The sequence below is a fragment of the Balaenoptera physalus genome, assembly GCF_965194825.1.
Source record: "Balaenoptera physalus genome assembly, chromosome: 9".
Taxonomy (NCBI): domain Eukaryota; kingdom Metazoa; phylum Chordata; class Mammalia; order Artiodactyla; family Balaenopteridae; genus Balaenoptera; species Balaenoptera physalus.
In genome coordinates this window covers 61,871,919-62,016,097 of record NC_138888.1, presented here as the reverse complement: position 1 = coordinate 62,016,097, position 144,179 = coordinate 61,871,919, and the positions used below count along the sequence as shown (strand labels likewise).

The 144,179-nt window shown below is 38.0% G+C and overlaps 1 protein-coding gene across 2 annotated transcripts; it reads right to left on the bottom strand.

The window, feature by feature from the left end:
- Positions 1 to 56,167: 56,167 nt before the first annotated feature.
- GPR63 (G protein-coupled receptor 63) lies at positions 56,168 to 114,197 on the bottom strand. 2 transcript variants are annotated; one of them, XM_082475358.1, is made up of 2 exons: positions 109,917 to 114,197; positions 56,168 to 61,746 (listed from the first exon to the last, which is right to left on the bottom strand). In XM_082475358.1, the coding sequence occupies exon 2, from the start codon at positions 61,594 to 61,596 to the stop codon at positions 60,337 to 60,339; it is 1,260 nt and encodes a 419-aa protein (XP_082331484.1). In that variant the 5' UTR covers positions 61,597 to 61,746; positions 109,917 to 114,197; the 3' UTR covers positions 56,168 to 60,336. The 2 variants fall into 2 exon arrangements, with proteins under 2 accessions (XP_082331484.1, XP_082331485.1); XM_082475359.1 differs by lacking the exon at positions 109,917 to 114,197 and adding an exon at positions 66,267 to 77,478.
- Positions 114,198 to 144,179: the final 29,982 nt, after the last annotated feature.

Here is a 144,179-nt window from a genome sequence, read left to right as displayed (position 1 = left end):
CAAACCACAACTGCTTTTTCATCCTGAATCCAAGAATGAAGAAGACATGTGAAGGAAAGTCTTGCAGATCCATACTTGACATTCAATCAAGCCACAAATAAATCTTTATTATTGTATGTCACTAAGATTTCAGGGTTGGTTTGTCACCACTGCTTTACTTACCAAAAGCTGACTAACATAGGATCTAGTATGTGTTCATTTGGTGTAGTTCTCTTGGTTTCAGGTAATGTAGTGGGTTGAATTGTGTCCCCCTAAAAGACAAGTTTAAGTCTTAACCCTCAATGTTTGTGAATGTGACCATATTCAGAAATAGGGTCTTTGCAGAAGTTAAGATGATGTCATACTGGAGAAGTGATGGCCCTAAATCCAATGACTACTATAAGAAGAAGAGAAGGACACACAGAGATACATGAAGGGAAGAAGACCATGTGAAGACAGAGGAAGGCCATGTGAAAGCCGTGTGCAGAGATTGGAGTGTTGCATCTGCAAACCAAGGAACACCAAGGATTGCTGGAAGCTAACAGGAGCTAGAAAAAGGCAAAGTGGAATTCTACCCCAGAACCTTCAGAGGGAGCACGGCCTTGACAACATCATGATTTCAGACTTCTATCCTCTGGAATTATGAAAAAATTAATTTATGTTGTTTCAAGCCACCCAGCCTGTGGTATTTTGTTATGGCAGCCCATTATGTTTATTCAGGTAGGATCAATCCCTATTTTCACAGCCAAGTTTTTTAATGCTCTGTTTCATGAAGGTCAGTAATTCTCAATGCAGTTCCCTCATCTTTTTTTCTTAATGAATTGTCACCAAAATATGGCAATAACTTGTCTGAAACTGTCTTAGTCGTGGTGTATGCTTTATTTTGTCTTTTTGCACATATTCATTGATATTTCAGTGGGAAGTTAAAAATGTGTGTCAGGTACTCCTAAAGCTGACACTCTATAACTCTCAAATCTGGTATGTTTAAGCATTCAGGAAGAGATTTTCTGTTGAAAAGTTAATCTCCCAAACCAACAAAGGAGAAATAAAGTTGACAGTGCCAGGGAGGACTGGACTTAAAATCCAATAGGAAACAAATACCTAAAAACCAACCTCTCTGAGTCTTAAAATCAAGTATGCTCAGCTAAAAAGAAATTCCAACTGCCTGCACAGTGCTGGCCTTACTTACGATGCCCCTAAGGCACTAGAAGGGAAGGAATCATTTTATCATTAATTTTATAGTAGTGGTTTAAGGTCACCATTTGGTGTGCACTCAGAGTAGGCTTTTGCAAAGACAACTACTGTTAAAGTTCAAGGAGGGTAGAGTGGGGAATCTAAGTGCAAAGGCCAGAGTCACACCATTGACCTCCCTTTGAACAGGCTTCAGCAGCAATAAAGAGCGTCAGCATTTACTACAAGTGGGAAGGCACCTGTGACTCACCTCTGTAACCTCCAGGAGAGCCATTCAACAGTCAGAGGCTGTATCGAGCGGCGGAAAATGACAGGCTGACCATGGCCTTTGCAGAGGCAGCAGGAAGTAAGGATTTGCAGCTTTGGGAGAGTAACCCAACAAAAGGGATTAATTATTGGGGGATGGGATTGCTTATTATTTACATACATTTATATTTACTATATTTAATACTTATAAAAAATTATACAATCATTGAAGAATCAAACAATATAGAAACTGTGAAAAGTGCAAGTGCCCATAAACCAGCATCATCCTGAGATAAGCACTATTATCTGTTTCATATATAAATGTCTCAAATTTTTCGATTTCTCTAATAACATAGTTTTCCCTCTTTTTATTTATTTATTTATTTACAAAATGGGATTATACTATACTTTTTTTTATAATTTGCTTATTGGATTTAATAATATGGAGATACTTTTACAATATTATATATCTACTTGTCTTTTTTTTTACTTTTTAGAATAATGTTATTACTTTTATAAATATGAAACATTCTCATTCCATAATATTCAAGCTCTCCAGAAGAGTACAAAAAAAGGTAGCAAAAAATATATACAAAATGTAAAAAACTAAAAACTCTCATTAACATTAAATGAGCTTCATTCCAGATATTTATTTATGCATAAATATATAGAAAATAATAGAGAGATGGATGGATATATACATAAAATAAGTTTTTAATATATGTAATATTTTAAGTAAGAAATACAGTTTTATTTGAATTTAAACAAGATAATTTTTAAAACTGAAATAAAATTGAAGAATTTATGAAATCAGACCAATGTCTCTTCTGACAAAGAGAACTAGTTGGTTAAGTATAAGGAAAATATAAAACCATTAAAGAGATTCATTTTATTACATTTTAAACTACCTACTTCAAACAAGCCTACAAATATTTAGCCTTAACTCCACATACAAATGCATTTAGTGTTGTAGCAGACATTATCAAGCATCTATTTCTGCCCCCTCTCTTCTTCCCCTCCCCCTAAAATGTATTTATTCCAGTTTCCTTCCTTCTTCTCATAGCCATATGCTTTAGGACAGGACAGAGGGTGAGTTTTAATTTGTCAACTATGGGGAAACCCATTCTCCCCGCCAATGATTGGTTAGTACTGTAGGCATGTGATACAATTCTGACCAATGAGACATGAGGGTAACTTTACTGGAGGGCTTCCAGGAAATGTTTCCTAATTTTTAAAAGGAAAACACACAGAAGCAAATAATCTATTCTTCTGAACATCTTTGCATTTGGTTGTAATGCCTGGATTGTTGCAGCCACTTTGAAGCCTGAGAACAAATCTGATGCTTTTAAGAGTGGAAACACAGAAAGATTCAGAGAAGCTGGGTCCATGATGTCATTGTTGGACTCCTGTATTAGACAGTATGGAGCTATATTACTTCTGGAACCTCTTATTATATAAAGTAGTAAGTATTCTTATTGTTTAAGCCATTTTGAGATGGAGTTCTGTTTCCTGAATCCAACATTATCTTCAAAGTTATCCTTATGGACATAAGTATTTATCACTGGTCACTTCCTGATTTTGTGTGTGTATGTGTCTGTGTCTGTAATCTAACTTAATCTAAAATAATCTAATCTAATTCTGGGGTGACTTCAAGCCAAGCTTTATTATGTGGTTGGAAAGTTTTGTTAATTACTAATATAACAATTCCACATTTCTTATTCATTCATAAATTCATTTATTCATAAATTTGTGTGTGTGTGTTTGTGTGTGTGTGCATGAGCATGTATTTACCATGTGTGGTCAGGCACTGTTCTTAATACTATGGGATAGCTATGAGTTAAACATGAAAAATCTCTGCTCCTATGAATTTATAATCTAGGCTGTGGTGGAAGAGAGGCAATAAAATAAGTAAGGATATTGTATGATATATAAGAAGGTGATAATTGTTATGAGGGAAAAACAAGAGCAGAAAAAAGGATAGGGAGAACCATGGAAAAAGGATGGGGTAAGGGTTACAATTTTAAGTAGGGGGATTGGGCAAGTCCTCACTGTTACAAAAATTCCTTGATACAAAAACTTGGGTCCATGATACATCATTTGAGCAGATACGTAATTTATCACCATCTGACAGTTTGTACCCATCAAAGCTTGGAAGAATCAACACAGCCTCCTGAGAAGGTAATTAGATGTTTGGTCGAGACACATTTTTTTTGTGCCTTGAAAGTGAAACACAATCTCCCCCTCCCACCCAAGTTCTGTTTCAAGTGTCAGTCCAAAGACAAAAGAACCTAATATGTACTAACTTTGTCCACCTGGTTATTTATCCTTAAATACAATACATAATAGCTATCATTTGTTGAGGATAAGATAAATCTCAGATGAGGTAGCAAACTTAGTGCAAGATCCTTCTACATTATTACAATTATTTTACTACCTTTTATACTTATCTCTCCCTCACCTAATTTTACAAAGATATTGCTCAATAAAGCACTTAATAAAGCAATTAATGCGTTTATTTTCCCACGAAGCCCTAGCTCTCTTTTTGCAATTCATATTTCATTCACTTGCATATTATATAATTAAACAATTACAATAACAAGTACAACTGATTTAAGCCAACAAACAAACCCCCTGATTATTTCACAAGCAAATAAAGAGTAGGACTGGACATTTTTCTTTAGAAAGGTAGTGCTTGTCTCATCAGACCACGTGGTCCTATCATAATACAATCAAACTAAAACGTAAAAGCACTAACACTGAGGGTAACCCCATCCCACCCCACTCTGACTTTTTCCTACCATCTGGCCAGGATTCATGTGGGAAGATTTTCTCCATAGGTTAGCATTCTGTTCTTTACTGCCACGCTGGACTGTGGGTGAGGGTGAGCCTCTGTTGGAGTCAGGCAGGGACAAGTTATGGTTTATGACAAGAGAACAGAGAAACACCAGGATTCGGGAGTTGGCTGACTTGTCACATACACAAGGAGGGTTGTAAGTACAAGCACAGTCAGATAAAGTGAGCAGATCTGAAGTCTTTGAAGGATGTATCCAATGATCAGACTTAGAGAATATTTCTAGAAGACTAGATACACACCAAGAGGTTTATAATCAGAAGAAGACAAAGGCAGGGATAAATGGAAAACCACATCAAGCCAACGCCTTGAAGGATGAGGCACCTGAATGCCACCATTCAGTCTGCATTACTCTTTCCACACAGGGGAAGCCAATCCCTATGAAAGAAAACCCGAAGAAGCAAACAGTCAGCTCTGTGGGTAAGCTGATAGAGGGGAGCAAGTCACACACCGAGATATCCCCCGGTTAGATCAATAATGGTTCCCTTTCTTCCAGGGGATTTATAATACTGTATCAGTGCCCTACTCCTTAGGCAAGACTTTCTCTAGTCTTGGTAAGGATACATGTCACCAGTTAAACACAGAGGAAACAATGTTTAGTATTACTTTGTATATATTTGCTAAAGCTCAGAAATAGAAAGGAAATCACAGAAAAAAATTAACATTTTCAGGAATGCAAAATGTAGGGGTATGAAAGGTTAGGGTGGTCCAAAGGAGAAAAGTTAATATCCAAACACCTGGTCTTCAGAATACTGAGAGACCTAGATAAATAACTTGTTGGATTGTAAGTTTCATCTGCATCTATGCCTCCTGTAGTCATGTTACACAAGGCCACAAATTCTTCCATTCTTCTCCCATCAAGAGGTGGGTCTATGTCCCCTCCACTTGAATCTGGTAGGCTGTGGCTTCTTTGACAAATAGAGTATATAGGAAGAGACACAATGTGACTTCTGAAGATAAGTCATAAAAAGCCATGGCACTTCTGTCTGATTTGCTGGAAATCTTCCTTGGGAGCCCTAACCTACCAGGTAAGAAGTTCAGTTACCCTGAGGACACGATTAAGAGGCTACATGTAGGGGCGCAGGTCAACAGACACAGCCTTTGAACCAGCCCAGGCAAGGCACCAGATATGTGGTTCTTATCCCAGTTGAGGCCCCAAACTTTGGGGAGCAAAGACAATGCCTTGAGTGAATTCCTGACCCTTAGAAAGTATAAGATTAATAAAATGGTTGTTGTTTTATCCCACTAAGTTGGAGGGGGAAGGGACTCCATTACACAGAAAGAGATAACTGGAATGATTCCCAATACTCTGGGGCAGTAAAATACGATTTATTTATGTGCCCCCCATACCCAAGCTGCACATACTCAGGCATGCACACATTCATTATCTGCCTCTTTCCTTCTGAAGAGAAAAGAAAGCAAAATACTATTTTTGTTGAGTTTTCTCTATAACGTTTTTGCAGTTGTTACTGTTGTTATAAGAAACTACTCAGGGGTCTTAAGAACAATCATTCCTTAGGGAAATATATAACTAATTCTTAAGGAATACATTTGCTTCAAACTGGACATGTTTGGGGCTTGCTATGGCACCCAAAGTTTAAATTAAAAGATTATATAATTTAAACCACTAAAAGACGGGAGGCAGCACACATACACTCTAACATCTCTCTGTCTGTCTTTTCCCTGCTCTTCTCCGCCCCTCAGTAGCCTTGATCAAAGATCATGTCACTCCCAGTTCTGCAAGAGACAGGATGCACCCAGGTCTGATGCCTGGATTTGGAGCTGCAGAGACTTCTTACTATGAACCAAGCAGATAGAAGCCACAAATCCAAAAACTAGGGTGGAAATGGCTTTTATGTAGAAAGGCTACTTTTAAATCATCCTATATGTCATCTTCCTGTGGATCACTTTCTTACAAATATTCTCAGCAACACCTTCTAGATGACTTTTTAAGAGAAAGCTGAAAGTATATTTTCTTTTTAAATTTAAGCTCAAAATAAGTGATCCCCAAGAATATGAAAAAGAATGTATATATATATATACATATATGTAACTGAATATATATATATAACTGAATCACTTGCCGTACAGCAGAAATTAACACAACATTGTAAATCAACTATACTTGAATAAAATAAATTTTTAAAACATAAGTGATCCAAGACCCAGATGATTATATGTCTTTCTTTTCCCATTTTATATTTCTTGATGAAATATTTTAAAAGTAAAACAAAGATCTTTTGGCTAATTAAAAAGTTCATATGTGGGAATAAATATTCCTAAGGTTTACTCAGAACTACCAAATGTTAAAAAATTTGTACTCTAAATTAAAAGTTGTCAATTGCTTTCCTTCTTGAATATTAGATATACTATTAAAGGAAGTTATATTAAAAAATAATCCATGTTTCGTAAAGGATTTTATCAATATCTCTGCACCATATAAAAAGAAAATTAAATACCAGTACTCAAACACTCATAAATAAGAAAATAAATGAAGCTATTTTACTGGCTTTATATTCACTGGCAAAAAAAAAAAAAAAATCCAATGGGTTTTAAGTAGCAGCTTAGCTAAACTTAATTTGTCCACTTGTAATGGTTTTGATAAGTCCCTTCAAACAAGTCGGCTCTATGTCATGCATTCAAGGCAGGGCACATGGTGTGGCCTTTGTTGGTTGGAAACAGGCACCTCATAAGCACAGGTGAAGAGACAGGGAGGGGCAGGATATCCACAGCCCCTTCCCTGGCTCATTGGACAAGGGAAAAAGTGATGAATTCCTGTGAACATATTTTGATGCCCATGCCAACATCACTTCCCAAGCCTGAACCATCAGAAGAAGTTGGGATTTCCTTGACTTTCAAAGTCTTCCATCCCTTGTTTTAGGATAATCCCTGAAACAAACAACATCTAAATTTCAGCAGCTTAACACAAACTTTCTTGCTCATGTAACAGTGCAGTGAGGGTGGGTGGTGGGCTCTGCTTTATGCAATGATTCTGGGACCTCAGATACTTCTCTCTAGTGACTCCACCTTCTTTCCTTTGCTAGATCCTCTCCATCTGGACAGTTGACAAGTGATCAGAGAAAGAAGGGGACACCTGGTCTGATCATCTCAGCCTGGATGGTGACATTTAGAACTTCTCATGTTCCACTGGTAAGAACCAGTCTCATGGTAACCACCTAGATGCAGGCTCCGCCACATACATCAAAAAATAGGTTTCTATATTTCCCCAATTCTGTGACCTTCTTTCATTTTTTTCCACTTCCAGGGTGGCTACTTCCCTAATCCTGAGTAGAAGAATTATTAATTAAAAATCTTACATGTTCTTTTTTTTTTTTTTTTTTTTTTATTCATTTATTTATTTATTCATTCATTTATGGCTGTGTTGGGTCTTCGTTTCTGTGCGAGGGCTTTCTCTAGTTGTGGCAAGTGGGGGCCACTCTTCATCACGGTGCACGGGCCTCTCACTGTAGCGGCCTCTCTTGTTGCGGAGCACAGGCTCCAGACGTGCAGGCTCAGTAATTGTGGCTCACGGGCCCATTTGCTCCGCGGCATGTGGGATCTTCCCAGACCAGGGCTCGAACCCGTGTCCCCTGCATTGGCAGGCAGATTCTCAACCACTGCGCCACAAGGGAAGCCCCTACATGTTCTTTTAAGATGTAGCCAGATGTGGTGGAAATATACCAACTAACATTTGATGTAGATATCATTGACATCTCAATAACTTGTTCCCATTATCTGTAAGAAAATGTAAAATTTTGGCTGAACAATTATCATGTGGCATTTAAACCTTTTCATCTACCAACCTCCAGTCTTAGAAATCATATTTAAAGTAAAACTCTCAACATGTTATGCTATTCTTAGCTCAGATAGAAAATGATGCTGATTATAGCAGCGTAACTATGGTGTTGCCATGGTTATCTACCTATTAATGATTAAACTTGCTTCCATATGCTCGGTAGAAAGTATACTTTAAAAGTAGAAAGGAGGTTTCAGTTTACTAGCAGACTGTAAGACCCAAAGTTCTCAAACAAAAGTTTGGGTATCAGAAACCAATTCAGGCTCTGATATTCAACAGAGTTTTCTGTTGTGTCCATGGTGTGGGTTTTGGGTTTTTTTTTCCCCTCATCAGCTCCAGCAATCAGTCTTCAAAGGGATAAGCATTTTATGCATCATACAGTCATTATGACTTCCTAGCAAGAGAGAAACTTAGTGAGAGAAAGTATGAATTATGCAAAAATATAAATTTGTTTAAAAACCATAAAGCATAAGCAAATTGAATCTGTTTATTCTTTTCAATTATTTATGAAACCCATCCTCCTGAGTCTACATACAAAACTATCACCATAAATTACCAAAGCAATCAAAGTTTCAGAATCATAGGAACAAGATGAATAACTAATAGTTTTTTACAGAAATGACTTTGAGATTTATAATGCAAGATACTTTTGTTTATTGTATTTTTAAAAGCACTCAAATGTTTGTAGGTATTTCCAGCTTCCAACACAGCAGATAATTTGTCTCCTCACATTTATAGTCCTCACTACTGGTTTTTAGGAAGAATGAAAGCTTGGAAAAGGTGTACAAGATGTCTCTGTCCTCAGATCATTTTGTTCTGCATCAGAGGAAAAAATAATAATTATTATGTGGTAATGTTTATCTTCCTGTGCTTCTCTATTTGTTTATCCAACAGACATTTCCTGAGTGCTTCATATAATGCGCCAAGACCTGTCCTGATGCTGGGGATACAGAAATGCACAAGACAGATATAGTTCCTATCATTATAGAGCTTTTAATAGCTCAGGTAAGAAATGATGGAGGCCTAAACAAAGGCTTGTGAATGAATCACTCTCTTTTGACAACAGGATGAACCCTTAGCCTGTCCTTCAAATTCTTCAGCCTATATTTTAAGCCTTCCTTGTAGGAGTATACTGTGCTTCCCCCCAACTGGTTGTCTGCATACATCATTTGGAACCAAATTCTCATGTCCAAGATCCTGTTTTCTATCTCTAAGAAGTAAATTATATCCAGATTTCAAGGCCTAACTCAAATCCCACTTTCTCCACAAAGCCTTCTCTGACTGACTGTTTTCTCTGTCCTCTGTATACCCATAGACTTTTTTTTAATGTTAAAAACTCACGTAGGAAAATTTACTGAGTTTATATTATGAACCAGATATTTCACAAACTATAATAGTTTGCACTTTGAATCTTATAATGAAAAATCTCTATTTCATTGATGAGAAGACTTGAATTTCAGTGGAGATAAATAAGTTGCCCCAAGTTAGAGCTATGATTCAACTCAAGACATTATGATGAAAAATCTATGTTCTTTCCAACACATCACATTGACCCTAGTAATATTTTTTTAATTTCTTATCAGATTATAAATTGTTAGGTCAAGAATCAACTTTACATATGTCTATATTTCCCTTAACATCTAAAATTAATGCTTTACCTATAGTAGACCTTGATTAAATTTTTTTCATGATAATTACAATAACAATGCAAGATACAATATAGTAAATACCTTCTTCCTCACATGGTATATAAAATAGCAATTAGAAGAGGTCAGGAAGAAGAAAAGCACAGTGGGGTGGGGTAGTGATGAAAGCAAGCTGAGAACTAAAGGGTGAGTAGCATTTCAGTTGTTGGTATCATTAAGTAAAAGCATTCATTCCAAATATGGGAAAAGTCAAGAGCAAAGGGGTTGAGATGAGAATGCACAGGGTCCATCCATGGGACAGCAACTTGAAGGCTCTGGCTACAGCAGAGGTTGATACAGTGGAAGACAGCCTAGAATGTGCAGTGGATGTGGTAGACAAAATAAGGGCCTCCCCAAAGACATCCAGGCCAATCCCTGAAACCTGTGAATATTGCCTTACATGGCAAAGGGACTTTGCAGCATGATTACATTAAGGATTTTGAGAGAAGATTATCCTGGATTATCCAAATGGACACAGTGTAAACACAAGGGTCCTTATAAAGGGATGTAAGGAGATCAGAGTTAGTAGAAAGAAATGTTGTGATGAAAGCAAGAGGTTGGATGATAAGAAAGGGTCCATAACATTTTTCACAGAACTAGAACAAAAAATTTTACAATTTGTATGGAAACACAAAAGACCCCAAATAGCCAAAGCAATCTTGAGAAAGAAAAACAAAGCTGGAGGAATCAGGCTCCCTGACTTCAGACTATACTACAAAGCTACAGTAATCAAGACAGTATGGTACTGACACAAAAACAGAAATATAGATCAATGGAACAGGATAGAAAGCCCAGAGATAAACCCATGCACATATGGTCACATTATTTTGACAAAGGAGGCAAGAATATACAATGGAGAAAAGGCAGCCTCTTCAATAAGTGGAGCTGGGAAACCTGGACAGTTAACATGCAAAAGAATGAAATTAGAACACTTCCTAACACCATACACAAAAATAAACTCAAAATGGATTAAAGACCTAAATGTAAGGTCAGACACTATAAAACTCTTAGAAGAAAACATAAGCAGAACACTCTCTGACATAAATCACAACAAGATCTTTCTTGACCCACCGCCTAGAGAAACGGAAATAAAAACAAAAATAAACAAATGGGACCTAATGAAACTCAAAAGCTTTTGCACAGCAAAGGAAACCATAAACAAGATGAAAAGACAACCCTCAGAATGGGAGAAAATATTTGCAAATGAAGCAACTGACAAAGGATTAATCTCCAAAATATACAAGCAGCTCATGCAGCTCAATATCAAAATAACAAACAACCCAGTCCAAAAATGGGCAGAAGACCTAAATAGACATTTCTCCAAAGAAGATATACAGATTGCCAACAAACACATGAAAGGATGCTGAACATCACTAATCATTAGAGAAATGCAAATCAAAACTACAATGAGGTATCACCTCACACCGGTCAGAATGGCCATATCATCAAAAAATCTACAAACAATAAATGCTGGAGAGGGTGTGGAGAAAAGGGAACCCTCCTGAACTGTTGGTGGGAATGTAAGTTGATACAGCCACTATGGAGAACAGTATGGAGGTTCCTTAAAAAACTAAAAATAGAACTGCCATATGACCCAGCATATGCCACTACTGGGCATATAGCCTGAGAAAACCATAACTCAGAAAGAGTCATGTACCACTATGTTCATTGCAGCACTATTTACAATTGCCAGCACATAGAAGCAACCTAAATGTTCACTGACAAATGAATGGATAAAGAAGATGTGGCACATATATACAATGGAATATTACTCAGCCATAAAAAGGAACAAAATTGAGTTATTTGTAATGAGGTGGATGGACCTAGAGTCTGTCATACAGAGTGAAGTAAGTCAGAAAGAGAAAAACAAATACAGTATGCTAACACACATATATGGAATCTAAAAAAACGGTACTGATGAACCTAGTGGCAGGGCAGGAATAAAGACGTAGAGGTAGAGAACGGACTTGAGGACACGAGGTGGGAAGAGGAAGCTGGGATGAAGTGAGAGAGTAGCATTGACATATATACAGTACCAAATGTAAAATGGATAGCTAGTGGGAAGGAGCTGCATAGCACTGGGAGATCAGCTCAATGGTCTGTGACCATCTAGAGGGGTGGGATAGGGAGGATGTGAGGGAAGCTCAAGAGAGAGGGGATAAGGGGATATATGTATACTTACAGCTGATTCACTTTCTTATACAACAGAAACTAATGCAATATTATAAAGCAATTATACTCCAATAAAGGTATAAAAAAAAAAAAAAAGGGTCCAGAAGCTGAGGAATGCAGGTGGCCCAGGTGGCCTCTACAACCTGAAAAGACTAGGGAACAGATTCTCTCTTGAAGTAATGCAGCTCTGCCAACCCCTTGATTTTAAACTTTTGACCTCCAGAATTGGAAGAGATTAAATGCGTGTTGTCTTAAGTCACTCTGTTTATGGTAATTTGTTACCTTAAGAATAAAGTATCAGGAAACTTGAGGGCCAAACTAAATAATCAGGAATATCCCCTGCATGTATTGAATGTTTCTAAGATAGGGATGGAAATAAATTCCCATTTTGAAGATAAATCATGATGTTACACTTACTCACATCTTTCTGAAATATTATGGTAGCAATGAGAAAGGAACACAGGGAGATGCTTGGAGATTGTCTCTGAGGAACTCAGAAAAAGGAAGGAAAATTCAAAGAGGATACCTACACTATGAGTATAAGAAGAACAATTGAAGTAACAATGATTTACTGTATAGCACAGGGAACTATATTCAATATGTTGTAATAACCTGTAATGGAAAATAATCTGAAAAAAAAATATATATATATATATAACTGAATCACTTTGCTGTATACCTGAAACTAACATAATATTGTAAATCAACTACACTTCAATTTTTCAAAAGTATAATTGAGAGAATAGAGAATTTAGGCAGAATAGTAAGTGCTAAGGAAAACAATTAGTTAAGTGTTGCACACATTGAGTTTAGCATGCTGAGGTCATATTCATTAGTCAGATAAGACCTCACTACTAAAGAGAGAAAGGTGACTTGGAAATAAATACTCCCAACTAACTGTGAACCCATTAAAGTAGGAATATAGTCTTTTTCTCATTACCACAAATCCAAACACAGCCAACTGCACCTAGTAGTGGTGGACATGGTTGTTAATGGGGAAAATGTCTGATCATGCTAATCAAATGTATTGTAGACACTGATTTTAAAATAGCCTCATTGGGATAAGTATCTAGTTGTAAAGATTTCTCTCTCTCTTAATTGGTCTCCTCTCCTCCTCTTTCCAATTTTGCATCTGGATTCCACGTGGCTTTGATAGGGAGGAATGCTCAGTCCTTATGCCATCTTCTGAGTCTTCATATGTCTGCTGAACTGTGCCTTGGCCCATCAGGTCCCTGGGTGTCCTGAACTGGTCTCTGCTGAATTGAGACCATCCTATGTGGACATCTGAGTATCACTCTGGCACTGTTGCAGGTGGCCTCCAGCTGCAGGATAGTGCAATCACCTCTTCCTCACTCTAATCACCGCATAACTCTTCCTTATGAAAGGCCTCTTGAGTTCCTCTCAGCACTTCTATGTCCCTTGCCTCTTAGGGACCTTGGAATTCTCAGGTGCTTTCTCTGCATCATTCCAACCTGTACTCGATCCAGTGAAGTTGTTATCAGGCCCAACTGTGTAGGCTACCTGCCTTCGTCTTTGTTATTCAACCATTCCCACATCCTGGTGGGCATGGTAACGTTCAATATGGACTTCTCTGAGAGAAAGTCAGGCAGGCTCCCTCAGGCTACACCTTTGGAAGCCCTGAATCTTCCAAATTTATCTGAGTATTTAAAAACCTCCCCTTAGCTTTTAAAACTATTGACTCTCTATGGCTTTTAAAATGTCAGATTTAAAATTAAAAGGTGAACCATGACTTCTGGGTTGTAGACAGTATCTCTTCCTTCCTTCCTTAGAGCAATAATTATTGGTCTCTGACTTAGCCTTAATGAGACTGGACCACAGGGAATGAAAAAGAAATATTTGAGCAGGGAAAATCCATTGGAAGCCATTTCGAAAGCTTTATTTATAGAGGCAGAAGAGAAAGCTGACGACGAGTGCATGAATGAGAGCTGAAGGAGTAAGAAAAAGACATACTAAAGGGCTGAGGGCTCAGCTGGGGAGCAGCGGCAAAGAGTGCAGACTGAAAAACACAGTGATAGACACAGAAGGAGAACCAAGCTCTCAGAGACCCCAGGTCTAAGAGAAAAAGAACATTTCCCAAGGAGGGGAGGAGCAGAAAAGCAAAAAATTCCAGGGATCAAGGAGAATGGATATCCAAATGGGCCCCAGGATCTGACAAATGCAAGGTAACTGCTAACATCTGACAGGTGTGGATTAGGGGTAGGATTTGGATTAGGACCCAGAGATTATCCAGGTAAGGACTTCATAGGAAAATATTGTTTTCTTAGTCTGTTACTGTGCCAAAAATATGAATAAACCAGAATAGATCTTTATATATATACACACACACACATATGTATATAAAGACTGGATATTTCTTTATATTATCCCTATGTAAATGTCACTCATTATTAATTTCATGTTTATCTCTAAATAACGAAACTGGTATATGGCCACTCTCCTAAAGTATATCCTTTTTATATGTGTAAAATTCGTTGTCAATCATTGTTTTCTGTACATGTTACATAATTCTCCATTTAAAACACACCAAAGTTACTGTGATTTCAGAAGACAGTCATCTTAGTTCCTACTATAAAATTCCAAGGCTGGAAGAAATTCTTATTGTTCTACTGAGCTTGCTAAACATAACAACACTTTTGCTGTCTCAAGAATGGCTAAGCTTTAAGTAAGGGAAAGATGTCAATTTGGGGGTTCAAACGAAGGCCTATGCTGTAAAAACACTGTATCAATTCCAAAGGGAACTAATGAGAAAGTAGATTATATACCATGTGTATGTAAAGCTCACTTCAACAGATACTCAAAGAATTGAATTTTATATTTAAGTTACTTTTATTGTTCACTGAAATATTCACTAATAATTATACTGTTTTAGTTAAGTATTTCTATGGAATTTTATAGATATAATAAATATAAATGCATAATAAAATATATATATACATATAATTTTTAAAAAAATATATGACTTCCTTGGTGGTGCAGTGGTTAAGAATCTGCCTGTGAATGCAGGGGACATGGGTTCGAGCCCTGGTCCGGGAAGATCCCACATGCCGCGGAGCAACTAAGCCAGTGCACCACAACTACTGAGCCTGCATTCTAGAGCTCGTGAGCCACAACTACTGAGCCCATGTGCCACAACTACTGAAGCCCGCATGCCTAGAGCCCATGCTCTGCAACAAGAAAAGCCACTGCAATGAGAAGCCTGTGCACCGCAATGAAGAGCAGCCCCTGCTCGCCGCAACTAGAGAAAGCCCGCGCGTGGCAACGGACACCCAATGCAGCCTATATATATATATAGGTATATAGATAGATAGATAGATAGATAGATAGATAGATAGATAGATAGACAGACAGACAGACAGATAGATAGACAGACAGACAGATATAAAATAAAATGGCTCAGACTATGAAACTACCTGAAAGGTGGAGGGATCAACCTGGCAAATACTTAAATAAAAAGACTTATGAGTTCTAGATGAAGTGACTATAGTCAAGATATTTAAGCTTTCTGAATCCAAATTTCACCTTCTATAAAATACATATGAATACTATAAATATTTTTAAAAATGATAGGCATAACACATATGCTAGAGCAAGATATAGCATATTAATCTTAAGTGGTAATATGCTACTTTTTTGTTGTTGTTTAAATAGATCTTTATTGGAGTATAATTGCTTCACAATACTGTGTTAGCTTCTGTTGTACAACAAAGTGAATCAGCCATAGGCATACATATGTCCCCATGTCCCCTCCCTCTTGAGCCTCCCTCCCACCCTCCCTATCCCACCCCTCTAGGTCATCCCAAAGCACTGAGCTGATCTCCCTGTGCTATGTTGCTGCTTCCCACTAGCTATCTATTTTACATTCGGTAGTATATATATGTCGATGCTACTCTCACTTTGCCCCAGCTTCCCCCTCCCACCCCGTGTCCTCAAGTCCATTCTCTATGTGTACATCTTTATTCCTGCCCTGCAACTAGGTTCATCAGTACCAAATATGATACTCTTTTACTGTTGATTTTACAGAAGTATAGAACTGAAATATAGCTAAGTCATAGAGTGAAGAATCAGCAAAATATTCCTAGATTCCTTCAGAATAATTTTCTCTCCACACAATGTAATCACTTCAGCATGTCATTCCATTGACATATGCTCTGAATATACAGAATATCAATGAAGTCCCTGGGTCAGATTTTATAAAAATAAAAATTGAAGCTGTGATCTATTCTTTTTTCATTTATTTAATTGCTGAATAAAAGCCCATCCTCCTGATCCACAGGACAGCTAGGAGTGTCAATCTCACTTCTTTTACCAAAATTGAATAAAGCCCACATGAGCCTTCACAGCAACAAATAAAAATTAGGTTTTGAACAGAAAGTATATCTGAGGGTGGAGGGACTCATCCAAAGCTTGACACATTCTCAAGAGACAGGCCAGAGCACAGAAGAAGAACTTGTTACCAAATATGGCAGACAGAAAAAGTACACAAGATCTGCAGCTGATATCATCTAATTCACTGACCTGATTATGCTTCAAAAGGAGGACTCAAATTTCTGAGGTTGAAAAAGACTTGAGAAAACAGAATAAGCAGCTCAGTGGCCGAGGGCATGCCTTGCTCTAACTGTCTTCTGCACAGTGACACATGCATCTGCAGAACCACATTTGATGCAGAAACAAGCAAGTGAAGGCATGGAGTTTGGTTTTACATAATTATTTTTTAAAAGAAAATAAAATAGAGATTTATTTTTATGGACCTCTCATTGATGCACTCTGAACTTTAGTAGACAAACATTCATGGGTGATAATAAATAAAAGTGGTTTTCTTCTCATCAAGTGTCCAGAGGTCCCAGGGGGGAAAAACAGCAAAATATATTGTCAGAAAAATGGCAGACAACTAACTTCCTCCTTCCCAGAAAAATAATTGGTATGTGGGGAAAACACAATGAAACACATATTAATAATGTAAAAGCTGGGTTCTAAAATGACTCTGACTTCCATCAGACAGCAAATTATTAATGATTTCCTTCTATATTGTCAGAGAAAAATCTGGGAAAGGATTCAGATGCATATTTTCTATCCATCAAATACTATTCATAAGTCTATTTTGCATATTAATTAGAGTTTTGCTACATTCTAGATGGAGACAGCTAATTAATTCATTTTTTTTACATGATTGTTTTCATTTTTTTTTCAGTCTTTTCTGTTTGATTCAGAGTTATTCTCTCCCCAATTAAGAGCATTCTATTCCCCCAAAGATCTGCAAACCTCCAGATGGTCCTGGGATGCTTCTATCTGGAGCTATGTTTTTATCCTTGAAATGAAGGGTGATCCAACAATTGGTTTGGTTTGTTTGCTTGCTTATTTGCTTGTTTGTTTGTTTTTATAATATATTGGAGTAGTTCTTCACACTAAAGCCAACTGGATTTCCCATTTCTTCTGAACTTTTCTTCTGTTTCCTACAATTCTTTTTATTATACCTCTGTGTGTACAGCTGAAGTATTATAAATACTGTTTATATTAGGTGTACGAATGAGCTATAACCTTCCAAGTTACTGTCCAACAATAAGATCCGATGAAAATTTAAACTTTTCTCCCTATACTCTACTATGCCTCAAATAGCTTTAAATGTTCTCTTAATAATTTATTCTGTGTTATAAAATGAGAACTGTGGAAGCTTATGTAGCTTGAGCCTGTAACTAACATTATACACACAGAAATCAGAGCTGGGTGGAAAGGTGGGTATCATTCTTTCCTGGTTTCTTAACACTGGCTGAGTATCCCAACCAACAGAGTGAGCTTTAAAATACTGCTGACACAGTCCCATCCAGACTTGATATTTCTCAAAACTCTTCAGATCATTTTAATGTGCAGCCAGGGTTGAGAGCCACTGGTCTTATCCACCAGTCATTAGCAGCCAAACTGAAGCCCTGATAGACTCAATCACTAACCCACCCATGTAAAGTAAAAAGCATCAAAGAAAGATTAGAGACCCTTGTTTTAAGTGCAGGGTTCTTTCAACTACAAGGACTATAGGATTGCAAAAGGTGTCCTGAGGAGCATAGTCTATGGTCTGAATTTCTTTCAACTTAGCTCAGGCCAGGACCAGCTATATAATTTGCAAGGCCTAGTACAAAATAAAAAATGTGAAGCCCCTTTTTCATAAATTACTACAGCAGAAACTAACACAACATTGTAAAGCAACTATACTCCAATAAAAATTAATTTAAAAAAAATAATAAATAAACAAGAACTTCAAAAAGTTGGCAGCAGAGATTTAAACCAAGCTCAGGGCCCTTCTAACAGCAGGGTCTGATGTTGCTGCACAGGACACACACCCATGAAGCCAACCCTGGCCCAGATTTTGAAGATATCCTGTGTTCAGTAACAAGGTTTGTAAAAAGAAAAAATGTTCTTCTAATTCCACATTTATAAATTGGGAAACAGTGCTGAACAAGTCTTTGGTTTTGTTTTTTGTTTGTGTGCTTGTTTATTTATTTTTTTAAATGCAGGAGCTCTCAGGAGACTTCAATAAGCTAATGTGCGTTGTGAGTGCTTTAGCCTGTCTCTCCCCCTGTCAAAAGCAGAATCTGTGAGACAAGGGCTTTTATTTTGGGGAATGATCCCAGAGACCCAGAGAGGAGGATGAGAACAGTAACACAGGGAAGGAAGAAAGCAATACAAGGGTGTGTTACGGGGCCAGTCACTGCGCTGGGAAACTGGGCTAGATCTCCCTGGAGGCCTCTGAAGAGCCGCATAGAATGTGTCTCAGCAGTGCTGAGGGGTGGAAGCACGGAGCCTAATCCTCTGTGTCCTGTTGCCTATTGGCCAAGAGTGGCCCTGTAAGGGGTTAACACCCTGGTCTTTCTAGATTGTATGTGAGAGTGTGGAGAGAGCCTGGATGCCCTGTCAGGGTGATGCCAGGTAAAGCAAAGGCTGGAAGGGCAAAGAGGCCCTGACACCTTGACCCTCCAAGCTGGGACTCAGCCAGTGGCTACCCTAACTGATCTTAGCTAAAACTCTTTACTCTCCAGAATACCTATTAACATCTTTCTGGACACATGTGCTATCTATGGAGCACAGTTTGGAACAAAGTAGAGGAACTATTGTTACAGTTAGAAATCCCTTTTCAAAGAAATCACACACTGGGAAATCCAAGTTAGGTGTTGGAAAGAACAAAGGGATGATTAGAACACAGAGAATGAAAGTCTGAATCCAGCTGAAGGGCAGTAATTGTTTAGAATGTCCTCCCACAGGTATAAGCACGAGGATTCAGGCCCCCTGACTCAGCTCTGTGCCAGCTCTCCTGAAATTCTTTAACGTATATCCAGAGAGTTGTTTTTTTTAACATCTTTATTGGAGTATAATTGCTTTACAATGGTGTGTTAGTTTCTGCTTTATAACCAAGTGAATCAGCTATACATATACATATATCCCCATATCTCCTCCCTCTTGCATCTCCCTCCCACCTTCCCTATCTCATCCCTCTAGGTGGTCACAAAGCACCAAGCTGATCTCCCTGTGCTATGGCTGCTTCCCACTAGCTATCTATTTTACGTTTGGTAGTGTATATATGTCCATGCCACTCTCTCACTTCGTCCCAGCTTACCCTTCCCCCTCCCCGTGTCCTCAAGTCCATTCTCTACGTCTGCATCTTTATTCCTGTCCTGCCCCTAGGTTCTTCAGAACCTTTTTTTTTTTTTTTTAGATTCCATATATATGTGGTAGCATATGGTATTTGTTTTTCTCCTTCTGACTTACTTCACTCTGTATGACAGACTCTAGGTCCATCCACCTCACTACAAATAGATCAATTTCATTTCTTTTTATGGCTGAGTAATATTTCATTGTATATATGTGCCACATGTTATGCAGAGAGTTTTAATAGGGCTATCATTGTTATCACTCTTATGACATCCAAGGCAGACATTTTTCAAGTGAATGCTAGATGAAACAGAAAATAGCACTTTTTGCCTGCAAACTAGTAATAGTAAAAGGTTTTAAGTGAATTTGGCTACAGCTAACAATTACACAGAGAGAAATCATTTCTTTGTTTGAGACAATTCTTAACACATGCACTCCTGGTCACTGAGACTGCTGGCAGTAATTTACAGACATATTATGAATAAATGTCTTCTTACTATATTTCTTTAGCTGTGACAGCAGACTCAGAGCAATCTTAGCATTGAAAGGAAAAACTCCCTAAATATGTTTAGTGTAAGTGTTCCCATAGACGTGATACAATTAACATGCAAAAACAGCAAAACAACAACAAAAAAACCTTTATATAACTAAGTCATAATTTCTACTTTTACTTAAGAACTCTATATGTTAATTTTCTCAAGAGCTTGCTATTTTAAAAAATTGCTTTCAAACATCTCTACATCACATCTCCCATTTTCTGTCAGTAGGGCAGTATTTATTCAGTGTTGATCATGTCCAGAGCCCTGAACCTGATTGTGCGTGTCAGCAGGATGTTTATATATTTAGAAAAGCACAGAGAACTCTGTCTCTCAGGGAGGCTATAACTGAAATATCAAAATGACAAAACTTCCTGTATTGTAGAAAAATTTCATAAGGTTTTCGGAAACCAAATTCATCTTAAGAGCAATTCAAATACTTAGAAAGAATGTTTTTATCATAATTTTCAAAATGTAATTGTCTTACTCAAATGTTTATATGTCATTGGAAAACATGACTTTAAATATTTAGTTTTCCATCTGTTTGAAAATACGACCACCCACAAAGGCTGTAGGCTGCCAGTTTTCCCTACACCTCTTTTTATTGCCACACTTTTTTTCCTGCTTATAAACCTGGAAAACTTCACACAAAAACAACTCAATAGCCTAGACCTACAAAGTAAAATCACTTTAAAACCAGAGTAAATGTGTATGAAAAAAAAACTGCACAAGGTATTTTTTCCACTGCTATATTATATTTAAATCTACTCTTAGATATAGTATTTCAATACAATTATTTATATCAATAGGGGTTTACAGTCTTCACATGAGCAGAAATTTTCCTGATTATAAAAGATAAAGGTCATGAAGAAAACCTTAAACATACATAGCTGAAATTTATGTCCTTTATACCTCATTTTATTTCTGTATTTCATACTTCTTCTTTGTCATATCCCTATTTGTCATTCAATAAGATAAAACAAATATGCTACAATTCACTCTCTGAGCCTGGGTTACTCTCAACCCAGCAAATGATAAAGTTTCTGCACCTCAGTTACCTTATCTGTAAAATTAGGATATTATACTAAATAACCACTATTCTCTTTAAATGTAGTTTTAAAATAGGTCTTCCTGTGAAAGAGATGGCCTGAAAACCTTCCCATACATTCCAGGTTAGGACAGCAGATTGAACATTTACATCTTATTTCACTCCCTCTCCAAACTCCATTAAAACTACAGTGACTAAATGTTCAAAGAAAAAGAGGCTGAAGACATGAAGCAGGGTGAACAGCATGAAGTATAGGCAGATTAAGTAACTGAACCCACTGAAAGTTGACTGCAGATCCCATATTTCCCCTGATCCCATTCAGCTCCCCAAAACTCCAGCAGCTGGGCATTCACTGTCCAGGCAGAGAAGCTTTCTCAAAGGAAATACCTAAGACAGTTCCCCAACAACAGACTCACTCAGGGTCAAATTTGAGGTTCAGATATGAAAACGGCATCCATACATTCAAAATCACGAATCACCTTTTTATTCCTTCACTGTAAATCATCACTAGACAATCAAGGACTACTAAATATCTAAGCAAAGTCTCGAACAAGAATGGAAGAGATCAAAGCAAACAACATGAAAAAAAACAACTAGGAGGAAATACAATCTAGGCAACCATCATTGATATCCTCAGAGAGATAAAAGAAGATGTTGCATTTATGAAACAAGAACAGGAGGACATTTTAAAAGAAAAGAGAAAAATCTTCAAATTTAAAAATATTATAGCAGAATTTTTTAAACCACTATTGAAAGCTTAGAAGATATTTTGAGCTAATACCCCATTAAGTAGAGCAAAAGATAAAATAAGAAAAAAAAGATAAGAAAATGGAAGCACTAGCCTTGATCAAGTGGGCTTTATTCCAGGGATGCAAGGATGGTTCAATATTCTCAAATCATTCAATGAGATACACCACATTAACAAAAGGAAGGATAAAAATCACATGATCATCTTAATAGTCACAGAAAAAGCATTTGACAAAATTCACCATCCACTCATGATAAAAACTCTCATCAAAGTTGGTATAGCATGACCTTATCTCAACATAATAAAAGTAATTTACAACAAATCCACAGCTAAAATCATACTGAACAGTAAGAAGCTCAAAGCGTTTCCTCTAAATTCACTCTTGCCACGTCTCTATAACATAGAGCAATCAGAAAAGAAAAAGAAATAAAAGGCATCCAAATTGGAAGGGAAGAAATAAAACTGTCACTATTTCCAGATGACATGACACTCTATATAGAAAACTCTGAAGTCGCCACCAAAAAAATTAGAACTACCAAATGAACTCAGTAAAGTTACAGGATACAAGATCAATACACAGAAAACTGTTGCTTGCTATACAATAATAATGAACTATCAGAAAGAGAAAGCAAAAAAAATCTCATTTAAAATTGCATCAAAAAGAGGGGAGACCTTAAAGATGGCGGAGGAGTGAGACATGGAGATCGGCTTCCTCCCCACAAATACATCAGAAATACATCTACATGTGGAACAACTCCTACAGAACACCTAGTGAATGCTGGCAGAAGACCTCAGACTTCCCAAAAGGCAAGAAAATCCCCCCATACCTGGGTAGGGCAAAAGAAAAAAGAAAAAGCAGAGACAAAAGAATAGGGACAGGACCTGCACCACTGGGAGGGAGCTGTGAAGGAGGAAAAGTATCCACACACTAGGAAGCCCCTTCACTGGCAGAGACAGGGGTGTCGGGGGGAAGCTTCAGAGCCATGGAAGTAAGTGCAGCAACAGGGGTGCAGAGGGCAAAGCGGAGGGATTCCCGCACAGAGGATCAGTGCCGACCAGCACTTACCAGCCCGAGAGGCTCGTCTGCTCACCCACCGGGGCGGGTTGGGACTGGGAGCTGAGGCTCGGACTTTGGAGGTCGGATCCCAGGGAGAGGACTGGGATTGGCTGCGTGAACACAGATTGAAGGGGGCTAGTGCACCACGGCTGGCCGGGAGGGAGTCCGGGAAAAAGTCTGGAGCTGCCGAAGAGGCAAGAGACCATTGTTTTGGGGTGCGGAGGAGAGGGGGTTCACAGCACCACCTAAATGAGCTCCAGAGACTGGTGCGAGCTGCGGCTATCGGCACCGACACCAGAGACGGGCGTGAAATGCTAAGGCTGCTGCTGCAGCCACCAAGAAGCCTGTGTGCAAGCACAGGTCACTATCCACACCTCACCTCCCGGGAGCCTGTGCAGCCTGCCACTGCCAGGGTCCCGTGACACAGGGACAACTTCCCTGGGAGAACACACGGCACGCCACAGGCTGTTGCAACGTCACGCCACAGGCTGTTGCAACGTCACGCCAGGCTCTGCTGCCACAGGCTCACCCCGCATTCTGTACCCCTCCCTCCCCCTGGCCTGAGTAAGCCAGAGCCCCCTAATCAGCTGCTACTTTAACCCGGTCCTGTCTGAGCGAAGAACAGACGCCCTCAGGTGAGCTACACGCAGAGGCAGGGCCAAATCCAAACCTGAACCCCAGGAGCTGTGCAAACAAAGAAGAGAAAGGGAAATTTCTCCCAGCAGCCTCAGGAGCAGCAGATTAAATCTCCACAATCAACTTGATGTACCCTGCATCTGTGGAATACCTGAAGAGACAACGAATCATCCCAAAACTGAGGTGGTGGACTTTGGGAGCAACAAAATATATAGTTTTTCTTTTTCTCTTTTTGTGAGTGTGTATGTGTATGCTTCTTTGTGTGATTTTTTTCTGTATAGCTTTGCTATTACCATTTGTCCTAGGGATCTGTCACTCCGTTTGTTTTGTTGTTTTTTCTTTTTGTTTTTTTAATAATTATTTTTTATTTTAATAACTTTATTTTATTTTATTTTTTCTTTCTTTCTTCCTTTTTTTCTCCCTTTTCTTCTGAGCCATGTGGCTGACAGGGTCTTGGTGCTCTGGCCGGGTGTCAGGCCTGTCCCTTTGAGGTGAGAGAGCCGACTTCAGGACATTGCTCCACCAGAGACCTCCAGGCTCCATGTAATATCAAATGGTGAAAGCTCTCCAAGAGATCTCCATCTCCACGCTAAGACCCAGCTCCACTGAACAATCAGCAAGCTACAGTGCTGGACACCCTATGCCAAACAACTAGCAAGACAGGAGCACAATCCCACCCATTAGCAGAGAGGCTGCCTAAAATCAAAATAAGGTCACAGACACCCCAAAACACACCACCGGATGCGGTCTTGCCCACTAGAAAGACAAGATTGAGCTTCATTCTCCAGAACACAGGCACCAGTCCCCTCCACCAGGAAGCCTACACAACCCACTGAACCAACATTAGCCACTGGGGGGAGACACCAAAAACAACGGGAAATACGAACCTGCAGCCAGTGAAAAGGAGACCCTAAACACAGTAAGTTAAGCAAAATGAGAAGACAGAGAAACACACAGCAGATGAAGGAGCAAGGTAAAAACACACCAGACCAAACAAATGAAGAGGAGATAGGCAGTCCACCTGAAAAAGAATTCAGAGTAATGAGAGTAAAGATGATCCAAAATCTTGGAAATAGAATGGAGAAAATACAAGAAACGTTTAACAAGGACCTAGAAGAACTAAAGAGCAAACAAACAATGATGAACAACACAATAAATGAAATTAAAAATTCTCTAGAAGGAATCAATAGCAGAATAACTGAGGCAGAAGAACGGATAAGTGACCTGGAAGATAAAATAGTGGAAATAACTACCGCAGACCAAAATAAACAAAAAAGAAAGAAAAGAATTGAGGACAGTCTCACAGACCCCTGGTACAACATTAAACGTATCAACATTCGAATTACAGGGGTCCCAGAAGAAGAAGAGAAAAAGAAAGGGACTGAGAAAATATTAGAGGAGATTATAGTTGAAAATTTCCCTAATATGAGAAAGGAAATAGTTAATCAAGTCCAGGAAGCTCAGAGAGTCCCATACAGGATAAATCCAAGGAGAAACATGCCAAGCCACATATTAATCAAACTATCAAAAATAAAATACAAAGAAAAAATATTAAAAGCAGCAAGGGAAAAACAACAAATAACACACAAAGGAATCCCCATAAGGTTAACAGCTGAACTTTCAGCAGAAACTCTGCAAGTCAGAAGAGAGTGGCAGGACATATTTAAAGTGATGAAAGGGAAGAACCTACAACCAAGGTTACTCTACCCAGCAAGGATCTCATTCAGATTCAATGGAGAAATTAAAACCTTTACAGACAAGCAAAAGCTAAGAGAATTCAGCACCACCAAACCAGCTTTACAACAAATACTAAAGGAACTTCTCTAGGCAGGAAACACAAGAGAAGGAAAAGAACTACAATAACAAACCCAAAACAATTAAGAAAATGGTAATAGGAACATACATATCTACAATTACATTAACTGTAAATAGATTAAATGCTCCAACCAAACGACATAGATGGGTTGAATGGATACAAAAACAAGACCCATATATATGCTGTCTACAAGAGATCCACCTGAGACCTAGGCACACATACAGACTGAAAGTGAGGGGATGGAGAAAGGTATTGCATGCAAATGGAAATCATAAGAAAGCTGGAGTAGCAATTCTCATATCAGACAAAATAGACTTTAAAAAAAGACTATTACAAGAGACAAAGAAGGACACTACATAATGATCAAGGGATCAATCCAAGAAAAAGATAAAACAATTGTAAACATTTATGCACCCAACATAGGAGCACCTCAATACATAAGGCAAATGCTAACAGTCATAAAAGGGGAAATCGACAGTAACACAATCAGAGTAGGGGACTTTAACAACCCACTTTCACCAATGGACTGATCATCCAAAATGAAAATAGATAAGGAAACACAAGTTTTAAATGACACATTAAACAAGAAGGACTTAATTGATATTTGTAGGACATTCCACCCAAAAACAACAGAATAAATTTTCTTCTCAAGTTCTCATGGAACATTCTCCAGGATAGATCATATCTTGGGTCACAAACCAAGCCTTGGTAAATTTAAGAAAATTAAAATCGTATCAACTACGTTTTCCAACCACAATGATATGAGACTAGATATCAATTACAGGAAAAAATCTGTACAAAAATACGAATATATAGAGGCGAACAGTATACTACTTAATAACCAAGAGATCACTGAAGAAATCAAAGAGGAAATCAAAAAATACCTAGAAACAAATAACATTGAAAACACGATGACCCAAAACCTTTGGGATGCAGCAAAAGCAGTTCTAAGAGGGAAGTTTATAGCAATACAATCTTACCTCAAGAAACAAGAAACATCTCAAATAAACAACCTAACCTTACACCTAAAACAATTAGAGAAAGAAGAACAAAAAACCCTCAAAGTTAGCAGAAGGAAAGAAATCATAAAGATCCGATCAGAAATAAATGAAAAAGAAATGAAGGAAACAATAGCAAAGATCCATAAAACTAAAAGCTGGTTCTTTGAGAAGATAAACAATATTGATAAACCTTTAGCCAGACTCATCAAGAAAAAGAGGGAGAGGACACAAATCAATAAAATTAGCAATGAGAAAGGAGAAGTTACAACAGACACTGCAGAAATACAAAGCATCCTAAGAGACTACTACAAGCAACTCTATGCCAATAAAATGGACAACCTGGAAGAAATGGACAAATTCTTAGAAAGGTATAACCTTCCAAGACTGAACCAGGAAGAAACAGAAAATGTGAACAGACCAATCACAAGTAATGAAATTGAAACTGTGATTTAAAATCTTCCAACAAACAAAAGTCCAGGACCAGATGGCTTCACAGGTGAATTCTATCAAACATTTAGAGAAGACCTAACACCCATCCTTTTCAAACTCTTCCAAAAAATTGCAGAGGAAGGAACACTCCCAAACTCATTCTAGGAGGCCACCATCACCCTGATAACAAAACAAGACAAAGATACGCAAAAAAAGAAAATTACAGACCAATATCACTGATGATATAGATGCAAAAATCCTCATCAAAATACTAGCAAACAGAATCCAACAACACATTAAAAGGATCATACACCATGATCAAGTGGAGTTTATCCCAGGAATGCAAGGATTCTTCAATATACACAAATCAATCAATGTGATACACCATATTAACAAATTGAAGGATAAAAACCACATAATAATCTCAATAGATGCAGAAAAAGCATTTGACAAAATTCAACACCGATTTATGATAAAAACTCTCCAGAAAGTAGGCATAGGGGGAACTTAACTCAACATAATGAAGGCCATATATGACAAACCCACAGTCAACATCATTCTCAATGGTGAAAAATTGAAACCATTTCCACTAAGATCAGGAACAAGACAAGGTTGCCCACTCTCATTACTATTGTTCAACACAGTTTTGGAAGTTTTATCCACAGCAATCAGAGAAGAAAAAGAAATAAAAGGAATCCAAATCGGAAGAGAAGAAGTAAAACTGTCACTGTTTGCAGATGACATGATACTATACATAGAGAATCCTAAAGATACTACCAGAAAACTACTAGAGCTAATCAATGAATTTGGTAAAGTAGCAGGATATAAAATTAATGCACAGAAATCTCTTGCATTCCCATACAATAATGATGAAACTCTGAAAGAGAAATTAAGGAAACACTCCCATTTACCATTGCAACAGAAAGAATAAAATACCTAGGAATAAACCTACCTAAGGAGACAAAAGACCTGTATGCAGAAAACCATAAGACACTGATGAAAGAAATTAAAGATGATACAAACAGATGGAGAGATATGCCATGTTCTTGGATTGGAAGAATCAACATTGTGAAAATGACTATACTACTCAAAGCAATCTGCAGACTCAATGCAATCCCTATCAAACTACCAATGGCATTTTTCACAGAACTAGAACAAACAATCTTAAAATGTGTATGGAGACACAAAAGACCCCCAACAGCCAAAGTAATCTTGGGAAAGAAAAACGGAGCTGGAGGAGTCAGGCTCCCTGACTTCAGTCGATACTACAAAGCTACAGTAATCAAGACAGTATGGTACTGGCACAAAAACAGAAATATAGATCAATGGAAAAGGATAGAAAACCCAGAGATAAACCCACACAAATATGGTCACCTTATCTTTAATAAAGGAGGCAAGAATATAAAATGGAGAAAAGACAGTCTCTTCAAAAAGTGGTGCTGGGAAAACTGGACAGCTACATGTAAAAGAATGAAATTAGAACATTCCCTAACACCATACACAAAAATAAACTCAAAATGGATTAAAGACCTAAATGTAAGATTCAAGACTATAAAACTCTTAGAGGAAAACATAGGCAGAACACTCTATGACATACATCACAGCAAGATCCTTTTTGACCCACCTCTTAGAGAAATGGAAATAAAAACAAAAATAAAAATATGGGACCTAATGAAACTTAAAACCTTTTCCACAGCAAAGGAAACCATAAACGAGATGAAAAGACAACTCTCAGAATGGGAGAAAATATTTCCAAACAAAGCAACTGACAAAGGATTAATCTCCAAAATATACAAGCAGCTCATGCAGCTCAATATCAAAAAAACAAACAACCCAATCCAAAAATGGGCAGAAGACCTAAATAGACATTTCTCCAAACAAGATATACAGATTGCCAACAAACACATGAAAGGCTGCTCAACATCACTAATCATTAGAGAAATGTAAATCAAAACTACAATGAGGTATCACCACACACCAGTCAGAATGGCCATCATCAAAACATCTACAAACAATAAATGCTGGAGAGGGTGTGGAGAAAAGGGCATCCTCTTGCACTGTTGGTGGGAATGTAAATTGATACAGCCACTATGGACAACAGTATGGAGGTTCCTTAAAACACTAAAAATAGGTCTACCATATGACCCAGCAATCCCACTACTGGGCATATCCCCTGAGAAAACCATAATTCAAAAAGAGTCATGTACCACAATGTTCATTGCAGCTCTATTTACAATAGCCAGGATATGAAAGCAACCTACGTGTCACCTACAGATGAATGGATAAAGAAGATATGGCACATATATATAATGGAATATTACTCAGCCATAAAAAGAAACAAATTTGAGTTATTTGTAGTGAGGTGGATGGACCTAGAGTCTGTCATACAGAGTGAAGTAAGTCAGAAAGAGATAAACAAATACCGTATGCTAACACATATATATGGAATCTAAAAAAAGAAAAAAAATGATTTTGAAGAATCTAGAGGCAGGACAGGAATAAAGATACAGACGTAGAGAATGGACTTGAGGACAGGGGGAGGGGGAAGTGTAACCTGGACGAACTGAGAGAGCGGCATGGACATATACACACTACCAAACATAAAATAGACAGCTAGTGGGAAGCAGTCACATAGCATAGGGAGATCAGCTTGGTGCTTTGTGTCCACCTAGAGGTGTGGGATAGGGAGGGTGGGAGGGAGATGCAAGAGGGAGGAAATATGGGGATATATGTTTATGTATAGCTGCTTCAGTTTGTTATACAGCAGAAACTAACACATCATTGTAAAGCAATTATACTCCAATAATGCTGTTAAAAAAAAAAAAGAAAATGAAGGACGAGAAAGGTACAAGGCATATAGGAAACAAATAGCAAAATGACAGAAGAAAGTCATTCATTATCTGTAATTACTTCATTCTCTCCAATAAAATTTGAATTTAACTCTCTAATCAGATGAGAGATTGAAAAAATGGATTAAAAACACATAATCAAACTATATGTTCAAGAGACTCACTTTATACCCAGAGATACAAATACGGTGAAAGTGGAAGGGTGGAAAAAGACATTCCATGCAAGTAGTAATGAAAAGAGAGAAGCTGTGGCTATACTAATATCAGACAAAACAGACGTTAAATTAAAAAGTTACAAGAGTCAAAGAAGGATATTATATATTAATAAAATGTCCAATACAGCAAAAACTACAACAATTATAAACATTCACATACCTAATGACAGACCTTCAAATATATATGAAGCCCAAAATTGAAGGGAGAAATAGACAGTTCTACAGCAATAGTTGGAGGCTTCAATGCCTCACTCTCAATAATAGAAAAAACAGAAGACAGGTAGTCAACAGAGAACTTAACACAATAAAACAACGAGATCTAACAGATATATACAGAACACTATCCAACAATTGCCAACACATTCTTCTCAAGTGCACATGGGACATTTTCCAGCATAGACAATACAGTAGACCACAAATTAAGTATCAACAGATTTTAAAAGATAGATATCATACAGAATGTCTTCTCCAACTACAACAGGATGAAGTTAGAAATAAATAACAGAAGTAAAATTAGAAAATTCACAAGCTTGTGGAAATTAAACAGTACACAGTTAAACAACCAATGGATCAAAGAGGGAAATTAGAAAATACATAGAAGTCAATGAAAACAAAGACACAATGTACTAAAATTTATGGGATGCAACAAATGCAGTGCTAAAAGAAAAATTTGTGTATATATATAATATATATCATATTATATAATAATAAATATTATATATATTTTATATATACATATATAACAGCTATAGCAATGCTAAGGTTGAAATTTATAGCTTACCTTAAAAACAAGAAAGAGCTCAAATCAACAACCTAAGTTTACAATGCAAGGAGCCCAAAAAAAGAAGAACAAACTAAACGTAAAACTAGAAGAAGGAAGGAAATAATAAAGATTAGAGAAAAGATCAATGAAATAGAGACTAGAAAAACAGTAGAAAAAATTAATGAAGCCAAAAGCTAGGTTTTTTCAAAGATCAACAAAATTGACAAACCTTCAGTGAAATGGACAAAGAAAAAAAGAGAGGAGTCAAATTACTAAAATGAGAAATGAAAATGAGGACATTACTATCAACTCTACAGAAATAAAAATGATTCTATGAGAGTACTATGAACAATTGTACGCCAAAAAATTGAATAGCCTAGATGAAATGGACAAACTCCTAGAAGCACAAAACCTACCAAGACTAAATCGTGAAGAAAGAGAAAATCTAAATAAACCTGTAACTAGTTACAAGATTTAATTAGTAATTAAAAAAACTGATGCTTCACTGATGAATTCTAGCAAACATATAAAGAACTAATAGCAATCCTTCTTAAACTTTTCCCAAAAAGTGAAGAGGAGAGAATACATCTTAACTCATTCTATGAAGCCAGTATTCCCCTCATACCAAAGCCCCAAAGACACCACAAGAAAATGACAGACCAATATCCCTTATGAACACTGATGGAAAAATCCTCAACTAAACACTAGCAAACTGAATTCAGCAGCATACTAAAAGGATTATACACTATGACCAAGGGGGATTTATTTCTGGAATGCAAGGATGGTTCAACACATGAAAATCAATGTAATACATCACATTAACAGAATGAAGGGGGAAAAAAACCCACTACCACCTCAACTGAAAGAGAAAAAGAATTTGACAAAATTCTACATCCTTTTATGATAAGAAATATCAACAAACTAGGAATAGAAGGAAAATACCTCAAGAACAAATATGATCATATGCTCTATCACAGCCCCTCTTCTCATAAGCCATGGGGGAAAAAATGTGCTTGCACATGAACTTCTATTAAGCCTGCAGAGAACAGGGTGGTCAGCATGCTTCCTTTAGCAACTTCTTGTTCAGCTTTCCCAACTAATCCTTTGGCCTATTTCCAACCTACCCTAGACCCACAGGCTTACAGATTCCCTCATCCACACACCATTGCACACAAAATTTTATGTGAGGTGAAAAGCCCACACTGTAAAAGGGAGAGTTTCCTTTGACTTTCTCATACTACACCAGATCACCAGAATATAAACATACATAATACATTCATTCAATAATGCACTATCATTAAAAATGCTTATTTTTGTGGCCTACTCTCTACCCCTAGGTAAATCAATAACCAAATCATCCACATAAGTGTTCACACATTCTTTCTGACCTCCTCAAGAATGTGCTATCTTTTTCTCTCCCAAACAAATGAATCCTAGAATAAAAAGGCAGTATACTTCCTATTTCTGAGGTAAGATAGCACCGAAGATAGTGCTTTTCTCTACCTGTATTGACCTTGAAAAGCTGGCAATGAAGTCCTTCTTCTGGCCAGGGCCACGGCTATTATTTAAAAGCTCCTGGGAATACATAAATGTACATTTTTACAATTATGTTTTTAGAAACATACAGAAACACAACTATGTTTAGTTCGTTCATTTTTTCTCTTTTAAACTTAAGACAATTTAAATTATACTGACTGAAAAAAAATAATTATTCTACATATACAATAAGATATTCATCTCCATTATGAGATATTTCAAGTCAGCAGAAGGTTTCACTTAAAAACAAAAATCATCATGGCATTTGTTCTTTCAAAAATACCTTCTGTTAGGAAAGCTAACCCTTTCTGTTATACTTTGGTAATTAAGAAAAGCACTCCTGATGAGCACGATTTTGACAGTAATTAAATGCCATTTGGCCACAATAAGAGCACAAATGTGTGAACCAAGTTACTGATCTTTTGTGATAAATAAATAATATTAAACAAACTTGTGAACAAGTGTTCTGGATAATTAGTATTGATTTCTACTTATTCAAGGGTCTTTGAAGTGGTGATGGCCACATTATTCTCAGGTTAAAAAATCTTTAGAGAGAATGAGAGCTTTAAAATGCTTATTGTCAATGGATGTTGCTTTGGATTTACAGAGTGCTTCTAGAAGAGTAAATGTGACTGTATTAACTTCAGACTTCTGCCTTCTTAATTACAAAACAGTATCTTTCAGAACCCATAGCCCCTCTTAAAAGAGAAAGAGGAGTTTTCATGGGTAGACCCTAAAGTCTTAATTTCCTTCTCTGTCACTAAATTAAGCTAACCTTCTCCTCATCCTCTCCCACTATCACTTCTAATCTTTACTGAGTGCTACTAATCCTGAAAAAGATATTTCAAGAACATGCTAAACCTGTAACTGCAAGGAAAACTCCCTAGACACAGTAGAGGAAGGTTACACTTATCTAATTCCTTTATAGGAGATCAGCAACTCCCAATATCAAATTGCTTCTTTGTTATTGTTTATGGTCAATTTTTTTATCCTGTTTGTTTTAATGTAAAATGCTAAAAACTGTCTTGTAGAATTTAGGGAGCTGGGAAAGTAAGTGGTAAATTTAATTTTTAACCAAACTCGCCAGCTTTGATATTGTGGCAGACCAAAACTGAGCCTTTCCATACCCACACACAAACCCCCACCATAGCAACCCTCTACTGTATACTCTCTACCTAGGGAAAAAACTTAGGAATTAGTAAAAAATCTAGACAGGATATCCTTTAAGTCAATTAATACCAATTGTAGTGTTACCCAAGACAAGGAAAGTCCCAAGAATACCAGAGGTTATTCCTTTACAAGAAATAATGTCAAATTTTTGTTAATAGTTGGAGCTACATGAATCTTCCAAGCAACCCAAATGCTCTCCTAAGAAAGACATTAAACCTGAGAGTTAGGAAAAATATTTAATTCCAAATACTTTAGGAGGATCCCAACTACCTGAGGAGAGGACTCCAACTCCACTACCCCAACCCTGCCACACACATACTCTATTTCCACTCTCCCCTCCACTAGATTTTAACTTAATCCTCCTCTCTTTAAAGTTGCAAGACCCTAGAGAAGAAAAAAATTTTTTATTGATATTCAGAATATGTTTCAATTTCTATCACATTAGAAAGACCTGGGATTTTATCATATCTATAGAGAAACATAAATATGTAGGAAAATGGAGAACTGAGAACAGAGGGAATGAGATGATAAGGAATAAGAGAGAGAAGATGATGAGTTAAAGAGGAGGGAGCAGTTCTCTGGCCCCTCTGGGGAGGCCAAGGTAGTGAGTCTCACCCCTTGTAAAGGACCAGGGAGCAAAGTGGATAACCTAAGAGCACAATGCCCCGTCTGCCCCTACAGACTCACTCCCTCAACAACTTGGAACAGCTTGGGCACACTGACCTATGATTTGCAGTAAGAAACTATTTACACATGAGGTCCCTCACATGAGGCTTCAAGATCTTGGCCTCTTCATTGTGGACCATCAGGCAGCAAGGAGTATTTCCCAATAAAAATATTAAAAATTGAGGGCAATGGTTTTTATCAGTTTTGTTCTTGCTATATAACAGGGCTTGAAACCTAGGCACCCAATAAACATTGTTGGGTGAGGGTTGAATTACTCCACCCACAGACAACCCAGTAAGAGAATCAGCTCCTCAGCAGCATATTCCAGATTAAAAACTCAGTGTCTTAATGCCCAGGTCTATTATGCTTTTTACCCAATATCAGGTAGTCTCCTGGTTTGGAAAAAAATGGAACTTATAGTTAGAAGATTTAGTTTGTAATTAAGTAAATATTTAGTCCCTGAAAACTTCAAAGGCCAGGGAACAAGCAAGCAACTTGGGACCACATACAAGGCGAGGGATGAAAATATTACTTTTATTTTTTTAAAAAAGTGTTTATATTTTCTAAGTTTAATTTATATAAATCCTAATTTAATTGTTCCAAACTCAGGCTGATTAAAAATAAAGTAAAATTTAGGGAGAAGAAGATATGTGGGACTTCATGTTTTTACAGAATATCTATTTTAAGCCAAATTTTCTCAGGGCTTGGAGAGAAAGACATGAACTTATATGGCAGAGGGCTTACTACTTTACAGCTAATATTTATACATAATATAGTATAAATAGATAATATTTTTATAAAGTTCAAAAATCAGAACAATATTTTTTTTAAAGTAACAAAACCCAACACCTATTAATGATAAAAACTCTCAGTAAAAAGGGAATTTCCTCAACTTGATGAAAATACCTTCAAAAAAACTAAAGCTAACATCACACCTAATGGTGAGAAGCTACAAACTTTCCCACTAAGATGAGGAACAAGAATAGGATGCTCCCTCTGACCACCACTTTTCAATATTACACTGGAAGTCCTAGCTTATGCAATAACACAAGAAAAGGAAATTAAAGGTATATGTAGTAAGAAGAAAGACATAAAATTGTCTTTATTCACAGATGATATGACCATCTATGTAGAGATACAAAAGAATTAACCAAAAACTCCTGAAACTAATAACCAGGTATAGCAAGGTTGCAGAAAAACTAAATAAATAGAGATATTCCATGTTTATGGATAGGAAGACTAAATATTGTCAGGATGTCAGTTCTTCTCAACTTGATCTATAGAGTCAATGCAATCCCAATCAAAATGCCTGCAAGGTATTTTGTGGATATCAACAAACTGATTCTAAAGTTTATATGGAGAGGCAAAAGACCCAGAATAGCCAACACAATATGGAAGGAGAAGAACAAAATTGGAAGACTGACATTACCTGATTTTAAGACTTACTACGAAGCTACAGTAATCAAGACAGTATGGTACTAGTGAAAGAATAAACAAATCAATGGAACAGAATAGAAATCCCAGAAACAGAGCCATATAAATGTAGTCAACTCATCTTTGCCAAAGGAGCAAAGGTAAATACAGTGGAGAAAAGACAGTCTTTTCAACAAATGATGCTAGAACAACTGAACATCCACATGCAACAAAAAAAAGAAGAAGAAGAAGAAGAATCTAGACACAGACCTTACACCCCAAACAAAAATTCACTCAGAATGTATCACAGAACTAAATATAAAACCCAAAACTATAAAACTCCAAGAATATAACTAGAAGAAAATCTAGATGACCTTGTGTCTGGCAATGACTTTTTAGGTACAACACCAAAGGCACAATCCATGAAAGAAAGAATTGATAGGCTGGCTTCATTAAAATTAAAAACTTCTGCTCTGTGAAAGACACTATCAAGAGAATAAAAAGACAAGCCACAGACTAGGAGGAAATATTTTCATGAGACATATCTGATAATGAACTCCTATCCAAAGTATACAAAGAACTCTTAAAACTCAACAATAAGAAAACAAACCACCTAACTTAAAAATGGGCCAAAGATCTTAACAAACACCTCACCAAAGAAGATACACAGATGGCAAATAAACATATGAAAAGATGCTTCACATCATATATCATCAGGGAAAGGCAAATTGAAACAACAGTGAGATACAATTACACACTCACTAGAATGGCCAAAATCCATAATACTGACAACATCAAATACCATCAAGGATGTGGAGCAATAAGAACTCTCATTCATTGTTGGGGGGAATGCAAAATAGTATAACCACTTTGGAAAACAGTTTGGTGATTTCTTACAAAACTAAACATATTCTTACCACACAATTCAGCAATCTTACTCCCTGGTATTTACTACAAAAACCTGAAAGCTTATGTCCACTCAAAAACCTTCACACAGACATTTATATCAGCTTTATTCATAATTGCCAAAACTTGGAAGCAATCGATGTCCTTCAGTAGATGGGTGTTTAATAAACTGTGGTACATCCAGACAATGGAATATTATTCAGTGCTAAACATAAATGAGCTATCAAGCCATGAAAATACATCGAGTTACCTTAAATGCAGATTACTAAGTGAAGGAAGTCAATCTGAAAGGGCTACTTACTGTATGATTCCAACCATATGATATTTTTGGAAAAAATGAAATTATGAAGATAGTTAAAAATATCAGTGGTTGCTAGGAGTTAGGGTGAATGAAGGAATGAATAGGTAGAGCACAGGGGGGTTTTAGGGCAGTGAAAATATTCTGTCCTAAAATGGTGAATATAGGTCATTATAGACTTGTCCAAACCCATAGAATGTACAACATGAAGAGTAAACCATAATGTAAGCTATGGACTCTGGGTGATAATGATGTGTCAGTATAGATTCATCAATTGTAATGTACCATTCTGTTGGGGAATGTTGATCATGAGTGAGACTATGCATGTGTGGGGATGTTTGGTATATGGGAAACTACTGTTTCCACCGCATTTTGCTGTGAATGTGAAACTTTACTAAAAAATAAAGTCTTGGGGGATTCCCTGGTGGCGCAGTGGTTGGGAATCTGCCTGCCAATGCAGGGGACCCGGGTTCGAGCCCTGGTCTGGGAAGATCCCACATGCCGCGGAGCAACTGGGCCCGTGAGCCACAACTGCTGAGCCTGCGCATCTGGAGCCTGTGCTCCGCAATGGGAGAGGCCGCGACAGTGAGAGGCCCGCGCACCGCGATGAAGAGTGGTCCCCACTCGCCGCAACTAGAGAAAGCCCTCGCACAGAAACGAAGACCCCACACAGCCAAAAATAAATAAATAAATAAATTTATTTATTTAAAAAAATAAAATAAAATAAAGTATTAAAAGTTTTTAAATTTATTGAGAAATCTTAATTCCATCCCCATTCCTATTCACCTTGTCCCCTCACCCATTACAAGTAGCCATTTTAATTAGTTTCTTAGTTACCATTCCAAAGTATCTTCATTCAAATATAAACAAATATGAACATATACTCCTCTTTTTTCATCTTTGTTAGATAAAAGGTAGCTTGGTACATGTACAATACCGCTCCTTGCTTTTTCAGTTAACAGTGATGTATCCTGGAGATCTTCTCACATCAGCACATTATGGATATCCTCATTCTTTTCACAACTGCATAGTACCCTATTGTGTGGTAAACCAGGTCCCCGTTGCTGGGTACTTGTGATGTTTCCTGTCTTTTGCTATTGGAAACCAAGCCATAATGACTAGGTTTATACATGTGCCATTTTGTATTTGTGTACATATAACTGTAGAATAGATTCCTAGAAGTGAATCTATAATTCACTAATCTAATTTCTGGGGCAAAGAGTAAAATGCATCTATAATTTTGGTAGTTATTGCTAGATAATCTTCCACAGGTGTTGTAGCATTTTGCTACATTTGCCACCAGCAGTGTGTGACTTACTGATAGTGTGTTCTCAAATTTTAGATTTCTGCCAATCTGGTATGTGAGAAATGGTATCTCATGTATTTCACTTTTATTTCTCATGAGTGGGGTTGAACATTTTTTCATATGCTTATGGACATTCCTATTCTTTTTCTGTAATCTATCTGCTCCTGCCTTCTAACAATTTTTCTATGGGGTTGATGGTCTTTACAATTCTAGGAACTCTTTACATATTAGGGAAGTTACACCTATGTGTAACATATGATCATATTGTCCTTTTCAAATTTCACACAATCCTAGATGGTAGCACAATTACCCTCACTTTTAGAGAAGAGGACACTGGAGTTATAGGAATATCAAATAAATTGTTCAAGAATACACAAACTCGACCATAGACCTGACTTTGAAGATGGTGTAATATCCATTGTACCACACTGCTCTCTTGCCACAAAGATAAAAATAAGGAAAACAATAATATCTAACACTTTACATTAACTATATTTTTATCCTCACAACTCTGTGAAGTTGGTATTATTATTATCATTATCATCATCATCATCATCTCCACTTACTGATGAGAATTTGAGATTTCGTAAAGGTAAATAAGTTTTCCCAGGGAACTTTAACTCTTTCATCGAGGATCAAGTCCCCACAGCTTGAGTCTAGAATCCGAGTGCTTCATCTCTAAGCTCTACAGTCCTTGTCCTCAAGGAACTCACACTAGTTTACATCTAGTAGCAGAGACAGAGCAGCAATGAGTTATAATGATAGAAGTAAGTTAAAAAGATAAAATAGAGCTGCATACAGGTACAGTTGCTATCTCTCCATTTCCTGGGAATCTTAAGCTGAATCTCATCTGTTTTAGAGATAATCATAAACTGTCAGGCTAGTGTGCAAGCATCTGGGCAGTTTCACCAGATGTTGTCACTACACCTGGCAACAGTGACAGCCATGGCTCCTAGCGATGCATTTAATGAAACACAAATTGCCACGGTCAAGCTTCTTGTCAGGGAATATTACCTCAACTTCACAATGTTCAGAAGCCCTTTGGAGAGGAGCACTCTTTATGGAGGACTTCCTGAAGGGTCAGTACACTATCAATTCCCCTCCATAAGATCTAGCTCCAGTATACACCAGACTGACAGAGAGGAGAGTACATGTCTTGCTTTATATTGATAGTTCTCCCTCCTGGGCAACTGTTCTTACTGAAATTTGATCCTAAGTGATGTTTTCAACCTATACTAAGAAAGCTTTAGAAATTTCTAGAAAACTATGTTTTCTGTTAAGGTGATATTAAGGATGCTATTCAACATTATCCCCAGTGTCTTCTCTTTGAAAGAAAACTGAAAGTGATTTCTGGTTTCAGTGTCAGGAATAGTTTTATTCCTACTGAGACTGAATTTTGCTTACCTTGTGGACTCTGAGATTCTCCTAAATGACCATATTTCCCCCTTTGAATTGGCTGCAAGAAAGCTCAGATTAGAGTTTGTGCCATAGGCATGTACTTTATGTGCTCACTTTACTCCAACTCTATCTTACAACCTTACCCTTCTTGTCCTTGTACTTCCTTAAATTAATTTATCTTATTGAATTGTGTGGATCATATTGTCACCTAAATGAATTTTAAAGGAGACAGGGTATAAATATATATCAAACTAAATATTTTAACCTCCATTTCCATTCTTTTAAACATTGCAAAAACACCATGATTGGAACTCTACTGAATCTAAATTATGACTCAAATTAAATGAGTAAGTAAAGAAAGATTACTCCATCTGTACCAAAATTTCACTAAATTCTTCTCACCTTGTGCTGACCTATAAAACTTGACTAGAAATTGTGGTAATTTGTATCTCTGGTAAGAGAAGAGTCAAGGCTCACCAGAATTCTTTTCAGATTATGCAGATTGTCGGGCATGCTAATTGCTACCTGGTTAACTCAAGCTTAAATTATTAAAGATAAGTTTTCTGCTGATAACTGCTTTGAGGCCAACAAACATGGAGCCTTTAAATTAAAGTAGAAATTGGCACTCAAAATTCAATCTTCCTAGAAATAGGCCCCTATGTGCTACAATAAAATCTTGCAAAGAGCAAACTAAAATTACCTGAAACATCATTTTAAAAGATTACTGGCTACAAAATAGAAAACTCTAATTATGTCAGAAAGGATCCAAATGTACCCTAGAGTGCTTACTTAGTAATTTGCTTCCATTAACCTTCAGCAAATTACAAATTCCAGGCTATTAGTACAGTTGAGAGAATTTCCCTCTATTCTCAAGCTTCTCTCTGTATCACTCCACCCACAGAAGGCTATCAGCATATTCTACCCAGGAAAAAGTGTATTTCACAAAATAAAACCTCAGCTCATTGTGATAAAAACCCAAAACTAAGAAAACCCAAATATATTTATATTTCTATCCTAAGAATAAAAGTAAAATGATTTTTGGTCTTGCTTTGTTCATCTATTTGTTCATTTGTTTTGTTTCTGTTTTCATTTTCAATGACTTGATGAAGGACTCAGTATTTACTCTCCCTAAGCCTTGGCTCATTTTATACTTAGACAAGCTGAGTACAGTTATCTCAGGAAAAAGCATGCTTTAGTCTTTTGCAATATTTCTAACCTCAGAAAATTACCCATGTTCCTGGAGTCTAAAATGACTATACCCAGAGGACCTAATTTTCATCTGTGCTTTGAACTTACACAGAAACCACAGCTGCCTTTATCTGGCTTATAGGTTAATTTACCACAGGGTGTTCTGTTTGGTTCTCCTTGGTGGTTAGCTGATAAAAACTGCTTGGAAATATTGTGACTCCCTGTGTCTTGCCCTTATTATATTGTCCAAATTAGTTCATATCATCCTTCCTCTCTCTCCCGGCTCTCTCCCTCTCTCTTTTTTTGTGTCTCTGAAATTAGGTTTAGCTGTTGTCAAGAATGAATTGTTCCTTAGGGAAACCAGGAAAAATCCTGATTGTATGTCACCTTGAGCACAAGTGTGTCAGGTAATTTTAGTTTTCTCTCAGTTTGAAATCACTGTTTTCTCTTCCTCCATATCTTCTTCCACCTTCCAAGGGAGGTGGGAAGAACTGACATATAACTGACATCATAAAGTCATTTACTACTCACACTTTCAACTATAGCATATATATATATATATTTTTTTTTACATCTTTATTGGAGTATAATTGCTTTACAGTGTTGTGTCGGTTGCTGATGTATAATAAAGTGAATCAGCTATATGTATACACATATCCTCATATCCCCTCCCTCTTGCGTCTCCCGCCCACCCTCCCTATCCCACCCCTCTCGGTGGTCACAAAGCACCGAGCCGATCTCCCTGTGCTATGCGGCTGCTTCCCACTAGCTATCTATTTTACATTTGGTAGTTGTATATGTCAGTGCTACTTTCTCATTTCATCCCAGCTTCCCCTCCCACCCCACCATGTCCCCAAGTCCATTCTCTACGTCTGCGTCTTTATTCCTGTCCTGCCCCTAGGTTCATCAGAACCTTTTTTTTTTTTTTTAAGATTCCATATATATGTGTTAGTAAACGGTATTTGTTTTTCTCTTTCTGACTTACTTCACTCTGTATGACCGACTCTAGGTCCATCTACCTCACCACAAATAACTCAATTTTGTTTCTTTTTATGGCTGAGTAATATTCCATTGTATATATGTGCCACATCTTCTTTATCCATTCATCTGTCAATGGACACTTAGGTTGCTTCCAAGTCCTGTCTATTGTAAATCCAACTATAGCATATCTACTAACAAGGAATTAAACTATCCCCAATCAGCAAGAATTAATATTGAAAAATAAAAGGTATGTCCCCCAATGATGATAAATAAAGTAACATACCTAAGAGTTAAATCTTCAGTTCAAAGGAAGAAAGGAAGAACTTATTTGCTGGGTTAGGGTTAAAATATTAGATCTTTCTGGGTTGTATCTAATTTCTGGATCCCTTGTGAAACCATTACTTTATTAGTGGCAGCTGAAAAGTCTCCCTGGGGCCGTTCCTCAGGTGTGGTTTGTTACAAAGAGCACAGAAAAAAAAAATTTCCAATTATGATAAGCAAAAGAAAGGACGATCTTTTTTTTAAAACAAACAAATAAATAAATAAAATTCAAAAATGGTAAACTAGATGCCTTAACACTTGTGAAGTTAACATACTCCTCCCAATACCTAAGTGACTCCATCAACCACTGTTTTCTTCTAATGCTCCATATTCACAGGCATAAAGTAGAACAATAAAAGAGAAAACAGTTAAAGGCTCTCTAGTTAAAGAAAATAATGTGAATAAAACTCTATGAGAAACATTTAAGCAGAGCAAAGATGCAATGAGATATAGTTGTGGTATGCAGTTATTAAGAAGAATGGGTTATATCTATGGAGACTGACCTGTAAAAACAGCTATGATCTATTAATTAAAAAACAAAGATATTCCACAATAATGTATACAGTATGATGACAGATTTTGTAAAATGAATGAACAAACAAAACTAAACATGATAGACATATATTAGTTTCTATAAGCATAAAGGAAAATATATAAGTACATATAACTAATGGTTAACATTGGTTACATCAGGAAGGTATAATTAGAAAGAAGAAAGTAAAGATTAAATGTTTTTTCCATATCTCTATATTGCTTTGACTATCAAAAATGAATATTATCTTACAATTAAATAAAATTAAAAAGTAAGGAGATTAAAAAAAAAGTATATACCAAGGAAGACACATGTATTATATATGGGAGAGAATTTTCTATTTGATTCAGTAAGTATTTGTTGAGAACTAAGAACTGGTCATATTGCTTAGGTATAGTGCATCTGGCTACAAGTAGTAAAAAACTCAACTCAAATTGGCTTAACTAAAGACATTTATTGGCACACACAACCAGAAGTCCAGCAGTGATGTGGGTTTCAGGAGTGACATAATCTATGGACTCCAGCTCTATATCAGTGAGATTCTCTTGGTTTTCCCTTCCTCTGTGCATTGACTTTGTCTTCAGTCTTACAGGAAGAATCAGATTTCCACGTATCACATGTCCGAAAGAAGACAGAATTGCATTTTGAAAGTTTCCCCAGAAGACAAAGTAGATACTCCCATCAAATCTCTCCTGGTGCCTTGCTGGCCCAAATAGCAACACATTCCCACTTTTGAAAAATTTATTGGCAAAGGAGATGGATATTAGGTCAATCAGGGCTACTTAGACTGAGGTGTGAGCATAGTCTACGGAGGAACATGGGCTGAGTTGGGGAGGGGACAGGATAGACACCAGAATAGGGTTCCATTAGCAAAGAGAGCAGAGAAATGATGACTATGGTCAAACAACAGTGACACAGTCCTTACCCTAATGGATTTTACATTGTTGTAGAAGGCAAACAATAAACAAGCAATTATGACTGTGAACAGCATTAGAAAAAGGAAGTATACAGAGTTATGCTTTGGGAACAGATAGCAAAGGATCTGTCATTGACAAATGGGGTTGGAGAAGTTGACAGAAGACTACCCTGAGGAATGCTCATGACCTGAAGAAAGCAGAGAGAAGACAGAACATGGGAAGACAGGAAGGTCAGCAAGTGGTTTAAATATCCGAAAGCAGATGGCCAGAGGCAAGAGAAACTGTTGCAAAGGCTATGTCTTCCGTACATTAGAAAAACTCTTACAAATTGCCAAGGCAATCACCCAGAGAGAAAAATGGACAACATAGATCACATGTAAATAAATAGAAAAGGCAAATGAAGATGTGATATATTATTTGGTCCAATATCAAAGAAATACATTTTGAAGTAAATATTCCATTTTTCACCTAGCAAAATAAAAATAAAGGGGTCCCAAATTGAATTGGAGACACATCTTAATAGAGATAACAAGAAGATGATTCAGTCATTCTGATGTCATTGCTCAAAATTTATTTTTTAATATTAATGTTTGGAAAGTATAAAACATGAGATTCCAACATAGACACTTGTCATTTGTAATACTGCTAAACGTTTCTGTTTTGCAAACACAGGAATTCTGATCAATTCTCCTTCACATTATTCCCATCCCAAAAGAAACTTATATGTAAGCTGAATTTTTTATTGTATTATTTAATATGTTCCCAACAGAAAGAGAACTTCTGCTTTTACTAGGCTTCAATGAGAACTGAATTCTCAACGTATAATTTTACATATGTGAAGATTGAAAGAACTTTCCACAGATTAATTTCTGGCTCCAAATACTTCAAATGTTGTTTCTCCTCCACTATCCTCATACTTCCGGTGCCAGGCACCAAAAGATGCATTCGCACAGCACCTTCACATCACATTGCAGTTGTGAGTCAGCACAGTGAGGAGTGGGAGTATTCCTGGAAGCCATTCCTACCCTAGTCTTGCTAGCAATAACTTAACTGTATACTCATCCCACTAAATCTAAAATAAAATGTGTCCCCAATTCAATTTGGATCCCAAAATGCCTACTTCCCTCCAAACACAAAGGCAATGTGACAGAAGGTGAGTCAAAGTGGACACAGTGGTCCTAGAGTGAATGAGAAATTATATACAGAAATATTACCATTAATATATCTTATTTTTGCACATTCTGCAAATACATATGATCATGTGACTACACCACCAAGTCCCACCCAGAGCCTTGAAAGGGGCTCAGGCAAATTAGAAGCCCTGAATATTATTTAAGCTTCATTGGCTTTCTGGTAGGTAGATCCAGCTCTGACTGTGAGAGAAATGCACATAGAGAGGAAGACTTTGCAAATATAGGAGAGAGGGTGCAATGATAACTGGAGGTTTCCTTTATAGGAGAGAAGGCTGAAGTAGAGGACACAGGAGCAGGAAAGGAGGTAAAAGTGGTCTCAATATAGACAAATTTGTATATGTAGAAACAGGAAGTTGAGAGAGGCCTCAGCTTTTATCCTACAATTTCCTGTAGGAAGTAAAAGACAAGGCAATCTGCTGAATGGGGAGCTGGGCCTAAGGAAGAATGGTGAGGTTAGGAATAATTATTTCTGGAACCTGTAAAAGACATGACCAGAGCAATGTGAAAAGTTCACTGAGTAAGACTGAAGTCAAAATAAAGTTGAAGAACATGAACTTGAAATGTCACCAATCTTTAGGGTTGTGTAATAGTCTCCAGCAGCATTCAGCAGCTCAGCTGAGAAACCAAATGTAATGAAAATGTGTCCATTTTTAACCACTCAATATTGATAGACCATCCTTTTAATAATTGTACCCCAATTTCTCTCTTGGAGAACCACTCACTCCTTCCCTCACTTTTAGCCCATGCACTTCTCCAGAGTACAGCATGTTCCTTAGACCCAAACCAGACTGTGTGGCTTTCTGTCACTTACAAGTGAAAAGAGTCCTCATAGAATTTAGAAAAAAAAAAAAAAAAAAAGGAACTGGAAGTAGGATAGTGCAAGTAACGGGAAAAAAAATGGAATAGGCAAAGATAGGGTAGAAAGTAGACTTTCCATCTTGGGCAGGAAAGTTGATAATCCCTGATGAGGAGTAGAAAAATATTTACTCTTGTATCTTGGGATTGAGACCATGTGCCTCTTGAAGTTTCCCAATAAAAGATAAGAAAAGAGATAAGAGTGTTATTTATTGTGCCCTTCTGTAAGGTCCTACAATGAAAAGATTCACTTAGGCTCAGCTGAAATTGGCCCATCTCAAAGCAGAAAGGAATGAAAATTACGAATATGCTGATGGAAATGATTTCTGCCTGTGGCCTGCAATCTGAGTTGGCTAAACGTCCAGTGAAATGAAACCAGGGGCTGGAAAAGATGAAATGCTTTGCTGTCAGTTAAGGTTCTTGCCAGAAAAGGCAGGGAAGAGTTATTCCAGGAGACAAAATTGGGACGTGTTCCCACTCAACTATCTGCTGTCATGCACTCTAGGAATGACTGACAATGGGAACAACTAACTTAATTGCAAAGAAGAAGCTGGGATGGAGCCTAGGATCAAGAGGCAAATTACTGGTGACTCATACCACAGCTATTGTTTAATGTTCTCCCTAGGCAGAGACCAAAATGAAAGCCATTTAGTGGAGAGTCAAGTGCATAAGCCAATGTCTGAGATTAACGCAACACCAGCTACTGAGAGACTGAAATTCCCATGCCCAGTTTCATATTTCAAAAGCTATGCCTTGATATGATGTCTGACTTTGGGTTGCTAGCCCATGAAATCCAGGGAATGAAAGGAAGGTGGTGGGGGGGAAGTCTCCTAAGTTGTTAAGGAAGTTGCTTTGCTTGAACTCTAAATCAACTTCTAGGACCCTGAAACTCTACTAGCTCGAAGTAGAATGTCCCATGATGATATTAATAGATAGCTCATTCTCCCCAGTACCCACCTAAGATGTAGCCATGGAAGGCAGCAGATGAGAGAGTACCTCCTAGAAAACAGAATAGGGACCAAACTGTTTACTAAACATTCTGACCCAGTAGGTCTTGGTTGGGGCTCTGTACTTTTAATAAGCTAAATGGGCTTATCCCACATACACACAAATATTTGGAATATAGTAATTCAGAGGCAAATGAATCGAGATACAGGCAAGTTAGGGCACTGACCTTCATTGAGGATTTGTCCTATCTATTCAAATGGTCACATATGACCATCTTCAGCTCCTGAGGCCCAGGAAGCCCCAGCAGGAGAGCTGCAGATTAAGGCTTAGGTGATCAACAGGAATCTTGGGGAAATCTTGGACCAGCCGAAATATTTTCCCAAGGAAGCTTGCAGCCACAATTCCAGGAGCATAATATGAATCATAATCAAGGAGCTACAACAGGAATTTATGGCCAAGCATCAGATCCTAAAAGTACAGTGAATTCATAAATGGAAGAATTAAGAAATATGGTCAGAAGGTAGGAGAATCTAATTCATGAGTTTGCACAAATGCTAGGGTCATAGACACATGAGGATGTTTAAGATCCACGTTTACATGTTATGCCTGTGTGGTCATATGGTGACCTCCAGCGCCAGGGGTTCTATGTGATTTACCACCCAGACATTCATGGGTCATGCGCTCTCCCCCAGTGTCCATCCCCCAGTGGGAATCAGTGGTATATACTCAGACTTGCACAAATTTGGGGCAGCTCAGCAGCTAAGCCTAGGCACCAGGATCCAGAAAACAGGATTTTCTACAACTACCATTCTATGGGTTTGTGCCCAGTTCATCTCAGTCCCATGAGCACCCAGAATCCACTGGCTTATTAAAATAAATAGAACAGGGAGGAAGAGAGAAGAGGAGAACAAGCTAGAGGAAGAGAAGAGAAAAACCAGCACTTGCACTTACTAGAGCAGGCTGCACATTTCCCATCACTGAGTAAAGGGCACCTTGAATAGAGGGAGGGGAATATTTACAGAAGTAGCTGGTTTCTCTAGGGTACAACTGTAGACATACCCATTGACTGCACTTTCATATGGCAACAACGTGCTTCCTCCACTCACGTGGGTTATCTCCAGTCCTCAGCCAATGAGACTGTATGGCTGGCTTACCAGCTGACTTTCTATGCATAGACAACTGACTTTATGGCCTAGACTAATAAATCACGTAAGTATCATGTAAGTGTCCAGAAAGCATTCCTGAGACATTTAGGTTCTCCTCGTTGTTAAATAAAATGTGTACCAACAACCAGAACTCCTGCCTATACACAGCAACACATTGTCTGATGTCCCCGTACAGATGGCAGATGATGGAGACACTTGCTGTCAGGTTGGATGACCTGATGTGGCCTGAAACACTTCCAGAAATCCGGCATGGTGCTTCAGGAGGAGTCTGGCTGGTCATGAGTGTGGGATTGTTCGTCTATTTGTCTCTCTTCTCGGCCAGGATATCAAGATTTTTACTCACTCTGGCTCACCCATAAATTTCACAGCCTCAGATACAGAGTTCATCAATAGCATAAGGAAATCTAGGTGCTAGACTGTATCAGGGGAAGTCTTTCTGCTGAGAGTATCAAAAGGAAGCTGGGCCTGCATATGGGGTAATTGTCCTGTGTCACTACCAAACAGTGAGGGAAGCCCATGGTCTCAGGTGGTTTCTTCTCTTTGGGATACTCTGGTCAGAAACAAAGAGGCCACTGCTGGCTCTACTGTGGCAGAAAACACTGTTTTCACCAAAACTCATTTCTTCTTCATCAGGGGTTGCACAACTAGACCACATTTCTCAGTCTCCATTGCAAGAAGGTGTATCCAATGTGGCCAAATTTTATCCAATGAAATATGGGGGAGAAGTGATGAATGCCACCTCCAGGCTTGGCCATAAAAATCTCCCAGGTGTCCAGGCATGGTACCTTTATCCAGTCTACTGACTGGATATTGGCACATTGGAATCCACATGCTGAAGACGTAGAGTTTCTATCATCCTGGATTCCTGAATGATTACTTGGAGCCAAACCACGAACATGTAAATTGAATTGTTATATGAAAAAGAAATAAACTATTGTTGTTAAGATACTGATTTGAGGAGTTTGCTGTCAAAAAAGCTAGCACTACTTTAATGAATATACACATTGATGTTCATGTCACATTTGTCGGGCCAGGATAATAACACCCAGAGTTACGGTTGGACCACGGGAGACGACTGCCCAGGGTGGCCTGAGGAAGCATAGATAAAGAATTTCAATTGTAGTATAAGAAGGAAGCAAAACCAAATGCTAGGAAAGCTTTCCCAAAAGTCAGCGTCAAGGAAGGAAGCCAATCACAACACAGTAAGTAATGGGGATTGAGTCAGGAGGCCTGTGAGCCAGTTGGGTTGCTGGGCATGAAGACAAATAGAGCACATGGTACAGGATTTGGGCAGAGATATGAGGGCAGCAAAGGTCCATTTTCTGTGCAAATCCAGACAACCTCAGCCCTCCTCTTTAATAGCCAGCTCTTTATCCATTAGCTTCCTGAAGCCTCTACTCACTGGCCTTATTCCTGCAAACCCCATTTCTCAAGGTTCAGTCATTTCCCAAATTCTTTTATTTAACTTTGGTCTGCACCTGCCACGCATTGACAGTGTTTTCATGTTCTACTTCCTCACCGTATCCATGCCTTAGATTTCATAAGCTTTTCTCATAAGCTAGTAATTAACTGCTGAGTATATTACTGGGGGTAACTGACCCCTTTCTGGAAGAGAAAGGAACTGCTGTTTTCACTCTCATGTTATTCCTAACCTTCTAATGGCATAAATACTACTTTGTGTCGGCCTGGGATTAAGTTGAAAGCACCCAGATGAACACCCAGGCTGCAGAAGAGGGTAAACATTCATGAAACCCTGCTTCTGAGACAATCAGGGCCTCATGACAAGAGCCACATGCCTCTAGGCATTCCATGATCTCTTGGCCAACCTAACATTCCCGAGGAAGGAGGTATTCAGATCTGGGTTAAAAGTCTGAGTAGGAACTTCACCAAAGTTCCCTACTTTGGGAACTCTGCTACCAAAATCTTGCCTGCCTTTCTAGTGGTCACCATGTCTGAATCTTTTCCCAGGAAGAACCGCAACACAAAGAATCATTCTTTGTTTACTGTTTGGATTACTTAGATCTCAAAAGAGTTCTGCTGGTGCTGGCCTCCAGGAGCTGTGTGCCTGCCTGGCCTGACTGGATTTCTGCCCTATATTAGGAAGTTCTCTGAGGATATAAGGGCCAATAATGCTTCATAAGGATCTTTGGTTTTCTGTGCTTCTTGTCTGCAGATAAGAAGCACATGACTTCAGGCCATAATAAGGATATTCATCTTGTGGGGTGGCATCTATGCAAATTATCAGCACACAGGAGTTCTTAGCCTTAGCAATGCTGAACCTAGTATATACCAAAATGAGGATGTGAGGAATGTAGACAGATCACCAAAGCTTAGGGCTAGGAGATCAGAGAAGAGTTGAGGAAAAGCTGAGGGCAGGACCAGAGGCAACAGGATGAATCATGAAGTCCAAGCTAGGTTGAGTGGGACAATCAGGTTCTAAAGGAAAAGTCTTCATAAGTGAAGGAGAAATAAGGTGAAGGAAACAAGAATGCATAGGCAAAAGGTTGGACAGATAGTACTACAACATGAAAAAAACCCCTAAGTTTTGGTGTTCACACAGACGTGGGGTTGAATTCTTGTATCTCCACTTTGTAAGTCCTGTTGCCTCTTAAAATTCATCTAACTACTTAAAAGCTTGAAGGATTTGTAAAACAGAATGATAATATCTACCTGCTAGAATTATTATAAGAATTAGAGATTATGTATTTATGTAGATATAGTACTTGCATCATTCAGCAGGCATCAAATAAACGATGGACGTCTCTAATACGATTACTTGGTTGTGGACTTTCTGTAGGCTTCAAACAGCCATCACAGTCTTAGCCAGGAGCCAATGACTGAAATCATTCTTTATAACGCTGACCTAGCTTCGGCCAACAATGAATCTTTATTTAATACTTAAATCTTTTAGTATTTATTCATTGAACAGAGTAACTAAACTCCTTTTATATATAAAAGGCTGAGCTAGCTGCCCAAAACACAGTACTACCCATGCACATACCATAATGCTACCTGTTTTTATGTGGCTATGCATCTTTGTTTTAAACTGCCAGTAATTTAAAGATATGTTACTAAATATAAGTTTTCTTCATTTCTACACAACTGTACTGATCTGGTTGCCTTTTTTGTTTCCCAAATTTTCTTTTTTATTTAATCAACCCTTTGTCTGGCACCATGTTAATATACCTTTTGGTCTATTTATACATGTCACATCTTGGATTGACTTTTTATTCCAAGTTTCTTCCTGGCAAAGACAATGAGCACAGTGAGCATACTTAATAAATGTTACATAATAATAACTATTAAATGTTCCTTTAAAGTCTCAAGCAGCTTTTTATCTTTAGCTTCTACTTTGAGATAATTATATACTTCCCCAAAGCTATTTATAGCACCCATCAGGAAGAACAGCTGAAAAAAAAATGTGTTCCCAGTCCTGCCAAAACTATGGTGAGAGTGATTTAAACTCCGAATTTCTGTTGCAAGTGTTGAAATGGCATTCAACACATGGATGTCTAATTCTAGCCATTGAAAACTTTTCCCGACCAAAATTTCCCTGATGGAGGTGGTTACTGAATACATCTTGTCCGTATCACCATCACCAGTCGTTTACCAACAAACTGAGATTACACAAAACAGTTACAAAACACACCTTATACTTCTGTTATCCGTCCATCTGTGTCTGCTCCTCAGCTGCACCAGGAGTCACGTCCTCCTCTACCCCCAGCATATTTAGTCAAGACCACAAGATGTAGTCACAGACCAGCCTCATAAACAAGAGGAACAGAGGCCCTCCTCCATGCCATGACTTGCACATTATAGGGTCAGAAAACGATATACATATGTGCACTACTCTTAGGGTTGCCAGGTTTAACAAATACAAATTTAGCAGCTCATCCCACTACTGGGCATATATCCTGAGAAAAACATAATTCAAAAAGAGACATGCACCCCAGTGTTCATTGCAGCACTATTTACAATAGCCAGGACATGGAAGCAACCTAAGTGTCCATCTACAGATGAATGGATAAAGAAGATGTGGCACGTATATACAATGGAATATTACTCAGCCAAAAAATAAATGAAACTGAGTTATTTGTAGTGAGATGGATGGACCTAGAGTCTGTCATACAGAGAGAAGTAAGTCAAAAAGAGAAAAACATATACCGTATGCTAACACATATATACGGCATCTAAAAAAAATGGTTCTGATGAACCTAGGGGCAGGACAGGAATAAAGACGCAGACGTAGAGAATGGACTTGAGGACACGGGGAGGGGGAAGGGTAAGCTGGGATGAAGTGAGAGAGTGGCATGGACATATATACACTACCAAATGTAAAATAGATTGCTAGTGGGAAGCAGCTGCATAGCACAGGGAGATCAGCTTGGTGCTTTGTGACCACCTAGAGGGGTGGGATAGGGAGGGTGGGAGGGAGATGCAAGAGGCGGGGGTAAGGGGATATATGTATACATATAGCTGACTCACTTTGTTATACGGCAGAAACTAACACAACATTGTAAAGCAATTATACTCCAATAAAGATGTTGAAAAAAAAAATTTAGCAGTTCTGTCCACTCCACACACTTGTCTCCTAAACTGGCCTAAACTCAGTGTCAGAAAACCTTCTGATTACTTTCTCCTCTAAGTCAAGGAAGCAGGTTTATATAGTGGGCAGGTTACTGGACTTGGAGACTGAAGCCCTGTGTGCTGATCTTAGCACTTGCTACTTGGTTTGGGTAAGTGCATTATGATTTTAACCATCAAGATTCTATTATCAAAAGGTCCATTTCCAGACTTTTGAGAATCGCCCTTCTCTGTGAGCCACCATGCTAGGTGCTGGAGAAATAATAAACAAGCACAGTGCCCTGCCCTCAGGGAGTTTAGTGCCTAGTGGGAAAGAAAGGTGAGAACTCCAGGGGGAAAGGTAGGGCTAGAAATCAAGACTGAGCTGATTTTTCTTTTTTTTTTTTTTGGTTGTCATCGCATCTCTGTCAGATTACATTTCTCTACCTCTCTATTTTTCCTTCAATGTGCATCTTGTTTTACTGTACATGTTTTCATGAGAAGCCGTTTGCCCTGGAGAGAGATCTAACAGAACCTGTTACTTGGCAATAGTAGCCTTCACACAGATGAACGTAAAATACTGTGATATCTTGCAATCCAAGTTAATCACGGCATTTGAGACTACAAATACCTTTGGGGAAGTCATACAAGAAGACTCCATCTTTCTTCCCGTCAGAGGGAAATGTCTTCCGTGCCATTTGCAGTTACTTTGCTCATTAGATAAATCCTGGAAGAGGGAGTGAGAGCACAGTCAAATTCCCTAGGTACTAACAGTTTCCCAAGGAGTCCCCAGCACCCCTGAAGAAAAAGTTCTTCCAATGTTAAGTCCAGAAAAGCAAAAGTGATAGCGATAGCAATAGTAACCAGAGAAGTCTGGGGTGTGTAGACCCAGCTTAGGCCCCCTCAGAGTATTATGTCCGAAGTGAGAATAAACTGCTTGCCCGTGCGCTGGGAAGCAGTTGCGCCTGGCCTCCTCACATTGACCTGCCTGTGTGCCTTTGTCCACAAGCTCAGCTGTTTTCAGTGGTAAATCTTGGGTGATGAACTAAAAAAACCTGTTTTCTTAAAAATGTAAACATTCTATTTTTCTTCTTTCTACTAATAAAAATGTATCTATTTGATTAAGAGACTTTCCAGGATCATTTATCTGACCTTTGTTTACTGGGTTACTTACCGGTTTTTTCCGAAGCTCGCAAGCTCACTTTCCAGCCCTTCTCTCTCTGACAGTAAAATCCCACTGACTCAAGTGAAGTGGTTAAGAGCTCTAAAGCTGGGAGATGTCCAGCTGGGTTTGCATCCTGGTTCTGCCTCCTAACTGCTGCAAGAATTTGGGAAAGTCATTTAATTACTTAAACCTGTTTCTTCATCTGCTTATTAGGGAATACAGCTGACCCTTGAACGAGGGGTTAGGGATCTCCACCCTCCAGCAGGTGGGAAATCCATGTAGAATTTATCGTCGGCCCTCCGGCTCCTCGGCTCTTCTGGCAGGAATCCAACCAACCACGGATCCTGTAGTTTCACAGTATTTACTATTACAAAATTTCAAATGTAAGTGTACCTGAACAGATGGTCAATAAGATAAATTACACAATTAAATTTTTTTCATCATTTGCAAAAATATATGACAAACTACGGTAACAAAGTTGTTTTTTTTTTTTGTACAAATGATGCAATCAACTAAGGAATTCTAATTACTATACCAATCATGAGTTAATAGGCATGTTAAAACCCTGCCATTTTATGTCAGGCTGAAGGAGTCCTGGCTGGCAGCACAGCAGGAGTGTCAAAGCTGGCAGGAGGACCCCAGGGCTCCTGACTTCAACACCTCCACCTTCTCTTCCAAAGTCTTGGCTACTATAGATAAAACCCGTAGTACTTCAGACAAATCGGTACATAATCGAACCCCAAATGTGCATCAGGGTGAAACTTTCCAAAAGGGGTTCTGAGATCTATGCAATCTAGGAAACTGTCAGGGTATCTAAGCATTCCCAAAATTTCTGCCACAGTCGGCAAGTTCTTGAAGGTTCTGTGACATTAGAACCCAAGTGGGCTTTGGTGTACCCAAGGCTCCCTGGGGCCCAGACAGCTTGACAGTCTCAATTCTGATTTAGCCAAATCTAGTTAATGACTTAAAATCAAGAACAAACTAACCTAGGTTTTGTGTTAATATCCACAACTTTACGTATAGGTTTTTCTGTTATGATTATTTACCTAATGCATGGAGAGGAATCATCATCTAGCATGATGCTTAGTAAGCTGGTCTCACTAGAGACTCAGTTCTGTTATCGGGGAATAACAGGGGAAGGTGGTCTAGAAATCTATGAACTGTGGCATTAGGCCTAGATTTGAATCTAAGCTATTACCTGAAAAAGTTACTTAATCTCTTGGGAACATAGTTTCCTCAGCTGGAAAAGGAGAAAATACTGTGGATTAAAATAGATTTGTCCACTACAATAAGTGGACAAAAAATGGCACCCGTCATCATTATTATTATTATTACTAGTAGCATATTTTTTATGCTGAGAGTTAATACTGTTTTAATTATGCTTTCAAATTTCTTAGAAGACATCATCCTTGGCAAGTATCACAAATAAAATGTACGTAGGAAGAAAGCTGATTTACATAATCATCTAATCAATTGATTATTACTCCCTTTTGAGAACTTCCACAATAGCTACAGTGAAATCCAGAGATAAATATTGTGCCCTGTGATTATGTGAATTTGAATATAATGCAGTCAGAATATGTTTCCCATCCTCTTCAACAAACTTATCTTGGTCATTATATTAATCTCAACACTGAGATATATGCGACTTAGTTTTTTATACTACCACTACAGCATCATAGAAGGATTTTATTATATTTTTTTTAATTTATATTTTATTTATTATCACTTTTTAAAACTTTTTTGCCACATCATGCAACATGTAGGATCTTAGTTCCCCAACCAGGGATCGAACCCGCGCCCCCCAGCAGTGGAAGCTCAGAGTCTTAACTACTGGACTGCCAGGGAAGTCCCGATTTTATTATATTTTACATTTGGATGTCATCACTGTGACGGTCTTTTGATGTGTCCCTTTGGCCAGGCTACAGTCCCTAGCTATTCCATCAAACACTAATCTAGGTGTTGCTGTGAAGGTATTTCATAGATGTGATTAAAGTCTACAATCAGTCCACATCAACTAAGAGATTATCCTAGATAATCTAAGTGGGTCTGATTCAACCAGTTGAAAGGTCAAAAGCAGAACTGAGGCTTTTCTGAGGAAAAAGAAATTCCACCTGTGGACAGCAAGCTTCAGTTTGTGCCTGTGATTCCCAGCCTGTCCTACATGACAGCCTGCCCTCTGGCTTTCAGATCCGCCCAGACAGCCCCACAATCATGTAAGCCAATTCTTGCAATAAATCTCTTAATAAATATCTTCTACTAGTTCTGCTTCCCTGGGTTAAATGCTGAGATAGCCAAGAAATTTTTGTTTCTTTTTGCATTAAATCTAATTGACTGCACCTTGACATAGAAGGCAGAAACTTCTCCTAAAGTTTCTCTTTATTATGAATGAGTTGAGTGGGGCTAATTATTTTCATGATAGATGTGAAAATGCTTTTAATTCAACAGGTTCCTCTATTTTGCTATATCTTTCTTACCTTTCCATTTCAGAAAGAACTGTCAGATGTATAATAGATTCAATAACAACCTTCCTTTGTAAATCAACCTTTTATAATTTAAAAATAAATACATTTAGCTATTGCATATAAGTGAAAAAGAGAAAATAAAATCCTCATGTCTAATTGGCAAAAAAGTTGAAACTCATATAAAAATAAATGATATTTCCTAAAGATTTAAAAGTAGGTTTTAGAAAGGCCTTAGATTTTAGAAAAGGAAGTGCAATAAGAAATCATTTCATCAAAATAGAAGCAAACATTGTCACTGCTTTGCCAGTGACAATCCAATTTCAAATGACTTAGCAGGAAAATTTTTATAACTCTCCTAGACAGAATGTCTTAAAACTGTCTCTTAATACTGATAGTCTTTTGCCAAGTTTCATGTCATCCTTAATTACTCTGAGAATTTCTAAAACTAGAATACATATACAGGCTTTAAGAGCTAATTTGAAAATAAAAACCCAAAGGAAGCAGGATTTGAAACTAAACTCAGATTTTAATTTAACAGAAAGTATTATTCATGACAATTTTTTTCTAAGATAAATGAAGTAGTCCTTTTAAAAAAACTTCACTTTTAGAAATGTTAAACATTTATTCATTTTCTTATTGGGAGCTCTTTTCCTGGTTGTAATAAGAATATGCACAAATAATCATACATTTTGATTTTGAATATTGCAACCCAAAATTCAAAGTGGTTTTTTCATATAGGTTAGGTACTATTGTAAAATAAATTAATTTTAATTACAAAGGACTAGTACCAATATATATCTAAGAACTGTATTACCATTTACTTGTAATAACAAACATGTGCTTTGACGTTTTCATTTATTATTATAAAAATCGAGTTTTCAATGAAGACTATGGTCGTGAAAATAAATTTGAATTAAACAGTCCTTTAAACATAAACTAAAAATCATGGAAGAATAAAATGTCAAGCAAGTGGACATTTTTCCTGTGATATATACATAAATATTGTCATGTAAACAAAAGCAAAGATCAAGATTAAGTTAAATATCCTTGTCAGCAACTGAAATACATAGATTAAAATGGTTATTTTATTTTCTTCATGCTTCCACTGAACACAGCTGGCATAAGCACAGCAATAGGAATTGGATGAATCTTTGCATTCCCCTCATACGCTTTAGGAGGATACATACAATAAAGACACCTCTCTATGAGAAAAGAAAATATTAGAGGAATCAGACTCCTGAAAATCATGACTTTCAAATATTAAGTCACCTTTTTTGCCCTTTCGTTTATCAGAATTTTGCCAGTTGAAAGACGGTAAAGCTGACACTGGCATGATCCAGCACTAACACGAGTGGCAGCAAATTAGGCACAACGATACACAGATTTTCCTCTCAATGCGGATTATCCATGCACTAGGAGATAATGGCTTCCAACACAAAACAAACATTTTTTGGATAAAACAGACAATATTTAAGTGGATATATTTTCCACAGGAGTGTTTCTTTGAAGTGTGCCCCAGAGACCACTTGAATCAGCATCAGGCCAAATACTCAACAAAATAAAAGTGTGCATTTGTGGGCCCAATCTCAGACCCTCTGGGGGCCCTGGGGATCTGTACTGTTAACAAGCCCCCCGGGAATACTTAGACACAAATTCATATGAAAGTTTGAATATCACTCTTGCAGACTATTGGGGATTTCTTTTGACTCTTTCTTTGACCACAAATATTTCATTATCTCTTTCCTGCTTCTTACTTATTCGCCAGAAGGAAAAACAAAACCAAAAACATTTCTGATTTTGTCAGCAAGTGGTGATAACTAGTAGTGGTATTTTTTTCCCCCTCAAACAAATATAGAAGAATAGGCAACATATGATACTGCACCTAAATATTTCAAAGGTACACCACAGTACTTTTTTTTTAAAGCTTTCAAAATGTATACATAATAAAAACGTTCAAAATGGTTTGTAAACTGTCATCTGATCAAGATGATCCAGTGTAAAGAGAACTGCTATTCAGTGTGGTTGCTGAATTCTCACAAAGGCCCCTCACGGTTGTCTTTCACAAACACTGAGCCTCTTAGCAGGCACCCCAGAGCTCTCACCAAAAGATGCACTTGCCTACCAGGCAGCACTAAAGTACCTAAGGATTGCTCATAAAAATAGGACAAAGAAAACAAAAGCTCAGTTTCAACTCCAACCACAAAAGGAGTCTCAAGACCTACTGCCGATATGTAAGATGAATACAGATCATGCTGACTTTCCTCAGAGAGAGTCTAATTTCAAATATACTTACTAATATCTGCCTGAAATCTAGTTTATATTGAAAGTGGAAAGCATGATACACTTCAATGTGCTACTAATATCTACTACAGTGTTTATGTTCTATAAGATCCCTATGGATAAAAGCAATTTTACCTGTGAATAATATAAATTAGAAACCAAAGAGGTAGGCGAGTATCATCAGAAGATGATCTCAAAATAACATGTTGAATAACATGCTTGAATCCCAAAAGAGAGGTTAACTGGAAAATGAGTTCCAATACCATGACAACTGCCTCAAGAGCAGGGTTTCCCAGGTCTTTCATGATGACATCCACCTTCCAAAGTCCTGACTCCTGATATGGTGCCATATGCTCTTCAGATATTCAATTTTAAGAAACATCTAATGAAGTAAAATGTAAAAAAATAATACTGGAGACCAAAGAGTGAAGTTGACATCAGCTGGGCTCTTTAAAAATCTCTACTCACATTAGAGTTGGACAAGACCTTGAAGATTCATCTAGTCCAACTCTCTGGTTGTACAACTGAAGAAAAGAGGCTCATTCCCCACTGGTCACAAAGCACTATAATTCTGAAAACATGCTGTAAATCCAAAAAGTGTTCAAGGTTAACTTGCCTATTTATAAAGCCCATGATGTAGCCAAGAGGCTATACTTTCAGCACTTATGGCCATAGTCTGAAGCCCCATCCCTGGGGGATGTTTTATAATGTGTTCCCATGATTAGAGAGAGAAGGGCACCAAAGGCCCTGGTTGCACCTGGGGTAGGGGAGAGGCAGAACATCATCAAGAGAAAAATAATTTGAAACCCCAGACCTGCCGTAATGAAAACTTGCTCTAGGCTCAGACCAGGGCTTATCTTCACCTCTTTACAGGAGACACACCTGTGAGCACATTCACATTCTTCAATAGCCAGCTCTGCTCTGGGCAAGCACTGGGGCAACAATGCTGTTCTGCCCAGAACATTGAGAAATACAGCTGGACAACTGGAAACATCTAAACCCACAGGGCAAAGACCTATATACAGCTGTATTTAACTTCTCAGTAATTGTCCCTTGTTTTTTTGCAAACCAAAAAATTGCCTTATTTCCCTATACCCTTACTTATCTAAGATTTTTAGTTCCGCTCTAGAAAGGTAGTTATAAATGATTTTATTTTTTCTTTTCTATTTTCCAGACTTTCTGTAATGGTTTCACATTTCTTTTGGCAACACAAAAAATGAAGCTATTTTTAAAAAGAAGGTTTTAGTCTGAAAGAAAATGAAAGGATACACATAGTTCCCTCTTGACTATGAAACGTCCAAACCTGAACTTGAACGAGGTGTCCGTCGTGTGGTACAGTAGAAATGCAGTCTCAGGACTCGGACAGATTTTTGGATCCCAGCTCTACCGCTAACCTCGGGCGGGGTTTTAGTCTCTCTGAGACTTGCCTTCTTCATCTGCAAAAAGGAAGAAATAATACTTCCCTCACGGGGTGCTGTGAGGATAAAATGATGCACAGGGCCTGGCACATGGCAGACGTCTAGTAAATGGTGCCCCTTCTCCGCACTGGACTCAGAGAATCCGTGGGTAAAAGGAATCACCGCAGCCCACACCAGCCACAGCCTCACTGCATCCCATTTAAATTTGCAAGGGTGCTTCAACTCCTCAACTCTGCCCTACTGCTCTAAAGAATCACTATTGTGCTTAGAAACACTTCTTCATTTTTATGTTCCCTCCTTTAAAACTGTACACACAGACAAAACATTTTTAAAAAACTATCTTCCTAGAAATAATGCAATGTTTCCTAACGCACGACATGTCATGTATAAAAACAATTCTGGAAAACATGACTGAATTAGTTTGTACATTGTTTCTTAAAGTGCACCAAAGTAAATATTCATGACCTTTAAAATGTCACTAACCCCCTTGGGTTACCTTTTTAAATAAAACTAAATATTTATCTGCGGAGATGTATGTAGTTTTTGGCTCCAGTGTGATGGCAAACAGCAGCAGTGTCTTCCAGAAAAAAATAATTGATAAACTCGACAAAGCATATCTTAGCAGCATACAGAATACCTACAATTCACTGTAACTGCAGGCTCAATAAAGCACAATCCTGATTCCTACTAGAAAAACAAAATCAATCAAAGGAACAGAAAACCATCTCCCCACCCTAAATCAAGGATTTCTCTTGAACCCTGGAGGTAACACGTGTGATCACTTCCCTATTGTGTATCCTTGGTAACAGACTTATATAACTAATCACCATTCTTTCTTTACACTGCACACACACACACACACACACACACACACACCCTATGAAAAACAATATAGTTTAAGTGGAGAAGCCACGAGAAAAAAATTCAAAGTCAGATAAAGAACAACCATCACCCAAAATGTCAGGCAGTTCCAATATTCACACCACAGTCCGATGTTCCCCACACACGTAGACAGCACTGGGGCGTATCCGTCGCCTTGTGTGGCCAGGGAGCCGCGGCAAAAACTTGAGGGACTTAGGCATCATGTCCAGGCAGGCGTCATGGAATTTCTTAATCCTCCAGTAGTAAATCAGTGGGTTCAATGCAGACTTGAGGTAGCAGAGCCAGAGTAGCCAGGTGCTAATCTCAAAAAAGTTGTGTTGATAGTAAAAGTGCTTGCTGAATGTTGCCACAAGGCTGTAAGTGGTGAATGGGGCCCAGCAGCAAATGAAGACAGCAAAGAGAATCAAAATGGTTGTGAAGGCACGTGTTTTAAAGCCCATGTCAATGCTCATCTGGAAGGGTCTCTGTAGACTCATGAGACCCAGTTTGCTGGCCTGGCTGAGGCATATACCTTCAGGGTAGCTATGGATCCTCAAGGCGTTGTGCCGAAGGGTATTGAGTATGCCCATAAACGAATACAGTATCACCAGGAAGGGTAGGAAGAAAGAAATGAGAGAAATCAAAATCACATAAGCCTGGTAACCCGGATTGGTTGTGTACCCAAACACACACTGTGGGGCTCGGGAAGGTATCTGCAGGTCAGGGTTTCCTACTGCCAAAGGAAAAGCTACACAAAAAGAAGTTGCCCAAGAAACTGCAATGAGAACCTTAGCCCTATATGGATTTAGCTTATCCTGCCTCTGGACTATAATAAGAAACCTATCAATGCTAATGATGAGCAAGATGGCTACTCCCTCTATCACAAACAACCAGAAAAACATAGCAGATACCCTACAGAAGAATTTCCCGAAAATCCATCTGGTGGTAAGAATGGTGACCAAGGCAAAGGGCATGTTCAGAACTGCAAGCAACATGTCTGCAAAAGCCAGGCTGGCCAGGAGGATGTTAATGGCGGAGCGCATGGCAGCTTTTTGGTAAACCATGAGGCAAACAACCAAGTTCCCAAGAAAAGACACAAACAGAATAAATATCATCATAGCAGAAAGGATGATCTGGAGAGGCAAGTTTAGGCTCTTTAAAACTGCTGGTGTTGGGGGCACAGCTGTACTATTCAGTGTCAAGGAACTCATCCCGGTGGGAGCCATGGTTTCAGAACTGTATCTAAGCAGCGGACCAATGTCGGGATGCTGGAACGGTGGAGGGACCGTAATATTCATGTTGGCGTTTTCATAAACTACGAATGTTGTGTTGGATGCCCCAGTATGGGATGCAGTCAACACCGCAGAGAAGACCATGGCTTCAGCAGGGTGCAAGGCGCCGGCAGAGATGTAGGTGTTCTTCAAGCATTTCAACACAGAGCAGCAGGATCATGTTTCACTGATGGGCTTGGAAACACACTCTGGAAAACGGACAAAGACTTCCATCTTCCATAGGAGTCCTTTTGCCTGAAAACAAGCCCAAAACACAAAAAATGAATGGGAATGAGTTTTGTAAATAACATTTGACTTCTTACTGTTCATCATGAAGGACCAGTTTTGCGCTTTTTTTTAACCCTTTAAACATATTTAAGTCTCTGTCCTAGTCATCACTAAAGTACTGTTGTTCTGTTGTTTCATTTTTAGTCAACTACAATGGAAATTTCATGACATTCATGTATAAAGTGAAAGTGAAAAGAATGAAAATGTATTACTGCCTTAAAGGCAAAAATTATAACTTTACAGTTAATTTTTCTTTTAAATTTCCAGGAGCAGCATAGCCTCTCCACAGTCACTATTAATACAGATTTTATTAATAATGGTTCTCCTGAGAGTATTCTTGATAGCTCTTTGGTACAGGTTCATATTCCATTTTTACATTCGCACAAAACTAGTTGGCAAAGAACCTTGAAATCAGTATCCTATTTAACACATGATAATCAGACACTTTTGCTTTAACACTTTCACAAGTAGGAACTAGGTTATTTCTAATGAAGGGTCTGAAACAGTTTCCTGGCTTTCTATTTTATTTGTAAGTGTTTCTTCCCAGAAATCCCACCACATAACTACTGGAGAAGTTATTCAAGAAGAGAAGAAAAATTATCTGTAAAACGTCTTGGTCATATTTTTAAGACTTCCTTTCTTTTCTAAAGCTCTCTTTGCTTCTCCTATTCTCTCTTCTTTCCCATGCAACCATTTCCACCCTTTATTTTCTGATACAAATACTTCTATCTTCTCAATTTCTTCTCCCTAAGACTTGTATGTCAGCAACTTGATAGATGTCAACCAAGAAATAAAGATGGGGATTCTAAAGAAGATGACTAGGAAAATATTCAGGCATGAAGAATGCATTCTAGAAAACATTTCGCTTTCTCGCTCCAAAAAGTTTATCACCTTTCTCTTATCCTAACCCCCAACTTCTTAATTTCTGTGACCCTGGAGTTTTCTGTAAAGGACTTCCCTAATCTACTATCTTCCTAACCCACTTTTGTTATGCAGGTTCTTATTCTTTACTGGAGAGCTAACTTTAATCTCTTTAATTAGAAAGAACTCTCTTTGGATTTCTGGGTAGATTCCTTTAATAAATCCCTAAGATTGAGGGGGGTGGTGCATAGTAGTTTAAGACAATGCTGTAATTTTCTCATTATATGAATTTACAATTACTCATTGATCTTAGGGGTAAATGCTAAAAGTTCATTTATTCATTTCCTATAGTATTGAGGGTAGAAGCATCCCATTTACGAGACCCAAGATCCAGCACTGTAGCCAAATCGTGGGCTCTCTACCATACTCGTATCTCTCTACAATCCCCAATTTGTGGTCCAGGGCTAACCTTATGAAGAAGGAGAATATTCATCTGTTTGTTCAAAATATTAACTGTACTATACACTTTCACTGTTATAGCTTAATTTCTTTGTCTCTACTAGATGTTATCCATCCTCACATGTTCACTTTGAAATGCAAAACATACCTGGATAAGATGCTCCACTAATCCAGTGACTCCCAAACTTTATTAACCAAAAAGGGCCACTGGGAAAAGGGGCAGTGGTAGCTTTACACCATAATCACCACAAGTCTCTTTATAACTACCTAAATATACATACAAATGAGAATAAAGACTGTGCTTACTACATAAATCAGCCTCAATACGATTCTATCTCTAGAGAAAAAGTATAAATGTGTACCTTAGGCAAATGTGTATATTAAGCCTAAGGTAACAGTGACAACTGTGCTTGACCAAGTAAACAAACATATCCACCCTGAAGGTAGCACACACTTTAAAACACTTAGTTTTCTCGACCATGTTGAGGAACTAAAACAAAAAATGGAACGGAGCCAAAACAAAACCATAATTTAAAAGATGCTTTTTAAGGTTGTTACATGTGTGTATATAGTCACAAAATTTTACTGCCATTGTAAAAACTTCTAACTCAAGTCACTCAATTATTCGTCCATCAAATATTTATTTCAGAGCCTACTATGAGCCAGGCACTGGAGAGACAGTGATGAACAAACGGTGCCTGGATTTCTGGTTAAACAGGACCGAACCACCACCACCTCAAGATTACACTGAAATGACAGTAAAGGGATTTTTAAAAATAAAATGTACAACTCAAAAGGACAAGAAGTATGGATAAAAGATACATCAATAGATAAGAGATTTTTTAAAATGTTTCAAAGCAAAAGGCAGATGGTGGTGTGGTAACTGAACAAAGTAGAACAGAGAACTTTTTATCTTCAGTACTTCCAGAGAAATATGCTTAGAAGAAGCTGAAACACCCTGTAGATCCCCAGAGAAGCTCTGGATTAGGAGGTACCAGTTACCACAGTAAGTGTAGGTGTGGCTGAAAACTCGGAAATTGAAAAATCTATACACAGAGCCATCGGAACCCCACTCCAGGCTCGGGGGTCTTCTCCTCCAGCAACCACATGAAAGCACGTACTCCTGTGCCAGTAGCCCAAGTCCCTGGCACAACTGAACCTGATAAGCACTAAACTTTAGCATATTAGTGCAGGGCTGAACACAGCAGGACTGGATGAATGTCTGCACATTCAGCATGAGAACCTAGCCCCCATCTCCACCCTGTTCCCAGACGGCCAGCAGCCAGGCATATGCTACCATGCAGGACTGAAGGACTCGTCTTTTCCAGTAACTTAAAAAGCCCTAGAGGAAAAAATTCTAGATACTAACATTTGATGGTGTCCCAAGAAAAATGCCAGCTTGGTGCCCAGTTATCCTGGATACTGAAGCCCACCCACTATCAAGGCCAACCCACACACACAGAGCTTCCAATCAGTTTTTCAGTGCTCATTAAATAGAAATGGTAAATTTCCCAAATATATAAAGAATCTATAAAAGGACTAAACAAAAGCAATGTTATAGTTAAACATTAAGGAAAAGAACTGGAATCTCTAATAACAGGGAACGTAACATACATGAACTTAATAATGCCTTTGCCCTGGTATCTGTACATGCTCTTCATTCATTGTACTCCTGGCTACCAGAATAGAAATATTCTCTGGCCTTTCTTTTCTCACTGCAAAGTGTAATAACCAAAGCAGAGCTTTTGAATACTCATTGTAACTATGTTGAAAGATTCTTTCCTCTTAGGCATTCTCATCAAATACCACTGTGACTTGCAGTTTCTTTGAATTTCACAGAAGACTAAATAAAAGTTTTATACTTAAAATTTGTATTTCCAGAGGAAATGGGACAGTAGCAACATAAGAACAGTAGAAAATTAGCTCAGGTCAGTAATATTTGCTTAACAGTCCTAATGTTTAATCTAGGCTAGTCTTTATTTGTCATTTGTCAGAAACTCTTATTACATATTCTAAGTAAGAAAAAATTAAAATTGTATGTGAAGGTACATATATGTGTATATATTCATACACACATACATATATACACACACATGTATGTACACATGTAAAACTCATGTATGGCAGAAGTGATTGAATTTATGATTCTTTCTCTTGTCTTATAGCATCTGCAGAAACAACATTGGGGCAATCAGATTAATGATACAAGTAAGTGTTTTATGTTTGGGGTACGCCAGAATGTCACAATTACTGGAGCTTCACAGGCTGGAATGGGCAGTGGAGGTTGTAGAATTCCCCTGGTCTTCGTCCTTTAGTCTTATCTGCAATTCCAGTGCTTTAGATATTTGTTTCAATTCTCTGAAAAAAGTATATGCTCCTAAAAGGCAGAGACTGATTTTATAAATCTCACTGTCCCCTATGACTACTATGCTTTGCACACAGCCAATGCATATATGGTAAATTATATTTATTTGCATTATGCTTTGTCAGATCAGAGAATTTCTTTACTCACTTTAATATTTATTTATACATTATATGCACATAATTTTGCTTAAAAAATTATCAAAAGAGTGTTTCAATGGCAGTCAAATCCTGTACTACCCTTCACCATTCCACTTCTGTTTTTAGAGGTAGTCATTTTTAATTATTTTAAAGGTTTTTATCAAACGTACTTATTCTTTATATATCTAAATAATATGAAGAAATTGCTACATTTTGATTTATCAGTATTGTATATTACATCCTGATTTCCTAATTAGGATAAGGGTTTAGCTGCCATAGCACCTCCTAACTTACTTCTCATCCCTTCATACTACCAAAATCTTTATTTGAAAATTCTGAATTACAGAAGTTAGTGTTTCTATTAATGTATTTAGGCTAATAGTATATTTACTGATAAGCTAAAAGAATGTTTTCTTTCTTGTATAAATTTTGGATTTCCTAGAATTAATAATTTACTTTTTATTTTCAATTTTTAAAAATAACTATCAATATTTTTTACCTGCTCCACCTGAGAGATTTTATATCTAGAAATGTTATACTTTGGAAGGTCAGATTTATCAACTACATTTTTATCTTGGAGTCATTCTTTTGGCCTCATGTCCCTCCCTGAAGTGATACACTTCTCTCTGTTACAAAGATGCCAGCCAGAAACATCTCTTTACTACCATCTTGGAAATCCTCCTTTCTGCCTTGGGCTCTTGGCTTCCATATTTCCTAGGTCCTTTGTCTTCCACTTCACTGCTTCCTTTGTTCACTTCCTTCTTTTCCAGGAACCAATTGCTTTTGAAGAAGAACACAAGGGAGGTAAATTTTGAGTCCTGTATGTTTGAATAAGTCTTTATTTGTTCATACTAATTGTCTCAGTTTAGAATTCTCAGCTGAAAATAATTTTCTCTGAGAATTTTGAAGGTGTTGTTCTACATCAGTGGTTCTCAAAGTTGAGGGTATATAAGAATCACCTGGAGCACCTGTTAAACTACAGACTCCTGAGCCCCACCCTCTGAGTCTCTAAGTCTGTGGTCTGGGGTGGGGCCTGGAATTTGAATTTCTGGAGGAGAGAAAAAATTAAATTGAGACCTTTAAATTTCAAGCTCAAGGATTAGATGAAGATCCAGAAAGCTTCTTCAACAACAGTGAAAGAAAACTTTTGTCTCCTATTGCCCCAGAAATGGAATTTCTGAAAACTAAATCAAAGTCTAATCCTATGGGTGGCAATGTTACAATGCAAATTGAATTCCCAACCTTACAGAGACTCTTCTGTTAAAGTTAGGGCCTGATGGGGAAGGAGTAGGGGCCTGAAAACTGGGATGAGGATATATGGGGATTTTGAGGAAGCTGAGGCTTAGGACCTTGTGCTGCAGTCTTCTTTGCCAATAGTAATAGCCTTTCCTCCCTTGCCTAATGAGGTTAGCTCTCTCTTTGCCTGAAAAATCAGTAAGGGCCTCACCTAAGATAGCATCTTGCAAGGGACTTTTGCCCTTCCTAAGGACCCTGCCCCATCTACCTCTCTTGCTTCTAGACCTACGACCAGAATCAAGTCCCAGCAGAATCCAGTGTGAGGTATATAAATTGTGACCTAGAAAGAAGTACCATTTATATCAAAAGATATGCAAGATAATTCCAATTTACATAGACAGAAACCAGGGAGTATGTATGGAAATGGATGCTGAGGGTATTGAGTCAGCTTAGAAGGAATATAATGTTAGATCAGATCAAATTTATTGATATGGGCACACTAAACCAAGATTCTGGATTCCCTGTGCTAGCTCAAACGGCTGAAAATGGCTCTAATAGTATGTTCAGTTGGTTGATGGAAGCCTGGTCCCAAAGGTAACCTACACTACATGAAACTGAGATGCCGTAACTCCTTGGTAGAGAGGGAACTATCCAAAGACTTCAGCAGATAGGAATGCTGAACTGGATTTATCATGTAAGACCTGCTCACCCACTTGTAACTACATCACTTGGTAGGATCCAGAGGGCACTGCCTTCACCAAGTCTTTGAGAGATACACTGGTTGAAAGGACCAGCAGCATCCTTGAAGATCTCTATAGTAGCTACTCTCTGAAGACCAGGAATGACAATGGGCAATGTTGTCATCCAAGAAATGGGTTCCTAAATTGAATGGGGATGATAGTATCTCAGAGTGGCAGGGGCTCAGTGACAGTACTTAACAAAAGATGAGGTGAGCATGATTATCAAAATGGGCAGCGAGCAAAAGCTGGAATCAGAATAGTCTGACCTGCAGAGATCACTGGTGTTTGATCATGGTGTTTCTAAGAGAGAAATAGTTAGGAAGCTACCAAGTGCTACTTGATCTGTATAAGCAGCAAAGCTATAAAATAGAAAAATGCAACTCCTCAATCAATTCCCAAACTTGAGCCAGGACACAGACCTAGAACCTCTTGTATTCAAGGAAGCCAGGCCCCTTTGAGGAAAGACCTTGCTACACAGCTATAAATTTATACTATAAATCTTCCAGTCTTCCCCCCAAAACCTGCAACCAATTACCAGGGGAAATTGAGGAAGGGGAAATAATCAGAACTTTGTGGGATTGTTGGATATGGCTCTGAAATGACTCTCATTCCTGGAGACCCAAAATGGCACCATGTTCCACCATTCGGAGTAGGGGCTTATAGAAGTCACATGATTAATGGAGTCTGTGCTCACTTTCAGCTACCACTCACCCCAGAACTCATGCTATCATTATTTTCCCAGTTCCGAAATGTGGAGTTGGTACCGACACACTCAGCAGCTGGCAGACTCCCTCACTGGTTCCCAGACGTGTGGAGTTAGGGCTCTAATGTAAGAAACGCCAGGTGAAACTCCTAGCACTACCTCTACCTATGAAAACCAGAGACCAAAAGCAACACTTTGTTCCTGTAGAGACTGCAGAGATTAGGGTCACCATCAAGGACTTAAAGGATGAAGGTGATCATTCCTAACACATCCACATTTGACTTGCCTATCTGGCATTAGAGAAAACAGATGGATCTTGCAGAGTGCAGATGCTGTACCAGATGTGATTTCTTTGCTAGAATAAATAAACACACTCCCTGGCATCTGGTACACAGCTATTGATTGGGCAAATTATTATTTTTTTCTTTATATGTGCTAGCAAAGAATGCCTGAGCAGTTTGGCTCCAGCTGGCACCCTACTACGCTACCTCAGGGTTCTATCAGCTCTCCAGCACACTCTCATAATCTAGTCCACAGGGACCTTGAGTGCCTCTCCATCTGTAGAATGTCATGCTTTCCATTACGTGCTGACTGAGAAGTAAGTAGTAACTACTCTATACTTGGTAAAACACAGGTGTGCCAAAGGTGGGGAAAGGTTACTTCAAAAATTTGGCCTACCATCTTTGTAAACTTTCTAGGGATCTTGTAGTAGGTCAAGATATCTCTTTCTACCACTAAAAAATAGGCACAGTACTTAGTAGGCTTTTTGGATTTTGATGGCATCATATACTTATTTGGGTATGTTATTCTAACCCACTTATTAAGTGGCTTGCAAAGCTGCCAAGTGGGACATTTAATAAGAGAAGGCTCAGCAACAGGTCCAGAGTGCCATGACAGCTGCTTTGCCACTTGGGCTACATGACCCAACAGCTTCACTGGTGTTTTAAGTGTCTGTGGCAGATAGGGGCTGCTACATAGTATGGCATTTGGCAGTCCTTCTATAGGTGAATCACAACCTTTATAGGTGAACAGAGACCTTTAGGATTTTGAACAAAGCTACAGAGCATGAGCATTTCATGTGAACAGGGTTATCTGACCTTCCAAAGCCATAAAATTGGGTATGCACAGAGCTCTTCAACCTTAAACAGGAGAGGTGAATATGAAATCAGGCCTGGCAAGTCCTATGAGCACAGTTAGGTTAACATAAGCAAGTGGCTCATATTCTCATAGCTCTTATTCTTGCTACACTGATCCTCTCTTCAAATGTCACCTGTGGCCTCAGTAAGACGAGTTCCTTATGACCAACCAGTTACCTAAAGAAGAAAAATTCAGGCGTGATTTAGAAATGGTTCTATACAATATATTGGTGCCACCCAAGAGTGAAGAGTTGTAACACTACAGCCCCACTCAGGAGCCCTTAAGGTCACGGCAAAGGGAAAACTTCCCAGAGAGCAAAGCTTTGAATGGTATATAGTCATTACTCGGTATCCCAGGGGATTGGTTCCAGGACCCCCACTGATATCAAAATCCAAGGATGCTCAAGTCCTTTACATAAAATGGCATAGTATTTGCATATAACCCCCACATATTTTCCTGTGTACTTTAAATCATCTCTAGATTACTTTTAACACCTAATACAATGTAAATGCTATGTAAATAGTTGTAAATACAATGTAAAAGCTATGTAAATAGTTGGTGTGCAGCAAACTCAAGTTTTGCTTTTTGAAACATTCTGAATGTTTTTCCAAGTGTTTTCGACTGGCCGTTGGTTGAATCTGCAGATGCAGAACCAGCAAATACAGAGGGCCTACTGTATCTGGTTGTTCATTTTGAAAGAGACATGTCAGAAGTACTGATCTACACTCATTCATGGACAGTAGCTGATGGTTTGGCTGGCCATATACATGCTCACCAAATAGCAACTTCACAGATAAGGAGCTAAATAATCTGATAGAGAAGATGATGCATTCTACAGAGGTCAACCAACCTTTTTCTCTACTCTTGTTCTTCTCAAAAGGGATTATGAACAAAGTGGCCATGGAAGTACAGATGGAAGTTGTACACGGCTCAGCAACATAGGATTTCCACTTGCCAAAATGAATCTGGCTACAGCCACTTAGTACTTAATCTGACAACACTGAAGCCAAAACTTGACTTAGTGAATATGGCATCATTGTCTGGGGCACCCGCCAGCCATCTGGTGGCAGGTTGATTACATGGACTACTTCCATCATGGAACACTTGGTTCTCATTGGAATACACTCATATCCTGGATAATTCTGTCAAATTAAACTGTCAATCATAAGATCAGTATGTTTAATATCTGTACTTCCTTTCTTTCACAGAATATCCCATATGTATACAGAGAAAAATAATCAGAAAGCTAAAAATCTCTACCTTTTCAGTTACACATTTGGAATAAAACAGTGGCAATTCAAAAACAAAACATTTAGAATTTTGTTTTTAAGTACGTAGAAGCATAGCAAGATATTTAGTCCATACTCAAAGCAGGAATTTGTATTCTTAAAAGAGGATAACTTCTTTTCTCCTGAGTTTTTCTAGAAAGTAGAGTGTGAAAGAATGTCTTAAGCTTTTTTAATATATATAAATTAGCTTTTTAAAAATTTCATAGCAACTCTGAGACTATTACTATTATAATCCCCATTTTAAGTATGAGGAATTAAATACCAACAAACTAGATAATTCAGAAGAAATGGACAAATTCCTAGAAACATACAACTTACCAAGACTAAATCATGAAGTAATAGAAAATCTGAACAGACCAATAATGAGCAGGGAGATTGAATCAGTAATTTAAAATCTCCCAACAAATAAAAGCCAGGACCAGACGGCTTCACTGTTGAATTCTACCAGACATTTAAAGAATTAATATCAATCCTTCTCAAACTCTTCCAAAATACTGAAGAGGAAACAATACTTCCAAACTCATTTTATAAGGCCAGCATTACCCTGATACCAAAGCCAGACAAGGATACTACAAGAAAATAAAATTTATAAGCCAATATCCCTTATAAACATAGATGCAAAAATCCTCAACAAAATACTAGCAAACAGAATTCAAGAGCACATTAAAAGGATCATACACTATGATCAAGTGGGATTGATTCCTAGGATGCAAAAATGATTCAACATATGCAAACATTAACAGAATGAAGGATAAAAATCACATGACCATTTCAATAGATGCAGAAAAAGCATTTGACAAAATTCAAGATATTTTCATGATAAAAACTCAAAATAAATTAGGTATATAAGGAATGTACCTCAACATAATAAAGGGCATATATGACAAACCCACAGCTAATATCATACTGAAAAGTGAAAAGCCTTCCTTCTAAGATCAGGAACAAGACAAGGATGCCCACTCTTACTACTTTATTCAACATAGTACTAGAAAGTCCTAGCCGCATTAAAAATACAGACAATAAAAAAAATAAAAGGCATCCAAATTGGAAAGAAGTAAAATCACTGCTTTTTGCAGATGACATGATCTTAGAGAAAGTCCTATTAGAACTAATAAATAAACTCAGTAAAGTTTCAGGATATAAAATCAATGCACAAAATCAGTTGTGTTTCCATACACTAACAACAAACTACCTGCAAGAGAAATTAAGAAAGCAATCTCATTTACAATAGCAACAAGTTTAACCAAGGAGGTGAAAGATTGTACAATAAAAACCATAAGATTTTGATGAAAGAAACTGTAAGAAGACACAGATAAATGGAAAGATATCCTGAGCTCATGGATGGAAGAGTGCTATTAAAATATCCATACTACACAAAGCTATCCACAGATTCAATGCAATCCCTATAAATGCAGACATAAAACCATACCACACAGTGGTTACGAGAATTAAATAAGATAGGTTGCAAGAGGATTATAAAATACAAAGTGCCATCAAAATACAACATATTATAACCATGATCTTTCTACAGCACTTCCAACTATTTTATGCAATTCATATCTTTATTGGATACCTTTGTGGGAGTATAAACTTGTTCAGCTTTTTGGAGGGTAAACAGGAAGTATTTTTCAATATCAAAAATAAACAATTTAAATACTGTCTGGAATTCCACATTATAGAAATAAAAGCAGAAACATGAAGATAAGGATATTTATTGCAGGATTATTGAAGAGTGAAAAACCAGACCCTTTCTAAATGATCATCAATAAAATAGTAGTTAAATGAATTATAGTACACACAAGCTATCACAAACAATAAGCTAATCCATAATAGTGACACCAGAGAATATTCACAAACACTGAGTGAAAAAATCAACTTGCAGAATGACACACAACATACTCCCAGTTGTGTATGTATGTAGATGTGGGTATATATGTGTGTATGTACATGTAAATGTATACGTTTAAGCAGACAAATAGAAGAACATACATCAAACTAACAAAAAGGATTTCCTCTCTAGTGTGAAAATAAGGGTGCAAAATATATTTTCCTTCTTTACTTCTGGCTTTTTAAATGTTTTTTTCACATCAAACCAATGCTGATCTTTATTATTCTGTGGAACTTTCCTCACTGTTTCCTATATAAAACAGGACGCAGGACGCAGCCTATCTTCTTTATAACCTATCAGCCCTAACACAAAGCTGTGTACTCTAGCGATGCTAGAAATGCAGTAACCATTTAGAGCACCCTTTAACCATGGAGAAGAGAAGCAAGCCATCTAGTTTGTGGATCTTCTTGACAAACTGGGCCCAGTGAAGGCCCTGGGTTCAGGCTTCTCAGGACTCCCAGCAGACACCTCCCACCTCCCCGGGTCCTAGCTCATTGTACACACTCTAAAGGGTGACCTTGAGTCCACTGAGCCCAGGCTGCTGGGAAGGTCGAGAAATTAAAACAACTGCTGCTGTTCTAGAACTCTTCTGTCCCTTAAGGAGTGAAGTATACACATATTTGGCCTCTAGTAAAGACCAGCAGAGGACTAATAAGATAACCGAAGTGTTCTAGCAAATTCATAACTGGCACAGTAGAATAAAAACAGGTGAGAATTTGAAATACTGGCCTTACTCAGACTGTCTGCTTTTGTCTTGAGCAAAGTGAAAATCTAAAGGAAAGGAAAATGCCTAAGAGAAGAAGCACTCATATCCTGGGTTACTGAGCATCTCTCTCCCACTCTGGGCCACAGGCAATGCTGGAGGAGGAAAGGCATCACACCACTGCCCTTCTCTGATACTCACCACACTCTCAGCCAAAAATTTCACTTGGTCTCAAAAGATTCCTCCCTTCACCCATATCTTTCCTCTCATTCAGGAAAGAAATGAAATTAACACTAAGAGAGGAAAGAGACCATGCATCACACATAAATCCATCTTCTTTACCTATAGTGGCCCTTAATACTTGTCTAGAGATTCTAACTAGAAAAGGGGAACGGTAGACCAAGAACACACCAGGATGGACGCAAGTATACTCAGTCTACTCTTGAGTTCTCTAGGGGGAGCCAGAAATAAAGAAACAGGCATTTCAGCTCAGAAGTAGCCCAAATTTCAACTTGATTTCATTTTTACAAAAGCAATCATCTTTATTGGGCATTCTGCTTTAAAATTTAGAAAAACAGTCTACAAATAAATTTATATCACTATAGCAATGTCTACTTTTTTGGGTTGAATTATTATTTTTTGTTTTATCTGTAGATGGAGTAAAAGGAAGCTTTGAACAAACTAACCAGAGGAAAATATTTAACAATCAAGTAGAGTGGATGGGGTAGGGGAAGGCTTATTTGAAGTCATTTTTACAAAGAGAAAATCATCATTGCATCAAAATTTCACTTATTTTCAAGGTATATCTAACTTAAAACCTATATGCAATAAAGCTAAAGGGGAAAAAATGCTATGCGCACATTTTAAGTATGAACCATAGCAATGTTCTATATTTATTAACACTATTCCATTTGTAATATATTTCTAATTCCAACCAGAATACTCACCACAAAATAAGGAAGAATTTTTCTCATGAATGTTCAAAGGAACATTTAGTTCTTCCATGGACATTTTAAAAATTAGATTATTAAGCATGAGGATTTATTTGCATTCATGTTACTTTTCCCCACAATCACCAAAGAGAAATTAAACTAAATATCAGCAAGGGCTTTGTTTCAGAGGAAAATAGTCTAAGCGACTGCTGATGACAATTAAAACTGAAACTCAAGTGGCAAGAAAGCTGAGCATTTAATAGAAAAGTAAATTAATTATAATTAAAAACTAGGAAAATGTATTTTTTAAGTGGCTAATAGAAGATTAACCTTCTGGAACCTTTCTAGGAATACAAAAACCAACAGAAATGATGAGCCCCATGGGTGATGGGTTTTGCTCATCTCCTTTTGTCTCCTATTTCTAATTCTTAGTCTTTGGCTCACATTCATTAGGTCGTTGTTCTGCTGAGAAATCTTTACCTGCCTTGAAACTATTATTGGGGAAAATGCAGGCCAATTTAATTTCATCAGCCTTTTTGAATAATTCAGACACATTATTTAACCTGCCATTGATGTTTCTCACAGTGGTGTTCGATTATAAATTCAAGGAAATACCAAGTCTTATTAGGTAATGAACCTGGAATCCTTTATCACAGCTCTGCCTAGAACTATAACTGCTGTGTTAAAACTTGAATATCTCCTTTTTTTGCCTATAAACTACTTGCATAGAGCAAAGGGTGAAAACAAGTTTTGTTCTGTTTTGTTTTTTATACCTAAGGGACTATATGGGTACTCAAATTGAAATCCACATGCTAATTAAAAGCAATATAATTTAGTCTGATTTTGAGAAACACACATAAAAAAGAAAAAAAGAAGATTTAAGCTTGGTTCTTTTCTTCTCAAGCCGTATGCAATCTCCTCCCTACCCACTCCTTCAATTACTGCCCGAATGCAGACACCTGACAAATATGTTCCAACGGCCCAAACCTTACTTCTGAGTTCCAGGCTCACATACCCAACTGTTCACTTCACATCTGCACTTGGATATCTCAAAGGCACCTCAAACCTTAAATGTCCAAATTAAACTTAGGGGGGTGGTCTCTCCCCCCTCTAAGTGACCCCACACCAGAGTTCCCATGTTCAGTGACTGGACTGCCACCCATCTGGTTATACAAGCCAGAAACCTAAGAGTCACCTTGACAGCTTCGTCCCTCAGCTATAATTCATTCCTTCCCCCGAGAACTGTCCATTTTAACTCCTAAATGTTGTGCCTTTCAGGCCACTTCTCTCGAACCTCTCTGCCATCACCCTGGTCCAAACTACCAACAAGTCTCATGAGGCAGTAATTTTTTCCTGGGTTATTCGCAACTGATTCCCAACACCTACGACTGTGCCTGCCACATGGTCCACGTTCAGTAAGTATTTGCTAAATGGATAACAGCCTCCTGCTAACTATTCATCCATCCCCATAACCCATTTGCTTTGTGAACTTTTTCTCTTTTGTTACTGTGGGAATCTTCTCTGGCCAAAACCTAGCCAACCCCCCACTCCTGTCCTATTGTCTCATTTCTACATGTATTTCTCTGTGATAAGACTCCATTGGCAGTCACTTTACAGTTATCCATGGCATCCCTAGATCCGTACCTGTGTGCAGGCCTGCCCCGCCCCTGCCCCAAATGGAGAACAGACTCTAGGAAGGCAGAGATGTGACACACTTTTTGCTCAGCACTGTGTCCTTAAACCCAGTTAAGAACCTGGCATATAGTATACACTCCATAAAAAGCTAGTGAGTCATTAATTTTTAAAATTCTTTCATCATATTTATAACTCAGTGTCTCCTTTTAGTCTCTGTTTGTGAAACCCTTAAAAAAAGAGTTTATTCTACAGCATTGTCTTCATACTTCTTTACTAAAACATTTGGTCTATCTTGTCTCTTTGGGAAGCAAGCTACAGAGATTAGTATAGTAATACAGGGAATAGACAAAGTCAAGTACCCAGTGGGATCTGACCCTCAGGGCAGTTTTCTGTTCTCTAAGTAAAGAGCCAGAGAGTTACAGGATCTTAGTTCCCCAACCAGGGATTGAACCCGGAGCCCTGGCAGTGAAAGCGCGGAGTCCCAACCACTGGACCGCCAGGGAATTCCCTCCACGTACCTTTTCTAAGGCTGCAAATTGGACTAAGCACCTTGTCTCTGTGCTCCAAGTGCACTCTCTGCACACCACCCCCACCAAGTTAGCGCTGTGTTACAGTGACATTCTCTCCCCAGGAGCAAGGCATCTGGTAGGAAGTTTTTATTAGGTCTTTCACTAAGGCCAGACGGTGAGGGAAGACTGATTTTTAAGAAGTAATGGGGATATATGTATGCATACGGCTGATTCACTTTGTTGTACAACAGAAACTAACACAGCACTGTGAAGCCATTATACTCCAATAAAGATGTATAAAAAATAAAAAATAAAAAATTTTTTAAATTTTCAAAAATTAAAGAAAAAAAGTAATCTGGGATTCTCTTGGATTAAATGCATTCTGTTACATATAACTACCCACCAAGTAAAATACCCACCTCTGTGAATCCCTGTAATAAAGTAACAGAACTGTCTCACACTTTAGGATTTAGAGATAATTTTAAACTTAGAGAAAAAAAAGCTACCCAAAAGAAAGAACATTTCCTTTTCCTAATCATCTGCTTCTAGTTCCCATTCCCACACATACACTCCAAATGCTGACAGCTCTTTAAGACTCTTTCAACCTAAATGACCAATATTTAGAGGCCTAGTTAACTCAATAAGACATGATTCAGACACTTTAAGTGTTACTTAAGACTGTAAAAACATGGAGAAATGCTTATAATGTAAAGTCATAAAACACAGGATGGAGTATTGCATTTTTATATACTTAAAACTGTTTTACACACACACACACACACACACACACACACACACACACACATACACACACACACACACACACACAGCCTCAAAAGAAATAAACATTCAAATGCTGAAAGTAATATGTTAATGGTGGTAGGATTGTGGGCTTTTCCTTTTCTTTCTACTTTTTAATGTCTTTTTATTATTTTTATGAGAAAATAAAAATAATTAACTTGAATCCTGAAGAATATTTTCAATATATTTGAAAGAAAGCATAAAGCCATGCCTCATTGAAATTCTAATATAGTAAAACCGCAGTCTATAAGAATTATTCATTATAGCTGAGTGGCCCAGCTACCACTAAGGTGAGTGAATGAGCTTCTCCACCTTGATGACAGACATATTTTTTTTGTTTGTTTGTTTTTGTTTTTGTTTTTGGATGACAGACATATTTTGACGAACACTATTCACTTCCCCAGCCTCTCTAGTTATGTTGGGATGTCATTAAAGATACAGATGTGCAGGACACAGGGCTCAGTTTCATGGCTGGTATGCTACCGTACATCTTGAGAGTTCGCAAAAGACTGCAGAAGGACAGGTTCTGAGTGGTGGCTTTCCTTAGCATGACACATGGCTGTCCCTGGGGGTGACGGAACCAACTGTATGTGAAGCCCACACCAGGGCACACATTTCAAGGAGGTTCCCAATGCCGGTGCTTTCAGCCAAAGCAGAGAAGAGCAATAGCTGTTCTGCCCCCCACTCCACCACCACCCCAGCAGAGTTATTCCCACATCTGCTTTGGATGGCTCTTCTTGCTGTAAGTGGCTCCAGCCTCCATCCTCACCAGCGCTTTGACCTCCTGCAGTGCAGGCGGCTGCTTATGCCCTCGGAAAGACTTCTCCATGGCCCTGCCTATCTGCTCCTCTTCCCTCCTTCTTCTCCTGTGTCATCTTCTATCTCCTATCATGCCACTCGTACTCCTTGATTTGAATGAAAAGGTAACCCTTTAATATAAGCCAGTTGCTATTTTGTTGCCTTTGGAATGTCCAGTGAAAAAGTAGCAAACCTGCAGTATCATCACATCCCTTGGGAGCTCATTAGAAATGTGTAATATCAGGCTCCAGAGCTATGGAATCAGAATCTGCATTTTGAAAAGATCCTGAGGTGATTCCCAGATGCATTAAACAGAAGTGCTGCTTTAGGAGTTGCTGGCTAGGTTGCTTTCAGTTGCCTAACCTCTGTAGCTCTACTTACACATTTAATACTGTTCTAACCTAAGGAAAAGTGGAGAGAGTATGCCTGGCCTTCAACTTACCAGTGAATCAGGAAGCACTCTCATTACTGATAGTCTAGCAGTAAGGATGGAGCCGTGAGGATGTGAAACTGTCCATATCTGTGCTCTGGGAACAGGGCTTTGTCTAGGGGCTGCTGAGCTTTCAAGTGAGGTTAAACAAGCTCAACTCTGCACTGGCCTGGACTTCTGTGGAAACATATAACAATAGTTACCAGTTCCTAAAATGTTAGGTGCTTCAACATGTTTTCCAAAATCTATAAAAACTAAGTTCTGTACTATGCTCCATACTGTATTTCTGAAGTGCTTAAATATATAAACTAAATATTTAAAAGAAAAATTTAAACTGGAGAAATTTAAAGGAAAGAAAGAGAGAAAAAATACTTTCTCATCAATTTGTTCATGTCCTCACTAGTTTCTACGTGAGGTAAACACTGCGGAAATGCAAACAGCCTCTAATTCATGTTTTTATATGAACTGATTGTTTACAAATATCAAAAATTTACAGTGAACATATAAATCTTTAAATCAATTATGGAATTTTTTGCTCCAATTAAAAAAATCCTCTCCAGCATTTCGAATCACATCAATATTTATACTAGAATCTTAACCCGACTCTAAACCAAGTAACATTTATCTTTTTAATTAAACTTTTTTATTTTGAAATAATTGTAGATTCATATGCAATTGTAAGAAATAATGCAGTGATCCCATTTATCCAGTTGCCCTGAGTTTCTTACAATATCACAAACAAGATATTGAAAGTGACACAGTCAAGACACAGAACAGTTCCATCAGAAGGATCCCTCGTGTTGACTTTTATAGTCACGCCCCCTCCCTCCCACACTCCCACTGCTGTCCCTGCCCCTGGCAACCACTAATCTATCCTCCATGTCTATAATGACACAATTTCAAGGATGTTACATGAATAGGATCATACAGTATGTCAGCTTCGGGGACTGGCTTTTTTCACTCAGCATAATTCTCTGTAGATTCATCCAAGTCATTTCATACATCAATAGTTTGCTCCTGTTTCTTGCTGAGTGGTATCCCATCAATCTCCAAGTCTGTTTAATCACTCATCTGCTGAGAGATATGTGGGTTGTTTCCAGATTTTATATATAACATATAAAGTTTCTATGAATATTTGTAATACAGGCTTTTATGCGGACATAAGTTTTCATTTCTCTGGCATAAATGCGAGAGTATAATTACTGGGTCATATGGTAGTTGCATGTTTAATTTTATAAGAAACTGCCAAAGAGTTTTCCAAAGTGGCTGTACCATTTTATATTCCCACCAACAATGTATTTGTGATCCAATTTCTCTGCATCCTCACTAGCATTTAGTGTTGTCACTGTTTTTTATTTTAGCCATTCTAATAGATGTGTAGTAATATCTCACTGTAGTTTTAGTTCGCATTTCCCTAATGACTAATAATCTTTTCATGGGCTTATTTACCATTTGCATATCATCTCCAGTGAAATGTCTCTTCATATCTTTTGCCCACTTTCTAATTGAATTTCTTTATTACTGTTTTGAGAGTTCTTTATATATCTACATACTGTCTTATGGGATATGTAGTTTGAAGCTCGTTTCTTCTAATCTATAGCTTGTCTTGTCATCCTCTTAACAGTCTTGTCCAAAGCGGAAATCTTTAATTTTGATGTGGTCCAATTTTTCAGTTTTTCTTTTTATGGATGGTGCTTTTGGTGTCAAGTTTAAGAAATCTTTCCCTAGCCCTAGATCCTGAAGGTTTATTGTTTTATATTTTACATTCAAGTCCATGGTCCATTTGAATTCATTTTTATATAAGGCATGAGGTTTAAGGTGAGGTTCATTTTTTGCCTATGTATGTCCAATGGCTCCAGCACCATTTGTTGAAAAGCCTATCTTTCCTCCACTGAATTGCTTTTGCATCTTTGTCAAAAATCAGTTGAGCATATTTTATGAATATATTTCTGGGTTCTATTCTGTTCCACTGTTCTATATGTTCATTCTTCCACAAATACCAAACTATCTTGATAATGTAAATATAAAGTACTGAGTACAGTGATTCCTCCCACTTCTTTTTCAAGACTGTTTTTAACTACTTTAGGGCCTGTGCTTTTCCATCTAGATTTTAGAATAAGTTTGGCTATGTCTACAAAAAGATAGGAGCAGGGAGGTTTTTGACCAAAGGGGTTCCTGTTGTACAACCATTCTTTTCCCCATCCTTTGGCTAAGGGAAGCAGGCTTTTTTTTTCTGTCTGTTCCCAGATTGCAGCAGCCTGTCCAGTATATATGAGAGGCAATAAGGACACCCATGGAACTCATTGCTGTATTGTTTCTCAAGTCCCAAGGGCCCTGGGCAGCCTGCCTTCTTCCCACTTTTCCAAGATGTCCTTTCTTGTTTGTTGTGCTATGTCCAAGTGGACCTGGAAAGAATGGAGCTATTACCTATTGATGGAAGCAAAAATTCCAATGTGTATTTTTAATGTTATTTCTGGTGCAAAGAGAAGACAGAAGGAAACTAATCATGAAAATATGCGGAAATGAACTTCCAGACACCGTCCACTATTTATAAAATGCTACCTTGTGGTCATTTTTTGACCACAGAGTAACAGTTAGAAGCGAAAAAAACGCAACAAAACAAGGACTGTGTCATTCAACCCTGTTCCCCCAGGCCCCAGTGCAGGGACAGGCACACAACACAGTGAGTGCTCAGTGAATATTTGCTAATTTATTTACTGATTCTCCTCATATAAGAAATTTTTGAAATGCCCTAGGCTCTCTTTGGAAATTAACTCCATATTCCTAGAACACATGGGAGAACCAGAATAATGATGCAAGGGTTTTGCTCAAAGAAGAATGTGGCTTTGATTCGATTATTTACTATTTGTCAACCTCACAGTTTACTGCGTAAGTGTAACAGGCCCCTGAAACTTTCCATTGTGTCTGCCATTAAAAAGAGTAACTGAGGAGAATATACAGTCCAGAAACAGACCCATATATATACTGTCACCTGACTTACAACAAAGGTGTCACTGGGGGAAGGAAGAGTGTTTCAATAAATGGTGCTGGATCAATTAGAAATCCATAAAGAAAGAAAGAAGCGTTGACTCCTACCTTGCACCACAGGCACAAATCAATTTCAGATGGAATCTTGGGCCTAAATACAAAAGGTCTAGAAGATAATGTTGGAGAATATCAGGACCTTAGATAAGCAAAACGTTTTGAATAGACACGAAAGATATCACCCTCAAGGAAAATATGGTTAAATAATATTTCATAAAAATTAACAACCTCTGGTCATCAAAAAAATCATCACGGAGAGTGAAAAGGCAAGCCACAAACAGGGAGAAGATAATTATAAAGAACTCATATCTGGAATTTATAGAGAACGTCTAGAATCAGTAAAGAAAAACCAGACACACCAGGTTTCTTTTTTTAAATGAGCAAAATACTTCGTAGGCTTTTCATAAAATGGGATATACAAATGTACAGTTAAGCATATGAAAAATTGACCAATATTATTATTCATTAGGGAAAGCAAGTTAAAATTACAATAAAATAATAATACGCACCCACTTGAATGGCTATCATTAAGGAGAAAATGACAGTCTAAGTGTTGCTGAGGATCTGGAGCAGCTGGAACCCTCACAGAGTGCTGGTGGGGTGTAGCTTGGTACAACCACTTCTCTTAGATTGTACTACTAACACTGAACATGCACATAACTCTGAGTACAAAGATACACCAAAACATATACGTACAAGGATGTTCCCTGAGCCAAAGACCAGAAATGAACCAAATGTCCATTAACAGTAGAATGTTAAATTAAGTTTGGTATATTCATACAACAAAATATATACACCGATAATAGTTTTAAAAAACTACTACTACATACGACAACACAAAATACTATGTTTAACAGTTGAAGTAACCAGACATACTGTTTGGTTCCACTTTGTAGGAAGTTCCAAAGCAGGAAAAACTAACCCATGATAATAAAGGTCAGATCAGTGGATACCTTTGCTGCGGGAAGAGGTGAGGATGACAGGAGGTTTAGGGGGAGCTTCTGGGAACTGGTAATGTTCTGTCTATTGATCTGCTAGTGGTTACAACTTAAAAATGTACTGAGGTAGACACTTAACATTTGTGTACTTTATTCTATGAGCACATTACACGTCAATAAGAAAGTTTACAAATGGAGTACCTACATAAGTGAAAAAAAAAGAAGAAAAAACAGGTAAAAGACATTGACAGTTCACAAGAAAGGACACAAACGGCCTTCAAACACGTGAAAAGATGCTCAACTTCACTCTCACTAAAAGAAAGGCAAATAATACACTCTCAGAGATACTATTACTCACATATGAGAGTCGCGAAATTTTTAAATACCCGATATTGGTAAATCTGTTAGCTAACTCCACATATTGCTGATGGGAGTGCAAAATGATACAACCTATTTGAAGGGGAATTTAGCAAACAAAACCATATATGTGTTTACCCTTTGCCCCAGCAAGCTCAATTCCAAGAATTTACCCTAAAGAAGTATCTCCACAAATACAAAACAACATATGCACAGAACTACTCACTGCAATAGTGATTGTAAAAGCAAAATACTGAAAACAACCTAACTGCTTAGCTAGGAGATTGGGTGAAAAAATTTTACTCATCCACATAACAGAATACTATGAAGTTGTCAAAAAGATTGAAGATTGCAATAAACTAACAGTGATTTCCAAGCATATTGTAAACTAAATAAAGCAAAGTACAAAAGAGTATATATAATATGCTATTTTTGTGAAATAAAGAAGGGCAAACAAATATATGCATATATTCATTTATTTTTGAAAAAAGGATAAACCAAAAATAGGGCATGGGGGAGTATATAAATAGAAAAGACAGAGATATTAGTGAGGCTTCTCTGAGTATATTTTTAATAGTTTTGACATTTGAACCACTTAAATATTTCACATATTCAAAAATTAAAGGGATAAAAATGTAAGCCCTCAAGATTTAATCAGTAAAAAAAAAAAAAAATGAACCTAAACCTATTGTCAAATTGATAATCACACTGAAGAAAGAATTTATCTCTGAACATAGCATTCTGATTGTATGCCCTTAGAACACCCTATATTCTAAAGACAAAAAAAAAAAAAGGCAAAAAAACTCTCAACTTTACTTAGCTTATTTGCTATTAGTCGTGATACTGTTATTTGGTAAAACCATTTTGTATGTATCATGGGATAAAGCTTATACACATTTATCCCCTCCCCACCCGGCTCTATCTACTGAAAAAGTCTAGAAGCCACAATACTGCAGATACAGTGAATGCCTAGGGTACCTTTGTTTCTAAACACATTCACCATTAAAAGAAACCAAAGCTCCTTAGAAAAAGGACTGACTCCAGGCCTGGGGTAGGAAACGTATGGGTAGAGGCTGAAGTACCTTACCGTACCAGAAAGCAAAGAAGTGTTCAAAGGGTAAGCTGGGACAAAGTGAGAGAGTGGCATGGACATATATACACTACCAAACGTAAAATAGATAGCTAGTGGGAAGCAGCCGCATAGCACAGGGAGATCAGCTTGGTGCTTTGTGACCACCTAGAGGGGTGGGATAGGGAAGGTGGGAGGGAGGGAGACGCAAGAGGGAAGAGATATGGGAACATATGTATATGTATAACTGATTCACTTTGTTATAAAGCAGAAACTAACACACCATTGTAAAGCAATTATACTCCAATAAAGATGTTAAAAAAAAAAAAAAGACTAACGGGGACTTGACAAGCTCACTTTTCTCTCTAGAAGTTTTTAGGATCTTTTCTTTACACTTAGTGTTTTTAAATTTCACAAGAATCAGTTTGAATTTAAAATTGCCTTCATCCATTTTGCTGGGCCCTCAGAACTTGTCAATCTGAAGATTTGGATTATTTCCCAGAGCACAAGAGAAGGTTCTATTATTTATTTGATATTTTCAACTCTTCATTGACTCCGTTGTACCTTCTGGAATTCCAAGTATTTAGATATTAGACCAACTTGACTGAGCCTGTGTCTGCCTTTAAGTTTTCTGCCTCTCTTTCTGCACTGCGTTCTAGGAAATTTCTAATATTCACCTTCCAAATTTTCCACTGATCATTTTAATTTCAGCAAACAATGCGTAATTTTCAAGAGTTCTTCCTTATTCTTTGATGTTGCTATTTTAATGCATCCTGTTGTTTTCCAGATGTCATCTTCTTGAAACTCCCCTGAAGTTTTCACTTATACTCTCTTCTATTCCTTAATTAGTCTGTTTCTTCCAGGGACATTTGTTCTGTTTGTTTTATCACTCTTTTGTTTCTTGTCATATATCTGGTGGATATTTCCGGTAGCTTTTCCCCCTGTGGCCAGTGTGGGTTTCCTCTGCTTTTCTGGGAGTCTCTCCTATGTATTGTATAAGGCAGCAGTCAGGTAGCTCCGTGTGGGGAAATGTTGGACTTAACAAAAGGCTTCATTTCAGGGTGAGCAGGGGGTGGGCCTTCAAACAGAAAGAAGATAAGGGCTTTACTGGCACTTGTGCACTCCCCTTATCAGCTCCAATTCTCCCCCCAGGCAGTTCCTTTGATTTCTTGAGAAAAGAAGTCTCTGGTTTTCAACTCAGGGGTAAAATGCTGGGCTGCTCTGTCCTACAGGGTAGGTTTGCAGGTAAAGGAAGAACAGTGCACATGTTGGGGGCAGCTTAGCTATTCATTCTCCCTCTTCCATTTACTGCAATTAGACAGCTTTGTGAATCTTTATTCTGAACTTAAAATACCTACTATGAGCAATGGAAGTCTGCAGAAAATAAGAAGTGGTGAACTTTCCAAAACTCCCCAGTCGTAAAAGTATTCTCAATGTTCACGCTAAGAAATTACTGAACCCATTGGTTTTTATTCTTTCTCTTTTTAAAAAAAATCTCTGTAATATTTGAGATGGAGAGAAAATCACTCTGCAATAAAAAGCATTTCATTTTTCATTTTATAGACATGGTCACATTCTTGGGTCTCCCCTACGAGTCTGTTTTACCTTTAAAATATGTTGTATTCTTTGACTTCTCTCTGAGCAGTACCTATGGTTTTTTAACATAAGGGTGAGCTGTGAAGGATGGCAACATATAAACATCTGCGTGAGTCTACCAGATACTCAAATTGTATTAAAACAAAGCCTTAGGTGAAGATTCATACTACCTGAAATGCAGGATATAAAAGAAAATTATTATAAAAATTCAACAAAAAAGAAGACAACACTGGTATTATTTATGCTAATTCAAAGCAACTGAAAAAAATAAAAATAAAACATTATATGTACTGTGATATTCAATGGTACTCAAAAAATAATCCATAGATTTGTTCAACCTCCAACTTCATATGTGAAACATACTATTTATATACATATAAATATATATATTTGCCAACCAAAGGAGACAATGTCTGACATTATGGAGTGCCAGTGTCAGCTGAGTGTTGCATGGAAGTACTTTCTGCCTGAGTCATGTTCCTGTTCCTTTAGGTCTCTTTCCTGACAGTGGAGAACACAGCAGAAACCATTCTTGTGAAGACTTTTCTCTACAGGTACTTATAAGAATGAGCTAAAAGTAAACACCTCCACCACTCTGATGTGCCTACTGATCAAAAGCAGCCGTCTGAATCTGTGACAGCTTTTGAGTTGCCAATTTTTATCTCACTAAACTTCTTCGAGTCTATTTCTCTTTCCTGCGGGCCATTGCTTAGCACACAGCAATGGTGCCCCAGACCCATCCCTAATCCTATTACCCCTATTAATAACAATAACCAATTAATGTTGGCTTTGAGTGGTTGGGCAGTGACTAAAACAAGGACATTTCAAGGAGTAAAATTATATTTCCACAGTTTAGAGAGGCAAAGTATGCCTAACACGATAAGGAAAATTCTACTATCCCTCATCCTCAGACATTATTTTCATAATGTAACTAAAAATTAAACTGTCTAGATGATTTCTTGAAATCCAAACACTTGGTTAGAGTGTGAATGAAGAATGCTTTAGATTTTAAAAAATTTTATATGCATGCTTTAGAACTCTAAAGTCAGTCTGAAACTGTCTTACCCTTACACCCCTTCAAAATGCAACTGGCAAGGTTGCCATTCAGCATTTATATGATACTTCTAGGAATGACATTAATTCAACTTCATGTGAGGAAGGTAAGACATGTAATTCCCCTTTTACATTTGTGGAGATTTATGAAGCAGATACTTATCCCCAATAAATGTGGTACAGCACAAAGGAGAGTTTGATCCTACATTAGTGATTTAGATGGATATGAGAAAGAAGATAATGACTCAAAAATGGGATTAGACTTGAGGCCATGCTCCTAAATGAAGTATCAATAACTAAAGAAATTTTTCACAGTGAACAAAGGGAACAATCTTCAAGAGCTTCTGGCCCCTATCTCTGCATTATTTTTTAATGCAATCTGCTTCATGGTAACCTGGACTATACCACTTACCAGGTACCAAGAAAGAACACAAAAGAAGAGGAGATACAACCCTTGCCTTCCAAAGTCTTGAAACATTATAAAGATCAATGGAAATGCCAATTATTTTTAAGTTCATTAAGGTAACAATCCTTTATCTTCAGATGTACAAATTCTTATCAATACAAGCAATATTACACAGTTCTTAAATATCAATGAAAAATCATGGAGATTAATAGGTAAATCATAAATGGAAGATGCAAAAGACCAACCCGTGTTTGAAACAATGTTCAGTCTCATTAGAATAAAAAGGAAAAGAAAAACACAAGATTATTTTTTGCTTGGTCAATTTTCAAAGGTTTATAAAAGATGAAAATAATTCTGGCAAACTAATACTCTATCAACGGAAATGCAACCTTATAATAATTCAACAAGCTTTATCAACAGCCTTAAAAAACATTCCTAGGGATTTCCTTTCCTGGCAAAGAAAGACAAGCTTGTGGCAGACCAATGTGCCAACCAAAAACAACCAAAATAGCCTAAATAATTTTTTTAAACCTCTTTGAAGGCACCTAAGAGCTACCAAAGCAGGGAGAACTTGAGAGGCCAAGATCTCAGAAAGAAGGAAGTATGTAAAAGTGCGGTAGCTCAGCATTCAAAGATACTTTTCCCCTGGAAGCATGGGCCAATTCTAAAATGCCAGCTCAGAGGTTTTCTCAAAGCAGTTGAGAAGTTGAGAACCTGAAAACTGGCAGCTGAAAGGCTTAAAAGCAGCTGAGAAGCTTAAAGTTGAGTAAGAGAGGCAGCTGGGAGCCTGAGAAGCTGAGCAGAGCAGAGTCTGTATCAGCCTCAAAGGGCCGGAAGCTGTGTTCAGAGCCATGGAAGGTGGGAAAAACGACTTCTGAAGAACCCCCTGGAACAGGCATGGACAGGAAATTGGAGAGCCCTCGTAACACCAAACACCAGCTTCTAATTAGCTCAAGTTTAAGTTTCTTTATCTTAATGAAGTCTCCAAACCAAGTTTACTTTTAAGACACCAAAAGCGCTAGCTATAAAGGAAAGACTGAAAAGCTGACCAAAAGGCATCATCATAAGAAAAGGCAAGCCAAACAAAAGAAGACACTTGCAAAAGATGAGCAAAAGAATTGAACAAAAACCTCACAAAGGAAGATAACCAAATAGCCACACACACCGAAAAAAAAAAAGATTTTTTTAAATAAAAATAAAGGTGCTCTCCCTCATTACTCACCAGGAAAATGCAAATAAAAACCACAGTAAGACACAAATCCAAAAGAATGGCTAAAATTAAAAAGGGAAAATCAGCAAGTGTTGGTCAGGATGTGGTACAAATGACACTTTCATACACTACTGCTGGGAGTGGAAATTGTAACTGGTTACGGAAAACAGTTTGCCAGTTACGGTAAATTTGTAGTTATGCCAGCTCTATAACCCAGGAAACCCACCCTTGAGTATACACTGAATAGAAATGCTCACACTTGTGCACCAAAAACCAAGTACAAGTATTTTGCTAGCACTATTAAAAACAGCCAAAACTAGCCACTATTTTGCACTATTAAAAATAGCCAAAATTAGAACAGTAAAAATATCTATAATAGTAGAATTGATAAATAAATGTGATGTATTCATAAAATGAAATACTACACAGACATGAAACGGAACAAACCACTGTAACACCCCACGTGGATGAATCTCATAAATACAATACTGAGCAAAAGACACAGACATAAAAATGTATATACAATATTATTCCATTTATATAAAATTCAAAAACAGGCAAAATTAATTTATGGTGTTAGTAATTACTGATTAACTTTGGGGAAGAGTAGGAGTAAAGACTGGGAAGGGGCTTCTGGAGGTTCTGGGGGGTTCCTGGGATGCTGGTAACATTCTTGATCTGTGTGGTAGTTATAACACACATATTCATTTTTTCAAATTTAACTGAGCTTTGCCCTTAGGATTTGTACAACTTCCTGTTGTATGTAATACTTCAAAAAAACTTTACTGAAAATATATAGTCATCCCTCGGTATCTGTGGGGCATTGGTTCCCATACCACCCACATGGATACCAAAATCTGAGAATGCTCAAGTCCTTTATATAAAATGGCATAGTATTTGCATATAAGAGATACATATCCTCCCATATGCTTTAAATCACCTCTAGATTACTTATAATACCTAACACTACATAAATGCTATATATAAATAGTTGCTAGTGCATGGCAAATTCAAGTTTTGCTTTTTGGAACTTGCTGTAATTTTTTTTCAAATATTTTCAATCTGCAGATGGTTGACTCTGTGGATGCAGAACCCACGGATACGAAAGGCTGACTGTACTACAAGTTTCTAGAACTTTTACTTCTCAGATCCATCCTTTAGAAATATTTCTAAATGTCCTTTAAGATATGTATCTTCCAGACCTTGGGTTAGGCAAAGAATTCATACACATGACACAGTCCATAAAAGAAAAAATTAACAACCTGGACTTCATCAAAATTCAAATTTTTGCACTTTAGATGACATATTTAAGAAAATTAAAAGCCAGGCAACAGACTCAAAGTACTTGCAAAACAGATATCAAATATAAGACCTGTACCCAGAATTTGCACAGAACACTTATAACTTAATAACATTCAAATCAAATCGAAAAATGGACAAAAGATATGAATAGACATTACCGCAAAGAAGATATAGAAATGCTTAATAAGCACGTGAAAAGTTGTTCAACATCATTGCCATTAGGAAAATGCATATTAAAATCACAATAAGATATTTCACACCCACAGGAATGGCTATAATAAATAAGACAGATAATAACAAATGTTGGTGAGGATATAGAGAAATAGGAACCCTCATATATTGCTGGTGGGAATATAAAATGGTAGAACCACCCTGGAAAAAAGTTTGGCAGTTTCTCAAATAGTGAAAAATAAGTCTCCTACAGAGCTTGGCAATTCCACTTTTAGGTACTGACCCAAGAGAAACAAAAATGTATGTCCACACAAAGACTTGCACATGAATGTTCATAGCATCATTATTCTTTATAGGACAAAGCTGGAAACAACCTAAATGTCCCTCAACTTGTAAATGGATAGAAAAAAATTATTACAGGCATACCTCGGAGATATCATGGGTTTGGTTTCAGACCACCACAATAAATTTTAGCGAGTATCACAGTAAAGAGAGTCACACAAACATTTTTGTTTCCCAGTGCATACAAAACTTATGTTTACACTACACTGTAGTCTATTAAGTGAGCAAGAGCATTATGTCTAAAGAACAATGTGCATACATTAACTAAAAAATACTTTATTGCTAAAAAATACTAACCATCATCTGACAATTCAGGGTTGCCACAAAACTTCAATTTGTAAAAAACGGTAAAAAAGAAATATTTGCGAAGCTCAATAGAGTGAAGTGCAATAAAACAAGGTGTGCCTGTATATCCTTACAATGAAATACTGTTCAGCAATAAAAAGTAATAATGTACTGATCCATGCTACATCATGGATGAACCTCAAACTATTATTGTAGACAAAAGAAATCAGTCATAAGAAACCACGTATTATGTAATTCCACTTGAATGAAATGTTCAGAAAAGGCAATCAAAGAGACAGAAAGTAGATCAATGACTGCCTGGGACTAGGGATGAGATGAAGAATTAACTATAAATGGGCATAAGTGATCTTACTGGAGGGGGCGGGGGAGAAAATGTTCTAAAACTGATATGGTGATAGCTGCACCACTTGGTAAAATTACACCAGTAAACTATATGCTTGAAATGGCTGAATTTTATGATATGTTAAATACATCTCTTAATAAAGCTCATAAAAGATTCATGTACATAGTAAGAAAATGGAACTAATCTAAAGGTTCACATTAAGGAAACAGATTGAGTTAATTATGTGATTTATATAATAGAATGCTATGCAGCCATTAAAGCTGTATTTGAACAGTATTTAATAAAGACACAGGACGGGAGGTGCTGTGGGCAGCCAGGACGCATGGCTTGGCCATAACCCGGTCTGGGGCCAGGTGGGACCGCGAGGGCCCATGGCCGAGCCGGCTCCAATACCTCTGACTTTTGAGGATGTGGCCGTCTATTTCTCCGAGCAAGAATGGCGGAATCTAGAGGCATGGCAGAAGGAGCTTTACAAGCAAGTAATGAGAACCAATTATGAGATTCTTGTTTCTCTAGGGGACACAGGTTCGAGCCCTGGTCCGGGAAGATCCCACATGCCGTGAAACAACCAAGCCCGTGCGCCTACTGAGCCTGCGCTCTAGAGCCTACGAGCCACAACTACTGAGCCTGTGTGTCACAACTACTGAAGCCCACGCGCCAACAGCCCATGCTCCACAACAAGAGAAGCCACCGCAGTGAGAAGCCCTTGCACCACAGTGAAGAGTAGCCCCTGCTCGAGGCAACTAGAGAAAGCCCACTCGCAGCAATGAAGACCCAACAAAAGATCAAATGGATGTGAAGTGGTGTATCAATGTGGCTTTGGTTTGCATTTCCTTAATGGCTAATCATGTTGAGCATCTTTTCATTTGTGTATCTTCTTTGGAGAAATGTCTATTCAAATACTTTGCCCATTTTTAAAGTGGGCTATTTGTCTTTTTATTGTTGCGTTATAAGAGTTCTCTATTTGTTCTGAATACTGAACCCTTAACAGATATATGATTTGCAGATATTTCCTCCACTTCTTGGGTTGTCTGTTCCCTTTTTGATGGCATCCTTTGAAGCGCAAAAGTTTTAAGTTTCGATGAATTCCAGTTTATTTTTTCTTTTGTTGCTTGGGGTTTTGGTGGCATATCTAAGAAGCCATTGCCTAATCCAGAGTCACAAAGATCCACTCCTATGTTTTCTTCTAAGAGTTTTATAGTTTTAGTGTGTACATTTAGGTCTTTGATCCTTTTTTTTCCTTCTTTGATCCATTTTGAGTTAATTTTTTTACACTGTGTGATATAGGGATCCAGCCTCTTTTGCACATGTATATCCAGTTGTCCCTACACCATTTGTTGAAAAGACTATTCTTTCCCCCATTGAATTATCTTGGTACCCTTTTGGAAAACCAATTAACCATAAATGTCAGAGTTTATTTCTGGATTCTTGACTCTGTTTCATGGATCTATATGTCTAGCCTTATGCCAGTACCACACTGTTTTAATTACCATCGCTTTAAGATCAGTTTGTCAATTTCTGCCAAAAAAAAAAAAAAAAAAAAAAGGCAGATGGGGTTTGGGAAATATTGTCATCTTAACAGTACTAAGTCTTCCAGTTCATGAACATGGGATATCATTTCATTTATTTAGCACTTTTTTTTAGGACTTTTAAAATTACTTTCAACAACATTTTATGATTCTTATTGTGCAAGTCTTATGTTTCTTTTATTAAATTTATTCCTAAGTATTTTACTCTTTTTGATGTTCTTATAAACAGACTTGTTTTCTTAATTTTTTTTTGAAAAATAGTTTTATTTTAAAAGATGCTGAGAGTTTGACCCAGATGAAGACTGAGAATAGGTATATGGATTTGCTTTTTTAACTAATTTTTGTTGGAGTGTGGTTTGTTTGCAATGTTGTGTTAGTTTCTGCCATACCGCAAGGTGAATCAGTTATACAAATACATATATCCTCTCTTTTTTAGATTTCCTTTCCATTTAGGTCACCACAGAGCATTGAGTAGAGTTCCCTGTGTTCTGCAGTACGTTCTCATTAGTTATCTATTTTATATATAGTAGTGTATATATGTCAATCCCAATCTCCCAATTCATCTCACCCCCCGTCCCCCCTTGGTATCCATACGTTTGTTCTCTACATCTGTGTCTCTGTTTCTGCTTTGCAAATAAGTTCATCTGTACCATTTTTCTAGATTCCACATATAAGCGATATTATATGATATTTGTTTTAGGTGTATGGATTTAAATACAAGATAGTGATTCCTTTAAAAAATAAATAAATATATAAAGACACAAGAAAATATTATGTGAGCATGTTGAGTGAAGAAAACAGACTACAAAGCCGTATATAAAGCATGCTCTTGATACGTTTTTTCAAGTTCTTAAAAAGAATTGGAAGGAAACACATCAAGATATTAACAGATGTTTCTGACCAGTAGGATTATCGGTGACATATTTTTTCTTACTTTTCTGTATTTTCCAAATCTTGTAAAATGAGTAGTTTTCTTATATTTAAGAAAGACTTCTTCTTGAAGAATATTTTCATATATTATAAATATAAACATTAACATTTCTTTTTAATAAGACACATTCCTTAAAAAAAAAAAACTCTACTCCTTAGGAGGAGACAGTAAGGAAGCAAAATAAGCATTCTCCTGCCTATCTCAACATGCCTATTGCCCATGGGTAGAACAGAAGACAGTGTTTAAAAATTTGGAAAACAGTGACAAGAAGAGTTACTCAAATGTCCCTTATCCTTTAGGAACCCTGCTACATGGTTGGTGGGAATGTAAATTGGTGCAGCCACTACAGAAAACAGTATGGAGGCTCCTCAAAAACTAAAACTAGAGTTGCCATATGATCCAGCAATCCCACTCCTGGGCAAATATCCAGACAAAACTATAATTCAAAAAGATACATGCACCCCTATGTTCATAGCACTATTCACAGTAGTCAAGACATGGAAACAACCTAAATGTCCATCAACAGATGAATGGATAAAGAAGATGTAGTACATATACACAATGAAATACTACTCAGCCATTAAAAAGAATGAAATAATGCCATTTGCAGCAACATGGACCTAGAGATTATCATGCTGAGTGAAGTAAGTCAGAGAAAGACAAATACATATGATATCACTATATGTGGAATCTAAAATATAACTCAAATGAACTTATCTACGAAACAGAAACAGACACACAGACATAGAGAACAGACTTGTGGTTGCCAAGGGGGAGCAGGGTGGGGGAGGGATGGATTGGGAGTTTGGGATTAGCAGATGCAAACTATTATATATAGGATGCATAAACAACAAGGTCCTACTGTATAGCACAGGAAACTATATTCAACATCCTGTGATAAACCATAACGGAAAAGAATATGAAAAAGAATGTATATATGTGCATAGCTGAATCACTTTGCTGTACAGCAGAAATTAACAAAACATTTTAAATCCACTATACTTCAATAAAATAAATTTTTAGAAATGTCCCTTATCCTTTAGGCAAGTCTTAATTACTATGCAAGAAATGTACTCTCATCAGTAAAGGGCATAAGAAACTTATGAGTAGAATATAATTTTGTTATCCCACAAAGCACAGAATTTATATATGGTAATTTATCTAGTCACTACTTGTAAATTACCCCATATTTCTTCCAATTATTTACCTAGTAATTTAAAAAAACAGTACCTACCTTTTCACATTATTCTCTAGATCACCTTTCTGGTTTCTACAAACATCTCTTGGGAATCAATGCAATTTTAAAAAGAAAAAAAAAGTGCTAATTTTTGTTTGCTTTCATGCTATTCTGCAAAAGTCTTATTTTTTTAATGCAGCTGAATTTCTGGGTACAGCTCGGCTTGCCATTCCACTTTTTAAAACTGTTTCCTTAAGCAACTCTGTAACCCATCTGACCCCATACACCTATCTATGTGAAGATAAGACATTTAATTTTTCTTTAATAGTCACACAGTACAAAGTGAAAATTTCCAAGGCCTTAAGTTTATCTTATCAAAACTAAATGTTTCCAGGACTTTGCTGACAGTCCAGTGGTTAAGACTCCAAGCTTCCAGTGCAGGGGGTGTGGGTTCGATCCCTAGTCGGGGAACTAGGATCCCACATGCTGTGTGGCGTGGCCAAAAAATAAAAAATAAAAATAAATGTTTCCACCATCACACATATTTCTTCTAAAAATGATGCTACTCTCTTCTCCACTGCCTCTTTTTTTTTGTTTTTTTGGGTTTTTTAAAATTTATTTATTTTATTTTCGGCTGCATTGGGTCTTTGTTTCTGTGCACAGGCTTTCTCTAGTTGTGGCAAGCGGGGGTTACTCTTCGTTGTGTGCGCAGGCTTCTCATTGCGGTGGCTTCTCTTGTTGTAGAGAACGGGCTCTAGGCACGTGGGCTTCAGTAGTTGTGGCGCGCAGGCTTCAGTAGTTGTGGCATGCGGGCTCAGTAGTTATGGCTCACAGGCTCTAGAGCGCAGGCTCAGTAGTTGTGGCGCATGGGCTTAGTTGCTCCACAGCATGTGGGATCTTCCTGGACCAGGGCTCAAACCGATGTCCCCTGCATGGGCAGGAGGATTCTTAACTACTGTGCCACCAGGGAAGCCCCTCCACTGCTTAACAACAAATGATTTTGGCATATCCTTTGGAGGGAATCAAAACTCAATCAGGGTGAAAATAAGCTTTTTATTGAGCACTTCCATGCCCTTCCTCCAGATGCCCACTGTGTCCACCTCCGCAGGGGTCAGAGTACCTGTTTACCATTTACTTACTAAGTGTCATTGGGCAGGTTACTTATCTCTCATGTCCTCAGGTTCTTCCTCAGAAAAATGGAGATGACCATGGTGCACCTTGGTTCCTGAAGCTGCGGTGGGGCCATGTTAAATGAGGCAGCACATGTAAGGTACTGGCACACAGTCAGTGCCCAGTACTTACGAGCTAGCAGTTCTACTGAAAAAAGAAAACCAGCGTTCTACCCGTCACCCTTGGAAATGACTATTTTCCACATCTCACCCAATTGAATTTAAACCTGTTTTTCACCTCAAGATTCTGCACTGTGATTTTGACATGATACCATTGTTTCTCTTCCTCTGACCTTCTCCACTCCAGCTTCCACCCCATTTATTTCAGAAAAGTGACCCTCAATAGTGTCTTTTCAGAACAAAAGAGATGCAGCTTCTTTTGTTGTGTCATTGCTTCAAACCTGGTGGAAGTCTGTATATTCCTTCCTACACCTAGAAACAGTCCACTACAACCATGCCCAGTTTATTCCTCTACTTCCAGGTGCAAAACTGTAGTACAGCTTCCTTGTTTTTCAGAACACTTGTTGTTGCTGACTGTGACTGCCCCTGACAGCTGCAACCAAGTCAATTAAACAAAAATGTTTAGGGCATCGACCATGTGCCAGGTAGTGTGCTAGTTGTTGGAGGTTCATGGACATCCTATCCAAAACAAATGGGGGACATACGTGCTACACCATGGTCTCCTCTCTCTTCCTACATATCTGGGCAATGATACTGTCTGAGACGATTCAAGCATCATCTCTTGGTATAAGACAGTGTGTAAGATTCCCTACCCCTACCACCTTACTACCCCACCCCACCCGCATCAACCAGACACATCTTCTCTGATGGTAGAATAGAAATGTTACAGAATGTGGAATTGGAAGACCTTAATGACATCACCAGATACTTCAAATAACCTCTTGAGTGTATATCTGAATATACAATAGTCAAATATATATATATATGTGTGTGTGTGTGTGTATATATATATATATATATATATATATATATATATATATATATATTTACCTTAATTTTATATATATCTTTAAAAAGATGCTAACATCCTTGGTCCCTTGGCTCTGTAAATATAATTCATTACCATAGCAAATTCCAATAATCAACATAAGGGACAATATGTAATTACTAAACATTTTCATAAGTGGGAAGCTAAAAAATAGTGCAAGGGAAACAGCTTAGAATGAAACATCATTCTGCTCTTGGTGTGCAATTTCAAAACAGGATTGCTGAAGAGCAGCATTGAATCATCCTCAGAAATAATAGCAATTCTGTTTTGACCTTGATTCACTGCCATGATCAAAGTAATATGTTTAACTTGGGAAGATTCTGAAAAATCTAAAGGTCATACTTAAAATTCTTGGAGTTCAAAAATCTAAGAAGTAATACTTTAGTTTTAATATTCAAAGTGGCCACCAAATAAAGACAAAGGAAATGTCAACAGAATCATCATATGCCAACTAAAATTACCTCACTTGCATATCTTGATATTCACCTGATACTCAGTCTTTCACCATGCTATTCATGTTCTAAATCTTTGATATATACTTTTCAGCTTAACTTATACACTTATTTAAACTCATTCTCTTCCTTTAACAAATAGTTATTAAGCACCTGCTCTATGCCAGCTTCTGACTAAGCATGGCATACAATGAAAAAACAGGTATATCTCCTGATCTTATGTAACTCTGAAGTCTAGTGGGGATACTCACTGTGATGGTTAATTTTACATGCCAACTTCACTGGGACACAGGGTGCCTGGATTAAACATTATTTATGGGTGTGTCTGTGGTGCTGTTTCTGGATGAGATTAGCATTTGAATTAGTAGACTGAGGAAAGCAGACTGCCCTCCCCAAAGTGAGTTGATATCACCCAATCCATTGAAAGCCTGAATAAATCAAAAAGGTCAAGAAGGGGGAATTCGAAGTCTGCCTGTTTGAGCTGGAACTTCAATCATCTACCTTCAACTGGTACTTATACCAACAGCCCTCCAGTTCCCACCAACACCATCAGCTTTCTTGGGTTGCCAGCTTGCAGGTGGCCAACTGTGGGACTTCTCAGCCTCCATCATCACATGAGCTAATTCTTTATAATAAATCATACATATCTCCTATCGGTTCTATTTCTCTGGAGAACCCTGACTCACATCAAACAGACATAGAAACACAGAGTAACCACTGCATTACACTTTGCTGCCTGTGCTGTGAAGAAAAACTCAGGATGCCCGAAGAGTAGAAAACAAAGAAAATATAATTCCTCATTTATTTGTCCATATTTTCTTACAACATTCTCTAAATGTCATGCTCTATGATAGCATATTATCCACTAAGATAAATGCAAAAGTACTAGGCTAAAGACTAGCATAGGCATACCTCGTTTTATTGTGCTTTGCTTCATTGTGCTTCTCAGATCTTGCACTTTTTACAAATTGAAGATTTGTGGCAACTCTGCATCTAGCAAGTCTATTGGCACCATTTTTCCAACAGTATTTGCTCACTTCATGTCTCTGTGTCACATTTTGGTAATTTTCACAATATTTCAAACTTTTTTATTATTGTATTTTATATAATTATATTATATATTTTATTATATATGTTATATTTGTTATGGTGACCTATGATCAGTGATCTCTGATGCTACTACTATGACTCGCTGAAGGCTCAGATGATGGTTAGCATTTTTTAGCAAAAAGTATTTTTTAATTAAGTTATATACATTGTTTTTTTAGACTGTTATGCACACTTAATAGACTACAGTATAGTGTAAACTTTTATATGCACTGGGAAACCAAACATTCTGTGATTCAATTTATTGTAATATTCACTTAATTGCAGCGGTCTAGAACCAAACCTGCAATATCTCTGAGGCATGCCTATATATTTTGATTTTGAAGTTATAGTTTATTTTGTGTTCTGTTTTATTTATTTTTTGATGGGAGAAGGGTGAGAAAAAGTAGGTCATAGGGAATAAGAGGTAAAATAAAATAAATAAATGAAGACTAAAAGCAGGAAGTTTTCACTGCAAGAATAAATAAAATTTTACTAAATGCATGTGGCCCTAAAAAAGTCTTCTAAAACCAAACTGTTGACAAATAATTTTAAATTCAAAAAACTGTTTCTTGAAACCTCACTAGCTGAAGGACTCTCTACTAAAACCTGCCATAAAACAAAGTTCATGAATAAAAATAATTATTTCCTTTAATATAATCTTATTTCCATTTCTGTTATTTCCAAATTTTAATATTCAATTAAGTTTGCTGTATAGCCAACAATGGGGAAGGATTGTTCTAAGTAAAAAGGGTTACATAATTGTCATTCTAAATTCAAAGTATTGCATATCACCTCCCAACACCTACCATGCTCCCTCCCCACCAAAAAATCATGCCTTAGCAAAGAAAATTTTTAAAGAAAATCTGGACTATTCATTTTGAACCTTTAGAAATGAAAAATAAATAAATAAAGTTGATAAAATGGCTGTATTCTGAACACCAAAGAACAATTCTTCATCACGCATCACAAAACCACAAAGGAGAAGGAATTTGGGGTGAGGCTGTGATGTTTGTTGTTGCTGGGTTCCCCACTGGCAGTGCCCCAATGATGCTGCCATTCAGTAAGATGCCTGCTGCTAGTCTCTGGTTCTCTGCTCAAAAATCAAAGTGTCAGTAAGACTTTGCAAGTTCACGAAGTGCTGATTCAACTGACATATGGGAGGTAAGACCAAGGAACTATAGGGAATTCACTCACCCAATGTCAACTGTACACATAATAGTCGGAATTTCAATTCTTAGCTTTCCTCTTACACAAAAAAGGCGGAAAGAACACTATATACTGCTGTATACTCATCACTGTTTATACTTATGTGGAGTTCTTCCAGTTTTGTTATACTTCATTCATGCTTGGTTCTCATTTGATTTCTCCTAGCAGATGCGGCCTATGAAAGTGATACCAGAAAGAGGTGCATGAGTGTGCGTACATGTGGGTGGACTCAATATAGATTCTATAACGGCAAGAACCATTGCACTGGAATGGCCCAAATATAGAGTTTGTCTAATGGCTGATGAAACAAACGTGAAAATTCTTCTTATATGTGGAATATTTATTATGCTGGAATTGAATAGAATAAGCATTTAACGTAGATTCTGGGAGGGACAGCATTCAGTAAAATGATCACTCCAAGTCTCAAGTTTATATTAGACAAATAGAAAATTCCCTTTGTACAAGGGCCGCAAACTAAATGGATGCTATGTTATGTAATGAGGTTTTTCATAGGAGTCTTCCCTGCCTATCCACTAAAAAAAAATATTATCTGAAGGATCTTTTCCTGAAACTTTATTCCAACCTAGAATCTAGATATGAGCAAAGACCTTACGAGAATAAAATTCTATTATGCGAGCCTCGGAGATCATTTCTATTCTGGTGATTCCTTATGCAAGATGAGAAAAATTAGTAGGACAAAAAGATTTTAAAACTCAGAATGCAAAAGAAAAATTATTTCATAAAAAGAGCACAGAAAATATTAAAAGCTTAGCTTTATGACTTGATGAATGAAATAATTACCCAAAGGTAATCAAGTTAATTACTTCAGTCTGTTTTTGTATTTGACTTCATTTTACCACTGTATCTAAGTTTTTATAGCTAATCCATAGTAACTGAGTACTAAGAAATACAAATGCTGAGGTTCTCAAACTCTTTGCATTTTAACTGATCATTACAACCAAGGCTGCATCCACATATCTATACTACATAGGGTTAAAGGAAAAATATTGAGTATAACAAAGAGAAAAACTAAACATTTCTTAAATGTTTACCAAGATGTAACCATTTGAAATAAACATGGAATAATTACTCCTTTTCAAAAGTGAACTACCCAGAAGAATCCTGCAGTCTGCCATCTTTAACTTGCTTTGGAGATTATAGATAAGGGCAATACAGACCAAATGTGGCTTTTTAACTTTCCCTACTGCCATTTAAAGGCAAAACCCAGAAATCTGAAGCAATAGAAATATAATTGTAACTGGCAGTGTCTTTCAAGCTTGCAAATATAACCAGATGTAACCGAATAATTTAAAATAAGATGCCTACACTAACTTCCTAAAGAACAAAATATAAAACAAAATATTAAATGACTGTAAACAAGATGAAGTTTAGGCCTTAGGAAAGACTGATACCAATATACTATACAGAAATTCAAAATGTATCGGTAGAGGAAAATGATAAATTATAAAATTGGAGTTAAAAGAAAAAAAGAAAAGTAAGCATTTTTCAATCTTAGCTTGACACATTACTGTCTGCTTTTTTAGAAGACCACAACAGCAACCAGGACCTCAAAGGGCTACTTTGCTATGTGAAAAGTGAACAAGAAATAAACTCCTCCATGCCAAAAGAGACAGCAAAGAAAACTGCCAGTCTTGAATCTAGTGCTAGACAGATGAGGGAAAATAATCTCCCCAAGGAATTCGTATCCACAAACTAGCCCTGAGATTAAAAAAACAAACAAACAAACCCTCAAGCAGAAATCTCATTTAAATGTACCTGAGCCAATAGTGTCCAAGCTAATAGTAGAATCAAAATATATTTCCCCTCTGGAGGAACTCACCTTCAACCTAGGCCTGAAAAAATTACCACCAATAAAGTTCTAGGGAAAGTGAGCAGCTCATAGTCAAAAATAACAAAACCTTAAAATGATAAAGGCAACAGGAGCAATCAAGAGCAGCCACCTTCTCACTGTGTCCTCACTTGGCCTTTCCTCTGTGCATAGGTAAAAGGAAGAAAGATATCTCCGGTGTCTCTTCCTCTTCTTATATGGACACCAGTCTTATTAGATTAGGGCCTCACCCATATGACCTCATTTAACCTTAATTACATCCTTATAAACTTCAACTCCAAATACAATCACATTAGGGGGTAGGGCTTCAACATATGAATCTGGAGGAACACAATTCAGTCTATGGCAGAAGGCAAAGATACTGATTAAACTAGATTAAGATGAGTATGCATAGTAAAACTGTCTGGGTATCCACTAAAAGAATAGATATGGAGCTTATAGCCAGTGCCCTAACCCTCAAAATAAAAAGAATAGTAAAAGGGGGTGGGAGAGAACCAACCTATTCAAAACAAGGCAACAAAGGAAAGCAGAAAGAGATAGAGCAGAACAGAAAATCCATCATAATGTGATAATAAACCCAAATATGTCAGTCTTCATTCTACACATAAAAAAACTAAACTCTCCAGTTAAAAGCAAAGATCTAGCTATATGCTATTTACAAAAGACATCTAAAAACATAAGAACATAAATCCAACCTGAAAGTCAAAGAGTAGAGAAAGATATATCAAGCCAATCAAAATCTATAGGGAACCCTAAATTGTTTTATTAATATCAATGAAAAAATTAAGTCAAACAGCACGATTAGAGACTTAGAAGGTCATTACATATGAAAAAAGGTTTAATTTACCATAAGAATATTTAAAAATCTAATTGTAAAGGCACTTAATAACAAATCTCAAAATATTCAAAGCAGAAGGTGAATTATGGAGATGAAATTGATAAAGCCATTGTTACAATTTCTCAGTAACTGAATAATCAAGCAGACAAAATCATTAATAAGCAGTAAGAAGATTTAAACAGCACAATTAAAATTTTCATCTTATGGATACACATTGAACACTGCACCCAGAAACTGGAGAATATACATGATTTTCAAGCTACACATGGGACATTTATTAAAAAGGGAACATTTGCCCTAGCCCATGAAGATAACCTCAAAGAGCATCAGAAGACTGGTATGATAGAGACCACATACTGGGACCATATTACAAATAGGTTGGAAATCAGCAACAGCAACAACAAACTATGTTTAGCAATTAGCAAACAACATTCTCAAGATGGATCTTGCATCTATGAATCAAAGAAACCATAGCAAATATTTAGAACTGTATGATAACAAAAGCACTACATAAAAATTCTGATAAGCAACTAATGTGATGATTCAAGGGCAACTCCTTGTCCTCTGATGAGGCAAGTTCACAATTAATGAGCTAAGCACCCAACTTAAGAAATTAGAATAATGGCAGAATAAACCTAAAAACATGGGAGAAAGAAAATAAAAGAGCAAAAAATGAAGGATTTAGGGAAAAAAACATGTAATAGTGATGATCAGCAAAGCCAAAAGTTGGTTCTTTGAAAAGTTCTTTTCTTTGAAAAGATATATCTCAAGATTGAAGAAGGAGAGGGACTTCCCTAGTGGTCCAGTGGTTAAGACTCCACGCTTCCACTTCAGGGGGCAAGGGTTTGATCTCTGGTCGGGGAATTAAGATCCCACATGCCCGGTGGCATGGCCAAAAAATAAAAAAAATTTTAAAAGAAGATTGAAGGAGAGACAGAGAGTGAAAGAGCAATAGACAGAGACAGACAGACAGAAATCAGCAGCATCAGGAGTAAAAAAGAAATGGGACATATCACAGATGTGGCAGTGGTTAAACAGATAAAAGGATATCACGGAAAACTTTATGCTTATACTTTATGCTTCTGAAAACGTAGTTACAATGACAAATGCCCCTTAAGAGTGAAATGAATAAATTATAGAATTCATACAATAAACCACTAAACAGAAACAAAAACAAATTACAGCTATGAACATTGATGAATTTCAAAAACATAACAGTGAACAAATGAAGCAAACATAAAAGTATATAATACATATATCATAATTCCCTTTATGTAAAGTCCTAAAATAACCAAAACTAAAGAATATGTTGCTTTAGAGATAAAGCAAGGGTTGCCTTTAGGTGGGGAATGGGTAAACTGGGGGATTCTAGGTATATCATACTTTTTAACCTTGGCAGTAGGTGCAAAGGTATTCTATTTTTTTAACTTACAAATATGTTTTATGCACCTTTGTATGTACGAGGCACTTCACAACAAATATTCTTTTAAAAATATGTAGTAAAATCAGTTTCAAAAGCATTTTCTAAACCTCTCCATGTAAACAATGAACATCCACACAATCTCATGAAAAAATGTACCCGTTCAATCTTTACATGCCTGTTAAATTCCATGCCAAAATACAAAGATATGATTCCTGTTGTTTGAGATATTAAAGAAGGACATTATACTCATCTAAACAAAAAATTCATTCTGAAGTGCTAGAACAGGAAAGCACCAGGTACAAAGGGAACAGAGAAGCTCAGCCTGACTAGAGACAGGAGGAAAGGACATGGTCTCCACACAGTGGAGAAGACACTGTCTGAAAAAAGAATAGCTGGCCCAGAAAATATGTTTGTGTGTGTGTGTGTGTGTGTGTGTGTGTGTGTGTGTGTGTGTACTTACTTTCTGTTTCCTTTTTACAGCCAGCACCAAATTCTAAAAATGAAAAATGTACATGGAAATACAAATGCCATTCTGCAGTCATTAGGGTCATGTCTGACAGCTAAAGACAACGTCAGTCATAGAAATGAAGGAGAAAATTTCTCTCTACATTAAACTATCAATCCATAAGTTTTCACACATGTCCTTTTCCTGGCGTTTGCCCATTTTATACCCCTAGATTTGTTCCCGGAAGTGACTATGTTTGTGTGGTAGCCAGAGGGATACTCCTCTGATTTTAAAACGTAATTTCTGGCTACGATGAAGTTTTGTATTATCGACAGAGAGTGAGAAAGATAGAGATAAATATATAAAATATAGATATAGAGATACAGAGATAAACACACAGAGGACATTAAGAGTCCAGGTGTTGGCAGCAAAGGGCAGAAAATAGAATCTTTAAATCTTAGAGATGACTATACATAAGGAAACAATATTTATTTACTCTACCACACAGCAATTATGTATGTATCAGTAAATGTGGCCAGGAGGTCAGATGGTAATATAGTAAGAAGACCGAAAGTGAAAAAGAGAGAACTCTCAGGGCACACTATCAACTGCTATTCCTGTTTAGGTGGTAACAGCTTTTACAGCTATAACTGGGCACTAATGGATGTCCTGGTGTTGAGGCTGGACCTTATAGATAAGTATCCAAATATCTAAATATTTAACCCTAGATAAATATCTAGGGTTATTTCATTTGGATAAAGCCCTAGTCACTCAGCTCAGGGTTCAAATGCTATCTGACTTGAGTCTTTCATATTACACTGACCAAAAAAAACTGCAGAAGGTAACCAAGGAAAGCTATGATTAAATCTACAGATTTATATTGGGACTAATAAAATGCCTTGAGGTCAATAAAAAACATCATTGCCTTTTATCCCTACCCCAAAATTCTACTTCCAGGGTTTTACTCAAAGGAAATAACCACAGATATGTACAAAAGCTGAGCTTTAAGATATTTACTGCTATATAGTAGCAATTTAAAAAAAAGAAAACCTGTCTGATATTATGGCATCTCCCCAATGAAATATGACACATCCACAGAACAAAATACTATTTAGTGTTCAAAATATGTTACAGGGCTTCCCTGGTGGCGCAGTGGCTAAGAATCCGCCTGCCAATGCAGGGGACATGGGTTCAAGCCCTGGTCTGGGAAGATGCCACATGCCGCAGAGCAACTAAGCCCGTGTGCCACAACTACTGAGACTGTGCTCTAGAGCCCGCGAGCCACAACTACTGAAGCTCGTGTGCCTAGAGCCCGTGCTCCACAACGAGAGAAGCCACCGCAATGAGAAGCCTGTGCACCGCAACGAAGAGTAGCCCCCTCTGGCTGCAACTAGAGAAAGCCCGCGCGCAGCAACGGAGACCCAGTACAGCCAAAAAATAAATAAATAAAATAAATAAATTAAAAAACAAAAAAAACCCCAAAATATGTTACAGAAGATCACTCTATGATATGGAATGTGGTTCATCTTTGTATGAAAATTTAAAAGTAAAACATATAGTAAAGTATCATTTCTAGAAAATGAAGTATTATAGTATTTTTCCATATGTATATAAAGATATATATCAAAATGTTAATAGGCATAACTCTCCTTTTCCTTTTTTTTTTGTTTTTTAGCTTGTCTGGATTTTCTAAATTTTCCATGCGTATGAATAAAGAATAAAGATTTGAAACCTCACAATAGCAACTGTACATGAAATATAGGCACAAAAATGAGAAGTGACCAACATCACTGCACCTTTAAGTAGGAGCAAATTCAACCAAGGCCTATTAAGGAAGATGGAGGAATCTTAAATTCAAAACTCATAATGTATCATTAAAGAACTCAATAATTCAAAATAAGGGGAACACATTTGAAAAGTACTGCTGGGAACAAGCTCAAAGGCTTAAAGAACAGACTCTCTGCTAGTGCTGAACAGTGTGAAACTTTAGAAGTGCAAGGTTAATCAAAAATGGAGCAGGAAGACACTATACACTTCATATATAGCATGGAGGAAATGGAAAAAATAAGCTACAATGATGAAAAGTGGATTTTATAAAGTACACACTTAGGCAAACATTTTTCCCTCTGGAAGGCAATAGATGCTATGCTTGGAATTAGCCCCTTTCCATTCCAACTCCCTTTGAATCTGTATCTTCCCAGGACCAACTGAGATCAGCAGCAGACACCCTCAGCCAGAAACTGTAACCAACACCTGGCACAAACGTTCCCTGATTCTTAGGTAACTTTGAGCTGAAACCCTTATTTTGATTGAAACTTCAAGCATCTTTAAATGCCTGCAAATGTTCTTTCTCTAAAATTACCTATGCATTTGTTTTTGTTTAAAAAAAGACAGGAAGAGATGAAGGCACCTTCCTTTGGAAGGTAAGAGCTGCAATAAAGAATCATGTCCCTTCTGCACTCCCTTCCCAAGGCAAATCCTTAGAAATTTTCACATAAAAAAATTTGCCTAAAATATTTTTAAATGCTTTAATGATATAGATTGGGCTTCGTCAATTGATAGAAAAGAAGTTAACCAAGAAACTTTGGTCAAAAACCCCAAAGGTACATAAAGCTTATGACTACAATGACACATAAGGGTTTCAACTTAAAATTATTTAAGAATCAGTTAACATATTTGCTAGGTGATTGGTACAGTGTCTGGCTGGGGATGTTTTTTAATCAAAGTTGGGCCTGGGAGGATTATCACTCAAAGGAAATACTATTAATAATAGTGTTATTATTAATTTCAAGAGATGACCACTAGATTACCCTACTAACTGCAAATATACACTCTTTTGCCCATGACCTGAAAGCTGTGTTAAAATCCAACATTCTCAACTCTTCATTACATTTTTAATGAATATGAATGAGCTTTCCAGTATATTAAGCTAGTTTCATGCTTGAGTTTTCTGAATCTTCTGACATACAGAAATGTGAACAAATTACTTTTTCCAATCCTGTCCACATTTACTGGCACAGAGGCTAAAAGGCACTACATCCTATGTGTCAAACTCAAAGAGTGAAACAGCTTGCTGTCAGCTTCAAAAACCATTTTTTACAAGCATGGCACACTGCCTCAAGCCAACTAAACACTAAAGCATGCCCACACTGCAAATTATTTGGAATGTTCTCCATGTTTTGTGGTTGCAAAAGTACCTATTTGTGGATCATCCAGTTCAAATCAGGGCCACATCCGACCTTAAACAGAAAATTCCCAGGAAACTGAAACTACAATTGACCAAGATCCCATCAGTTCTGAAAGTCTGTGATCTCATGTTCATAGTCAAACATTTCAAATGTTATTTTTTTTAAGCTGAAGAGACACAACATAAACTCTGTGAAACATGGTACTGTCTGTTTCAAGTAAACACTAAGAACTCACCCTAAATATACACATCATAGTAGCAAAAAAAAAAAAAAGGAAAAGGAAAAAATTGCCATATGCAATAAAGTAAAGGGCATTTGTAGCAAATATAAACACATTTCTGGTAAATGTCTAGCAAATGAAAAAAAGTCTAAAAAATCATTTCATTTCTAACTTTCATACATATGCTAAAATGCAGCAGTTTCAGCTGTGGAACATGATAAGAAATATTCCAAAGCTTTGCCTATAGTGACTGGAGCACTGTATCATAGGTATTATTTTCCCAAGTATAAATGAGTATCTCTCTCAAATCAAATACTCAAGACATCATTTCACAAATTGGAGTACCAAAACTTACCCAAGGCTTGCCTCCCATGCCTTTGATGTCTACTTTCTAAGACCCAGACCTATGGGGAATGCCCTGAAGGTAATTACTGAAGTGTTAAAAGAATAAAACACTATATTAACAAGCTAAATTTTACCAGGGATTCTTCTACTGGAGGTAAATTACTGAAGCTTAAGAAATGCCTGATTCAATCATCCATTGGTGTGATAATTCAGTCCATTTTAAAAATATGCAGTTAGGATCATTGGCATATGGCTCCCTGGTCCAAGCCTTGTGTGAGAACAAGAACATGCTGGAAAACACAGTATTTTTTTAACTTAACTGATAGTGATGAAATTGCTGAAGAAATGACAAGCTGTAGCAAGAAATGTTTTTAGCTTTTGATCTTTCAGACGTGCTCTTCTTAGTGCAGGAGTATTACTGAGTCCCTGAACAGTTTTCCCTTTTATAGATATATAGAGATACATAAATATACGTATACCCGTATCTATGAATAGATATGGATTTTGTGACATATATATTTGTGACATGTATATGTGATATACATATGAATATATATCTTTAGTTTCAAAAAGAATTACTCACAAAACAATCATCTCAATCAAATAAATCACATACCAAATCTCAAGGTACTCATATTAATCCACACAGTTTTAGGAAATAAGTCACATCCACTTTAGAACCCCAAATTCTTACTGAATGCAGTACTTTCTGGCCTAGAGTCCAGCAAACTTAAGATAAAATAGTAACTGCAGTCAGGGTTTTAAGTATGCGACTTTTTCGAAGCAAATTTTTTTCCAAAAATGCTCAGTTTGCTACAAATTTTCAGAAAATGTTTGAGATGGAGAGTTCTTTTTTTAAAGTTTCAATTCTGGTATATTTGACAACAGAGTGACAAAACCATGCTCAGAGATGAAAACCTATATCCCAAACAAAATGTTATCATATTCATGTTTATTCTGGAATGATTTTCTTTCAAAACTTCCCCACTGCACATAAGTTGTCTCCTACCGTATTCCCCGTCTATTTTGGTAATATATCTTTCCACACACAAACTATATGTAAAGCATATACTTGAGAATTTAAATACTTCATGACACTCTTTTCTTTAAACAAGCCCCCACATTCTATTTTTATTTTTCAGAATAATCTGGATGATATAATCAATTACATCACTACAATTCTGGCTATGCAACACTTCACAGAATATAGGGACTTGCCATCAGCGCCTCTAATTTGTCCCTGACATCAGATATATACAATGTGAGTGAAGAAGACAGAAACAAGAACAGTCAGTTGTGGTAGAGACCTGGGGGTGTGAGAAAAGGGGCTTCCTTCACCCACAGGATACATGAAAAAAGAAAACTTAGCCACTTGGGCAATAAATGTACTTATATATTAGGTTTCATCAAATAATTACACCTACTACATACCACATCCAAGAGTAAAACTGTCTGAAGCAATGTCGCATTATGCAAGAAACATCAGGTTTTATTTATAATTCTTAGAAATACTACTCCTAAAATTAACGGGAGCCTTCTTAATCTAAGATATAATGAAAACCAATAAACAAAGAGAAAAATCTTTAAAAAACATGATTGAAATTTTTAAAAAACATGACTGAAACCTCATCTTACCTCACTAAAAAAAAAAAAAAAACAAACAACCCTGCAGCCTACTACAGGGATCTCTGCCTTTCATAAGTGTTAAGACCAAGACTAAATATTTCATGGGGACTAAACAATCACTTGGAATACTTAGGTCAGCCCCGGGGGGTAAATTTCACAAAAATGCATTGTTGGGTTTTGTTGTAGTGGTGGTTGGTTGGTTTGCTTTAGCATCCGAATCCTCCAAGATATTTTTTTTCTTTAAAAAAAAAAAAAAATGTTTCCCAAAAGGGGAGGAGGAGGGCGGACGAAAATCAGTGCAACGCTGAAAACCGACCAAGGCTGAAAGAGCCACAGCGCGGAAAGCTCACCCACAAGTAAAAGGCAACCTCTCAGAACCGGTGGAGCTCGAAGGAGCCCTCGGACTTGGGCAAACGAGGTGAATTTCACCTCTGAAGAGTGAGGAGCCCACAGTGTAAAAGTTCAGGAAGATTCCATCCCCTGCCTCTCACTCCCAGCGCTTAGCATCTCGAGGGGAGAGCCCGGCAGAGAGAAACCCGGCACCGGGGGCCGGCCAGTAGCGGAGCGGTTTCCTCGAAGGCCTCACCGCTCGGGCGGGCAGGGGACGGGGCAGGGGGCGTCGGGAGGCGAGGCGAGGCGGGACCCGGGGACACCGAGTCCCGGCCGGGCCCCACCGTGTGGCGCTGGCTGCCGAAATCCCTCTAGTCCAGCTGCAAAAACCTTCCCGAAAACCCCGAGCTTCTCCGGCACAACTTCGGTCTCACCAGCCTCGTCCCCCGCCACACACTCCGCCCAACCGCACACCCTTCCCACCGCGACGAATCAAAGCGCTCCCCGCGGGCGGCTACCTGTCTCTGGGGCCGGGGACCCCAAGTCTCACCTCATACAAAGGGCTGCGCGCGGGCGCCTGCGGGAGAGCCCGGGGATCATGGCCCCAGCCAGTCCCTCCCGGAACTTTCCTGACATAGCACTTCTCTCCTCTGCTGCAGAAAACGACGCTTCGAGGCAGAGGAGGAGGAGGAGGAGGAAGAGGAGGCGGGGATGGCTGTGGCGATCCAGGCGGCGGCGGCGGCGACGGGAGCTGGAGCAGAAAGTGAGGAGCATCGCGGCCGAGCGCCGCCGCCTCGCGATCTGCCGAGGGGTTCCCGCCCCCAGGGTAACCGAGCTCCCTCTTAAAGGCGCCGCGTTTTAGGACGGGCGGCGAGGGGGGAGGAAGCAAGAAAATAAGGAGGGAGCCTGCAGACAAGGAGAGATTCCAGGGGCCAGAACCCGGGCTGCCCCAGCTCTCCGCCGGGTCAGGTCGCCCCTCGGCCTGGGCCAAAACAGGGCAAGTGCTGGGACCCGGCACCGGCGGGCCGCCCTCGCCGTTGGCTTGCGCCCACGACGGTGTTGGAACTTCGCCCCATCTCCTAACCGCCCCCATCCCCCTTAGGGGCTTGTCTTCCCGCCTCCACAGAGGCACCGCCCACACCTACGCCCCCGAACCCCGTGTGCGCCGCTGGAGACTGCCCAGTGGAATTGCGGTTTCTCCCGTGTTTCCTGCTTTTTCTTCCTGTCTCCAACACAGTGTTGAGAGTCCCCCCCCCACCCCCAGGAGTGCAGGAGACCGAAAAAACTAAAGACCAGCTGGGGCCCCTAGACTGACCCCTGATGGTGTCACTGGTGTGTCAGGGGAGACTTGCCAAATGCCCTGCTTTACCATGTGCTCTGTTCTCTTCCAATGGCCAGGTGGCCTCCAACTGGACGTTTTGAACTATTGACTTTCATCAGCAAAGACTGGCTGTGAAGATCACCAAACTGAATTCAGGAAGGCCCTTCAGAAAAGATACCAACCTTAAGATCAAAATGATACTGGGAAATACTGCTTTCAAGTGACAAGTGATACTGTTTTTCCAGCTATCATCAACATTTGTGATCACTGCACAGCAGGATATGCCCAGTGTGGCGATGCCCAGAGACACAGCATCAGCAGCTGTCAACACCCTAGGAAGAGACCACAGTAACAGTGGGTGTGGGTGTGGGCTTGTTTTTCTACCTCTTGACTCCAGCTCTTGCTTCTTCTTAGTACTGTGGGACCTCAGCACAGTCTTTGTGTCATTTGTACCCTGCCCCGTGTCCTCTGGCTGAGGTGGAGGTGGACAGGCAATTGAAGATTAAAATCCAGCCTGGGCCTCAAAGAATGGGAGTGCTGGGCAGGTGGGGACTCTGAGGGAGAGGTATTTTGTAATACACACAAAGGCAGTCACATCACTTCCCTAAGACTGGACCTCATTTTTTTCCTCTCCTGCCGCTTGCTGTTGTGAAACAAGCACATGTTAACTTTTGGAGGAAGACACCTGGAAGACCACGCACAGAAGGTTGGAGAAACCTTTCTTACCAGATGGAGAGGAAACGAACGTTGGGCTCTGTAAAAACAGGAGACATGGCCCTGTCTAAGCAAAGGATAAGATGAGAGAGGAGGTTAGCAGTGAGCAAGAGTGAAGCTATGCTGGTTTTATGATAAACTCCTGTATAGTCAGGATAGTTGGATGTAATAGGTACCCAACTCAAACTGACTTTTGAAAGCCTACAGCAAAGGAGGTTGAAATGTATTGGCTCATATGCTTATAAATCCCAAGAGTAGAACTGGCAAAAAAAAAAAAAATGCTTTTTAAAATCCTTGATTTTCTAGAGGGGTGGGATAGGGAGGATGGAAGGGAGGCTCAAGAGGGAGGGGATATGGGGATATATGTATACTTATAGCTGATTCACTTTGTTGTACAACAGAAACTAACACAATATTGTAAAGCAATTATATTCCAATAAAGATATTAAAATAAATAAATAAAATGTTGCTTTAAAAAAAAAAAAAAGGTTTAAAAAAAAAATCCTTGCTTTTCTCCAGGTGCTCAAAGAGTGTTAGGACTCTGTTTCTCTTCATATCGTGGTTGTGCTTTCATTGCACTGGCTTTATTTTCTCTAATCAGGGCCTAGACCTACAGCCCCAGGTTTTCCCCCTCCTCCCACCTCCTTAGCAATTGGTCCCATTAACAAGAAAGCAGGCCAAGCAATGAGTCTCATTGGACTTGCTTAGATCCTATGCCCATCTCTGAACTAACCATTATAACCATGGATTGGTATAATTGGTATGATAATAAACAGGTAAAGTCCATAGATGGCCTATTCCCCACACCTCCCATTCCCTAACACGCACACATGCACGCAGCACCTACCTCTCTGGCTACTCTGCCTATAGCCTCTGGTTCAGAAGAATGCAAGTAACTGACCCAGCCGGCCACATCCTTTCACCTCAGAAGCCACTTGGAAGGGCCTCAGTGATGTTAACAAACCACTGCAAACAAACAATACCTAAACTGTAATCGTATTCAATAATTTTTTCCCTAAATCATGCTACCTCTGCCTCCACACGTCCCCCCCCACCAACCCCACATTCATTGTTAAGGCTTGTGTTATGATGTGATCAATTCATAATAAGATAAAGCGTCCATGGATATTTCTTGCTACCCATATATTCATTCAACTTGGAAAAGAAATGCGGCCTATGAATAATCACATATCAGAATCCAAATGACCCAGAGCCCAATTCCATTTCCAAACTCCAGTAAGTTCTTCTTTATCTTTTCAGAGATAGCACAGAGGAGTTTATATTTTGCCTACAAAAACTGCCAAATAATTTCAGCCTTTTTTCTTCCCACACAAGAACTTTTCTTTGGTTGCTCATAAAAATGTTTAATGTATTCTTCACTTCTGTATTTATAGAAGAAGTTCATAGATATTATACACAAAAAGACTTAAAAACCTGGAGTAAACTTTAGGATTAACCTAAAACAGCCCCCTTCGTTTTAAGGAGGAAGAAATGAAACGTAAGAGGTTGACGTGCCTAGGGTCACAGGACAGCTTTTAGCGTTTGTGATCTGCCCTGCTCTGTGCTAGGCACCTCGAAAAGTATAGAAGCAAAAGCATGCAACATGATCACTGCCCTCAAAGAGGTTAAATTTAGTCAAGGAGACATAACCATCTAAGATATAGGACAATTACAGAGCATCACAGTATATCACATGATTTAGTGTAAAAAAAAAAAGTGTGATGAGCTCTGCATGTTAGCTATAGGCACTGAAATAAGAGACACAATGAGCTGAAGTAGTCTGGGAAATGCTTTTCAGCCAGGAACCAACCTGTTGGCCTTTTAAAAATGCAGAGAAAAAAAATAATGGTTTTCTAGGTAAGAAGAGAAAATATGAGCAGGATTGAGGGGGAAAAGATCTTGCCATGTGTTTGGAACTGAAAGGAAATCTGCACTGTCATGGTTTATAAGAGTGTTTCAAACTGCAGGTCATGAAATCATTTTAGTAGGTTTTGACTAGTATTTTTTTAATTAAAATAAAAAATATTAAAGTGTATCACACTTAGTAAGATTATTTGTTGAACTTGTGTTTCATTATCTTCTGTGTTCTAAGTTATGATGTAAATTTCATTTCATACTTCTGGTCACTTTCAACAATATTTCAAAACACATAGTTCTGAATCCAGATAGAATGAGTGTGAAACTCTTTGTAGCAAAACAGTGAGTGAATAACATCTCTCCAAGCATCATTTTCCTTATGTGCAAGAGATTTCCAGCACAGTCTTTTGCACAGAGCAAGACCTATAAATTGTACCTCTTATTTGCTGGCTAGATTGAAGATTTTCAGCCCTGGCTGCATATTAGAATCACCTAAAGAGATTTTTCAAAATACCAATGCCTGGAACCCACCCTCAGAGACCCAGACTCAGTTCTGGGGTAGAGTCCAGGCATCAGTAAGTTTAAAAGCTGCCCAGGTACAGTCATGGCTGCAAACCCATGGGCTGGACCCATAACTGAACACATCTAGCACCTGAGAAGCATGGTGATAAGCTGTCTGTCTTCAAGGGGCATATTCACCTTCTTGATTTATGTTTCTAATTCTTTACCAAGCAATAGATAGCATACGACTTAGTCAGCAGAATTCTAATTCTTTCTGCTCTGAAAGTCCTCAACTGTGGTGCAATCCACATGGCTTATCTCAGTCAATAACACAGCACGGATCCTGAGTCATAATCCCTTATGTGTCTCTCCACATGTACAATTTATGGTCAGTTATCAGCATACAATAGTTTCTGGAGGTGTTAAAAAGCAGTGCCACCAAAAATTCCCTAAGGAAGAAGAAAAAGGCTAGAAGCAAATGGCATTGGAAATCCATAAGCTAAATAATTAGCAAATGACTCATTACATTTCAGCTATTTTCAACCTGATTTTTAATAGTTTAGCTTCTAAATATAGTAATTAGTGATGTGCTTTTTGTAATTTTACATTCAGTAATCCCTAAGTGTTCATATCTCATACATTTTCCCTTGTACAGTCAATTCCTTTGGGTACGAAGCAGGAGAAGCTTTCTTCAAATACAGGTTGTCCAAGAGATTCAGAACCACTGGTATTCTGCCTAGTCATTTTGTCTATGTAGATCTTGACTTTTTTTTCTGGTTGGACAAAGGAAATAAATGTAGCATAATTTTGAACCTTGCCAGTGAGAGAGAGCAACTAAGTAAGAAAGAAAAAGAAAAAAAACTAAACCCCAAAATCCAACACCCAGACATTATGTGTGTCATGATATGACAAAATCACTACCCAGAACCACTATAAGGTCTTCTTGCCTGAATCTGAATCTAATCAAGCCTCTAGACCTAATAAGAAATAAGAGGGACAAAGGATCAAGTTTAAAAACCACCTCAAGGAAGCAATCAGTCAAATCTAGAATGTTGAACAGTCAATAAGAAAAATGACCTTGCTTCTCTATCAAATCAACGCATGGAAAAGCAGGGGACTAATTACAAAAGAGTGAAAGAGATTTAAGAATCATAATCATGAAATGCAACGTGTGGACTTTGTGTTCTCTTTTGACCAAAGCACCTATGAAAAGAACCATTGGGACAGTCAGGAAAATCAGATTATAGACTAAGCCCAGTATTAGGTACTATAAATGAATTATTCTTAATTTTGTTAGATGTGATAATGGCATAACAATTATGTATAAAACAGAAATGTCATCAGAGGTACATACTGAAGAATTTTGTAATCCTGCAAAAAAAATGGAAGGAGGAATAGATGAAAAATGATTGATAATTTTTGAAGCTGGGGGACAGATACATGGAGATTTATTATCTTATACTTCTCATTATTGTGTATATTTGGAAAGTCCCCTAATAAAGTTATTTTTAAAAAAAACAAACCTTGTCTTTGATGTATTTGATGTTGACCTTTTATTAAAATCCTTCTCTTGGTTTTGCCAATAGGGCAGTGATAAATATATGTCAGTGTGGGCCTTGGTGCATCTTGAGTAACTTTAGACACAAGGATTTAGGCTCAGAAGTCTTTTATTATAATATTTTTGGCCAGTATTTACTGGTCACATTCAAAGCATTGTTCAAGTCAGTGCACACTGGAGACAAAGCTCCAAAGCCAATCCTTTTGCTAAGGGATCCCTCAGGGGCATAGGGTTGGACAAAAAGAGGGCCTCTGTGGGAAGAGTACTCAACTACCCAACACAGCTTGCCCTCTGTATTACAGGTGCCTGCTCTACAAGTGTCTCTGTGCCCCAATAACTATCTCCAATGACTAGCTTTGGCTGCCTCCACCTTGGAATGTCCATGGTAAAGTCTACAGGTAAGTCCATAGAGACTAACTGCCTGAATGTTCCTATTTTTCTGTAAGCTGTAGTGGAGACATGATCTCTTAGCCTTTTCCCTGCCCCCACTTTACCCCATCACACTATTTCCCACCGCCTAGAGCAGGTGCACACTCACACATGAACATACGGATACACACATACCAAGTAAACATTGCAGTGGTAAGATGCAGCTGGCCAAGACCAGTGAGAGGAGACAGAGAGCAGCCATTCAGCCTGCTTTCAGTCTATGTCTTAGGCCAGTGTTTCTCCAACACTGGTGTCTGGATCTCTGTTGGCATATGATTTCACTTTAGAAGAGGGTAACCTTTACTATGTGTATTTAATTTGTTATGAATTAGAAAATATAATGAGCACATCAGTCTCCTGGGTATTACTTATTTAGATGAAGCTAAGTTTTAAAAAATATCAGTTAAAAAAGAACCTAAATGAACAAAAGTATGGCTACTTTGAGGATATGACCAAATTTGCAAAGGTGTTTCATAAACAACTAAGAGTTTTGAAATTCTACCTTTATCTACAGAAGCAGAAAGAGGCTTCACAGCTCACACAATGCTAGCCCAATTGAGCAGGAGCTTCACTAGAAGTGCAAGGTAGTGTAGTAGGTAAGTAAATCCTTTGGCATTTAATAATCACAAGTTCTACTTCTAGTGCCACCATGATGAAGGGACACAAGGCAATTATTTAACCTCTTCAACCCTCACTTTCTTCATCCGTAAATTGAAAATACGAATGAAGTGTTACGAGTATTAAGACATTCATCTAAAACACTTAACAGTCTCCAACACAAAGTTAATGTCAATGCATGTTAGAGCCATCACTAAAGGCACAGAGTTTGTGTTTTCTAGGTATTCTTTTATCTCATTCCCTTTTAGAAATTTGTGAAATAATATGCAGCTGATTTGAAAATTTTCAATTCAGAAATATAACTAACACTATTCAATGTCAGTGTCACTGACTGTGAGGAGTTTTTTTCAGCATGAATTTTTTAACAGGTGAAGTGGTTCTTACCCTGCTGATAGTTAAGTTTATCACCTTTTATCTCTCTCTCTCTCTCTCTCTCTCTTTTTTGTTTTTTGTGGGTTTTTTTGGCTGCGCTGCAAGGCTTACAGAATCTAAGTTCCCCAACCAGGGACTGAACCTGGGCCCTTGGCAATGAAAACATGGAGTCCTAACCACTGAACCGCCAGGGAATTCCCATTTCATCTCTTTTGTAATCAATCACTCGTTTTTCATACAATTGATATTTTTAAAAACAATTATACTTGGCCCTTGCAAAGAACTTTTAAAGAATATTTAGAAGTTATAAAATCTCAGTATTTTAGTTTTTTAAAAAATATAATAAACATTTGGTTGAGTTAAAAGGAATGTTGTTCAACTTTTTTGCTTTTCTTGAAGTAAGCAAAAATCCTCCATTTTAGAACAAAAATCACTAAAAGAAAACAATTATTCTCAAAATTAGTATATAAAATCATTTTGTTTCCTTATTTTACATAATTATTTGACATATAATATTCACCTTCTGAAGGTTTTCTGCTGATGTTAGATATGTAACTTTTATAGATAATGGGCAAGCAATAAATTAATATATGAATAGAAATTAAAATGTTGAATAAATAACATGTAACATATAGATAATGGGCAAGTAATAAATTAATATATGAATAGAAATAAAAATGTTGAAATAATAATGTTGAATAGCCACTGTGGTGGCTATTAAAATGCACTCAACTGTCCTGCTGGAATCCACATCACTGCCGGCCTAAATAAAGATCCACTGCTGCGTTCATTGGGGACACAATTCCCTAGGCCTACACTCAGCCAATGACAGAGAATGGCTGGGGAAATAGTGTGGGCCCAGTCCTGCACACCTGGGACTCCTCTAACATGTAACTTTGGCTCCAGGACTCATCATCAGCCTGGCCAAACTTTCTCAGAATTGTGCTGCAGTCTGAGATTCTTTATAGCCAGTCCTCCTTCCTTCCCTCTCTCCAGGCACAGGTGTGATACCTGCATCATGCTCAGAAGTCTCCCCCTCCTTCCTCTTTCCTCTTCTTTACCTTTCACTGACATTTCCACCAATATATGTGGCAAAACTTATCCCATCTTGGTGCCTGCTTCTTGGTGGGCAAAGACAAACTCAGGTAACATGAATTTGACAGTTAAGAAACAAAAATAAGAGCATAATTGAGATTTAATTAGAAAGGGTAGGGAAGTTGTAGCATAGCCAGCCTAGGGACACAAGGAAATAGCGTATACTTCTTTTTCTCAATACAGTAAGACTTCCTTGAAGGACCATCATGTACATTACCTGTGAAACAGTGAGAAGCCATCTGCAACTTTGAGAAAGGTGTGACATAATTACAATGAAGCAGAGACCAGCATTAAGGACTGCCTGGAAAAGAGAACTAAAGATGTTAGCCATAGGAGAGAGAAAGATAAGAATATGAAACAGAATACAAATAAATGGAAAGATATCCCGTGCCTTGGATTGGAAGAATTAATGCTGTGAAAATGGCCACACTACCCAAAGCAATCTATAGATTTAATGTGATCCCTATCAAAATACCCATGACATTTTCCACAGCACTAGAATAAATAATTCTAAAATTTACATGGAGCCACAAAAGACCCCAAACTGCCAAAGCAATCTTGAGAAAAAAGAACAAAGCTAGAGGCATAACCCTCCCAGACTTCAGACTATACTACAAAGATACAGTAATCAAAACAGCATGGTACTGGCACCAAAATAGACACATAGATGAGTGGAACAGAATAGAGAGCCCGGAAATAAACCTTCACACTTATGACCAATTAATCTAAGATGAAGGAGGCAAGAATATACAATGCAGAAAAGATAGTCTCTTCAATAAGTGGTGCTGGGAAAACTGGACAGCTACATGTAAAAGAATAAAAGTAGAATATTTTCCCACAGCTTATACAAAAATAAACTCAAAATGGATTATAGACCTAAATGTAAGACCTGAAACCATAAAGCTCCTAGAAAAGAACATATATAGAGCACTCTTTGACATAAATCGGAGCAATATTTTTTTTTGGATCTATTTCCTAAGGCAAAAGAAAGAAAAGCAGAAACAAACCAATGGGACCTAATTAAACTTAAAAGCTTTTTCACAGTAAAGGAAACCATTGACAAAATGAAAAGAAAACTTACGGAATGGGAGAAAATATTTGCAAATTATATGACCGACAAGAGATTAATATACCAAATATATAAATAGCTCATACAACTAAATATCAAAAAGAACCCAATCAAAAAATGGGCAGAAGATCTAAATAGACATTTTTCCAAAGAAGACCTATAGATGGCTAACAGGCATATAAAAAGATGCTCATCATCGTGAATTATTAGAGAAGTGCAAATCAAAACCACAGTGAGCTATCACCTAACACCTGTCAGAATGGCTATCATCAAAAAGTCTACAAATAACTAATGTTAGAGAGAATGTGGAGAAAAGGGGACCTTGTACACTGTTGATGGGAATGTAAATAATTGCAGCCACTATGGAAAACAGCAAGGAGGTTCCTGAAAAAACTAAAAATAGAATTATCATATGATCCATCAATTCCACTCCTGGGTATACATCTGGAAAAAAATGAAAACACTAATTCAAAAAGATACATTCAACCCAATAGTCATAGCAGGACTATTTACAATAGCCAAGATATAGAAGCAACCCAAGTGTCATTCAACAGACACTAGTGGATCCCATATATCTATATATGGAATATGTTTTAACCATAAAAAAGAATGAAATTCTGCCATTTGCAGCAACATGGAGGGACCTAGAAAATATTATGTTTAGTGAAATAAGTCAGACAGAGAAAGGCAAATACTGGATGATATCTCTTATAGGTGGAATCTAAAAAATAATACAAATGAATGTACATGCTAAACAGAAGCAGACTCACAGACACAGAAAACAAACTAGTGGTTGCAAATGGAGGGGGGAGGGATGAATTAGGAGTATGGGATTAGCAGACACAAACTACTATTCATAAAATAGATAAGCAACAAGGATATATTGTACAGCACAGAGAATTATAGCCATTATCTTGTAATAACTTTTAATGGTGCATAATCTGTAAAAATACTGAATCACTATGCTGTACAACTGAAACTAATATAATATTGTAAATCAAATATAACTTCAATTAAAAAAAAGAATATGAAACAGAAAAAGTGAAAACTAGTGTAGGATTACTGTTTTGGTAAGTCAAAGCAATAATAGCAGTGCCAACTAGAGGAAGAGAAAGAAAAGGACTATTTCCAACTCCTATGGGAAGGGGTTGGGGGAAAGAGAAGGGATCACTGAATCAGAAGTCTCCCTAAGTAGGAATGTGTCACTGTTCAGGAGAATTAATCGAAGAGGCCAGTTGATATAAGCAAGGCTGTTAAGTCTTAGATGACAAACGTGCCAGAATATTCCAGAAGGGAGAAGCTGGATTGCATGGACAGGGGGTGAGGTGTTATTGCTCCTGAGAGGAACAAGGAGAGAGAGAGTGAAGAGCCAAAGAGAGGAGGAAGAAAGAGAGGGAGAAGGCATGAAACTAGATGAGGGAAGGATCCATGAAATTCCCCAGCGGTGGAGTTCTCAAAGGACCTTGTAAGATTCGTGATAAGAGCTATTCTGCTTGTAGCTATTTGTGCTTTTAGAACCCAGACCACTCCTTCACTTCCTCTCCAGAAATGCATTAAAGTCTGACTAAGTTGCAAATGCTTTGAGGACAATTGTTTTTGGTTGGTGTTTGTTTACTTAAAGATAATTCATAGCTGAAATCCCTGCTTAGGTTTACATGGTACAGACTAGAGTATCTAAAAAAGCAGAAGCAGGACTTCCCTGGTGGCGCAGTGGTTAAGAATCCACCTGCCAATGCAGGGAACACGGGTTTGATCCCTGGTCCAGGAAGATCACACATGCCGTGGAACAATTAAGCCCATGCACCACAGCTAGTGAGCCCACACGCCGGAACGACTGAAGCCCGCGTGCTGCAACTACTGAAGCCCACACGCCTAGAGCCCATGCTCCGCAACAAGAGAAACCACTGTAATGAGAAGCCCTCGCACCGCAACGTAGAGTAGCCCCCGCTCGCTGCAACTAGAGAAAGCCCGCACTCAGCAATGAAGACCCAATGCAGCCAATAAATAAATAAATAAATAAATAAATAAATAAATAAAATAAAATAAAAAAGCAGAAGCCTGGGATGTAGATGTGAGCATAAGAGCTTAAGTTCTTCAGGAATTTTCAAAACTCTTGAGAAGGCTTTAGACTTCCATGGCCATGAATTTGGAAGGCTCCATTTGATATTTGAATTACATTTACTATTATACAATAGAATTATAGAATTCTTGAGTTCACCTCATAAAAACACCCTTTTTACAGTTAAGGAACTTGAGGCATATAAAGAGCCTCAGTTCCTTTAAATGCATATCCTGACAAGAATTTGAGTGCAAGAAGTTAATTTAGGAGGTGAGAAAATGAGACAGAAGGGAAGAAAATCATTAAAGGGTATGTTTCCACCATGTGCAACTAGAATTAATACTGCTGAGAAATTCTGGAGCCAGGGCAGAGCTAGCCCTTCAGGGTTAGCATGCCCAAGGATGAGGGAGCTGGGATATTTAGCTCCTGTCAGTCACTAGTTGAGTAGGGAGTGGTAATTCTCTGGAACACCCATCTATCCTGTGCTGGGAACGAACTGACTCCAGAGGTGGGAAAGAGCCCTCAGGCAGAGAATAAGGTTCTGACAGTCAGAAGTGTAGCTGGCTTGCATGCAAGTAAGTATTACTTGACAAGGGGATTGAGCAGGGCGATGACAGCATCTTCTACATGAAGGTAAAGAGACTTGCAGGGAGTCTCACAGAAGAGTCACAGAGTCAGGACCAGGGACAGCATAGCCTGGGGGTGGGTGGGTGGAGACTGGTGTATAACTGGTTAAGAGTTAGGCAGACCTAAGTATGAATCCCAGTCCTGTTCTCTAGATTCTGGGCAACCGTAGAAACTTACTTAGCCATTCTGATCTTCAATTGCCTCATCTGTAAAATGGGGATAAGTAGTTTGTAGGGTTGGTGAAAACTGAATAAAGAAATATTTGTAAAGGAAATAAGAAATTGCCTAGAACAGAGAAGATGACACAATAAATGGTAACTAATATTAATGAGTTATTATTTTATTAAGTGCAATAAACTTGAGAGGGACACAAGTAGGAAACAAAAGGAAAAAGCTTTCTTTTTTTCCTCCTGCCACTGCCTTCAGCCATGCTATAGAGAATCTCCCCCTCTTACCTCTGGACCGTAGGTCAAACAGAGCCCTCTGCTCTCTGGTCAGTTTCAGTTATTAACATTTTTCACTGATTCTAGGGTAGATTGGTGTGAAATCAAGATATGTCTTCCAATCTAATGAATCTTAGACTTGATGTAGTACTGAAAACAGGACTCTTTGGGGGAAGGAAAACTAATTTTTCATATATTTAAATGTCTAGCCCAAGGATGATATAATGTGGATAGATATTGAAGCTAGAGTAGAGGTATGTAGAATTATTGTATTATTCTCTCTACTTCTGTTTGAAAACTTTCATCACACAAAAATTTATTAAAGTTTATTCCAGTCTGATTAAAACTTTGAATTCACACCCAACACTTCTTAAAAATTAGATCAGAAAAGTTAGATTTTCATGAGTTTATTTTTTAAAGGGAGATGAAATTAAAATGAGTTGTATTATTTTCTTCTTTCTTATTTTTGTTAGTTTTTATAACCAGTTAGCCTTGTTGTGGCATACAGGGATATAAGCATAAATGAACACAATTTAATCAAATTATATTTGATGAAAATTTAGTAAATAAACATTCAACATAGGATGGGGGAAAAAGAAAGGGGAAGAGGTACATTTTTTTCAGGTTCACAGGGCCCTAGTTAAGGATATATTTCTATAATGACTTACTACTAAGAGGGACAATAGTGGGGACAGAATGAACTTAAGGTCAAAATTAAAAGTTCTTCTCAGGCTTTTCTCTGGATACATCATATGTAACTTGTCTTTTTAGATTAGTGCTCCATGAGATTTGAAAAGTAACTTTAAAGTCAGATCCACTTCCTTTTCATCAACACCATTACAGCGAGTAGAATCTGGGTGAAGCAAGTTTTAGAATTAAATAGTAGTTTTTCTTTTTAAAATTGTCATAAAAAAATTATTGACATTAAATTCTTAGGTCTGAAGCAACTGACAAGGGATTAATCTCCAAAATATATAAACAGCTCATGCAGCTCAATATCAAAAAAACAAACAACCCAATCAAAAAATGGGCAGAAGACCTGAATAGACATTTCTCCAAAGAAGACATACCGATGGCCAAGAGGCATATGAAAAGCTGCTCAACATCACTAATTATTAGAGAAATGCAAATCAAAACTACAACGAGATATCACCTCACACTGGTCAGAATGGCCATCATCAAAAAATCTATAAACAATAAATGCTGGAGAGGGTGTGGAGAAAAGGGAACCCTCTTACACTGTTGGTGGGAATGCAAATTAGTACAGCCACTATGGAGAACAGTATGGAGGTTCCTTAAAAAACTAAAAATAGAACTACTATATGACCCAGCAATCCTACTCTTGGGTATATACCCAGAGAAAACCATAATTCCAAAATATACATGCACCCCAATGTTCACTGCAGCACTATCTACAATAGCCAGGATATGGAAGCAACCTAAATGTCCATCAACAGAGGAATGGAAAAAGAAGATGTGGTACATATATACAGTGGAACATTACTCAGCCATAAGAAGGAACAAAACTGTACCATTGCAGAGACATGGATGGATCTAGAGAGTATCATACGGAGTGAAGTAAGTCAGAAAGAGGAAAACAAATATCATATATTAACAAATATATGTGGAATCTAGAAAAATGCTACAGATGAACCTATTTGCAAAGCGGAAATATAGACACAGACATAGAGAAAAAACGTATGGACACCAAGGGGGGAAAGTCAGGGGTGGGATGAATTGGGAGACTGGGATTGACATATATACACTACTATGTATAAAAGAGATAACTAATGAGAACCTACTGTATAGCACAGGGAACTCTACTCAGTGCTCTGTGGTGACCTAAATTGGAAGGTAATCCAAAAAGGAGGGGATAGGGCTTCCCTGGTGGCACAGTGGTTGAGAATCTGCCTGCTAATGCAGGGGACATGAGTTCGAGCCCTGGTCTGGGAAGATCCCACATGCCGCGGAGCAATTAGGCCCGTAAGCCACAACTACTGAGCCTGCGCGACTGGAGCCTGTGCTCCGCAACGAGAGGCCACAATAGTGAGAGGCCCACGCACTGCGATGAAGAGTGGCCCCCACTTGCCGCAACTAGAGAAAGCCCTCCCACAGAAACGAAGACCCAACACAGCCATAAATAAATAAATAAATAAATAAAGAGAATACCATGGCCAAAAATTAGTAAACAAAAAACCAGAAAGGAGGGGATATATGTATACATATAGCTGATTCACTTTGCTGTACAGCAGAAATTAACACAACATTGTAAAGCAACTAAACTCCAATAAAAATTATTTTTAAAAAAAGGCTTAGGTCCCTGAAAACATAGGAGGAGGGATAATGTGGAATATTCACAGATAAGAATAAAGTAATTGTTTAGAATTTTAAGGTTATTGCACAATATATCTCTCACTCACAGCAATTCATCCTCTAGACCAGTTCTTCCCTCAGTCATATATTCAGTGCCAAGGGCTATTGGAAGTTAGCAGTGAACAAAACGGTCAAAACTCCTAGGTCCATCCATGTTGCTGCAAATGGCAATATTTTATTCTTTTATGGCTGAGTAATATTCCATTGTGTGTGTCTATATATATGTATATATAATGTGTATATACATGTAAAATAGACAAGCAACAAGGGTTTACTGTAGCACAGGGAACTATATTCAATATCTTGTAATAACCTATAATGGAAAATAATCAAAATATATATAGATATAACTGAATCACTTTGCTGTAGACCTGAAACTAACACAATATTGTAAATCAGTATACTTCAATCAAAAAAAAAACCAACTCCTGCCTTCAAGGAGCTTACATTCTCCTGGGGAGAGACAGACAAGAAACACAATAAATAAGTGAAGTGTACAGTATGTTAGGAGGTGATACTTACTGTGGAGAAAAAGAAAGTAGAGAAGGGCGAACAAGGGGGCTGGAGGAGCAATTAATAAAATTACTGCAGAGTGGTCAGGGCAGTGACTATCTGGGGAAAAGTGCCCCAGGCAGGAGGAACATCAAGGCCATGCCTCTGGTTGAGAGGCTGGAATAATCAAAGAACAGCCAGGAGATCAGTGCACCTGGAGAAGAGGAGAGGGATAGATGAGGTCAGTGTCTCTTGAAATGAGTTCCAAATTAGTTCCTTAGTCAGTTTGGGAAATACTATAGTCTCTATTTCCCTTGGAGAATCACAATGTCCTCTGCATATTAAATGCTCCAAGAAGTCCTGCCAAAAGCAACCTGTTTAATATTTATAACACATGCAATGGATGGAATGTTTGTGTCCCCCCCCCCCAAATTCATATGTTGAAATCCTAACACCCAACGTGACAGTATTAGGAGATGGGGCCTTGGGAGGTGACTAGGTCATGAGGGTGACGCCCTTTTGAACGAGATTAGTGCCCTTATAAAAGGACCCCAGAGGGCTCTCTCACTCTCTTTCTGCCATGTGAAAGCACAGTGAGAAGACAGCTGGCTATGAACTAGGAATCAGCCCCCTATCAGACACTGAATCTGCAGGCTCCTTAATCTTGGACTTCCCAGCCTCCAGAATGGTGAGAAATAAATGTTTGTTGTTTAAGTCCCCCAGTCTCTGGGATTTTTGTTATAGCAGCCTGAGCAGACCAAAACAATTCAACCTTTCTCAAACTTCCCTGACCAGAGATCTATTCTGTGCCCAGCACCTGTTTTTTGAAACACATATTTTGTAAAAGATTGTTCTAACATGTGAACTCCTAGAATAAAGTGTGTTCTTCTTCTTTGTATCTGGTTAAATATACTCTCAGTAAATATTTTTCAAGTGGATCAACCCTCATTAAGCCACAATTATCTAATGCACAGTGAAATTGTGCCTTAAAGGAAGAAACCAAACCAATCATTTCCATTAGGTCCTGTTCCTGTGTGCAGTGGGTAAGCCTTCAGCCTCTTGTAGACAATCTCCGCATCAGACCTGGACATCCTCCCCTGTCCTTTCCTGAGTGAGTAAATTAGGAGGTCCAACAGCCTGGATACACTCAATTCAAATGCATAGCTGATACCTCTCTGGCTTAGCCAATTCTGTTTTTACTATAGTCTTGACTTTAAGCATCAGATATGCTCCTGGTTATTAATATATGAGCCTATTCATTGTTTCCCCAATTGGGTTAGTCCACTCTATCAGCGAGGGAAGCCCAGAGGGGAGGAGGGGGAGTGGTGGAATTTGAGGAAACTTTACACTAACACTAACTCCTCATTCTTCTCCTTCAAGCATGGGTAATAGAGAGTTAACTTATGTGTAAAAGAGATCACAGTTCAAATACTACATAATAAAATAGAAGTGCTTTCAAGAGGCCTATGGAATACATATACCATTTGTATTTCTAAGGACATTACAACATTTGTTTCTGAGTGGTTAAGAAATTCACAAAATAACAGATACCAACATAAGTCCTGAAGAATGACCTGTTGTTAAGATAGCAGTTAACTCCATGAATATTCTTAAAGCACTTAGTGCTAACCCATGGCTCCTTCACTGACAACTGGTTACATATTTACTAAACTATGTTATTGCCAACCATCTAGGAAATTCACATTCCCACAGGGAAATGCACGCTTCAGCTGGTTTCATGTGTACATAGTTTATAAGAAAAGCATCAATTAGTATAGACTTCAGTAAAAAAATCATAGCTATTAACAACGTCACTTGTGTTACTTTTTTGTTTGTTTCAATACAAAAACCAAGAATATGGAGTTATATTATGTTTGTATACATGTAATATATATATCTCACACACACACACACATTGGCTGTCTCCCAACCAGTCGTTTAAAATTTCAGACCTGAAAACCTTATCTTTTAATAGAATTATTTCTAATTAAAAATGGGAATTTGGGACTTCCCTGGTGGTGCAGTGGTTAAGAATCCGCCTGCCAATGCAGGGGACACGGGTTCGAACCCCGGTCTGGGAAGATCCCACATGCTGCAGAGCAACTAAGCCCGTGCACCACAACTACTGAGCCTGCGAGCCACAACTACTGAAGCCCGCATACCTAGAGCCCTTGCTCCGCAACAAGAGAAGCCACGGCAAGGAGAAGCCCACACACCGCAACAAAGAGTAGCCCACACTCGCCGCAGCTAGAGAAAGCCCGCGTGCAGGAACGAAGACCCAACGCAGCCTAAATAAATACATAAATAAAGTTTAAAAATAAAATAAAAATGGGAATTTAAGTTTTCTCCATCAGTATATTCTTTTCAGGGCATGAAGTGGGGCAGGGCGTACAGGAGGATGTTGATCATCGTTTGTGGTAGCAGGGTGTTGAAGGCAACCTGGATGCCCATCATTTGGAGAATGAGTGTTATAGGTAGTAGATACATATGATGAATTACCATGCAGTGGTGAGAAACATATGAAAACATACTGTTAGGTGGAAAATGTAAGAAACAATACAAGACAATACTACTTATGTAAATGAAAGACACATACATACAAACAACACTACATACTTCTTAAAGTCATATATCTAAACAAAGACACATTTAAAAACATTAGAAGTGAATGTCAAACAGCAAGGGGCTGGATCTGCTGGGGGTCCTTGGGCATCTTTCTCTGTTTCTATGTAGTCTCTCTGCATAGTCTCTCCAGCCTGGTGACCTCAGGGTGGCTGGACTTCTTACATGGTGTGCTTTCAGAGTCTCATAGCACTGGTTTTCAAACTTTGGTATGCAACAGAATCTCAGGAGGGTTTTTTAAAACACAGATTTGGGGAATTCACTCCAGAGTTTCTGATTCAGTAGGTCAGGTTGGTGTTCAAGAAGTTGAATTTCTAAGAAGTGCCCAGGTAATGCTGACATTGCTGGTACTAGAACCCACACTTTGAGAACCAGAGTTATAGAGGAAGGCATCTGAAAGCTCAGGGAGATGGAATTGTTAGAATGCTTCTAGTGTATGCAATATTCTCAGCCACCTCCTAAACATAACCCTCCATGAGGCCTTAAGGTCCTCTTGTCACCAAGGCATTAAGAAATACATTGAAGAGGGGCCATCATCATTCTTCCACTTCCAGCTCTCTGGTAGCTGCCCTTATTAAGCCATAGATGTTGACAGAAGATGCTGCAACGGAATTGGGTTCCCTGATCTCAGTGACAAAAATGGAATTTCAGAGTAGTAGAGGATGGTGGTACCATCACAAGTACTTGAACCAAAACATTAAATTCAGAATTCCATGTGAGCACACTTATGCAAAGAATTCAGCCCAATCAAGCCTTCTGGTCCATCTTCCTTGAACGAACATCATTACAATTCACTCTCATACATGCTGTTCACACTCCTGACAATAGAATTTGGTGAGGTACTGTAACTTTTGGGACAAAAACTGTTTCCTGATATTGTTTTTCTGGATCGTGTTGTGATATAACTCTTATATATGAACCCGGGGACAATAAAAGACAGTGGGGGTGGGTTTCCCTGGTGGCGCAGTGGTTGAGAATCTGCCTGCCAATGCAGGGGGCATGGGTTCGAGCCCTGGTCTGGGAAGATCCCACATGCCGCGGAGCAACTGGGCCCGTGAGCCACGATTACTGAGCCTGCGCGTCTGGAGCCTGTGCTCCGCAACAAGAGAGGCCGCGACAGTGAGAGGCCCGCGCACCGTGATGAAGAGTGGCCCACGCTTGCCACAACTAGAGAAAGCCCTGGCACAGAAACGAAGACCGAACACAGCCATAAATAAAAAAATAAAAAATAAAAAAAAGACAGTGAGGGGATGGGTCCTGAGAAGATTTGGTATCAGTTTGTGCAACAACAGCCTATAGTGCAGTCATTGAAAGACTTTGATGTAGAGTTAAGCTGCTTTCCTAAACAGCAGGAGAGAGCTTCTATGCCAAGAGAGATTATCAGACTAGAGGGTTTAAATCTCTCAGCTTCACACATGTCTGCTCAGATATCCTCATCCACACCTTTCCCACCAGCACCCTTGTCTTGGAATGAGAGATCTAGTAGAGTGGAGCATTTCATCGATGTTACACCCTACAGGCCTTCCAACCAGGCCCTCGGGCTTGAGCCTGAGCCATATCTGCCCTGCAACCTACAGGGGAGAGGGACTCTTTCAAAGTTGCCTGGAGGTTGATTCTCCACGCATGTTCTCAGCTGGATATTCACAGTTTGCATTCCTCCTTTTTCTTATTGTACACTATCTAGGAGAGAAGACAGCAGATGCTACGATCCTTATCATCATTACTGATCATATAGGATAATATTGTCTCATTGATCATTGTTATCATAGTGATTAACTACACATGAGCTGAGATAGAACAACTGTTACCTGGAGCTGGAACCAAATATCTGGGTGGAGTACTCTGGCAGTGGTCACAGATAGCAACAGAATATAGGGAGTCTGGGACTCTGGGGTGAGCCCAGTCTATCATGAGGAGCTGAAATGGTCCTATGTTAGTGACATCATCTGAATATCATTAAAAGCAGAAGAAAATTTTCTCCTCAAATTAGGCTCACAGGATTTCCACCTATTAGGATCAATCAGTGAGATTATAATCAAAGATCATCATACAAGAAAACAACATACGAGAAAGCAAATTAGAATGACTGAGATTCAGAAAACCAACAAACAACAAATTTAGAAGCCAAGTATTGCAGATGTTAGAATTTTATTAAGTCCAGAATATGAAGCACTTATCCAGGTATGTTCTAAAAAAATGAAGAATAGACTCACAACAGATGATCAACCAAATAGTAACTGTTAGAATATATAGAATAAGCAGACATTTAAAAGTATGACTTCTAGAAATTTAAAATATATTTTTTGAAATAAGAACTCAATTAATTATTAAATATCAGGTTGTGTACAACTATAACGAATCTGAGAGCTAGACAGTGGCTGCAGTAGATGCAAAGAAATTATTCAGAATGCATAATAGAATAATAGGAGAGAAAACATGGAAGGAACTGTGATGGTTAATTTTGTGTGTCAGCTTGGCTGGGTTATGATACCCAGATATTTGGTAAAACATTTTTCTAGATGTTTCTGTGAATGAAGGTATTGTTTAGATGAGATTAACATTTATATTTTTGGTAGACTTTTAATAAAGTTGATTATTTTCCATAATGTGGGTGGGTCTCTTCCAATCAGTTGAAGTCCTTAGTAAAAAACAGACTGACCTCCCTGATGAAGACAGACTAGTAGACCACATTTGGATTGGAATCCAACTGCAACTCTTCTGTGAGTCTCCACCCTACAGATTTTGGATTTGCCAAGCCTCCACGATCATGTGAGCCAATTCCTCTCTCTTTCTCTCTCTCTCTTTAACCCACCTCCCTAAGATGTGTGCGTGTGAGTATGGTGTGTATGTGTTTGTGTGCATACACATCCCATATTTTGTTTCTCTAGAGAACCCTGACTAATACAAGGACACAAAGAATTGTGAGAGTGAAATGAGAAAGCTTAACATGTATAAAATGAGTCTTAGAAGAAGAAAGAATAGTTATAAGAGAGAAGAGGAAATGTTTAGCAAGCTAATAACAGAAGCATTTCTAGAATTGATTAAAATTATGACTTTACAGATTCAAGAACTGCACACAAGCAGTATAAAGAGAAAGAAATCCACAGCTAGATACAAAGTAGTAGAACTGCAGGACACCATAAACAAAGAGGAGATCTTTAAAAAAAGGCAGAATAAAAGACTGTTCCCTCACAAAGGAACAGCAATTAGAATGACACACACTCCTCAATAGCAACAATGGAATTGGAAGACAGTGGGATAATGTCACCAAAGTGTTGAGAGAAAATAATCAACCTAGAAATGGGTACCCAGCAAAACTGTTTCTTTAAGAATGCAAGTGAAATAAAGACATTTACAAATAAGCAAAATCTACATTTTCTACCGCAAGATCATTGCTAAAGCATCTACTAGAAGGTGTAATTTAGCAGGAAGGAAAATAAGCCTAGAAGAAGGGCCTATATCCTGGAAAGAATGGTAAATTAATAAAATGTTAAACAGAAGCATAAATCCAAATCAAAATTTTCTTTATAAAATAATAATGATGATATATACCTGAAACTTATATAATATTGTACATCAACTATACCTCAATTTAAAAAATAATATAATGATAGTTTCTAATTTTAAATGTTTTAGAAAAACACACCCCCCCAAAAAAACAGAACAAAATGCTGGACAATAATAGTACACGAGGCAGAAGGGTAACTTGTTAGTGTTCTAAGGTCTTTGTATGTCCAGGAGGGAGACACAGGGTTTTATTTTTTAATCTTGAGACTTGGAAAGCTAAATATAATGATAATTTTCAAAGACAAACACTAATAAATGAAAATAGTATATAAATTCAGAATATGTGAAGGGGGAAAACGGAATAAGGAGAAATAAAAAGTAAATGAACACTAACAACTAAATTCAATTTCACCAAAACTAGAATCACAGAAAAAGTGGAACTTAAATAAACGTCAAAATGTAATAGTGTAAAAATAATTCCAAATATCATAATAATCATTGTAACCATATGATCAATGATCATAACAAAAATATAAATAGATTAAACTCAGTAGTTCAAAGATCTCTTTCTCTCTGTGATCTCTGTATCACTATACACTTATGAATTTTATTTACTGAATACATTAGAATTAATTATATTATTATTCTTTTTTGGTGCTCAAACTGTCCCAAATTTGGCCCATGAAAGCATCTTCTGGCTGACTTCTGCAGCTTTTTGACATTATCAGTTAGTCTTTGGTATTTGCTTACTTGCTGTCATAAGAAAAATGGACAAATGAAAAGAAAGTACTTCTTTACAGAAGAATGCAGGCTAATAAATGCAAACAGTACCATAGAATTGGAATCATTACCATTTTGCAATTCCCAATGTATTATTTGATCAAGGTAAAAAGTATTTTTAAAAATTATAAAATTATATGAAAGGTTGTCAAGGAACAGTATGTTCTCAGAGTGCAGCATTTCATTTCATCTTATAGCAAAAAGGGAATGTGGGTTTATCATGGAGATTGATAGGTGATAGCAAGAACTAACTTACCAGTAGTTGCTTCCTAATGTGGTCAAGTAGCAGAATATAACGTCACCTGTGAAGTAGTCTTGCCAACAATGTTTAATCTGAACATAATCAAACCTTAAGACACAGCTTCTGGCCATCCCCCAGCCATCACATCATCTGCAATAGTTGATGGCTTCTACAGACCAGCTCTCACCCACCTATGCCCTCCAGCAATGGTGAGCCACTTCTAGAGACCACACTCAGCTTGCCCACACCTTCTGAACTGGCAGGTGTTTCTAACAGACTAGCTCTGGCCGCACCCCCTCAAAACTCTCTTAACCACCAGTAGGCTTTTGAAGAGACCTTTCCCACTTCAAAGATGTCTGAATCTCAGCCTTGGCAGTGGGAGGTTGGGAGGCTATGCACCTGCAACTTCTGGACCTGTTAGCTTCATCTTTCACCCCTTTTAGTAGATAACTACCTTCTATTACTTAATGATTCTTTATATTAAATTTTCCCTGTTCAGATACTTGATGTGGTTTTTTTTTCCTGACAGGACCCTTGCTGATTATACCACACAACAAACAAAAGATCAGTATTCATAATAAATAAGTGACTCCTACGAATCAATATGAAAAAGACAATCTAAAAAAAAAATCAAGAAAAGATGTAAGTAGGCTTTTTACAGAAGAGAAAAATTGATGGCCAATCACTATATAAAATGTAAAAACTGTTCAACCTCATTAGAATATCATTTCACAGTGGTTGTGGAGAGCTGTTGGATCAATGGAAACTTGATCCAACTTGGTATCGCTGGTGAGAGGGAAGACCAATTTGGCAATATCTCTAAAAGCTGGACATTGTTATAGCAGGTGACCCAGCAGTCTCACTCCTAACTTTGCACCCAAGAGAAACTCTGGGCATATGCACACCAGGAGACACAAGAATGCTCCTCATCTCAATACTCCTAACAGGAAGGGGAAGAAAAGGAAAAACAAATGTCCATAGAGACAGCAGAGGAATGGATAAATAAATTATAGTGCATTCACATAATGGAATATCACAAAGATGTTACAATGAACTCGGAAAAAATGCAACACAATTGATTACTCTTGGAAACATAACATTGAGTAAAGAAAGAAAGTCCAAGAAGACTACTTAAAATATGCTACTATAAGTATTTTAGAGTTCAAAAACAAGCAAAACTGAGCAGTGTACTTTTAAGCATCAGACATATAAATGTTAAAACTGTATTAAGTATGTAATCTACATATAATTACATATCAAATAATGTATTTTTTTTAAAAAAAACAATAAAGGAAAAAGACATAACAATGCTCTACACAGGTCTGTGATAAAGAAAATGAGTCGCATACCCGGTGCTCTGCACGGAAAGTTAGAGAGAGTCATTGGTAATAAACAGTGATGGATTGTGTGGGTTTGGAAGAAAGACAGGAGGGTGGAGGTAAGGAACTAAATCCCCTTCATCAAATCCATAAGCAAAATCTGACATTGATAAATTAAACGATAAACATATCAGTATTTTATTTTGAGATAAAGACCAAAAGGAATACAAGAAGAACAATGAAGAAAAGAGTTAACATAGCTGCATTTGTAGAGTGGAACAGAAGAAACTTAGATCCAGTCTTGTTACTTTTCTTCCTAGTCCCTCTGTGGATTTTGGTTTTCTTTTTAAAAATAACTTTGTTTATATATGTGCCTTAATAAAATATTTTAATTATGTAAAAATTATAAAATGCAAAGCTGTAAAAGAAATGCTTGGGGTCAGAGTTTAGAAACCCTGGGAGGACGGGGAGTTGGGGTGTAGGAGAGCAGGAGCACCAGGGCAGCAGAAGGCTTGGATTCTAATCTGGACTCTGCCACCAATGAGCTGAGTTGCTTTGATAAGTAATTAAACTTTCTGGTCAGAACACCTCATCTGTAAAATGTGAGAGTTTGAATAGGTCATCATTGAAGTGCATTCCAGTTCTAAAATTAAATTTTTCTACCACTATTCCAGTGTAGCATTTAACTTCTGATTATAATATTATCTTTTAACTGAGCACTCATATGGGTCCATTATCCTTTTGCCACCCTCTCTGTTAGACTTCCCACGTCTGGTGGCCTGGGAACATTGGCTGAGAAAAAGTTCCCTTTACTTTGGGATCTTTCAAAAATGCTGGGGGACAGCTCCTTTTGTGTTCTCTGCTGTATCCTCCATCAAAAAAAAAAGTTTGTTCTTAGGAGAGGAAGTGAAGACAGGAAAGAGGGAGGGCTAGAGAGGCAAGTGCTGCACGTAACTCTGCTTCTCTTCCAACTCTGTGACTTGGCGTTAGAACTCTTTTACCTTGTTGGCAGAACAATTGATGTGCCTATTCCAGACCTCTTGTGCATCACACCTAGATTGTACCTTTAGAACATCAAAGCTTAAGAAAATAGCACGTCTTACACTAAGGGTTCCCTTCTTTTATGGCTTCTGAGTTCTAGAGGATGTGCTTACTCTGAAATCATTTCCTCCAAAACAACAGTGGTAGCAACCTCAGGGATAGTTTCTGTCAATCTGGAGGAGTGAGGACACCCAGACACCAGAGGGATCTCCACCCTCACTGAGCCAAAGGGACTGCGCACAAGTAATCCTGCTATTAACTGGCATCTTAACAGTAGTCCTGGGCTAGTGGCCCATCTTTTAGACCTATATTCGTATAAATTTTCCTTAAAAAACAAGACAATTCTTGCTTCTCAAAGAAAATCGAGGCTCTGAGTTTTACAGTTGAGTAGTCAAAGCCTTTTATATCTGCTTTCCTGTTGAATAGATTGCCACTACACCATGTACTGTCCTATTTATTGGTTATGTTTATCACTCTATTCTGTATCCTTAAAGGCCCTAGGTACAGATGAAACAAAATTATACCACTCACAATCACTCCTGGCAATTTTAACTCAGCAAATTTAATTCTTGGATGTTTTGTTGTTTCGGTCATTGTTTTCATATTTCTAATCCCATTAGAAGTTGTGTGCCTGCCTAGCTTCTATTTTTCTTTTTCATAACTGTGTTACTTAGAGTGGTTTTTATGATATATTTTCCCAGTGAAATTTAATGATATGAGGTCAAGGTTATAGTTTAGAAAAAGTTCATATGAGTGACTAACTTCAACCTAACTACTATAGAGTCATAAATCCCATAGGCTGTGCTTGGATTATGAGAGAAAAATTCATGGCAAGTTTTTTTTTTTAAAGAATTCAACCAGATTATAGCTGATTTTGTCAAGTCTACTGCACATGCAATTGCAAGATGATAAGGATCTACCATCTTTGAAAGTTGTTATAATGGCTTTGATGTCACTTCATTTAACACAACAAGCATATATTGGACAATTGTTTTGTGCAAAGGATTGTGTGAGTACTGGAAAGTATATCAAAGTGGGTAAAACAGAATAGTTATTTCTAAAGAGGGAAGCTTTCTTCTAAAGCAGTTGGAAACAAGTGGTATAGAGTAACAAACCCAAATATGATGGTAATGTGAAAGGGGAGAAGTTTCATTTCACCTCAGGGATGTAAGATTTGACTTGGCCCCTGCAGAATTGATAAGAATTTCAGAGGAGGTTATGTACACGAAACAAAACTAGATTCCAGCAAAGACAAAGAGTTGTATAGTCTTAATACAGAAGTACACATATACCACGTAATTCACAATGTATATCGCAAATATAGCAAAGGACTACTATTTTCAATATAACAATAGACCTGTTAAGAAAGACACTAAAACCCCCAAAAGAAAAGCAAGTGAAAGATATATTTACAAAAGAGGAAATGTATGTGACTAGTAAACCATGAAATATGTTCAAGCTCACAATCAAAGAAATGTAAATTCAAACCACTGCAATTTTTTAAGCATTTTGAGTTGCAAAGAGTTTCAGAGATACTGTTCCAGATCTTCAAGGTATAATAAAATGGGCACTCTTGCATAAACTGGTACAACCTTTCTAGAAAGCTCTTTCATAATATAAGTTAGGAGCCACAGAAAAGTTCATATCTTTTGTATCCCCAAGTGATTCTACATCTACTAATCTATCATGAGGAAATAACAGAAGTATGTCTAAGGTTTATGTACAATGATTTTCACCATAAAAAGATCCCTAAAAAGAAGATGGTTAAGTAAGTTATTCTACACATTTCTGATGGAATATCAGTTTACATGTATATATGTATATGCATTTCTCTATGTATCTATACATAGAGAAACACTGTATAGAAATGTACCAAAATGTTTATAATAGTTATTTCTGGATGAAACTAGATTTGTTTTCTTCTCTATATTTAATTTTCCACATTTTCCTCAATTGAGCATGTAATACTTTTATCATTAGGAGAAGATAACTCTTCAAACGAATTTGGTATCTTTCCATCCTTTCCTCTTCTACATCTAATTCAACACATTATAAACACAACCACATGTCTATGATAGTATGGTCTCCACCTTGGAATTCATGTTTCCTTTGCAAAGCTCTCAGCACTTCATAGGTAGTAGCACTTGCCCAAATCAAATCCAAATCTTCCCTCTGCTGCTTCTACTTCACAGAAATTTCTCTCAAGGCAAGACCCCTGAGTTATCATCAGAGATTTAAGACTTTGCTACTCCATACCCTAGGGCGTTTATCTGAGAACTAACACAAGGAAGAGAAAATGGGACTTTGATATAACTTTATAAGCAGGAATTACCTCAGGTAAGAACTTTTTTCTTTAAATTCCATGTTTCTATTCATGCAAAACAGATCAGATGCTTGTGTAAATCGAAGTTCCCTTTATCCAGTCTACTTAGAAGACGAGACACCTGAAATTAGTGACCAAATGCAGTGAAGCCTGACTCTGTCAGAGAAACCCTCATCATACGTGTTAACACCTAATCCTTTTAAACCAGAATTAAGGAAATGATGGGTAGGGAATACTTCCATATATTTGGGGAATCTTGTAAATCTACGGTAATTTTATTCACTCTCAGTATTTGCGTTAGATTCCATAAGACCAAAGCGGGGAGCGGGGAGGGAAGGCAAGTGCTGAGTTCCAGAAGGAAGACAATACAGCCTTCGTAGAGAAGTGTGCATCTAAATTACCCTCACAGAAAACAAGAGCAGCTGCACTGTGAGTGTTAGGACAGAGGCCAGTATTGGGTAAAGCTACGTAGCTAGCGAGAAACTCAGTCCACAACCTCAGGCATAAGGGAAAACTTACCTAATTTTCATGAATTCAATCCAAGTTTTATCTTAAAGCCTATCTCACTGGAGGTCAATTCTATCTGGGACATTATTAGGACCCCTAATCCCATCTCAGAGCTTCATCAGAAACAAGAGGCACGCAGGGTGTCTGGAGACAAAAGACTTCGAATATTCCTTTTGCCATGGCTGCTGCAGGCATCCTCATTAATCAAGCCTGATAAGGTCTCTTAAACTCTTAGCTTGCATGCCTTGAGCAGGCCTTGGGATCTTCCAGGAGGCAGGCAACTCTGGTACTTAGGATCTCACCTCCATAGGCTTACCTTGCAGCCATTCCTGGAACGACAGATTCCGGATGCTGTGAGCCCCTTCTACTCCCTACTCCCAGGGGAATCTCATTCCAGGCTGAGGAAGTCCCCTCTTGCCTCAGCTACTCCATGCTATTCCACATCTTTTCACAAACCCTCTACTCCCTCTTGCTCTTTCACAATGAGCTGTGAAAGCTCGCTATACCCAGGGCCTAACTCTTAAAACTATTTTTTCTCTTCTCAAGGGCAGGAAGGGTTGTCTCTTTAAACTCTCCTGGATGGTGAAGAAGTATAATATTTCGATTTATATTTCTAGGGCATCAAAGATAAAACGAAACAAAATTTATGAAGTGTCTAAATTGAACACATCTGAACATTCACATCCTGCCTTCCCCATGTTTTTCTCAAGTCATATATTTTTATGTGCCTCCCAATCACACTAGTTCCACATTATTTTTATCCACTCATTTTTTCCTTCCTCAAGCCATTTTCAGGTGCCTGAAGCATACACACCTTCGTGCCTCTTCTCTGTTTACCTGTTGAAGCAACTTTGAGACCAAGACAAGTACTCTTTTGTATTTCACCCACTTAAATCTTATATTTATGTCTTTTCAAGTTATTCTAAATTCTTGATTTCTCTCTCTTTCCATTCTCTACTTGTGGTTTCTTTTGAGCATCTTGTGGGATTAGGAAGTGCTATCAGGATAAAAGATCTAGTACAGATGGTATCTCCCTGTCAGAATCTTGTCCCACAAGCCCTTCCTGAAATACCCCAGTATTCTGTTGAACACAAGTGTACAACTCCTTGAGCCAAAGGCAACAATGGGCAAACAGAGGTTTGCACTTTCTCTTACCCTGACAGAATCGTGCCTTCCTGTGTTAACTCTGTGACCTCTTCCTACCCTCAGGTTACATTCCTTCCCCTCTAGGTGTGGAGGTCTGGTCTGAGAAATGCTGTGATAGCAGCTTTTCCATCCCCAGGAGGACATTCACTGTTCAATCTTGAAAGGCAAACAAACCTCAGCATTTGAGTGTTGCCAATACATTTCTTTCAGCAAAAGGTGTGTCATGAATTTCATTTTTAAGACTTTAGAGCTTTTCCTATTATTTATAATACTAGTGAAGACAATTCTAGCTGCAATTAACAGAAACCAACCCACGGACAGGACAGAAGCCAAGAATCAGCAAGCATCCAGGAATCTCTCTTTCTCCTCTCAGTTTGGTCAGTGTGTCTACTGACTCCTTCTCTCTTGGTACAGCCTGGGTTTCTCACTTTTCCATTCACAGAGCAGCCCTTATTTACAAGAAGGAGGAGTTTCGTGTTTTTGCTGTTGTAGCTGCTGTTTTCACTAGAAGAATTGAACTGGTTATTTTTAATTTTTTCTTAGTTATTTATTCGTTTATTTTTGGCTTCGTTGGGTCTTCGTTGCGGTGCATGGGCTTCTCATTGCGGTGGCTTCTCTTGTTGCAGAGCATGGGGTCTAGGTGTGCGGTCTTCAGTAGTTGTGGTACGTGGGCTCAGTAGTTGTGGCTCACGGGCTCTAGAGCGCAGGCTCAGTAGTTGTGGCGCACAGGCTTAGCTGCTCCGCAGCATGTGGGATCTTCCCGGATCAGGGATCGAACCTGTGTCCCCTGCATTGGCAGGCGGATTCTTAACCACTGCGCCACCAGCGAAGTCCCCGAATTGGTTATCTTTAAAGATTTTTATTCAAATTCCACATAGGAGCATTTGGTTTATTAAACCAAGTAGAGTTCAAATTTGGAATCTTAAATAAGTTGTTCCATTTTTCACCTGTTAAGATTTTTTAAATAGAAACTAAAAAACCGAACAAACCCTAAAATGCAGCAACAATAGGCTTGAGCTTGTTTCTTCCACCCATACTGAGCTTTAAGCAAACAATACAGGATTGCCCAGGCCAACTCCACAGTGGCTTAAATACAGATGACTTATTCCACCATTATCAAGGAGCATAAAGTGAAATGATCCTAACTAGATAGGATGGAGTGTGGCTCTGATCGACACCTCTGATTTAGTTCAAGGAGTCTAAATAGCTGAATCCAAGGGAAGCCAAATCTCCATTGAAAGCAAGCCTCCTCCCTCCCAGCTGTACCCAAGTGAGGAAGGAGGAGGAGGGGGAGGCATGGAGCAGGAGGTGGCAGCCTGGTGGGCTCTGGGCAAAGTCTTAGGGAGGATTATTTTTCTTCCTCACATTCAACTACTGTGTTCCCAGCCTCTTTTTTTTCTCTGATCTGAAAGTTGCTTAGAGGCCTGGAATTTCAGTTTATCACAGATATCCTAATGAGCTCGTCTTGGACTGAGCTCCAGCTGCCCTGCGGGATTGTAAATGTTGATACTTGGCATGATAATGAGGACACGCATTATCTCATGATCATTCACTGGAGGCGAACCCAAGGCTTTGTGTTGAAAGAGAAGAGGAGGGAAGAGAGTCTGGGTGGTGCTATTGTGTGAAGAGACCAAAGCATACCTGGAATTTGAGGTTAAGATGCAGCCTGAAAGGGCTTCCACTCAAACTCTGGAAGGCATCTTCCTGTCCACTGAAGTATCACATCCCAGCAGTTCCTTTGCATCCTGTGCAAGGTTACAAAACAGGGATGGCTTTGCTACATTCCACAAATAATTTGAAACCCAAATAGCTTCTCTGGAATATTCAAAATTCATACAGATGAGATGTTTCTATCAATGCCCATTTCCTATTCATGCAGCCATGGCTTCCATAACAGGTTTTTACAGACTATGCTCAACTTCCAAACAAGTCTCTTGCTCTTTGCATTGTCGCATGTTGGGATGCTGCTGTAGCTGGAGGGTAGGTTTTAGGCTCTAGAACCAGACTCCCTGGTTCATCTTCCTGGCTCCTCCACTTAAACAGGGCAAGTTACCTAAACTTTCTGTGCAATAGTCATGTCATCCTAAAAGTGGGGACAGGGGCTTCCCTGGTGGCGCAGTGGTTGAGAATCTGCCTGCCAATGCAGGGGACACGGGTTCGAGCCCTGGTCTGGGAAGATCCCACATGCCGCGGAGCAACTAGGTCCGTGAGCCATAACTACTGAGCCTGCGGGCCTGGAGCCTGTGCTCCACAACAGGAAAGGCCGCGATAGTGAGAGGCCTGCGCACTGCGATGAAGAGTGGCCCCCGCTCGCCGCAACTAGAGAAAGCCCTCACACAGAAACGAAGACCCAACACACCCAAAAATAAATAAATTAATTAATTAATTAAAATAAAAGTGTTTAAAAAGAAAAAAGAAGAAACAAACAATGCAAGTTCGTTATTTACATTACACAAGAAAATGTTTCCTCTCTTTCACCTCCCCTCCCCCAAATCTCAAATCTTCTTTAAAAAAAAAAAAAAAAGTAGGGACAAACACACAATAACAGTGCCTAATTCACAAGAGGATCAAAGGAATTTTAGAAATTCCTTGGACAAGTACCTAGTGGACTATAAACCCTTGCCAGTCTTAGATATGGCTAGAATTTGTAAAAATCAATGGGATTTTGACACACATGAAGAAAATTTAAAGTCTAGATAATATAGAAAAAATTGTAAGTCTTGATTTTAAAACTAAAAATAGCCGTTCACAAGTTGCTCTGTGGCATACATCTGGTAAGAGCTGATACTTGAGTTACATTCAGGGCCATCATGAGTAAAAGAGTAACTCTTGCCCTGCTTTCAAGGTCATTGTATTTTAGAGAAACAAACATCCTAGCTTCAGGCCCTTCTGTGGCCACAATTTCTTGTACCTATGAAAGATGGGATGAAGCATCCTCTTTACCAAGCCATCTACTGGGCACAAATCTACTACTTTTTCCGTCTTTTTCTTATCTAAGATGGATCTGCTGTGCTGATAGCCTATAAAATTTCAGTTTCATCCAGTAACAAATACTTTAGGCTTATAAGAATATAAATGGCATGTTTTAAAAACAGAAATTCAGGAAATACTGAGTTACAGTATCAGAAAAGAGGAACGTTGAACCACCCTTGGTTATCCAAAAAGCCAACAGATTCAAAATTTGAGAGCTCTCTCTCCTTTTGTGTTCTGGAATGAATGAGGGAATAATTTCCTAAGCGATGAGGCCACGTGACATGTAGATTTAGTGACAGAACACACCCGAAAAGGAGTTTGGAGAGATTCCAAGAAATCTTGGTATGGAAAACATGACACCAGATAGGAAGCTGATATTTACAAAGATTTGCATCTTGGTCATAGCATGTAAAATGTAATTCCTATTATAATAAAAATAAACATTGTTTTTCTGTTATAGTACAATTTTAAATTTTCTGTTATACATAGATAAGAACTTAAAGACAACAGATAAAAATGAAAGCAGATGGAGATGCTGGAGGATAAGATTGTGAAAGGATCATTTTTTTTCCTTCATTTTGATTTTATGTGGTTTGGACAATAAATTTTAAAAACATAAAAAATATAGGAAAACAGTGTTTTCTCGTTATTAATTCAAGTGTTGCTTACAACATTTCAATACAAAGAACTGAATATAAATTTAACTGTAAACATTTTAATGATGATCATTAAAAGTCCTCCTAATTGAAAACAGAACTGAGAAAGTGAAATAGTGCTGAAGGATTCAGAGTTAAATTCAATCCATAATTCCAGCGGCTTTTTAGACTGTAAGTACCTCCAAGAGTCTATTCATTCAAGAGAAAAAGTGGAATGTCAAATGTAGAAGAGCATGTTAATTGCTTCAGAAATAAAAATAACTTTATAAAATAAGCACCTTTGTTCCCTATTATTAACATTGAAGCATCCATTTTAAACGTCCTAAATTTCCCTGTCATTGATTAAAGCTGATCTTGTCAGCAAATAAGTGTCGAGAATAAATACAATACTTAAATACAAAACAATAAACTTAAGAAATACCGATCCAATGGAAAATGTGGGAAACATTCAAGAGATAAATTATACATCAGCAGAGAACTGTGGCTCTATCGCTCCCTTGTAAATTGAAATGAACTTTTCAACCCTGAACTTCTTTCTCAATCATATAGTGAAGTTCTTTTCCAGAGTCTCAAGCAATCTTACCTCCTTAGAGAGCCATTTGCCTACCAAGGATGAATAGGAAGATTAGTGAATATATTTGCTTACTAAATAAATTAGAATGAAGGTCACGCATTGAATACTGTCGGCATGGTATTGTCATGACTGCTATAGATAAGGTCGCCCTACAGAGATAGTGAGCACTCTACCTGGGTCCTCAGGGAAGGTTTTATAGCCAATGTGGAAAATGAGTTTCCTCTCATAAACTAATACCCACAGATGATGGCTGAGGGAAGAATCTGTGAAGAGGGATTATGAGGTCACCTCCATAACTAGTGATGTGCAGCACAGGCATGAGTTGGCCTTGTGTGGAATAGACGAAGGTGCAATTACAGCTTAAGGGCACACATTTTATATTCCTGTAACATCTTCAGGCTATGCCTAATTATCTGCAGTTTCCTCAGTGTATCTTGTTCTCTCTAACGCCTGTGCCTTTGCTTGTGCTACTCCCTGTGCCTGGTACACCCTCCTGGGTCTGGCTTCACTGCTGTGAGGCTCTGTGAGTTCCACATAAAGATAGAAATGTGAGTAGAGACAGACAACTCTCCTCTTTCTGTTCCAGACCAAAACGATTAAGGAAATGTAAAAATAGGGACTGAGGACGCAGCAGCACTGGAAATGAACCATTGAAATACCAGAAATTTCAAGAGGTATCTATCGGATGCAGAGCAGATGGGTCCAGATTGAAGAACAGCACAGAGTCTGGCTATGAAGTTCATCACGTTAAGGAAGAAGCCTGGCCTCCGAGAAAATGAGGTGGAAAAAAAATCTCACAAATAATTCCTTGATTGGAAGGGCAAAGGCAGGTTGTGAGATAGATGGGAGGAACTGGGGGGGACAGTTCAGTCCAGCAGGCTCAGGGTGTTGGGAGAGAGGGTGGTTGAAGGGGGTAGGAAGGACCCCAGAGTCAGGGCAACTCCACTGAGCAAAGAGCCAGCAGTGGAATGGGAGGGCACCAAGCACCTGAAATACAACTGGAATCTGGGCCCAGCCATGTTGAGGGGTCAGGAGCCAAGCAGAGAAGATCTCTACCAACTGTGATACTTGTTTATTTTTTCCCAGAGAAAACTTTAAAAAAATTTTTTTAATTAAAAAAAAAAAGTTTTAAAAATAAAAGTAATATTAAAGTTAAGGGAAACCAGAAATGTATAAATTACAAAGCTGCCTCCAATTTATGTCCAACATATACATGCACCCACCCATAAACTTTTCAAAAGATCACTTTTTGTGACCTGATTTATATTACTCCAAACATGTTTTATGCATATATACGTCTCTACTCACACATTTAATAAATGGGTTCATACTATTTTACAATCTGATGTTTTCACTCAAAACATATTTTGAAAAACCCTCCATGACAGCACATCATGACTGTAGAGTATTTGTTGTATGAATATACCATGATCTACCTAATTTTTAATATACGAATGTATAAGTTGTTCCCAATGTTTCTGCAAATATAAACAATGCTGCTGTTGTATATATGTGAATATTTCTAATGGACAAATTTTTCTAAGTAGAGTCATTTGCTCAAAAAACATGCATATTTTAAATTTTAATAGATATTGT

What these genes read in the sequence shown, in the direction of transcription:
- GPR63 (XM_082475358.1), bottom strand. Translation starts at nt 61,596, where the DNA reads ATGGTCTTCTCTGCGGTGTTGACTGCATCCCATACTGGGGCATCCAAC.